Genomic DNA, 105,038 nt, shown 5'->3' on the forward strand with positions numbered 1-105,038 from the left:
TTTCCCTATTTTTTATTTTTTACTAAACAGCATTTCCTTTTTTTTTTATAAACCAGAAAAAACTAAACTCTACAGAGAAAGTCCCCTACCCGCAGTCTTCTGCTGCCGATAGAGTTTGACATCAAGCTGTACAGCGCAGTCGAAAACATACTTACATCTGAGCTCATTTACAGGTACAGCCATAATCAAGGCACAAAGATCTACAAGTAGATTTGTTTTTCTTTCAATTAAGTTGTACAAAATAATATTACATTTTACAGTCTGTACAGGATAATTCAACCTTGCACAGTGTACAAGTTAACAAAAAAAACAAAACCAACCAACCAACCAACCAACCAAAACCCACAAAAACAATTGAACAAGAAACAAAAGCAAAACACCTCATCGGTAACAAATCTGGACACAACTGGACACCAAGATGGAAATAAAGCAAAGTCCTCTAATGTGCCTCTTTATTTAAAGAAAATAAAAATGTCATTTAATCATCCTCCCAGGCCAAACAAGGTTTTTGCACCTCCAGTCAGTTCACTCTCTTTTGGGGATAGACGTGTACTGTAGCAGAAGAAAAGGCTGATGCTGTTTGTACAAGGAGAAGAGCTTGTCTTGTTGGGTGCTGCTCACACATTCATAGTGCCTGTGCCATTGGGTATGGCTCCAAAGGACCAAAGACTTACTAATATTGCACGCTCTCATTTATTCATCTCCATTCTAAACATGCTTTCCTATGTGTGTATGTATACATATTTACCGTATACATACATAGGTATGTACACCTAGGCACACACATAATTAAACATGTATAATTGTACATATATATTTATATAGACCTATAAATTTACATGTACATACATTTATAAAATTTTACACACAACGCACACTCGCCCTCTCAGACACACACACACACGCGCACACACACACAATGCGTCTGTGAGTCTATGTTTGTTTTATGTACACATGCGCACAGGCACGCACATCAGTACAGATCTCAGACACACTTCATATCGAAAAAACGTTGGTTCCTATTAAAACAACACCAGGTTGCAATTTGGACACTTTCAATGGATTTCCAATGTTTGTTTAAAGCTGTGAAATTCAAAAATAAAATAAAATAAAATAAAATTAAAGGAGGAAAAAGAAAAACCAATAAAAGAAAACAAAAAAGGCATGGCGCTGCAACATCTGGTCTTCACTGCAGGTAAGTGGTTAATTTGCATAATGTATACAGGTTTTTAGGATTTTTTCCCTATTTTTTATTTTTTACTAAACAGCATTTCCTTTTTTTTTTATAAACCAGAAAAAACTAAACTCTACAGAGAAAGTCCCCTACCCGCAGTCTTCTGCTGCCGATAGAGTTTGACATCAAGCTGTACAGCGCAGTCGAAAACATACTTACATCTGAGCTCATTTACAGGTACAGCCATAATCAAGGCACAAAGATCTACAAGTAGATTTGTTTTTCTTTCAATTAAGTTGTACAAAATAATATTACATTTTACAGTCTGTACAGGATAATTCAACCTTGCACAGTGTACAAGTTAACAAAAAAAACAAAACCAAAAAAAAAAAAAGAACAATACATTTTTCTCTCCCGGCCCTCCCCACCCCACCCTCCCCTCCCATCAGTATCTCTAAGCTAAAAGGATGGTTTGTGTGGAAAAAGGAAGCAGGTCCGAGTCCATGGAGGCAGCAGGGCTAAGGTGCAGAGAGCTCAGTCCCCTTTCCTTCATTTAAATCCTTCTTCACGTCGTCTTCGTCGTCGCATTTCCGTCGTATAATCTTTCGCTCCACATGTCTCTCGGCTGCTCGGTCCACCCTCTGCAGCTCGGCAAGCTAACATTGTGACAGGGTAATAAATATTGTGATGCTACATTGTGTGTATGCTTCCTCTGGAGAAAATACAACAACAACAAATTAAAAAAAAAAAAAAAAGAAAAAAAAAGAAAAAAAAAAGTTATTAAGGAACCTGATGCAAAGTGCATTTATCTCTTCATCCGCTCCGTTTTCTCTCCGTCCTTCTCTGGTTTCTTCGGCATCCAGTCGTCTTCCATGCGGATAGAAGAGGCAGGTCGGAGTGGGTGATGGGGGCACAAAAAAAAAAAAAAGGGGGGGCAAAGGTCATGGTGGTGATGCCAGCTTTAACTGGCAGGTGACAAACAAACACACATGCGCTAGCTCAAATGGCATTCCTCCTACTCGTCATTACACACACACGCGCACACGCAGCCTCTGTACTGAGGTCCTGTAGGTGTGTTTTATGTATCCACACCCACCAGTACAATGACAAAGCACACGAAGGACACGAAGGGGGGGAAAAAAAAAAAAAAAAAAAAAAAAGAGGTAGCCCAAGGCTTAGTGGAATGACAAAAGTCAAGGCATTCAAAAGAAGGAGTAAAAGAAAAATAGAAAAAAAAAAAAAAGAAAAAAAAAAAAAAGCGGCACGCAACAACTTTGTTCCCCAACCTTCCTTTTACATCGGTGACATGGGGATGAATCGGTCTCAGAGAAAAAAAAAAAAGAAGTACAAAAAGCTAAGAAGTTAAGAAGAGGAAGAGGATTTGACACACTTCAGTAGTACTTCATAGTCCTCGACAGGAGGGGTGGTCAGGGGCTGTTGAGGGTTTCTTTGGGGGAGAAGAAGGGTGAAGGTTCAGGGTGAGGAGGAGGAGTAGGGGGAGGAGGAAGGGTTCGTCAAGGATGCAGAATGGTGGAGAAAAACACAGAAGGCTGACGGAGGCGGTCTCCCATCACAAGAGTTCGTACTGCCGCAGGTGCATTCTCTGGATGATGTCCCGGCAGTCGTTGAACACCCGCCGGATGTTCTCTGTGTCCACGGCACAGGTGAAGTGGGGGTAGCAGTAGTGTCTGCCGTCGCCGCTCGCAGTGCTGATCCGCTGAGGGGAAAGAGAGCAGACAGAGATCGGGGGGATGTCAGTTCATCTATGATGTGACCCGAGGAGACAGGTTCAAGCTCCTCTGGGGGCCGTTTTTGACCCTGAAGTTCCTTCAACTAGGCTGTGTCCGAACCCCCCCACACACCCCCGTTCACTCATTCACTTCCTCTATAATGTGATTTTGGACGCAGCTTTAGTCTCTTTTGCTGTTTTCATGAGATTTGTGGACGCTTAAAAATAAGATAAAATATTGCCACTAGCTCCAGTCCCTGTAACTTTAGCTTTGAGTGGTTTGAACACTTGTCTGTCCTTTTACCCTCCTTCGACATCATGCTAAGTAGGAACACAGCTGGACTGAACAGCAGCCGCCAAGGCCGTGGCTTCACTGTGGTTACAGAAACCGAGGATTTACATCTTCTTTTGACTCTTTATTTCATGCCCTTGCAGGCCCTAAGCTCCGGAAGAAGTTATTGAGTGGACATTCCTTAACTCACTTCAGCTCAGCTCACTTCAAACAGTCCAGACATACGACGGTATACTTACAAGAAACTCGTCTCGGATGAAGAACTTAGCTCTCGTCACTCTCGGGTCTTCACCAGGTTCGGGAGTTGCTGAAAGAACAACGCATTGACAGTTCACACAGACTGATGTAATATGGTAAGAACTGTGTAAGGATATGGGCATTTAGTGGGGCACGTACCTTCATTTGGTATGGTGTAGCGAGCATATTCAGGGAAGTAGTCTTCAATTTTGGATTTTCCAGCTAATACTTTCTCAGCCAGCATGTCCTGCTTGTTCAGGAATAATATGACCGATATAGTGCGTAACCATCTGAAAAAAAAGAGCCACACATAGCGTTACAGAAGAAACATCAGCACTGCATGGCAGAGGGTTCAACAACAGGCGGCATGGCTCAGAATGTAAAAGCAACAGCTCCCTACAACAACAAAAAAATAAAACAACATTCCTCTTTTGCTTCTTGGTGTTTACAGTTGTGCACAGATGAGCAATCTCTGCTCCTCTGGGTCAACGTCACGAAACATGTCGCTAAACTTGTCAGACCAGGTGAGAGGAAGGTATGCCAGCCTTATTGTCCGGACGTCGTGGCTGCTGCGGTTGTTTGTCGTTAACGACACTATATGGGCTGAGACAGCTAGTGTCACACCCTACGCTTCCTGACGCAGCTACATCATCAAGCATACATTTTTTTTTTTTTTTTTTTTTTTTAGAGGAGAAAACAACCATCAACAATGGGGTATGCATTTCCACTACTGTTTTTATGTCCATATTTTCCATATCAAGATGTTTTAATTAATCCACTGTGAGAGAGTAGAAAGTGAGGCAAAGCCCCCGTGGACCTAAAATCATCCCGTCAGCTCAAACTACACTTGTGTCTGTCTCACCTGTTGTTCCAAATACTGCGGAAGAGGTCCAGGGCTTCCCGTAGCCTGTTGGTGTTATTGTCTTCCCTTATTACCATGTTGTAGCTGCTGCTGGCCACCACGAAGATGATAGCAGTGACGTCTAGATGGAGAGGAGAGGTACTACATAAGGGCCTCGGTTTAATCAAACTGCTAGAAGCAACATTTTGGACTGAAAAATCCTTCACTTTTACACCTACTCACAAACTCACAAAGAATAAAACTATTTGTCAAACTTCTTTTGACTTAAAAAATGTAATCGCGCTTCAAAAGGTCTCGTAAGTTGGTGAAGAGTAAATCCTAGATGACTGCAGAACAGAAACAGCTTCGCACGCCTTTGTTTTCCGTCTGGCTGATAAGAATAAGAATAAGAATAAGCTGTTTAATTAAGAATAGAGTAGTTTTAGTTTATTATTTGCATTTGAACTTATGATAGGATGTCACACCACTTTTTCTTTTTTTGGCATTTAGCATTGGGGCAAACAAACAAGAATAAATCTGGCATTGATTTTGTTTACAATCACTGTCTCAGCATCTTCATTGTCTGCACTTGTCAGCACTAAATTCTCTGATGTACCTCGTCAGAATTTTCTTTCCATTTCAGCCAATTTTCTATTATTTCATCCCAATTTATATATTTAGATATTACAAAATATATTGGATGGTTGTTCATTTCTTGTTATTTATTCCAAGAGATTTTAAGATTTCACATAAGTAAAATGAACCTTTAAAAGTATAATATTTATATACTGAACTCGCAGAATAACGTACCGATGAAAAAATTGGAGGGATTTTTTAAAAAGGAAGTACAATATGGCAGGTGTATGGTATCTCTGAATTGCGATCCTTTCGCTGAGCATACATGTGATCAATCTCACTTGAGAGTTGACCTTGGCTGTAAGTCACTGGATAAATGTGTCTTATCTATCAATGGCAGCTGTTTGACATCCGACATTTGTGCAGGAATGATCCAATGGTAAGAGACGAGGTGACGCTGAAGCTGGCAGAAAATTCTTTAGGACAGACGAGATGTGACGCCGGGGAGTCGAAGGTTTACTTTTTCATTTTTGGTGCAGGACGTACAGTGTGGCTATTTGAAGGAAGACAAGAACCAAGAGGCTTGAAGTCTCACCGTTAAAGCACTGGATCCATTTTCTCCTTTCATCTCTCTGGCCCCCAACGTCAAACATGCTGTGGAGGAGACAAAATACGGGGTCAGGCTCAGACACAACAACATGCTCGCTGCTGCCCTCTTCTGGCCACAGTGTCCATCTCTCTACTGGGACAGGACTGAGGACAGGAAAGTCAGGTACATATTGTACCATAGTTGGCTGGCCTGAGAACACTGACACACAACTTTTATTTTAATGATTATTCATAGAGAGACGTTTATTTTTAAAAGATCGGTTTTCTGTCCTGAGCTAAATCTGCTCCCGATCCCAGGTCTAGTTTGCGAAAAGAGATTCTAGATCTTAATGGAACCAGTCAGATTAATGGAGAAATAATATGAAGAACGCCTTTATTTGCACAGACTTGGTACCCTATGTAACCATGGCTGGATGTTTGGAAGTCATCACAGCTGAATAATGTAAAAAACGCACACCCAAAGGGAAGTCATGTCCCAGAGCTTTTTTATCAATCATTCCGGATGATATAATTTGATACAAAGGCCCGTTTCAGATGGTAGAATAAGCCTTGTGTGTCTGCGACTGCGGAAATGGGTCATCTCATCTGACATCATCAGAGCAGTTACAGAACATTTACTCTAACTTTTATCGGCAGCTCTTGTAACTGCACCCGATGGTCAATGGCTTTCAGCTGGCTCAGAGATCACACCGGTCGACCGCAGAGGATTCATTTTTTACTTTAGCCACTTAGATGACTGTCATGGTTTTGAGTTTCAGTCTGCTCGTACATGCTTTCATTCATTCATTCTAGTTGTTTGTGCATACGTGTTCTAACTCTGTCGTCATTTCAGACCCTGCCAGTCCCACTTGTAATCACCTGACCTGCTCCTCCGCCCCACTCACCTGTTCACCTGTTCCCCATTCCCTCATTAGCGCCCGTTTCCACTTGCTCTCTGCCAGATTGTCTCTGTGCCATGTGCCTTAGTTTTCCAGTTATCTGTTCTTTGCCTGCATGTTTTGATCCTGATCATGTGTTTGACCTTGCCTATGTTTTTGACCTTCCCTGTGTTTTTGAGATTTTGCCTCAGCCGGACCCTTTGTACTTTTGTTTGCCTGCTAGGATTTTGTTATCCTTGTTTTTTTTTGTTTTTGGTTTTTTTTGTTTTTCTAAGTAAAGACTCTTTACTTTTACATCTGCCTCCTGAATCATGCTCTTGGGCCCCGTTTCTGAGAACTGTTACAGATGACGTTCTTTTCCACCTCAGCTTCCAGCTGCTGAGCAGGATGGGATTCAGTGTTTTGTTCAAGGACAAATTGCTGTTACAGGAAACGAACTTATGACATTTCAGGCTCTTAACACGAGGCCAAGGTAAATATAGAAATAACACCCAAGAGGGCATTCTTAAAACTGGGATTATTGGTGCAACAGTGATGTAAAATGAAGTTACGGGGAAATGTTTTTAAAAAAAGCAAATTATTTGCAGAAACTGGAAAATGCCTGGAGAGCTGCCTTTTTAGGACTGGGTGACAGAGTTAGGAACAGTTGCTGCATAACAATGAACGTCATGCCGGATGTGGACAGGACAGAAAAACTTTTGTGGGGTGTGTTTTTTTTTTTTGGTTTTTTTAAATCATCTTTTAAGATGTAAGAGAAAGAATGATGCGGAAGCATACTGATGACACTGATTTTTTTTTTAAATGTGGGATGTATGCTTTTGTACTTTCCGCAGGGTCACCAAGGTGAATTTAAGACTTTTGATACCACATAAAATGTAATTTAATACTTTCATGGTCATGATAAGCAAAGTATGAAAAATATCTCATTTTGTTTTCATTTTTGTTTCCCAGCTGTATATAAACAATTTTTAATAATATCATCAATTAATCATTGAACATGATTCAGACCTTGATAAGCAGCAAAAAATGGATGGACCGATTAACAGATTTAAAAAAACAAAAAAAAAAAAATCTATTTAAGGCTGATATATGAATTTTACATCCAGTAAGGTCTGGAACAATTGTATGGGGGATTGTCTAGCCAGTTCTTGCTAAAAACACATACAGAAACATTTTATATATAACGTTACTTCCTATGGCTTCTAAGACCTTTTTTGAGAGAACTGAAATCACTGTTTTGTAAGACCTTAAGATATTTAGATTGACCCATCCTGATTCTGTGTTTGGGTGGGAGTGGGAAATTTGAGAAGGTCTGTGTTTCTAAATAGGCTTTATTTTTTTTCCGAGTTACAGTTCTTCCAGAGTTTTTTTTTTTCTTTTTTTTTTTCTTATTTTGTTTTTTGGAGGGGAGAGTTTATATGATTACAAATTTATTTGGCAGTCTCTTTCTTTTTTTCCCCAAATTAGTAAACTAGTTTGGTATCAGCATGGATGGAGCATTTCTTTGACCAAGCTCAGGAAAAAAACATTAAATAACAAGGGATAAACTATGAATAAACTTAGCGCAAGCATGTTTTCATCATGTGTGTTTTATGTCCCAGTAAAAGCCGAACAAAGACTTACTGAAAGTTCACTTTGTCTACTTGGAACCTCGTCTCGAAAATCCCTGAAGTTAACACTCGGCAGCGTAACAGGTCCTGTAAAACATGGAAACCGGGGAGATATCCAGGTCAAGAAAACCAATTACAAAAAGCAAGGTTATGGAAGTGATTCACAGCCCTTATACTGAACAGATGTACAGGAGGACTGACCTGGTCCGTTGGTGTGTAGTCGCTCTGTCTTACAGAGTCAATTCTGTCCAGGAAACTGCAAATAGAGAAACAGAACAGACTCAGATTTTGCACTAAGGTCTATTCACTTCTATAGACTACGGGAACGACAAAGTTATTACGATTTAACTACGTAAGAAAACCAGGAAATAAAGGAAATTTGTCTCCATAAATACTGATTCCACAGTAGACAAAACCAAACCATGAGTAGTGAGCAACAGCTCGTCTCACAGAAAAACCCAAAGCCACTTTCACACTAACTAGTCCAAAAACAAATGAATCCATTTACGTGACCCTGTCCCTGAGGTGCAATTCTATCACACCTCTCCAAATCTGATCACATCCCAAATGTGACATCATTTATTAAATCTGTCTCCTGTGCAACACCTTTTTGAAATGAATATTTAGTTCATGTCCATGTGAGCTACAGTGAATGCTGCAAGAGGCAGCCACCATGTCTGTGGAGGCTTGATAGGCTGGTGTTAAGGCAGATGGTTACCACAAGAGGGCAGGGCTGCTCAGTCTGAGCTATTTTGGTCTGTCTCTAGCCAGAGTGATTACATAAGGCGGTTATTGTGGAGGTTAGACAGCTTGCTGTTGCCATCTCTTCACTACTGAGAGAGCATGTGTGGCGGTGGCAGCAGCAGCAGCGGCGGCGGCGGCGGCAGCAGCAGCAGCAGCAGCTGGGCCCCTCTGCAGCACAGCAGGCAGGCTCAGGACACTAAGGCTGGGTACACATGGTCACTCAATGGATGGACAGAAAATTATACAGCAACTGTTTTGATTGTTTTGGGGAGGGGGGTTCTTATCATTTAAATATTTTTTTTCAGCAAAAAGTCCAAATTTGATGGTTCCAGCTTCTGAAATTTTGAATTTTTCCTTGTCTTTTATTGTAAATGTAAATAGATTATGTTTGGGTTTTAGACTGTAGGTTTGACAAATCAAGGTATTTCAATATGTCACTTTGGACTTTGAGTAATTGTGATGGGCATTTTCAACAACAAACTGTTAGATTCAGCCCAATCTGTTACCCTGAGTTATTCCTAAATTAAATGAAAGATAGGAAATAAGAAGTAGTCCAGGTCGCAGCCAGTGACCTGACAACAATAATATTAAAGAAAAATGAATAAAACTACAATAGAGAGAAATGTGCAAAGTATGTGTTTCTATGAGAGTAAACAAAGTAAAAGATACAGCAGAAGCGATAAAGGTGCGTCAGGTATTTCTTGAAGAGAAGAGTTTCCAGCCTACGGCTGAAGTTGGTGAGTGACTGGTATATAGGACACAGATGTGGACCAAACAGACTACTGTGTCTCACCATCCCTCATTTTTCACCCAAACCGTCTGTGGCTTCAGGATGCCACAAGACGGACAACACGACTGCAGTACACAAGAAACCTGATACACATAAGATTAGTAGACAGGGTTTGGGTTTCTGTGGAGTTTAAGCCTGGGATAGTTGTCAGTTCATGTTCAATTCAGCGCTTAAAAGTAGCACACCTAACACACCCATCTAGAATTAAATGACTGAGAATGAATGCTCCATTATGAACCATTAGATAAGAGAGACACCGCTCTTGTGCTCTGACAACAATGTTTTCATCACACCGACTTTATTTCTACCTGACAGTCCACACAAAAGGAGAAGTAAGGCAATTTCTGAAAGAGCACTCGACTTTCTCACACAGAGCTCAAGTTCATATGCACTGGATGCATCTACTGCACCACCCCACAGAACATACATTACGTACAGTATGGGGAAAGACGCATTTAAAATACATTTTCGTGACAATATGCAAAGTTAACTGTCTACATTCAGTTGATTATCCAAAACTACACGTCATTTCTGTTGTTATATATTTAGGTCTGCAAACAAATATTATTGCATCTTTCAATTATTTTTATTGACCTGCTGGTTAATTATCTTTAAAATGTCACAAAAATGACCAGTGCATGCCAAATGTTACCACACCCTTAACCGACATCTAAAAATTGCGTATTTATTATTTTAGTACACACTACACTATGTACTTATTAACCAGACGAGATACGTGGGCCAAGTCATCTCCGCTGGCTGATCATAGGTCTAATCGAGTATGTAAAATTCCCACAATTCTTTTCTGGCTACAGAGGAGGAGTCCCAGCCTTCAACTTACACCCCGACCTTCGAACGGTTGTTACTTTTTGGCCAAGCTGCAAAACCCAACGGATGGACCTGAACCTTAACGTCTCTACAGACACCAAACACCTAAACCTGAAGCTTAAAGACACCCTGGCTCTGTAAAACAATGTTTTGATGAACAGGTGATCATATCCTGTACTCTTGTGCTATAAGTTGTTCACAGTTTAATCAAAGTTTGATTCCCCCTGTTCAGGATCAGTCTTAAGGGGCCCGAGGAAGTAAAAGTATACAATATTTCTTTTATAAGAAAGAAGCAAAGATTAGAAAAAAGTCAGATAATAAAGACATACACAAATTGTTTATATCAGAAATGATAGATTAATTTTTTTAGTTTTTTTCTTATTTCTTACTCAGGATATCATCTCATTTAGAGCTGCAACTGATTGATTAGTCAGTCGATGAATAAATAAATAGTAAATAATCTGCAAATATTTTGATGATCAATTATTTGTTTCAGTCATTTTTCAAGCAAAAATAGTAAAACAATGCCAAACATTGGCAGATTTCAGCCTCTCAAATGACAAGATTAGCTGTTTTTCTTTGTCACATATCACTGTAAACCAAATATTTTTGTGATGGGCATTTTTTGACATTTCATAGATGAAACAGTTTATCAAAAAAATAATCCACAGATTAATCAATAATGAATTTAATCATTTGTTGCAGCCCTTATGTCATTAACTTACTTGTGGGCTCCCCAACACCCAGGTTGGGAATCACTGCTCTGTCAGCATCTTATGAGGACGGATAAGTATTTCTGCTGACTATAGAAGGCAGTAATGCATATAGATACTCTTAAACATAGCAATAAGTGGAAAAAACATGAAGAACAAGACAAGAAGCTGACGTAAACAATGCAGGTTTCCAAAATGTTTTATGAAGTAGGAAGTACGTTCAAAATGTTTGTTCCACCTAATTGGATTAGGGTTGAACTAACATTTTCCTCATTTTCATCGATTAGTCTGCTGATTATTTTCTCAATTAACATTTTAATCTATAAAATATAAAATAGTGAAAAATGCCCACCACAAGTTCCCGAAACCGAAGTTGATCATTGCATAAGACAAAAAGGCAGCAAATTCTCACAACTGACAAATCAAACCTAAGAAATATTTGGTATTGAGCTTGAAAAAATAAATTGAATTTTTAATTTATTACCAAAATAGTTGCCGATTTCTTTTCTGTTGATCAACTAAACAATCGACCAGCTTTTGTTTCTTTGCTTTAATCAAAGATACAGTGTGTGTTTTTTTAATGTGAAATGAACGTAGACAAAAACAAAAACAGAACTCAAGCATCATTTTTAAACTGAGACAAAAATACAAATCTGAAATCAACTCAGTAACATGCAGAGATGCACTGACTTGTGTCTGGGCTTAGCAGTCATACAACAAAAGTTTGTTCAAGAAACGCTACCACACAATTCATTGCATCTATTTTTTCAATTAGTCCTTCTCTGGAACTAAGTCAAAGACAACCAGCAAAGCCATCCGAGTGTATTTGAAAAGACAAAATATAGACTATCACACAAATTCATCTCGCCTGAGCAGACACGTATTCACACGCAAAAACACTGGCAAAACCTCTAAAAACCTCCAGCTTTTGCCCCATCACTGCAACAATGTGGGAGTATTTTTAGCAAGCCTTCCTTTCAGAAACCTAGCTAGGTTATAATTACTGAGTGCTTTGTGACTGCCATGTGACAGAGGTACTATTGGTAGAGCACTGGAGAGCCAAATATAGTCCTCGTACCCGGCAAGAAAAAAAAAGAAAAAAGAAAAAAAGAACAAGGATCATGGATACAGGAAAAACGCAGCGAAAGATAATGCTGATTACCGAGTGGCCGTCCACATAATGCCTTATGAAAAGGTTTAGGTGCAGTTTTCAGTGACTACAGCTGTTCTGGTCGAGTGCTACAAGTAAACGAGCTGCATTTCATGTCCAGGGAAATCTGTGGTTTGTGTTGGTTTCTTCAGTTTCCTCCCAGAACTGTATCTAAATCATTACGTGATGTGGTCATTCTGGGCAAATTAGTGGATTTGAGGAATAAAGGCCCCCGGTTTTTTACTTTGTTCTTGGTATATCTACAGTACCTACATGGAAAATTATGATTTATTACTTGTTATGGATTTATCTTTGTTTTTCCCACTTTATAGTCTGTTTGCAACCATCAAACGACATGAATCCAGCTGTAATTTCTAATTTATCTTTTTATCCTTACACACTGACCCCTACATCAAGAGGCCTTTCACTGTTCCATGATAGTTTGTTCTAAATTGGCAGGTTAAATTTAACCTAAAGTCCACTACTATCTTGTCTATTACAGTCCCTCTCTTTCTGTCTTTGGGGCTGGGTTGTCTCTGTATTTAGCCAAAACACATTGTACTCGTCCTGCGGGCCAGTCTGTGTTGCTATGTATAGGCTTTGTTGTGGACAGTATCACTTGACTTGGCCCGGTCTTTCTGTGTTGTTGGCCTCATCTTTCCATAAAACACAGACACATGCATGCATACACGCACACACAAGGCCAGAATCTCATGCACACACCAATATGTTGAGGGACAGTTGATGCTGGGGGGGCCTCAGGCCTCAGCCCCCACGTGGTCCAGGTCACATGTTGCTGACCATTGAGCAGAAAAGAGGGTAGAGGGAAGATGGTGGTGGTGTTGATGGTACTGGGGAGGCTGAGGTATTAAAACGCCTCATACCGGGGCTCAGGGACAACAGTCACCCTGCTCCACGAGGGGCTACCTCCTGAACCAGAGCACTGATACAAGCTTTTGTACCATTAGGTCGCTTTTGGAGAGCCACAACAAACAAATAAACAAACAGGCCTAAATACAAATACAGCTACAAGGAAGATAAAGTAGACAACTGGCAAAGAAGTGAACTAAACGACAACAATTTGGTTTAAACATTAAAAGTAAACTGCCAAAGTAAACTGTATGTATCAACACAGCATGTGTCCCAAAACATAGAGACACTTGTGAACATGTATGAAAAGAAAAAAGACTTTGAAAATGCTGGAGTAAAGGCGTGAAAAAAGTCCCCTCCAACCAACAGTCAACCTTCACACCAACCAGCAGTACCCGGCCTCATGTGCTCATTTGATAATTGGGTTGACTTTTTACAAATAGTGGACCATCTTTAATTAGCAGAGCAGAAGATCCAATCAATAGTTTCCATATTTTGAGCCGCTCAGGCCAGCATAATGGACTTTCACGTTAGTCTCCAACTGACTGGTGACAGTGCTTTAAAACTGCTGGACACAGCGGCAGCACCATCACACTGGTAAAGCCTTATTTAAATGTTGTAGTTCACAGGCCTACAATATTTTTCTGTATCATATTTACTGTAGCTTAGTTGTGTTTCATATTTATTTTGCCGTGACCAAAGGAACCATTTAAAGTAACGAATCATGATATTTATTTGGAATAAATGGGAGAACAAAAGTGGTATGAGCGGCATTATGCACCCTTGCTGGGTGAAAAAAGAAAAGAGCACCACGTAAAGTAACTTAAAGTTAATTTACGGGAAATTGACCACAAACGGGAACACTGTACCAACCACACTGTTTGACAAACAAATGATATCTGGGAAATGCAGAAACATGACTGTCACAGCAATGACTGCTCATCACTGAACGTGACACTAAATAAATAAGATACAAAACAAATAAAATCCATTATCACCATTTTAAATCTTTGGTCTGGAACTGCAGCTAATGAGCATTGTCATTAGGAGGGAATCATTGCCTTGATTAATCTATTCAAAATTTTGTCTACAAATTGTCTGAAAATAATTTTTAAATAGCCCATTATAATTTCCTAGAATCCAAAGTGACTTATTTTGTTTGACCAACAGTCTCAAGCAAAGACACTGAATTTACTATGATATAAAAGAGATAATTAGCAATAATGCTCATATTGGAGAAGCTGGAAACAGAGAATGTTTGGTATTTTTCTTTGTAAAAAAAAAACAAACGAAAAAAAACCCCAAATAAAAAATGTCAATTAATCAATTATCTGACTGTTCATTTCAGGTCTGCTTGGATCATTCCTAAAATATATGCCTGTCAAACTGTAATCTGATATCTCATCTTGAAAACTTTTCCTTCATGCTTCATCTGTCTTCTCTTAAAAGACACCATGTATCCAAACAAAACCAGTTGCACAACACAGCTCATCACATAACACAGACTGCCAGAGCTATTGAGCTGGTACAGCACACACAGCCACGTGCAGCAGGACAAAGTGTAGGTGGAGCTGTGCAGGATCCTGGTCACCTGGTGGAAAGATCTGAGCCCGGGGTTCAGCTCATCCATCCAAACAGGAACACTGCAGTTTGGGAGATGGATCTGAAACTAGACAAATCCATCAACAGCTCAGTGGGTACTTCCTAAATATAGGAGCAAGAACGGAGACACTCCTGAAAGTCAAACCAAATCTTGTGTAAACACAAGCGCCTGCTTTATCTCAAGGCCGCCAATTCGCCTTCCAGGGCCGCATCAAGTCATGGTTTTGAAAGGTGTTGTATAAAAATGTAAAATACATTGTAATGCCCTTTTGTCTCTGTTCAGTGTCTACGTGGACCATTACATTACTTCTGCTTAAAATAGACTCAGCCCCCAAATTCAGTGTTTGAGCCACAGTGGGGACTCTGTCAGGCCTGAACCATGTCCCATGTGTAGCTCAGTTCTCACAGTGAAATTGACTTATGGGTTTCTCTAAATAATATTGAAGCCCAACATCGATATACTATCTGTCAGCTACTGAATTAGTCTGCGCCAAAAATAGAAATCCAAGTAAAAATAGTCTAATCAACAATATCGAGCAGGTTTCTATTCTCTCGCCCGCAAACAACCGCAGCCTCCATGTCAAATTAGTTGTTCCGATAGGAAGTCAACCGATGACCCTGTGAAAATGAGCTTTTCCTCTTTTCCCCTAATCAAAACTCAATAACCAATGACTAATATCAGACAGGGGAGTCTAAAGTATCAGCGCAGATTGCATAAGCCTGAACTGAGCTGTGCAGGCTGAACTGGCTGGTGATTAGAAATAAACTATAACTACATAGGAGGAAAGAAATTCCTAATGAAAACAAGAAGTTAATTTCTTTTATTTTTCTAAATCTTATTTTAAGATTTTAAATGTGTAGATTCTCTGAATGAAATTGAGGGAGAACTGTAGCTGTGCAGGCCCGTGTGCTGTTTGTGTAGTTTACAAACAGGCCTCCAGGTGGCATCCCTTCGCTCCTGCTGCACATAGCCTCTCTTCCACACTGACCCTGCCTGCTTTTAGCAGCTGGGTTCCCATGGCAACCCCAGTCAGTCCAAACCACTTCTCTCTCTCTCTCTCTCTCTCTCTCTCTCTCTCTCTCTCTCTATCCCCCTGTCTCTTCCTAAGCCAGGCTGCACTTGTATCCTTCCACTCCCAGACTCTCCCATACATCAACACAAAGCAGAACCATGCTCTGTGCTAGCTTTCTACACTGTATGTGTATCACTGTGTGTATGTGTGTGTGTGTGTGTGTGTGTGTGTGTGCACGTGCGTGCGTGTGTCTGTGCGCGTGTGTGTGTGTTTGGTGGGAGGGCACAGCAAATTTAGGCTTATGAAGACAGATTATTTTAGAGAGTGTCACCGTTTTCAAGCACACAACAAAATCATTTTCAGTAATCTGTAGTGTGTAGCATGTAAAGAGACACAAAATTACTGAACTCTGTCACAACCTGGCAGATCCAGTGTCAGTTTTGATAAATTTGGCGATCAGGGTTATACGAGTTGAGAGCTGAACTGTGGGGATAATTGATAAAGATGTTACAAGTCACGGAGCAGTCAATAGGAGTCCCGCGAGACGGGCCTGGCTACGGTAATGCACACTGGAAAATGACACTTTATGGCCAAGTGGTAACCATGGTGATGTTGTGACGCAATTGTAACAACAAACAAAAACTAACGGCAGCTTTAAATACACTGGGATGCAGCTAGTCTGTACGAATTCCCAAGTTATTTTACAACGTCATTTCTGTGATACCCGCAGATGAGGGGAAATGGAAGTGAAGTGAAGTGATTTGATGTGTCGGTGATTAGTGGGATACCTGTACAGAGTAATGAACGTACAGTGTCATTGCTTTGCCAACGAACAGGTGAGAACAGGGTCAGAGGACCCAGACGGGTACTGCAGATTATTCCAGTGGTTCGCTGTAAAAATACTAACACTAATCAGTTTACTGTTCAGTAAAATTAGATCCTGAGCTGATATACCACTTTCTTCATTTCACTCCACTAATACACAGCTCTGAAATATGAAAAATCTATTGTCAAATACACCAAAATCTTATAATTTTGTTGTGGGTGATGCTCCTTTGCTTTCGTCTCCACGTTCTGAATATAGTGGATTAGAGCTGAAACAATTGGTTGATTAATTGATTAGATGATTGACAAAATAAATAAATAAATAATAATAATAATCAACAACTATTCTGATAATTTATCGTTTAAATCCTTTTTTAAGCAAAAATTCCAAACACACTCTGGTTCTCAAAAGTGAAAATGTGGTTCCATTCTTTCTTATACGATACTACACTGAAAATCTTTAGATTTTGTTCTTTTATTCTGACAACACTAGCAATTTAAAGCTTTCACCTTTTGTTTCCAACAATCTTCTTATATTTTTCATGACAAAATATTAAACGATTAATAACGAGTAACGAGTAGATTAATCGATAATAAAAATAATCATTGGTTGCAGCCTTACACTGGACTAAAAATGGCAGACCAAACCCAATGTCTAGAGATACAGGTGAAAAGGGTTTATTAGATAGCAAAATGCTAGCGGACTCCAATGACAGTGCAACTGGCATTAACATCCACTAATACAACAACTGTTTTGTGTTTGGTGTGTGTCTGGTGGGCAACACTGTATATATGCTTTAGGTATACAGATTTTATGGTCAACAATTAATATTTTTCAGTAAAGTCAAAAAACACAGCTTTCAGCATTTAATTTTCCAATTACTTTTTATTTGGTCTATACAATATCATAAAAATAATGAATTTTATTTGTTGTCTAACCAACACTCAAAAGCCCAGTATCACTCAGAAGTAACCAAAAAGGCATGCAAATGAAGTGGATACTCCCGACATAGAATAGTTATCTTGTCAGGGCACTTTAAGATAGATACGGACCAGTATCTAGTTGGTGTTCATCAGTATTGAGATGCTCCAGAATCTCAGGTTAAGAATGCCTGCAACAATAAATCATCCAACCAAAACCGCTGAACCATGGCTTGTGCTAGGGCCGGATGTTTACTTAAGTTAGCCTCCGAGCTACCTCCTTCAGCCTAGCCTGATGAAACAGCCAACAGCTCAGTCTGTCTAGGGAAACAAACCGCTGTGACAGAAAAATATAAAAGGTTTCTATAAATAGCCTTGTGCCCCCCTCTGACCACATTCCACAGGAGGCTAAAGTTGAGGCTTGTTTGACTAGTGGCTGAGGTGGAGGGAGACCTTTTGCCTGGGTGTGGCTGTACACTGCTAGCTGCTAGCCTCACTGCTAGCCAGGCCTTCAGGCTACACAACCTCAGCTAGAGTACATAACCAGGCCAAATTCCGAGCAGACGCTGAGGGGTCTGAAATCGAATGTGATACAACACATGCTAATGTTAATGCTCAACACACGTGGTCATGCACTTTTTGGTGGATATTGCATGGCTCCAAGTCTGCTGTTGCTCACTCTGATAGGCAACAGGGAGAGACTGAGGAGCTGGGAGCCCCTGTCATGATTAGACAGCAAAATGTCTCCTCGCGTGTCAAACCCCGCTTTGATCAATTCAGCTCCCCCCTCTCTGTCTGTAGCAGTGGAAGAAATTGTTGAGCTGTGTGTGGAGTAGGGGGAGACAAGAGTGAGCAGGAAAGCATATGGGTGCATTCATACACTCGCGATGATTTGTTTATGTCAGGGCATTAAGAGAAGAGAAGGTATGGCCAGGCAGTGCGTAGTCGTTCTCTCTCACTCTCACTCTCACTCACTCTCACACACACACACACACACACACACACACACACACACACAAACTCTCACACACACACACACACAAACTCTCACACACACACACACACAAACTCTCACACACACACACACACACACACACACACACACACACACACACACACACACACACACACACACACACACGCACACACACAAAACCAACACAGAGGCGTTTTGTGTCTCACCTTCTGCTACTGACCTTCCCTTTGTTTACAGCGCATTGCCGGGATACTCCCTTTGATTCGGCTGCGCACACGTGACCCTCCGCCAGTTTCTGCTCTGCAGTGCTGCTGCTATAAATAGCCTCAGCTTGCCCTGGCTCCACAGCTAGTTTACATAAGCTCTAAGGGGGTGGGGGTGGGGGGTGGGGGGAGAAAAGGGAGCGACAAAGGGGGAGAGAGGAGGGGGGAGCCTCGGTGAAGAGAGGGAGAGAGAGGAGGAGGAGGAGGAGGGGGTCTATGGACGACCATTCCACAATCTCTGAGCAGGGAACCTGCAGCGCCACTGCTGTCCTCCAGCAGTCTGTGCCTTTACACTTCTGGTGAACAGCAGGGTGTGTGTGTGTGTGTGTGTGTGTGTGTGTGTGTGTGTGTGTGTGTGTGTGTGTGTGTGCGAGAGTGTGTGTGAGTGAGAGAGAGAGAGGGGAGAGAAAGGTGTGTCTGTGTGTGTGTGTGTGTGCGCGCGCGCATGTAGTAAGCACACAGTAACAGACTTGCAGATATCCGCCATTCACCAGCCTTGCTCTGTGTCTCTGTCTGTCCTTTAAAATGGACGAACATTTTAACCCAAAAATAAAAATCTATTTATAGCTACAATTCTCCTTTAAGTGGAACATAAATTCCCATTTTTCTCTGCAAGACTGTTCATGTTTAAGATCAGCAAGACAATACTAACAATTAACACAAACCTACAAACAAACTAAACATGACACAATTTTTCTAATTTGATACGCAGTAAAAAAGTTTTTAGTTTCTTGTATATTTTGATATAGATTTACATTTTAAATATACTACTCAAAATGCATATGTTTTCCATGGAGCAGTGCGTTCTCTCTAATGCGATTCAACTCATTGACTAAACTAAACACAGTCTGTCAGAGCCTCTGGTCTCTAGATACAAAATAAAAACACACTGGCAGTGTAGCTAATCTTGTGACATGTAGCATGCTATGATGAGCAGCTTTAGGCTCTCTTAACTGTTTCCAAATATCCAGGCAGGCTGAGAGTTTTCAACACCCCACATCTACAACTTCTACAACATCCAGAGCTCTTTAAAACACTAATGGACAGAAAAAGCCATTAACAGTTACAGTGACACAAAATCTCAGGCCCTACTGTTAAACTTGAAGATGTTAAATGTTTAAATCGGGCCCTGTCTGGAAAGGGGTTTCCACACACACACACACACACACACACACACACACACACACACACACACACACACACACACACACACACACACACACACACACACACACACACACACACACACACACACACTCTTTGGAAAAGCCTTCATAGAGGGAAAGACGTGTTCTCATGTGTTCTGCAACATCCTTTCTACTGTCGTTTTCTGGCCTCAAGAGAGGTCTGAATAGATAGAGAGAGAGAGAGAGAGAGAGCGAGAGAGAGACCGAGCGAGCGAGAGAGACAGTCCCACAGGGGGCTCCAACAACCTTAAGGACAGTGGTTTGTGTAGATGGAGTCTCACTGGGCTTCGAGTAGATCAGATTCTACAGTTCAGCTCAAAACCACTCCTTCCTCTTCCTCAGAAATCATGCACACAAACACACAACTACACACTCACAGATACACACACACACACACACACACACACACACTTCCATAGTGCCCCCTTTGATTACTTCTCAGTCAGCTGACGGCAGGGTCATCTGATTTTAGCAAGTGACACGAAGGTTTTTGTTAATCTGGATTAAGGCCTTTTATGATTCTTTTTTATGAATTAAGTATTTATTTTTTTTAGGATTAGTGTAGTTTAATTATGATTAAAATTTGACTATTGTAAACATTTGAGTTAAATCATTTATTCTCTTGTTAAAAAGCTTAAAGCACAGACACAGAAATTAATTGGAATAGATAAAGAGATTCAATAAACTGAACTGAAACCATTTAGGGTATTTTAAGAGTTTGTTTACTGGAAGTGGCTACAGCACTCAACAACTATAAGATATGAGCATATCAAAAAACAGATATAAACATTAATAGTTAGAAATGCATTCAAAATCACTTAAAATTGGTGCTGTTTCAAAATCTTTTTGGGGGGTTGAATCTAAAATAAGGACTCACTTTTACTGAATTCTTTGCATTTTGATAGTTATGTGTTTTAATTTTATTTTCTGCGGCATTGTTTAACTTTGTGGAGAAAGTTGGTTGTACTGCTGCATTGTCCGTCATTTTTGTCTTTGGACCACAGTTTATAATCCAAAACCACACCAAACAAATTTTAAATTGTTTTTGTTCTTTCTTTTGCCTCCTCTCCATACCTGTCCATCACTTTCCTTCAGGTATGGCGTTAACTGTGACAGTCTAACAGACTCTCAGCTTCATACTTTTTTGATGCATAAATTCAGATTCTGACATCAGATTTCATTTTTAAACTAAGCAAAGCCCTAAAGTGGACAAAACAATAGAGTCTATAAAGGTTTAACACAATTTCAAATGCTGCTCTGGCTGCAGTGAGACAAACATCCCAGTGGAAAATCCATTTCTCATGCATTAAAAATAACTTGATAACCAATCTGAAAAAAGTTATTACATTGAAATATAAATGCACGGATCAGTTCAGACATGTTCAGAAACACCCAGAGCTCAGGAGATGATCACAATCTGCCTCATCCCCTGCTGTTATGTTTGTACATCAAAACAGCTAAAACATGAAGAAATCAAGCAACTTATTGGTGACAGAAAAAAGCAGCGGTGACATGCAGCCAGTGTATAAATATCGCTCTCTCGGGCTCTTCCGTGAACAGAAGAGACTCCTTACTGAGGAGAGCCACTGTTTGCGAAGCGTAGCCCCTCTGTTTCTGCAGGCCCTTCAGGGGCCGGGGCTGGCTGACAATGCCAGCCATTCTTAGCACTTTACTGCCCCAGATGACTGTGTCAGTGGCCCCCAGGCTGGTGACAGAGTCCCGTGACCAGCACTACACCCCAGCCCCAACCCCAGCCCCAGCCCCAGCCTAGACCAAGAACCAGACCCAGACTTAGATATCTGTTCACAACCCAGCCCAATTTCCAGGACTGCTGGAGACTTGTCCCGTCCCAGCTTTACCTCTCCATCCTGGGCCATCTACACAACACTACATCCTCATCTATAATGCTCCTTTGCAAATTCAAACTTTAGTCATGCTATGCGTTTCATTCATCTTAAGTTGGCATAATCTTTTTTAGTTCAAACGGTTAAAGCCTGGAGAGCAGCAGATGAAGAAGGTTTCGGAGAAATTAGTTCAATTTATTTAATAAAAAAAAAAAAAAAAAAAAAAAAAAACACAATGTAACTACCACTGGTCAGAAAATGGAAATAAGTTCCTTCCCCTGACAGGAGGGATGAAGCAGGGTGTTCAAAGTCCTTAAATCCTGTATTTTACAGCTGTAACAATTAATCAATACTGTTAATCAATTGGCAACTTTTGATAATTGATTAATCATTGACATTGTAGTCTTTTTTTTTTTTTAAGTAAAAACTCCAAACATTGGTGCAGAACTCTGGTTCCTGGTTCTGCAGTGTGAAGATTTGCTGCTCTTCTTTATGAATTGAATATCTACTCAGAACAAAATCATTCAAAGACTTAACTTTCAGCTTTGAGAAACTGAGGATTGACATTTTCTACTACTGTCTGACATGTTAAAGACTAAACAATTAATCTATTAAGCTCAGAGGTGCAAAGTGGCAAAATGTTGTTACTAATTCAGTTCCAGTAGGAGTCAGGACATGTTGCTGTTATTAACATCTTTTAATATATCCATTTTCCAATCCAACCTGAACAACAAACAATTTTCCTCACCACTTGATCTTTGTCTCTTCTATTAAATCCTCATTAGGATCAATGGATGGCTAGATCAAAAACAGTCTCATCTTCGTTTATGTTTTGCATTCATGTGTTTAGTTATGTGTGTGTTGTGTTGAGAGACGTGTTCAAGGTTCAGTCTAAATGGGATTTTGGCAATTAATGACTGTAGATTGCTTTAGTTTAGTGAAATACAGTAGGATCATCATGTGATTTGAAAAGACAAGACCATAGGTATAGGTAACATTTGGGTATCGCAAGTAGGGCTGCAACTAGCAATTATTATCAATTAATCTGCCACTTCTTTTCTTGACCCGTCTATAAATTTTTTGGTCTATAAAACGCCAGAAAATAGTGACATGTGTCCAACGTTTTCCTACAGCTCGAGGTGATGTCTTCAATTTTCTCGTTTTGTCTGACCAGTGGTCTATAATCTAAAGATATTCAGTTCACTAACAGAGAAAGCATGACATTAGAGAAAGTTTGTCATTTTTGATTGAAAAATTGCTTTAAAAATACACCGATTGTCAAAATAGTTGAAGATTAATTTTTTGTCAATCAACTTATCAACTAGTCAATTAATTTCGCAAGTTATAATGAACGATCAGCTAAGTTTTTTTCAACATTCATCATTCTTCTCATCATATAGCAGCGAGTCCATGTTAAATTCAATCATAAGCTGGCAAATTAATTGTTTCTCATCAGTTTCAGTTATTTCATAGTGCCAAACACTGAAAGCATATTGCTAAACTACAATTACCACAATGCATTGTGCCATAGGTAAATAGTATGTTGTTTCTTAAACACTCAGTCGTCCTTTGACTCGAACTGATCAAAGTGAGGCTTCAGTTGGCCACTCAATATGTTTTGGAGGCAAAAAGCAATTTAAATAACAAAAAATATAATTTAAAAAAAACAAGTTTACAGCATGTAAAGCAAAGTTCAGCCCTATCCTGCTCCTGTACCTATCCCAGCATCAGCTCTACCTCTGTCCCAGGCCTCATTCTCATGCAGGAATAAACCCCAGCTGTATCGCTCAGCTGTTTCATAGCCTCAGTTACATTCCCAGACTCTATCTCCATCCAGGGCAGCTCTCCTCTGGCCCAGTCCCTGCTGCTGTAGCCTGGCATCCCAGCCAGAGCACACACCAACACAGAGCCAGCTTCATCCCAGCCCAAACAGCATCTAATGCTGGACAACAATCAACCACTATATTTAGAAATACCTTAGTATATGAATTGTGTCATGAATTGTGTCATATTTGCTGGGGGACTTTAAAAAAAAAAAAAAAAATCACCACAGAAAAAAGAAAAAAGTGAGAGGCCTGGGAGTTCAGATTTGCGTGTGAAAAAGTGTTTGATTTTGCCGTTGACACATCCAAGGCATTGCAATGGAATAAGCCCACTGTGGCTGAAAATAGCTCATAATCAATCAACTGGCAGACACATATCTGTGCTCTTAAAACGTATAAATGTGCAATGCAGAGGGCAGATCAATGGGTGACAGGATTCCAAAAGCATCGATATGGACATGCTCTTTGGCATAACAAGCACTCGCCATCGGCCCATACTTATTTCCTGTGCCTTTGTCCAATGGGTCGTCCAGCATTGGGCCGGCTGGAAAAAATTTCTGCCAGTTGAGCAAGGTCTGTGAAGGACAACACAGATGAAATGGCAGACGTATATGATCTGCCTTTACAAAGTATAAAAATGACGTATGGCTATATCCAACCAAAATGTCTTCCCCTTCGATCTGACAGTGATTTCATGGCAATTTATCTATTGTCTTACAATGTTAGCATTTTAGGTTGCTGCCTGTTGATCTGTTCCTCCCACAAACAGCAACATGCAGGCCAACTTCCTCTTTAATTGACTCTCAGCATGACTGAAAGCACTCTTATCATATTTTTGTGATCCCAGACATAGCCTACGAAACAAACACAATTCTGTTGAAGCTCAGTACATAAAATAAGAGAAGGCAGGTGTGGAGAACAAAATAAAAGATGAAGTGAAAACATCCTGGACTGACTAGAGGAAGACAGGACAAGATCCGACCATTATAGTCAAAAATGTGTTTTCTGAACTTAGAGGACTAGCCAAAACAACACAACAGACATTCACCAAACAATATTAATGCCAAAATACCAAAAATTTGTTTAATACTCCAAACTTATGAACTCTGCTCACTTCCTTTCAACCCAGTTGGCTGCTGAGACCGTCTGCCAGTGTTTCACTACTTCCAGGATAGTGATCGGGAACAGTTAGTGTAGATAAGTGGTCATAACAACAATAGGTGTGTGTGTGTCTGTCTCTGTCTGTCTGTGTGTCTGTCTCTGTCTGTCTGTGTGTCTGTCTCTGTCTGTCTGTGTGTCTCTGTCTGTTTGTCTGTCTGTCTGTGGTCCTTTACGCAGGGTTTGCTGCCATGTAGGACAGACTATCTATGATTGCCCTTCATGCAAAGAGTTCATACAGAGGTTAAAACAGAGAGGAAGTAAGTGAGAAGTTGTGTAGTCTGACAAATTCCAGACATCAATCAGACAAATGACACTTACATACTTTTTTTTGTTTCTACAGAACTGTGAGATTACAAAATAATATGCAAATGTAAAAACCTGATCTTTCCTGATATAAAAATCATGGCGGGTATTGAGTTGCTATGTCTTTCCTATCATTGAAAACAGATTGATTTTTTACATTCAAGATTTTGAATTTTTATGCTGTTTTCTAGTTAATTCGCAGCACTAAATCACATATACACTTTACTGCAGACAGGAATGAGCACCTGAGCAACAAAAACACAAACACTATCATACAACTGAACTGCCATTCAAGTTGGAAAAACACAAAACGCCTGAACTGAAATCACAGTTTGTATACTTGTACACTAAACCCCATGAAGCTGTAACTTATTATCATTATTTGTCTACTTTACACACCACTAAAATTATGATTTATTGTCCAAACATACAACTGCTCACCAGCTGTTAACCAGTCAGATAGGCGGTGATTTGAGGATAACATGAAGGGCAGGAGAAAGAAGCAATCAAATGGCCAAAAAAAATGAATAATATCAAAAGAGGAGGAGACTGAAAAGAGAGAGGACTATTGGAACTTAAAAGAAATGATTAAGCATCAGCCATTTGGCAGTATTTTGGATGGAGAAGAAAAAAATGTTGCCTGTTGCAACATAAGAGCAGACAGAGGAGTACAAAAAGCACAGCGACCAAGTTCAAAAGCAATACAGACCCTCTAAAACCAGAAAAGTCACATATAAACCAGCACCGCTCAACTTATATACTGTATACTTTTCACTGTCTTCATGTCACTCTGTTAATGTTTACTCATGTCACAGGACAGCTGTATTTTCAGCGCTTCAGACAGTTGCAAGCCTCAGTGGCTTAAGTTATTACAATTATCAATCAAATTATTGAAATCAGATTATTGTAACAAGGATGTAAAAAAGATTTAAAATGTTCATGATTCTTCGTGATTATGTGGTATCAATATGGTACTGGAACATTTACTGAATTAAACACAAGATGCTTTTTTGCATACTGTGCAGTCGTACTCCACAAAAACAGACAGAGCCGCAAAGACAAATACAGGCCTTGGACTGTAACAGCTCCACCTTACAGATTCATGTGACTCTCCAACCATCACCTGACTATCTCTCTCCTTTCTATGGAAGCTGCTTTCAGGCTGGGCAACCAGGGAGGACTTGACCCGAAGTCAAATTTATGTTCAAGGAACGGAAGATATTCAGGAAAAGAGTACAGAGCCTGTTTGTCTACGTGCTATACCATCTTTAAAACAGCTCAACTCTACACCCATGTAACATGGGCTCACAGATCACTGACAACAAGACAATATTCCCAGTCACTGATAAAGTGTGCCTTTGACCGAACCCTGAGAGATAAAGGGAGCCAACGTTCGGGGTGGGAGGGGACAACTCCCAGTGGGCTGCACTCCTGAGTCTGTACCATGTGCATGTCCTCATATTTACATGTGAATCCAGAGGTGAGTCAGAGAGGAAGCAGAAGGAGAGCACTGTAATCAGTGAATCACTTTGCATATCCAAACTTCCTTTTACAGGCAACAGAGGGCCCCTCCGTTGTGTTCAACCAGCACCCTATGGTGGCCCAAGGTACTGTAGGAGCCTTCCAAACAATCTGGGGCACCGTGCAAAGAGGCATCAGTTTCTGCACCTTGCCACACTGCAGTTATCAGGATTTCATAACTACGGTATCTAAAGTACAATTGTATTAAGAAAAACTTTAAACTGGTGGTAGCCTAAATCAAATCATGACCCACATAGCTTTTGTCCAGCCAGACACACTGAAATTTAGTCTGTTAACTCCATAGGTAGACTGTTTCCACCCTCAACAATGAAATGATAAAATACTTACTTTAACTACAGGATCATTACAGCTTTATCGACAAAAAGTACATCAATACGATTCCAATGAATTCAACAGTTGGATATTTTAATACATGCCAGAGCAGGCTTTGCATATTGCCGCGGTAAAGGTCAAACATGCAGACATGAGAAGATATAAGTATAATTTTCCAAAGAACGAATACAACTTTCGCTTGCCTTGCCACACCCAGAGTAAACATATCTCTGCCATATTCATGTATGACATAACACCAGCACATACTGCAGAGCTTTCACCTCAAACACGACAAAGAGGACAGACGGAGCAGGGATGTGACAATAGTTTATAGGCTGCAAAAGTAAACCAGCTCACTTATCCTCCTCTCAATATCTCATAGCTGCACCAGTAACTGAGTACATACAATAAAGCATGTACTTAGGAACAATCTTTTGTAATCCTCTAAGTATCCAAAGCTCAAAATCATACCACAAATTATATTTTAAAGTTTGAACTCACTATTGTGCGCAGTCGATGAGCTGGTACTCATTGGACCTCTCAAAGCATGCCTTCACTCCTTCATCATCCCACAGCTTCTTTGCATGATCAAAGAACTCCTGAGGAAAAAGAAAAAAAAATCATTAAGAAACAAACATCAGACAATAACATATCCTGGAAAACATAAAGAGTTCAAGTACAGTGACCTGTGGAAAGGTCAGGGGCCTTGGAGTCATATGCACACTGTTAAAGCAGACACTGCAAAATGAACAGAGACAAACACACTGCACATACTCAGACATTTTGACTGAGGGAAAACCCATCTAAACTTTCTTCATGAACATATATTAGTCTCTCATTTGAGCACAATTATTTATCACATTTGCTTAAGTAATGTATGACTCCTGGAAGTGTAATATAGGATATTTTCTAGCGTGTTAGGTTGTATTTAAAAAGGATTTTACTGGAATTCATTTACCCCACTGCCACAGCACATGTTGAAGTATATAAAAAAAATATTAAAAAAAAAAAAGAGTTACCCAAAAACAGTGCCCGTATGTGTACTCATGCAGTCCTACACACAAATGCCTAAACCATGCACCCTTCATTGCCAGTATGAATGTCTGTGTTACCTCAGCAATCACTTTGCTTATAAAGAAAATACAGGTAAGAACAGGTCTTTCAAATGTTGGATAACTTACTGCTAAGTAGTCTTTTACTACTACTAAAGTCCCCAAACTATTAGAAATCCAGAATGTGTCCTTTACATATTTGACTTAATTTCGTTGAAACATCTACAATAGGTGGATGCCTGAACAAGCCAACAAACCGAAAGGGAATATTCAGAGCCCATTTTGTGTAAACATCTATCAAGAAAGTGATCATGCTCGTGCACATTGTTTCTCAACTATACCAAGTACCAGACTTTACAGTTGCATACTGTATAGTACATACACACTTCTGCCCAGAACAACCACTGTCTTCTACTGTTGGTGACAGGGTCCCAAGAATTGTTTTGCTCAAGCTGCACCGCCAGCAGGAGCAGAAAAACTAGTATAATTTTCCAGACAAACAGGCACCGGGCATAAGGACTGCGTGCAGCTTCCTGGAGTTTGTCAGGTTTAGTACGATCAAGCCTATATACCCACATGAACCTGCGATACACTAACACCCATGCTTAAAGAACCCATCTGGCAACCTGTGCAGGACACACTGCACAACACTGCTGGCAAGAAAAACCTGAAATTGTTGTTTTTACATTTCTGTTTGTGTGTGGATTAAACAAACAAGATATAACGCCTTCACTAGTGAGCTTTAAAGTTGTTAGTAGGCATTTCACTGTGGACAGAGCCAGGCTAGCTGTTTGTCCCTGCCACCAGGCTTTATGTTAAGCTAAGCAAAGCTAACCACATTCCATCTCCAGCGCCATACTTGATGCACTGACATGAGACTGATATCATTCTCGGAGAAAAAAAAAAAAAAACATATATCTGAAAATGTTGAAATATTTCTTTCAATATTACAGAAGTCATTAAATTAATAATAACTACTTGTACCGTCATTTTTCACGTAAAATTGCCTTAAATTTGATGGCTCCACATTCTCAAATGTGAGAGTTTGATGCTTTTCTTGGTTTTAAATTATAGTAAAATAAATGTTTTTGTGTTTCAAACCGTTTGTCAGATAAAACGAGATATTTAATGACATCACCTTCTGCTATAGGAAACTAATAGATATTTTTCACTGCTGATGTTTTTCTATATCACATGATTGATCCATTAATTGAGAAAATAACTGGCAGATTAATTGATAGTGAAAATAGTCTTTAGTTGCAGCCTTACTGTACCCCTCTCTGAGCTGTAGCAGACGGAAGGGATTCGAGTTTCTCATTCACTTCCTTGATACAGGTTTATCCAGCAGTTCCTGAATTCAAACTCATGACTTTCTGGTCACAAGCTCTCTTCTCTAAATCCTACATTAAAGCAACAAAGGTGGTACACTTGGATGCTATATCTTAACTGTGATTAAATTCAAATAACACTATTGAATAAAAACAGAAGAAGTCACTAACATCTCATTACATTACATATATACAAATATAGCCAGCACTCCTACTGTGCAAAATCTATCCATAGGCCCAATGGTTTAAATAACTATACATAGTCTCAGTGCTTCAGCTGACTTCCTGCTCGTGGACAATGGGGAGCATTATGAGGGAAACTCATCTTATCAATGACTTTGAGACATTTCCCAGGACTCTCTGTATGCCCTAAACAAAGATGATTGGGCTAATATCCCTCGTCGCCTCCTGCGCACATGTCTTTCAGATGGGCTCCTCCTCTAGCCTGGAACCACCACATGACTCTCTGCACTCATCACTGGCTCTGCACTCTGACTGGGGAGAGGGTGAAAGTAGCCCCGAACCAGAGAGAGAGAGCGAGAAGGAGCCTGATAAATGATCACATGCTCCGGGAGAGCTCCTCTCGGCAGATCCGGTGATTGAGTTCAACATGGAGGAAATCCACTGATCCAGTCCACAGAGAAAGTCTCAGAGAGAGAGAGACAGACACGTTATATTTGTTTACCTTTTTTTTTGGTTACAGATGAATATAGGCTCACTCTTCAGGTATAAGTCAGGAATAACCTAAACACTATGATGCTAATATTTTATCTGTAAGAGCGGTCATACATTATTTTCAATTTAACAACCACGGTTCAGTTTCTGAACATAGACATACAACATAGCATTTTACCTGCTGCACCAAACTCTTGACTAACATAGAAAATGGGTCCATATTTGCTTTCTTGCCTGTATTTGCTTCCATTTCTGTTACAGTCAAACTTTAAACACCCACCTCAACTAATATCAATAAGATTCAACAGTGCTGATTACATTCTTCTGCTATTAGTTCTGGCAAAATTTTTTCACCGGCAGACACTGAGGGGCTTGAAAACCCAAAGAAGGGCCCGACGACGCTGGCAAGCATTGAGACTTGATGCAGGGAGGACGAGGGGTAGAGGGTGGAAGGGGCAGAGGAGGGAGGGAAAAAAAAAAAAAAAAAAAGGAGAGTATGGTCCTCAGGGCTCTTTTCCACAGAGGCGTGTGACACTGGGCCTTTGAATAAATGCAGTGTGTGCTGCAGTGCCCTACAGAGGAACTGATAACACAGAAAGAGACCAGGAGGGAATTTGCTTTAACACAAGCTTTTTTAACTCTTTCCTCTGCTCTTCCCAGTCCACCTCCACTCCAACAAACAGCCATGAGATGCTGATTCTCTGGCAGCTCTGCTAGGGCCGATTCTCAGTCCAGTCTTAGTTGTGATGTTGATCAAGTTGGGTGTGTGTGATGTAATATTTTACTTGAATCACACAGGTCAGGCTGACACACAGAACAAAATGGCCTGAATCTGATTCAGCTTAGCAAAACAAAGTTGTGGAGCAAATGGCTTGCATCTTCAGTGGCAAGGGGACACTGGAATTTCTTTGGGTCAAGTTTTGAAGGGACCTTTGGCCTTAGAGCAAAATGTACAGCAATAGCCACTAACCTCAAATCCATCCATACATAGCCAGCCAGACAAGCAGCTAGCTCCTCTGTAAACCATCATCATCTCATTTATTGGATTTGAATAGAATATCTCTGTGAGATAACAGTCAACCAGCACAGAGAGACCTGACTTTCATGGGTTACCTCAGTTAAAGAGTACAGACAAATTTAGCTAAATAAAGAGCGCAAAAACAAAAGGAGAGAGGGAGCGACTGTTCATCCTGTTCATCTTTCATAACATGGTTCCAAAAACGGAGCAGCCCTCCATGCCACCCTTTGCCCCAGATCACAGATCCTCAACTAATCAATTGCAGGAAAAACAAACTTCTAGGACTCAAGCTCTTCATCACGAGGAAATCACTAAGAAGCTAACACCAAGGGAATGCTACAGAGGTGTTACCCTTCACAGCTGTAGTGGAGAGCAGAAGAAGCACAAATCAGGTCATGTTCTCTGATAGATAGTCATAATCACGGGTGGGCCTGTAAACTGACATCAGACAAAATTAAATAAAGTTACACACTCACTGGTAATCGGTGATGTGCACAAATTTAGCTACGGTTTAAAACTTAAACAATTCATCAGTACAGTAATTCTGCACCCAAACACAAAAGTGGATCAGTTCAACAAAGGGTGGGGCTGGACATAGTATGAAGCTCACCAGAGAAATGTAACAACAGATTGTAATTCATACCTCGAAGCAAAGAGCAAACTTTTGTGGACCTTATCCTTGTCTTTTTGTCGGCGTGTATACAAGGAACATTAACAGGTCTCAAATGCTACTCAGTATTTACAGTGACCTGCTTGTTTTAGCATCAAATGGAGAACATTATATGTAGGCTTTAACATGTCTGATGGAGGGAAAGCTATGTGGTGCAAAACAGGGGCCGGGGCTCATTTGAATTTGCTCCACTTCAGTTGACAACACTGTCGGGTGGCTAGCATAGCTACTGCAGTGGCATTTGTTTCCATTTGCATAGACGTCCATTTGTATCTGTGCTTTTTTTTTTTCCATGGGCTTTCTCTTATCCCCAAGTTACTGTAGGAAAAAGTTTTTGAAAAAGAATGCTTTGATGATAAAGACTAAAGGCCATCAAAACTAAGCATGTTGATTAGCATAGAGAACAAGTGGAAACTATTGTCTTACAAAGGTTGAAAAACTCATGAAAATGCATTCAAATCTAATTTTTAAAATTTGAAACAAAAATGTATCCTAAATTTATTCAGTGTAGCTCACATGTTCAGGCCCATACTGTTCCTTTTGACTTGACTCACCAAAAAACTGATCATTTAACTTGCCAAAAAGATATTTCACACCATCTAGACAGCAGAGTGTCAACAGAAATCTTATCATTTTATATCAACAAACAAAAACCATACAGTAAGAAATCCATTGCTTAAGAGAAGCGACACCAACTTCACTACCAATAACATCTTCAAAAGATCATGACATGACCAGGGCTCTGCTGCTTGTCACCTTCTTATTTGAATAAAACAGACACATCGCACCACAACATTGTTCTCTCTCAGACTCACTTTTCGTGACTGGAAAAACCTTACTACGCTGTCACATCAAATGACCATTGGATAACTGATAACCAGTATATAATACCCGCTATACAGAGTATTGCTATATAATTTGGTAAAAAACTTAATGATCATTATTGCAATAAACATCAACAACACAGATTGGACTGTTCACAGTGACACAGCAGTATAATACACATTTATCATGGCAGAATGTAGCGAACACAATGTTTACTCAGCCAAGACAGAAAGAAAACAACAATAATGGTCAGTGATTTTAACCATTAACACACCTGTAATATATACTATATACCTTTACTCTGTGCACTAGCCAAGAGTGCCTGAAGAACTTTCTTATCTGTGTCCAAAGTTTTCAGATTCTACCTCAAAAAAATGTGAGGAACAGAAAACTATTAGAATTAGCTGAGAATGGTTTTAAAGAGTAGCAGCCAAAAAAAGCAAGCTTAATGGCTAAAACAATTAGCTGTCTAATCAACAAGGCGATAGACAGAAGGTGAACTGCAACAGTTTTGAGAATCAATAAATCATCCAAGCCACTTCTCAAGCAAAAAAAAAAAAAAAAAAAAAAAAAAAAACAGTTGCTGGTTCTAACTTCTCAAATGTGAAGATTTGCTATTTTTTTTAAATATCTAATATGATTATAAATTGAATTATCTTTGGTTTTTGGACTGTTAGTTGGCCAAAACAAGACATTTGAATACATCCCCATGGACTATAGGAAGCAGTCAAAGACATTAAATCACTATTTTCTTACATTTTATTGACTAAAACATTTACCAAGACAACAATCGGCAGTTTAATTGATAATAAAAATAACTACAATAGTTGAAGCCCTTGAGAAAATTTCATACTAGTACATGCTGAGCTATTACCATTACTCTCTCCACCTAAACTTATACAGCAAATCATTCAGGAAAATGTAGGAAGATTATTGTCTACTTCTTCTCACGCATTGTAATACCTTGTCACAAAACAACTACTAAAATAAATATCATTGCAACATCATTTTTCTCGAAGGCTGGCATTCCCCTTAAGATTAGAAATGAATGAACTCTGGTTCACCATGACATCATCTGTCCAAAAAGTTTCCAGGTAAAATGTGCTTCCACTTTTCAAAACGGCGCCAACAGGTGAAAGCCACAGGTTACTGATTGGCCGTGTTCCTGCGCTGTCGTATTGGATATCATGCCTGGTGGCACTAAGTGACAATGTAGTGGTGACACTGACGGCACAAGTGAAGCCTGAGACTGATGACAAGCACAGACACTCCAAACAGAGCCATGTTGTTCCCGTTGGCCTGGCTGGGCCTGGGAACTCAAGCCGGCTCTCCCCATGGCCCCGGCCCTCACACAACACAACAGCGCAGCAGCACACACCACTGCTGGCCGGTTAACACTCTCACTGTGGGCCCTGTCAGGAAATGAACACCCAAATCCTTTTAATGGATATTCCCAAGATGTGCGACTAAATAATAGGTTGCTGAGAGGGATCCTGAGAAACATCATGCTAAGATTTAAAGTAGCAATGCGAGAGAATACTACTGTAAGGATAAAGCATAGCAATATTTTGATGGCATGGATTAGACTTGAGGACTGCAAGAACCAAAAATAACCATTGAGTTCCCAGTCAACAAGGCCTCAGTATTAGCCAAACTTTGAGGTCTTGTTGGAAAAGTCATACACTATATGATAGCAAGAGCTCAAAACTACCCATGAAATTGATCCCACTTCATCTTATTTTAAATGGCCCAAGGTAACATATTCAGATGTCTTGTTTTGTCTGACCAACAGTCCAAAACTAAAAGACATTCAGTTTACAATAATATAAAACAAGAAAGGAAGCAAATCCTCACATCGGGAAAGTTGGAACTAGGGAATCTCTGCCATTTTTGCTTTTAAAATTACTTAGAATTTCTAAATGATCAAAACTGTTGCTCAATATTTTCTTGTCAATCTACTAATTCCATAATCGTTTCAGATCTAAAAACAAAGTGTTGCTATATAGCAAAACAACAGCTGAAACTTTAAAATTGCTTGGTAACGCAGTTCAAACGTGATGAAAATATGAATCATTGTCAACTCCAGTACATCAACACACCGAAAGAAGACTAACCTAATAATATGTTCACATAAAAGTGCACTAATAAAATAAAAATCAAAGCCTCCATGAGTTTATCTATAGCTCTGTATTAATTTGTCATTCCTGTTTGGTGGTGCTACACAACCGGTGTCAAACAAGGAACACTTTCAAAATTATGTAAAACATTATCTACATTTCCAACACATGACCTCGCGCTATTGAATGGCTGATCACACACTCAAAAGAATCACATGTGCTGTAACTTGCATTCAAATCCACATACAGTACATCAGATTTGGCTCTGACGTTGGAATCAAACCATTAAAAAGCACTTGACACCGTTGATTGTCATTTTCATGCTTAACTTCCAAAGGGAAAGACAATACCTTTAGCTTTGGTTTGCCCCACCATGTCTTAAAAAGGAGTAAATTAAAGTAAAAAGGCGATACTAGGCCTATCACTGCAAAATCATATCTGACACCCCTGAGCTGTATCACAAAGATCAACATCAGTGGCCATAAAAACAGCAAATGCTCTCATCATATACGATCAAACACCTACGCAAACACAAACACACATTAAGAAAGACCAAAAAAATAAATAAATAAAACATATACCATTTTAGCCCGTCTTTATCTCTCACACACATATTCACATCTGTAAACACACATCCGCTCTCACAAAAAAAAAAGAATGAACATCTTACCTGTGAATAGTCAAAGTCAGATAGAGGTGCTATGCTTTTGATGTATTCAATTCTGAATTGGTCCTCTGGGTTGGCTAGCGGGACAGGGGGTATTAAAGTGCTCATCGCAGACACTATAGTCTACAAAGCAGAAGTTGTGGGAGAAAACAAAAAACAAGCATTAAGCAGGATGAGTACAAAAAAAAAAAAAAAAAAAAAACTGATCGTAAGCCTGTATAATAATCAGTGAAATGGGATTGCAGTGGGATTCAGTGTAACAACAGAGACATTGAGCACATTTGGGGCAAGCAATACAGATAAAACTCACCACTATGGCATCCTTCACGTTTTTCCGAATATCTTGGATTTTCTGTTTCTTTTCTCTGCATTGGGACAGAACAGATGTGTAAGGCAGCAGTTACGAAAACATGACCCACAGCAGATAACAAAAGATCTATCAGCAAGGTATGGTAGGACAGGGGTTACTGCCAGGTTACACTGTATTTTAATACATTAATACATACAGTACAGGTGTCGAGGCCGGGAATATATGTGCCAGTGGAGGACAGGTAACGGTGAAATGCAAGATGGGGTTCATTAAAATGCAAAAGTAAAGGGATATGATGTGCCTTAGTCAAGATTTTTCAGATTTTTTAATCTTAATAATGCAAGATCATGCCTCCTATCCTCTAAAATCTATCCTCAGCTTCAAAAATACTCAATGTATATATAAAGAAGATTTTTATACAGATACAGGAGTCTGACATGTACTAGGCCTGTTTAAAACAGACCACTGGTATGATCAATGCCATGCAAGGCCTTGCAGCAAAACAAATCATCAATAGGCCTGCGTCGATCACAACCTTTCACCCTCTCACATGAAACAGGAAACAGTGAATTATTTGGCATCTGTGTGTCACTGAGATCCTCACGTATGATAACTGTACATGTACACGAAAAGGAGGAAAAAAAAGGAGAGCGAGAGAGAGAGAGAGAGAAAGAGGGGAAAGATATTAGCTGCTTTGCATGGGATACTGGGCCCAACAGGCGCTGCAGTGCCTGGGGAAAATCCATCCACAGGCTGTATTCTGGCCCCGACAGTGTTATCCATTATGAGGGAAGCCATAAAAAAGCATTAATATAAATTCTGAGCCGTTAATGTGGCTGTTTAAGAAGTGTACTGAACGGCACTCACTCCGCGTTGAAGCCGTTGACGTGTAGAATCCTCATCTGCTTCACAATGGTGCTTTTTCCGGACTCTCCCGCACCTTCGAAAATAGACCAAAAAAATACACAAAAATATCACCAAATGACCACAAATTGGGACATCCTGGTTAGCGTAAAGCGCCCCCCCCCTCCCCTCCCTTCCCCTTCCACAAAATATGTTTTGGAAATGAAGCCAGTTAATTGTAGGCTCTGGTGGAGCTTCGCTTCCATCAATATCCACCCCCATGACATATTATTGCAAGCGCTGTCAAATGGGGCTACGTGTTCGGTAAACGAAAGGGATTACGGTTAGCTTACATTTCACATAGCCTGTCACATATAAATCAGCCTTACCCAGTAATAAGAGCCTGTGTGTGGCTTTATAAGCTTGTCTTTCCTTTTGCAACTGTTTTTCTATCTTTTTATTAGCCTCTCGTTGTGCCTTTTCGTCGATGCGTTGATCTTCAGTCTTGCTGTTGCCCAAACAACCCATCTTCCGTCGCCCTAACCCTTCCTTGTGGAATCGTAAAAAAATATATATATATATAAAAAATAACACCAGGGATGATATTGTGGTTTAAAATAACACAGAAAGGAGTCTACTGTAAAATAAAAAAAAGGGGGAAAAAATCTCTGCGAGGCTTCTCCGTCGGAGGGAGGAATACGTTCCCCGTTACAATTCCGCTTTAGCCGCAGCCAACCGTCATCCAAACCGCCTGTTAGTTTACAAACCGACGAAGAATGACGACTCGGTTAAACGGAGAAATACCCCCCCAAAAAATACATATAAATAAGGAGCGAGAGAGAGAGGGTTTTCAATTTCTGGGAATCCAGTCAACTGTTCCTATCGCGTCTCCAACCCCTCTCTTCTCTCCGTATTTTTTTCTATCTGAATTTCTATCAGTATTTCTGTCTCTTTAACTCAGCACTGCCTCTCTCTGTGGCACCAGGAAGTAGCCGTGGACCGTGGAGGAGGAGGTGGAAAACAAACCTCCGTTAAACTGTAACATTAACGACCCGCACTGATATAGCATTTTATAACTTGTGTGGCAAAGGGCGAGGAGCCATCAAACTAATCGGCAAAAGTGGTGGAAACCCGGTCGCTTCTCTGCTGGTTTACAGAGGGGCTGGGTCTCCTCTTCTTCTGCTTCTGCTTCTTCTTCTTCTTCTTCTGCTTCTTCTTCTTCTTCTCTTTCTTCTTTTTTTCTTCTTTTTTTTCTTCTTCTTCTTCTTCTTCTCCCCTTCTCCTCTTCTCCTCCTTCTTGTTCTTCTCCTTCTTGTTCTTCTCCTTCTTCTTCTTCTTCTTCTTCTTCTCCTCCTTCTTCCCCCTCTTCTTCTTCTTCTTCTTCTTCTCTTCCTTCTTCTTCTTCTTCGTCTTCTTCTTCTTCTTCTTCGTCGTCTTCTTCGTCTTCTTCCTCTTCGTCTTGTTGGCCTCCAGTCAGAGAGGTGGCCCTGACCCAAACTGGCAACCCATTTACAGTGTGTGTGTGTGTGTGTGTGTGTGTGTGTGTGTGTGTGTGTGTGTGTGTGTGTGTGGGCTGGGCTTTACCTATCTCTGTGCTTTTTACACTAAAATAAATCGGGGAACCATCGTGGTAGTCCTGAGCAGTGGTGGAAGAAGTTTTTGGCCCTTTTACTTAGGTAAAAGCAGCACAACCACAGTCTAAAATACTCCATTGAAGTACCAGTTCTGCATTCTAATCTGTGATCTATAGGACAGTTTCATGGCTGTCAAAAGGAGCCTAAAATAGACACACATCAGGTGAGAGTCACAATTTTTCCTGCAGTGGTGGAGTAAAATACTCAGATCTTCTACTTAAGTAAATGTAGCGGTACTACAGTGTAAAAATACTCCGTTACAAGTACTTTATTCAAATTTTGACTTAACTAAAAGGAAGTATTATCAGCAAAATCTACTTTAAGTATCAAAATTAAAAGTACTCATTACACACTAGTGATGGCTGTCAGTTATATTGTATTATTGTATATTATTAGGTTATTATTCTTATTTCTTAATAAATGTGTAAGAAGCCATTTAGTGTTGTAGCTGTTTGAGGTGGAGATCATTGTAACTACTTAATATATTCTTGGGTAGTTAAATAATACAGTGCTTTATACTTTATAAACTGATCACATGTTTTGAATGTAAAATCTATAGCTGTGAAATAAATGAAGTGCAGAACAAGCGCAATATTTCCTTCTGAAATGTCGTGAGGTAGAATACCTCAAAATTACACGTCAATGCAGTACTTGAGTAAATGTACTTAGTTACTTTCCACCACTGGTTTACTATACATAAAGAAATTGTGATTGTAACGTTAATTTAGCATAAATGTCTGTACTGCACTCCGAGGAGGGATATTAATTTTGGAAATCAGTCATTTGTTCAAAAATATTTATCTTTAGCATGACTTATTTGCAAAAGTACGGCAAGACAAGTGTGTTAAGTCTTTCCCAAAACTGATTGTATGTTTTGAGTGTAAAATCTTAATCTGCAAAGGAAATCTAGTTGTGAAGAAATGTAGTGGAGAACGAGTACAATATTTTTGTCTAAAATGTAGTAAAGTTAAAATTATTCCTAAGTGCGGTACTTGAATAATGTACAGAGTTACTTTCCACCACTGCTTTACTCTACATAAAGAAATTGCAATTGTGACATGTTAATTTTGCATAGATGTCTGTACTGCTCAAGAGGAAATTGCCAAGGAGGGATATCATTTTTGGAAAACAGTGGCCCCAATCAGCCGCCTTTTTTGTGAGCATTATACTGACGTTAAACTAGTCCCAGTGTTGGAAAGTAACTAAGTACATATACTGAAGTATTGCACTTTAATACAATTTTAAGGCATTTATACTTTACTTAAGTCATTCTGTGATTGTTCATACTTCTACTTCACTACATTTCAGAGGAAAATATTGTATCTAAATATTGTATATAAGCCATTGCTCGGGTAGACTTTGCATCCTGCAAACCCTCAACAAAAGGTGGCTCGGATTCAGTTCTTTATCTGCTTAAGAACCCTTGAGCAAAACCCCGAGCCCCCAAATTTAACTGGCCAACTGCAAGCACTGGCCAGAGCCTGAAACCATCATTTCCTTTGCTCAATTAACAAAACATATCAAATCATACAAAATATCAGGGCAAAAGTATGGAGTTATTTGATATACGCAGGCTATCATCTTACTGTAGAACTGTAGTGGTACCATAGGAAATAAAAATAAAGTTTGATTAGGTCACCATACAGTCATCACTGAGCCTACACCAATAAGAGGCAACATATTATAGCAATACCTTTGGCATAAAAAAGAAATCCTGTTTAGTGTGATAAGGTTTTACTCCGTATTAAGCACATTGTCAGTCTTATAGTGATGTTTTCATGGGGAATCAGTTAATATGCTTGTTTCGCATATGCCCCACTTGTGCAAATAAAACTGAATATTGAACATAATTTTTTGTTTTTTTTTAACATTTTCACGTGGTGTGAACACACTGCAGACCCACTTTGGTCGGCTCTGTTACGACTTACCAACTTTTTACCTCCCAAAGACAACTAAGTACTGTAAATTCACCTCTTCAAATTACAGATCACTACTGTGCCTCACATAACACTTAGTATATTGTCACAGACAAATAAATCCTCTTTGTATGCTTTTGAAACAGAATGAAGTTGTATCTCCAAAATTTTCTAAAAACATGGAACAGGTACTACATTGTCTGGCGAATGAAGTTACTGTTATGACATGAAGGAGGAAACAGAAAAACTGTCACTGTTGTGACATTTATGTTTAGCTTGCTGTGGCTTCCTCTCAACCAAACCAAAATGGGGTGTGGATTTGTTAAGGTTTGACTTTTCACTATCCAGCCCTGCACTTTACATTTAGACTACCCTCGTGTTATTTGTAGCTAACAGTGGCACTAACATTACTGCCGCCCTGTCAGTGCGTGTGCATGTGTGAGACAGAGACAGAGAGTCTATTTCATTCAAGAGCAACCGGTAAAACGGGGTAGGTCGGCCTTAACACTGAGCTAATGCTAGGCTAACTTGCAATGCTACACTCTTGCATTCAAGTGAGACAAAAACAATCCTTACATATGTACTGTACTGTATGCTTATATTACAAATACTCGTAGATCAATCCAAAGCACGAGACAACCGTGAATGATCATTTGGGCAACATGTAACAAGGATTGTGCTGTTATTGTGTCCATAATGCAAACACAATGCAAATACTGGTTTCATGTAGTGAAATGAGTGCAACAAAGTTGTGCAGCATGCAAATGAAGACTGAAACCCTCACTTCACCTATAGTAGTGTGAAAATAGTACCACCAAAACCCCACCCCTAGCAAAAAAAAAAAAAAAAAAAAAAAAAAAAACTCTGTCCCTGTCTCCCCACCTCAGAAAGCAAGGTCAAAACAAGTGACTGGCCCACATCACTCTCTAGTGGTTAGAGGCAGCATTGCACACATGCTCTGACTCCTGTCAGTTCCCTATGAATGATACAGAACCAGGTTTTGTTGCATAAATTATCGCCCTTTTCAGGAAGTACTATCTGATATGCGTATTTAGCTTGCTATGGCTTCCTCTTAACTGGACTAAAAGGATGTGTGTGTGTGTGTGTGTGTGTGTGTGTGTGTGCGTTTGTGCTTGTAAAGGTTTGACCTTTCAACAGCCAGATTTCATTCTTAAAGTATCCCTCCACTCTAAAATGTGTTTTGCTTATTGTTACTTCACCTGGATGTCTGAGCTTCACCGTGCGGCGTGTGACTCTTTTCACATTCATCTGCTGAAGGGGGAAAGTTTCACTCTGTGCTCACCTTAAATCCGAGTTTCAGACATGTACATATGAGCAGGATTTTGTGACATAAACAACTAGTTTGGAAATGAATCATGGTCCAATGTGGAGCTTACACAATTGTGATGTGGAAACACGAAGCTTCCAGCACACATACACTGAGAATGTACTTTACAGTGAAGTAGGAGACTTCTTGTGTCCCGTAGTTAACCTTTGAAATGAAAACAACATGTGTAGAAGGGAGCTTTAAACTATCATTACAATATTTGTAGATAATAATAGCAGAAATATTCCATAATCAATTCCTCTGTCAGTATGTGTGCATGTGCTGGGTTAGAAGACATTTTCAGATCCTCTTCTTAAGTAAACATGGCAATAAAACAATCTAAAAATACTCTACTACAGGTGAATTCTGTTTTCAGAGTCTGACAAAGATATTTTTAGTATTTTCAAGCCAGGAGCGGACCTGTGCTGCAAAGTGGCAACCACAATGCCCGGGTTTGAGGTTTGATTTCCTCACCTTGGCAATGTAAGGCCCTTAAAAATAGTCGCTAATCAACTCTCAACACTGTAAAGTTGAATTTTGGAAATACAACAGAAGCTCTACCTAATTATTGCACTTTAATAAATGCATTAAATATAGTCAAATACACGGGCTTTCTGGCTAGGTAAAGATTATAACTGCCAGTGAACTATTACAATAAATCTAAGAATATGTGACATAAGAGAGTTCTTTTCTATGTATCAATCTTCCGCACTTATTAACTAGGACCGACTGTAATTGAAGCATGTACTGTAAAAACGGGGCAAAAATCCAAATGATATCCAGCTAAAATTAGCCTCCTTGAAATTCTTTTCCGAGGCGGAAGAAGTTTATAGCAGTCTCTTTAGGGACAGTGGCCGCCAATAAAGCAGAAATTATACAGTAAGCAAAACCTGGAGACACGGAAGGGTCCAATGTCCTTCCAGCGTCATGTAGTTCAATCTGATTTAGCTGACTGAAGTATCAAGACAATTCACGTTGCAGCCCTGCTATCAGTATCATAAAGATGACAATAATTCATACTCCAGTAACTTCAGTTGGTCATTACATTAACTGGGAACTCGGTGCAGTTAGTAGCAAAGTTCAATGAAGTCAAGTCAATGATAAAACCCATTTAGACAGAAGCAAAGTTCAGCCGACTCCTCTTGTATTTAAAGGGGTAGCCCAGCAGGGCTATACCTTCCACAGTGTGCTTCTGTGGATGAGTAAGCTTTTCCAAAATGTGTGTAGAATAGTGGCTCAAAAAACAACAACAACAACAACAACAAAAAACTGATAAGACATGACAATCAGTGACTTCCAAACAGCTATTTCTTGGCCTGGCTAATTTCAGTGATCATTTTGGTGGCGTGTACTACCTTACTAGCAGCCTGTTGTTCAGGCTCACGAAGGGTGATAAGGCTGAGATATGAAACAGCCAGTTAAGGACATCTAGGAAAGCTGTAACAGATATTAACACAGGCCTGTAGAGAAGCTGATCCAGGAGACCTAACAATAAAGTAGCTTCCTTTCCAAGAAATAATAGGAACTCGCCTTCCAGTTCCCATCCCTGTATTCATGTACTAAAATATAAAGTCTATAGGAACTCTATTAAAAGAATTTAGATTTTCTGAATTGTCCTGTGGTCAAACACGTTTAATAATGACTTTGTTATCGTAAGTTACGGCATTTTTACAGGCGGTTTTGAACTAATGGCACCTTGAAAAATATTATCGTGCTCACTAGAGGAGTCATATAATGACACACTGTTCCAGTGACTCAGTGATTCATGACTTAATTAGTGGAAATTTTCTGATATCTTTCATATCTGAACTACTTTAAATACATCATGTACTTGACTCCCCACGTCCATAACACAAGTTGTGTTTGAGGGGAGCTTAATTCCAGTCATATCACAACAGGGCCTTATTTTGATGTACCAAAATCTTTCTTTGCAATAAAATGATGGCTGGAGGGTTACTTTGATCGTTTAAATATGGAGAGAGCATCTTCTTAAAGACTTTGATAAAGGTCTGGACAGCCGCTGGGACATGGTCAGAAACTGTTGGGGGATGTACCATAAGACTATTTTTCTGTAATACCATTAGTTATGTATAAGTTAGGGCTTCAAACAGCAGATATTTCTATTATCAATGAGGTGACTGACTGTCTGGTCTATAAAATTTCAGAAAATGGTAAAAAACGCTCATCACAATTTCCCAGGCCCCGAGGTGATGTCCTTCAAATTCCTAATACTGTCTGACTAACAGTCGAAAACCCAAAGATTCACTTTGTTTCAAATGTGACTAATATTCACATTTGAAAAGCTGGAACCACTAAAGTTTTGGCATTTTTTCCCTAAGTTGATACAGGCTCTTGTACCCCAGAAAGTTAGATTCCGATCGAAAACTCTGACTGCGAAAGAACCGGGCATTTTTGTTCAAAAATGACTTAAACGTTTAACTGATTATCAAAATAGTTTCTGCAGATGTTCTAATGTATTAGTTGTCTACTTATTTCTGCTCTAATATAAATTTCATTTTGTAATTTATGACCCTGTTGGATCCATGTACTTTTTTTGTATTTTTAAACCATGTTTTGCAAAGTAAAATAAAATAAAAAAACTTGATGTGAATAAAAATACCAGATTTTGAATGACTTGCTTACCACCAAAAATCCTTTACATCAACCCACTTTTCTTTGAAGAATTGTATTTATAAAGCTTCATTTCAGCAAGTTTACTGCACCTGATTTGAATTAGATCAGGTGATGTTTGTACAGTACTGTAACAGTCCTGTCTGTAAATAACTACAGTTTTAACTGATTAGGATTTACTTTATTTGACATTTCTGCACCTAACCACTCTGATTTTTAAAACAAAACCTTGAAACGGAATATGAAACCTTTAAATGTAAATTATTGTATCATTCTGTATCATTCTCATTTTACAAGACCTACCCTGAATTCTGCAGATTTTTCCCACAGCGTTGTAGCTGTGTGTAAAGTTATAAGTTGTCAGCTTGTGCCATACCACAAACCTGATCGAACACAAAAGTTTAAGCGGCTATAAATATGACTAAAAGTGACGATTTCCAGCTCCAGCTCTAACTGAACATGCCAGTTCATTTAGAATAAATGCTAAAATAAAAAAGTTCCTTATGCCTATCATCATTCAACTAAATACCTGCAGCAAATACAAACAGATAAAGTGACCCAGATTAGCTAGCATACGTTGCCTTGAAATGTTACACTATTTGAAAGGTGTCCACTTTCAGAGGAACAGAAACCACCTCAGTCCTCTGGCATGCAACAAGAGTCCTACTGGAGACCTCTGGGTATAAAGTCCCGGAGGCCTCTTAAGAAAAACCCAAAGGAGGCCTGCGGCTCGTGCTAAGGCTCCTGGGTGTACCAGGACTGATAGCTCCCAAAATAATTGTTATTCTGTAGCGGTGAAGAAACCATAATAACAAGCTGAAATCGTAACAGTAACGCAGGTCACAGATGCTGTGCAGCTTTTCAGCAGTGGCTCATGGAAGAATGTATGACACTTCACTGTGTGACTTCATTAGGATGAGCCATTTCTTCCTTTGAGTAATTAGTGAGGCCTGTTTACTCAGGAAATTAAACTGGTAGCCATTTATTATATAGAGTAACAAAGTATTGCTCTGTTTAAAGTAAAGTAAATACATGCAAAGCGGCATTAAGTGTGACATAAGACCGTCAAAACTGAAAGTGGCTATTTTAAATGTAAATGTACCGACATTTAAACATCGTTTTCCTCACCAGGGTGGCTGTGATGACTCTTAAGTTTCTATTTCCGATCAAGACTCTCTCTTTTGAAAGTTAAACACTGGACTTTTTGAAAACTTAAAGACTGGTTATTATATGTGTGGTATAATAACACAACACACCCGGCTAAATCTAAGTGAACTAGGACTGCGATTGTAAATTCACCCAAACTTTTTACGCTAAAGAGCAGCTCTGGAGGTAAATTAGCAAAGCTGGACGTTGTGAAATTTTGGAACCTATGTGCACGCTGCTACGTGCAGTGGATCAAACATGTCCCAATCTCGTGTTGAGCAGTGGTACAGAGGTGGCAGAGTGGTCCATTCTCATAAAACCCCTCCATCTAGAAACACACTGAATGTTTCAGGACAAACCTGGGATGCTGCTGACTGATATTCGGAAATCCTCTCGATAAATAACATAATAATATAAACTTTCAACCACAGGGTTCCACTGACTGGTTGCATGTTATTCTTACATTTCTGTAGATCAGGTAATAAAAATTTTTTTTAAAAAAAACCTCATATGGCTCTTTAAGTGATTTATGTGGATGCAAATAAACCTGTCAGGGCAACAACTTATAGACTTTCATCATTAATGAATTTATTAAAGTTGACTAACTGTGATAATTTTTCCTCTTCTATAAAATAACGTCCAATGCCCACCATACTGGAGCTATAAGTGATACTTTCAAAACAGCTGATATGGCAGCTGAAAGAATAATATACCACACGCAGTTGCAACATACTGTTCCCTACATTTGTTTATTGAAAGCTTTACTGTAAATGTGCAACGCTTAATCAAAGGGCCATCCTTTATCCGCTGTCCCACAAATCGCACGGACCACAGGCTACTATAAAATAAGATAAGATAAAACTTTATTGATCCCCAGGGGTGAAATTTTGTATTCACCACACTATAATATTCTTGTCCATACTGTGCAGAGCAAATATCCAAAAGCTATGTGGCTTTGTATACTAAAGCCTATAAACTTGAACTATACACTATATAAACTGTACTGTACTAGTCCACAAGCCACTGTATAATCTACTAAATTATCGTACACTATACACTTACTTATTGGACAAACTTTACTGTAAACGTGTAACAGTTAGTCAAAGGGCTATTTTTCATCTGTTTGTCCCAGATCAGATTTGTCACGCTACACAGGCCACTGTAATACACCACATTTTACCCCACAACACTAAACTCCACTCTACTGTAAATGATAGTAGTCTATACTCTATATTGCATTTCTACTATACATTCTAAGGTACTGCAGTGGGAGCCGTCCCGACAGTGTATGCTATTAGTGGAAAAACTTACTGCAAATGTGCCAGTCATTCAAAAGGCCATTTTTCATCTGTTGTCCCTAAACAGACACCATACTACACCACAGACCGCTACACTACATTACACTACACTACACTACACTACTGTTGGTTTTCAGAGAAAAGATGGCCCAGTACCCAAAAGCTAAGTGGTCTCTTCATATCTTTCTATACCACAGGTAACTAAATTGCACTCTTCATTGCACTATGCAACACTCTACTAAACTAAATTACAGGTCACTACACTACATTCTACTGTACTATGCTCTATTATTTACTGACATACCTTACCGTAAATGTGCCACCATTAGTCAAAATGCTCTTTTTTCTGTTGTCCCTGGATAAATGTCAGAAGCAACTATACTATACTATACTATACTATACTGTGCTATGCTATGGTATTTTTTAGAGTAAATGTGGTCCAGCGGCCAAGACGCCGGGGTTTTCTCTACACCTGTGACTTCTAACGTCTGCTAAACTATACTCTACATCACTCCATACTATACTTACAAGCCATTATACAACACTCTAGTCTACTGCGCTCTATTATTTATTGAAAAACGCTGCAGTAAATGTGCCACAACCTGTTTAAAAGGCAGTTTCTATTGCACCTGGACAGATGTCCAACGGGTCAGGATGCCACACTACATTCAGAGCAAACACAGCCCAGGGAGCCAACAGCTGAGCTGTCTCTATATATCTTTGTGTGCTAAATTACCCCTTCACACATTACACTCTACTATACTGTACTTTACTGTAGGTTGCTGGACTAAACTACCATTCAAAAAAAAAAAAAAAAAGACCCACTCTCACACTACACCACAGCACACCAGGATAATCATCAGCAAAAAAAACATGGCCCAATAGCAAAAAGCTAAGTGGTCTCTCTACATATTTGAATACTAAAGCCAAATAAACTGTACTCCATATGAGTACTATAATATACATTTATTTGCTGAAAAAGAATGACCGTACTGTGCCACAGTCAGCCAGAGGGGCTAATATTCCTCTGTGGCCCCATGCCATAGCCTACTCGCACCGTGATGTACTGTAGGACTGCTACTCTGTACTATCCGTTACCGGACTAGTTCTCGGGGCGAACACGGCCCGACAGCCGGCAGCTAAGTGGCCCCTCGATAGACCCGCGTAACCTGGACCACTCCGATAGCCTACGTTACGCACAACAGGCTAATCGGGATTCCCGGTAAACCCCCCAAAACGCACCGGTGGCCTGACGGGACGGCGGGCCACCGGTGGGTCTAAACGTCCATCCTCGTCATTTGTCATTGACAGCCGCGGGGGGTAGTCTTCGCAGCCGAGCCGACAGATGTGGCATTAGGCCTCGCCGGAGCAGTGACATAATTTCTGGAAAAAGGGCCGGTACGTTTGGGCTTCTAATAATAAAAGTCCAACGACAGCAGAGAGGGACAGAACCTACCGAGCAGCAGCAGCCGATGCGTCTGTTTATACTCCCGTTTCAGCTCCTTCAGCGCCCTGTCAATATTCTTACTGACTTTCTTCGCCTCCTTCTCGGCCTCCTTCTCCTCCACCAGCAATTTGTCCCAGTTTTTCTGCTTTTGGGTGCTAGTCTTTTGCAGCAGCTGTAAGCGTCGGCCGCGGTCCTTCCCTGTCCCCTTGCCGCTGCCGCCTCCTCCACCTCCACCGCCGCCGCCGCCGCCTCCTCCACCACCACCACCACCACCTCCGTTTTGTATGAGCACACCATCGGTACCGGTGTCTCCACGGCGGTGCTCCCCGGCCGGGAGCCTGGCAGGGTCCCCGGGGCGCATCGGGCCGCCGCCGCCGCCGCCGCCGCCTCGTAGCGACGAAGTCTCCCCGCATCCCCCGGTGTCCTCTTGGCGAGCTCCCCCGGCGCGGGTCGGCACGGCGGCGTCCGGAGGCTGGTCAGAGTCCGAGGTAGCATTGGAGATAGACCCGCTCAGGTCCCCGAAGAGCCGGGGACGCAAACTGTAGCACAGCCCCATGTTGAAACCAATATTTGTCTGTGAATTTGATTTTTCATAAATTAAAATATCAAAAAAAATCGCAGTCGCGCCACCAGCCCTAACGAGCCATCGTTACATTGGAGCTCCAGCGGTGCGATTTAAGTCCGAATTTGAGCCGAAAAGGTGAATGAATTATGCTCCGACATTTGCTATATGTCATTTTGCATTTTCCCCAGTCAGCCTTCGCTTCGTAGTTAGTGGATCACCTGATCCTTGAAGTGGACACTGCGGGTCCACCTTACCGTAAGTAACCAAAAGCACAACCTTGGAGGAAAAACGCGGCTATCCGCTGCGCAGACAGCCGACAATCCGACTGCACGGTTGTTAGGTGCAATGCACGGCGCGTCACGCTACTACGGCATGGCCACCTCGGGAGGCGCTGCTCCTGATTTTCGTTCCTCGCGTTTCACGCCCGCGTGTCCGAGGGCGCCCACCGCGCCGCGGACGGCGAACCCGCTCCTCGTTATCGCACGACGTGACATCTCTTTATTTTGGGCCCCGTCCCCGGGGTTTACTTGGCAAAAACAGACGCCGCCCGCCAACCCGCCGAAAGTATAGCGCAAGGGAGATTTCAGCCTCAAGCGCAGTCTCTCCGGTAATTCACGCGTGCATCAGTAACATCATTTAGGCATCATTTTGCGTCCTGACCCTTAATTCTAGTGTCCTAATTCAATCGGGCTCATTTATACACAGGCCCAATACTATTAGCTTATACCGGCTTTTCCGATTCACTTTCTTGTGTGTTTTTATCAAGGTGACGTTTTTCTAAATTCTCATTATCCAAGTGTGATTGATCAATTCTCCGGATGTACGGGATTCTTTTTTTAGGGACAAGGCAGTCCAACGTGATGGACTGAATCTCTGGTCTTCAAATGCGGGTTTTCTGGGACCTTTTAGGGTTCCTTGCGTCGGGCTCAGCCTTCCCCCCACCGGAAATTAACGACTTCAGTAATTAGTCAAACGTGCTACCAGACAATCTCGGAATTAAAAATATTTAGGTCGAGGGTTAAAAGGGCTAGAGTCTCGGTCAGATGCGGAGATAGAAACGAACCACTAGATGGAGCACTTGCAAAACACACGTAGAGATATTTGAAAGTCAGGGGTCTAACAAAAACCTATGCAACAGCATACAAAAAAGAAGATATCTAGTACCTATAATTCCATTTAACATTTGGATAAATAAAATACTGCAAGTCACACTAGTTTTTTATATAAATCTGCACTGTTTTTACAGTAGAACCCAGATGAAAGGCCAGAGTACCTACTCCAAGGACCCCAGACCCACTGGGCCCCCGAAAACACCATAGTCACGGAACATCGCTTGGCTTTTAGTAATTTAGATAACTGTAAATTTGAGCTACCAAGGTACAATATTGTTAAGCATTATTACCTAAATTATTATTTAATCTTGTGGCCCTCTTTTGTAGATTGGCACTGTGTCAGAGTCCAATTATTAACACCTTTATTATACTGTGTTTTCATTTATACTGTTCCCACTTGTGGATATTCCTAAATACATTTTTTGTGTAGGGGCCTAACAGCTAATTTTTGACCAGGGGAGCCATAACAGGTTAATTAGGTCACGCCCTAATGTAGTGATATAAAGGTCTAAATTGATTTATATGTATATCTTTTCCTAAGTTGAAAGTTCCTTCTCAACTTTGGAAACAAATGTGTGACATGATAGAAAAAGCCTTAACAGCTGTTGTTTTGTCAACTGTAAAAAAGAAAAACATTTTTTTTACTCTTGTTTATTTTCTCTATTATTCCATGTTTGTTACAAAAATAGTTTCAGATCTTTAGAGTGAAAACATAACAATGTAATATTATTAATCATATATTATTATTATATCTCATATCTTTAATTAATATCATTACATTACGTCTTCAATTATTATTTAAAAATATTGATAAATGGATTTTTATCATGTATTATAGTTGTATTTGTGTACATATTACAGTAGTATATTATGATTTCATTTCATTTTATTTTGGAAGTCTCCGCGTTGCCTAGGAGACAGGAAGCCGCCCTTGGAAACGGACGGAGCTGGTAGCATCTCGCCACAGCAGGCACCGCCGTGCTATATTCACCAGTAGAAATGTCTCCTGTGGTGGGTATATTTTACTTAAATTTGACTTACATTATGTTAGACATAGTAAATATTTAGTTAAATTGCCCATTTAATCGCTTGGTTGAACATTAGGACTGGACAAGCGGGTATGTTTAGCTTACCTTGCCCTCTAGCTCCTGTATTTACCCTTAGTAGCAGGCTTGCTTGTTGTCGGCTAACTCTCTAGATGAACTGATAAAGTTTATTTAACAAAGTGATGAAATGGTTAGACAGTGTAATAATGGCTAGGTTTAGAAACAAAATTTTGAAATTCGTCGAGTCTGGTTTCAACGTTGGTCAGCATTAAATTACTTTCCTTTAAATTGAAAGGACTGAAATATGTCAAATTTCAAATTCTCTACTCGGGTTCTTACATTATAACCAGATTATTTTTAAGCAGCTAAAACTAAAACCCATAACCCCTAATCTTGAAACTGCTACTATCTAATATAGCACCTTTTACAAAGGGCTATAAAGTGCAAATATGAATATTAATGGTTTAAATATCATCTGTTTTAAAGATCTGATATATGCCATTAAAATAAGAACAATTTTTGGGTTGCCAGGTTGTGAAAAATCTGCCTGCCTCTAGCACTTGCTTTGTTTTTTGTGGCTCTTAAATTACTCTTGATCTTTTTTAGTTGCCCACGTAACAAAAAAATAAAACTTAATAGATTATTGGATTTAAAAAAAGACTGTTGGTGAGATGAAGAAAAAAAAAGAATAAATGGGCTTATGGCGGCATCGCACCGAAAAATAAATAAAACAGTGGCAACAATACAATGATTCTGAAACACAACAGAATAACATAGTGACAAAATAGAAAAAACAATAACCAATAATTATATGAATTGACAGCAAAATATATTATACATATACTACTGATACATGCATAGGTGGATTGCTGCTACTAGGCATAGCATACAAATTCTAGAAAAGACACACGAAGAGAGAAGGCAAAATAATTCACATATAAAATTCAAGTTGCCAGTTAGTAAGGTGCCATCCTTACTAACTGTCTACACTGGCATCTGACTCCTCTGACCCAGTCTTATGTCAGTTATAAATACACTGGCCCTAATTTGTTCAAGTCTGGCCGAGGATGTACTTCCTGGCCCTGCCCACTACGACATGTGGGTTAACCGGATGTAAAAGAAAAGCAGTAGAAATAGCTTAATTAAAGAATGAAATTAGAGTTGCCGTCACAGGAGTTGCGTATCATGGTCAACAGTACATGGTGCTGTGTCTGAAAGAGTCCTCAAAATGACAGATAAGTTTGGGTTTTTTTCCCAATCAAACTCTGTTCATTGGGGTTTTCAGACATACTTTGGATAGACAAAATGTAGATAAATAAATGAATTACGAAATTAATATTTTGAAAAAAATAAGCCAAAACACACACACACACACACACACACACACACACACACACACACACGTGAAAATGTTCATATTTCTAGCTGGAGGTGTTGCATCACATCTTTCAGCAGGGCTGAGTGGGATGGTTGGTTCCTCTGCTTCCACTTTAGTAGATCAGTTTATGTGCTAACAATAAATGATAGTGGTTGGGCAGCTCAGAAACAAGTGTGCTCAAATAAGCTGTTTTAAGTGTTTTCAGGATCACTGCCTAACTTTTATGTGACCAGTGATGGACAAAGTCAGATAAAGCCCTCAGTTTCTGGATCAAATTCATTAATGTAGTCTTGATTTGAAAGATTGCAAAATTATCACACCTTACAAAACAAAAAGGCGCCAGAATGGTCCTGTTTTCTTACTCAGTGGACTTGATAAGGTAAAAACCACGTCTCCAGCTTCTCCTGTACGTCTGTTTCCTGGCACACATTCTTAAGCTCATGTCAACTTTAATCCACTTCCCCTCACAGTGGATCGCCCTTCCTCTGTCCGCCCTGAAGTCTTAGCTTAGGATAGGTGAGACACAGTGCGACAGGCAGGATCGAAACAGCGTCTTTTTTCCGCTCTCCCTCGCCAGGTAAACATCCACCCTTCATCACCAATCTGTAGAGAGAAAAGTGAAGGGTGAATGCTCATGTTTTATGTCTGTTTTTTCAAGAAAAAGCCTTTGAGTAGCCTCACAGCAGCAGAAGGATAGAGCACAGTAGAGGGCCGTTAAGTTGTTGACGTGTGGCGGGATGTTGCTGTGCTTACAATGACCAACTGTTGGACTGTGCGGGACTGTCAAGGCTCCTTGGTGAAGGATAGGCACGGCTCTCTTTGGACAATGAACCGCTACACCACTCTGAAGCAGCTGGGGGATGGCACATATGGCAGCGTGCTCCTGGGCAAGAGCAATGAGACCGGGGAGCTGGTGGCCATAAAGAGGTGAGTTTAGCTGCAGTAAACATGCAAGGGACACACTGTATTGTTTTGTCTCAGTGTTAAGCTGATTAAACCCTGAGTGGCTGCAAGGTGCTTTGAGGCTCTGGACTCATCATGTTGCGTTCTCACATGGCACACATTAATAAAAGAACAGATTGTGATTAAAAATGTTGGCATTTTAAGTCAAATGTTTTACCTTTGTTTGCATCATGTGTAGCTGCCTTTGCAGCTCTTGAAATAACAAAGTTTAGGATAATTGAAGATCAGCAGATGTAGGTTTCTTGTCAAAGCACAGGTACTGTTGCTAGTATTTTTGTTCTGTTAAATATATGGCCTACATAGGTCATTTATCTAATGATGAATCTGTCTTTGGCAAGAAATGAATAATGAACGTTTTACGAGGCTCCACCAGGCACAGTTTGTAAATGTAAGGTTACAGTGCAAGCTGATACTACTGATGACAGTGAAAGGAGTGGAAATACACCACTCAGTGTTGCCCTTAGAGTATGGGAAAGGTTTTCTGAAAGCCATTTGTGGTAAGAACAATAAGGTTACAACAAGTATGAAATATATCAATAAAGTTTATTTGCTTTAGGATGCTATTTTTGTTACGTAAATATTTAACAGTAGTGTGGTAGTTTCAATGTGTAGCCAATATTCAATGTATTTTGTGGCTTTTATATTAAAATTAAAATGAGTATAAACGCATACAAATAAAAGCAGGAAGATACCAGGGATCTTTGTTGCGTGTCATACCTCTCCCCATATTTTTATCATATCCGTAGCCTGTCTGTATCTCTAACGTCAAGTGTCCAATAAAGGCAAAAATGCCAAAACAAAATACCTTTTGTTATAAATACCTACCAGTCACTAAAGAAACAAGTCAGAAGACTTGGTATGACATAAATTCTGGGCATCAATGTTCTTCAAACCTTAAAATTTTTTTTATTTTTATTTTAGTTTCCTACAAGTGTCAAATCATACAGTAAAGACAGTATGTACAGTTTTACTATATTTAAGTCTAAACAATAACATAATCATGAAAATCTTGTCTTTCAACAGGATGAAGAGGAAGTTTTATTCTTGGGATGAGTGCTTGAATCTGAGGGAGGTGAAGGTGAGACTCATTATAGCCATTACACATTATACTGTTTAATCAATCAATAAATCAATAAATTAACTACTTTTTTCATTAGCATTTTAAACCACCAATAATTCAACATGCAAAATCCAGCTTTTGGTTTTGCAATATACCTCTGGCTTTAACAATAACTTATATACAGTAAGAATTGTGGACCCAGCTACTCATAATTAGGAAGCGATATGTATTCGCCCATACTGAATTATTTCCACCATATACAAAGAAGAGATATACACATATATAGATAAAGATTTGGGGTAATAAAAGAAAAACTAGAATTAGTCCTCGTCCTGACTGTGGTCCTAACTTGGCTTTGTTTGCCAGACACTGAAAACCTGACAATAAATGAGGAAGATATCAACTTCAATGTTCTTGTCATTTTGAGTCTTGTTGCACTCCATGAGAAATTACATTACTTGATCCATTGCAGAGTTAGTGGGCATGTTTTAAATGAACTCATCAGCCTGTAGATAAAAAATACTGACAATGTGTAGTGCGACAAATTATTTTGGCAGCTTTAACTACTGTTGGCATGTGAAGTTTTTGTACAGAAGCCTTTGGCAGCTGAGTGAAAGAGCAAGTTCTGCATTATGGTATGGTCGGGCATTCGAGCTAATTTACTGAGATGACGAGGGGACTTTTAATGACTCTATTTAATGATTCTGTTGTATGTGTTTCTTAAATACTTTGTGTTATTAGTCTCTGAAGAAGCTGAACCATGCCAATGTGGTGAAACTGAAGGAAGTCATCAGGGAAAATGACTATCTCTACTTTGTCTTTGAGTACATGAAAGAAAACCTCTATCAGCTCATGAAAGGAAGGTAAGAACACATCAGACACCAAAGTTACTTGTGCATTTATATGTTATTTCAGTTATGTGCACAGAGTTTTTTTTGTGATATAATCCTGCAATGTGTTTTTTTTATTAACATTTGGAATGTGAGAATTTTTTGCGGGTCAGCTTCAGTCATAATGTGTCAGTCTTCGTTTTTGCAGAAACAAGTTGTTCCCTGAGTCAGTCGTCAGAAACATGGCATTTCAGATATTACAGGGACTGTCCTTTATTCACAAACATGGTAGGTGATTTCAGCAAGGCCTGTCAGTACAGATAGAAGAAAAACTGACACTGCTGTCTTTTCCTCTTCTATAAAACGCTGTGTTTTCAAGCTGTCAGCCCTGTCTTGGTGTACACATTTAATTGACTAAACAGAAAACAGCATATGTAAAACCCGAAAAGTATATAAATGCTGGACGGTTGATAAGACATCAGGCATCTCAGGATTTTCTCCAACCAAAAATAACTCACTTCTCTGGGTTGCTCTGGTGAGAAGAGGTGTGAGTGGTTACCGAAACCTAACTGAACAAAGTTTTGCCTCTCAGAAAAAAAAAGGAAAACAAATCAACACTGTTTTTAATGCATGTTGGTGTTATTCCCACCTCAATAAGGCACGATTGTTTGCATAGTCTATTTTCCTTTATCCCCTCTTTCTTTCTTTTGTCTTTTACCACTTTGCTGCTGCCAGGGAAGATACGATGTTTTCTGAAAATGAGATAAGGAACATTCTGTTCCAAGTATTGTCTGGCTTAGCATTTGTGCATAAGCACGGTAAGAGACTCCTCCTGTCTTTATCTTTTCCTTTCCATTTCCTTAAACACTTTGTTTGACTGTGATTTATCAGGTTAAAGCATTTTTTTTGTCAGAGATGTTTTAACTCTGTTTCAAATTTTAAAAAAATGACCATAAAACACATAAAACTGTGATATGCATCAATAGAGTCATGTCTTGGTCACAGTATAAATGGTAGTTGTTGCAATGGTAGTAGAAGCTAGATGCAATAAATATTTTGCTTCATAAAATAATGTAAATCTAGTCAAATATCAGCAACAGCACAGTTTCATTCGACTGATTCATGTGTTTCAGGGTATTTCCATCGTGATATGAAACCAGAGAACTTGCTCTGCATGGGCCCAGAGCTGGTTAAGATTGCGGATTTTGGACTAGCACGAGAAATCCGCTCCCAGCCACCTTACACTGATTACGTGTCCACGAGATGGTGAGCGCCCACACAACACTTACAATAAAACTCATATCTGATGAAACTCTGACACATGCCTTTTAGATTCAGCACTTACAGTATGTTGAAAGTAAGGACATCATTGGAGTTATAAAGTTGACTGACTTTTGACTCACAGTATCTCCTGCTGTAATATCACTTAACATGTATCTTAAAGAGACTATAAGATGTCTACGTTTTTTTTTTTTTCTTAAACAGTCAGTTCAACCAAACCACAACACATAGTTTTAGTTTTAGTTACCCAGATTCTTACCAAGGATTCTACCATCATTTGTGGTTCTCTCAGCATTTAAAAATTAGATTTTTAAAAATTCGACAGCGACATCTCATTCCAGAAACGCTGGTCCCATTAATCTGGATAATTCCACCTAAAAAGATGTCCACTGTTTGCATTGGCATCATTTTTTCATAGAAAGTAGTTCTATATAAAAAATCTGTGGATTATCCAGAGTAAAGGGGACAGTGATTCTGGAAAGATGTGCTGCTGTTGAATAATTAAATGAAATATTTTAAAAGACAGGTATCTTAAAACCTAGGAAAATAAAAACAAAAGTGTCTAAAGGGATAGAGCTAATTGACTGACACATAGTTATGACATATAGCTGGAGAAATATGACATTAGCAGATCAACATAAACAAGAGTGGAGTTAAATCTCTATATGCAAATGTTCCATGAATGCCCCCCCCCCCATGTTGTTGTGCCAGGTACCGAGCTCCAGAGGTTCTCCTCAAGTCCAACTCCTACAGCTCACCCATCGACATCTGGGCCATGGGCTGCATCATGGCGGAGCTCTACACTCTGAGACCCCTGTTCCCCGGCAACAGCGAGGTTGACGAGATCTTCAAGATCTGTCAAGTGCTGGGAACGCTGAAGAAGGTGAGCCATCACAACAGGTGTCATCATATGTGGTGTCTCTGCAGGGACGTTGGATGAAACCAAACTCAACTTATCGCCTCTATGCACTCACTCTTCTGGGACATTCTGTGTTGCTTTTTTTGTGAAACACTGGTAGCAAAGAAAATCTGTTTCGAGGCATTTACATTTTATAAGGGAAAAAACTAACAGTGATTGTGTATTTGATATTGTCATGAATGCATGTAGACACACACAAGACTGCACGCAAACTCACAGATGATCTATTTGTTGTGTCCTCCTGTTCCTCGCTGAGTCAGTCGGACTGGCCCGACGGCTACAACCTGGCCGTCTCGATGAACTTCCGCTTCCCAAAGTGTGTCCCCACCAGCCTCAGATCCCTGATCCCCAACGCCAGCGACGAGGCGATCGCACTGATGAAAGACATGTTGCAGTGGGATCCTGAGAAAAGGCCAAGTGCTGTTCAGGTACATTTAAAACCCGTTAAGTTTTAACATAGATTACTTTGAATAAACAAAAAAATATACAAAAGATTAGAATGAAGACAACTGACTAAAGTTGAGGTTTGCAAAGTCCTTTGGTGCAAGCTTTTACCCAAAGTACCGTTGAGTACATTGAGTATTTTTAGCATGGGAAGCCCAAGTGGGAATCAGTCAGCTGTAATATTAAACTTGACATCTGGATGTACTGAGGCAATACACATCCACCGACTTCATTCAAGGTGTGAGACAGACACACATCATTAAGAAAACTTTTTAACTGTGAAATGTGCAGTGGTGCTATGTCTCATTAGTCCTATAAAAGATATACTTAATATCCCATGTCTTATAGACTAGAACCCTTTGCCTAATTTCTACGTTTTTGTCTCCTCTTTTATTTCGATGCGTCTCATTTTTTTAATTTAATGTATTATATATTTTTACTGTATATTCTTCCTATAATTAATATGTTTTATGCCATGTTGAAAACTACTAATTTGTGGAAAATGTAAATCTTGTGCTTGAAAATGAACTAAAAAGATGTAATTGAATATATTTTTTAATATATTATATATTTTTTAAATATTTTTTTAATATTTTTGTTTCAGGCTCTGCGGTATCCATACTTCCATGTCGGCCAGGCGCTTGGTGTTCCTTTGAAGTGCTCAGAGCAGCACAAGGCTCAGGCAAAGATGTCCGAGTCGGCTGCAGAACCAAAGCCTCCGTCCCTCCATAAGACGAACCTGGAGTCCAGCGAGCCAAGTAAGACCCAGGCAGAGCCACAGACCTCCAGCCAATCTCTACCCCAGCCTCTGCAGGAGATCCCCCTTCCTCATGACAACATGGAGCCAAGCACACAACAAGCAACAGCAGGGCAGCAGGAACCCCTCAGCCTGGTGAAAAACAGGCAACCGATGAGCTGGCAAACTGTAGGTATCACTCAGTTACAGCTTCTGAATTGTTTTCAGGCCTTTTAGAGTTGTTTTTTCCACCCTGTATAATCATATCAAAGTCTATCATAAATAGACCTTAAAATTATATCTTTCCCATTCGTGCTAAGATGATGAAATTAGCTTTAGACTTGTTTGTTTAAGAGAATTGTCACAGATTTTGACTTTTCACCTTGGTATGGATTTGATTTGAAACATCTGTTATTTTAGAAAGAAAAGAGCAGATAAACATTCATTGCTTAATACTGATTCATTTTAACGTACACAAGAATGATAAACATCGCCTCTCCACTACTCTCTACATCAGCGAGGAGCAGCCACTGGAGCAGAGAACAGTGTATCCAGAGTCAGGACTGGACGCAGACGGTGGGGCCAGACGTCTTTCAAGTCATCGGACAGCTGGGACGATGGTGACGACACAGACACTGGAGTTTCCATCTCCAAAAAACCCACTATCAGCTCTCTGAAAGACAGGACACTCGATGGGCACAGCTGTCGGTTAGACATGTTCATTTTCATGTAAAAGTGTCTTCCTCGTAGTTTTGAAAAAATACAATAATACTACAATAATACTTTTTTGTCTAGATTTCCAGAGTCAAAGAGAGACAATACAGTAGCAAAATTACCGAGCAACACCGGGCTAAACAGAACTGACTCCACCACCTTGTCTGCCAAGCAGCACTACCTCCGCCAGTCCAGATATCTGCCAGGTGAGAAAAAAGGGTCTACCGCATCTCCAAACACACTTTAGGATTTTTTTTCCAGTCTAGTGGTAGAATTTAGGACAAAAGCTTGTGGACAACGGACAAAAAAGTTTTAAAAAATTATTAATTTTCAGAATAATTTTAGTTCCTTGGCTTTCCAAAGGACTGTTTAGTTTACATTACTTTATGTTACTTAAGTTGCACAGGGAAGAAAAAAACTATACTCTAAACAGTTGAAACTAAGCATTACCAACACCGAAAATTGTGATTAAATCGAAGAAAGGAGTGAAACGAATTATTCACTTATTTGAGATTAAAAAGTGGCATCTCAGACCAAAACCAATGAAACAAGATAAAAATACCAGACAGTGAAATTTTAACATAATATGTTTTGGTCAAAGGCAGCACAAAATGCACAGAGTAGAATGATCGGAATTTTTGAAAATGACACATAATAATTGGTTGTTGCTGCATGTTGTTCTCGATCTGTTGAATCATTTGGTACGTGCTGCGCAAGTTCAGTGTTACGGTTTTCAAATACAAACAACTTTATAACTCCAATGATGTCCATACTCTCCACATACTGTAAGTACTGAATCTAAACAGCATGTGTCAGAGTTTCGTCAGGTATGGGTTGTTTGTAAGTGTTGTGTGTGGGCTCAGGTACAGTTAGGTAATTCTGAGCTGTCTGTCCGTTTCAGGTATAATTCCAAAAAGCAGATCCTCAGTAGGTGGCCAGGTGGCAAGCAGAAACCTGTGGCATAGCTCCTGCTTAACCAGAGGACAAGGCCTGGAGTTCCCTCTTAATAAAGGTAAGACAGGTTCCAGGATAAATGTTAGAACTTGTCCATAGTGCGTATACCTGTTCAGAGTAACAGCTGTGAGCAGTTTCCTGATGTCACAATGTGAGAGAGTCGGTCTACACACAGTGCATTTAAATCAATGGATGGTATGGATGGATCAATGGATGACTAGGACGCAATGCCATTGAGGAAATAAATGTTTTGGCTCACCTGGCGAGGCCTGCAAAGAAACTAGTATCCAAACCTTTTGTCCTTGCCAAAAAATCTCATACACTTTGTTCTGCCTTGTCCTATCAAGTACTGTGCGTTGATCTAATTTTTTTTCACTCAAACCATGTCTCTGTGTTGTATTTCATCCTGAATGGCAAAAAATACAAAATTACAGGATTCACTTTGTAATCAAAGTTGACAGTCAATGATATATCAAAGAGAAACGGCAATTTTACCACATTTTTGATGCTTTATGGCGGTTATTTTGTGACACAGGTCTGAATTTTCTGATTTTTCTGACATTATACAACGAGCTTATCCCATCTAATACTCCAAGCAGTGTAAAAATTGCTTTTAATTATTTGAAAACACTAGTTTATATAAGGGTGTTTAGATAACGTCATCCTGTAAGTAATTCAAGTATTACAAAGTTAGAAAAGGCTTCCGACAACTCTACTCTGATTGAATGTTATCACTCAGTCCCTACCACTTTGTAATGATGTCTAACTGCTAGAATGGTTATTTACTACTTGATTGCAAATTGCAGGGCAAGATAATAGATTTTTTTTTTAAAACCACAGCAGCTAATAAAAACATAAATCTGATGAAGCCGGTGTCAGTGTAACATGTTTTCCAGTCTTTATTTCTTCTCAGCACTTTTCAAGGCCTTAGACTCAAAAGTGTGTCTGAAATGAGCTCACGCTTTGTAAGCGTAGTGAAAAGAGGAAACGTGTATTATTCACAAGTCACTTGTCCCACAAAAAGCACATATTGCTTTTCTGCTTTGACTGAAAAAACCCATTTTGGTCTTGAGTTCATATGTCCCGCTCAGTGGGGTTCCTAGTTTCCTCCTCCACTCACTCCTCCTCCTCTCTTTCTCTGTGGTGATGTGGTTGTAGACGCTAGTCTTCCTAAACTAGCAGATAAGCAGCCTCCAAAGGAAAAGACCTTGGAGGATCTTGATCTTTCCAAAGGTATCACTCAAATTCAGTTGCTACATTTACCTGACAGCTATAGTTATTAGTTATATTGCAGATTAAGATTTTACACACAAAAAACATATAGTCAGCTTGTAAAATATGACGCATTGTTATAGATCAAACTACTTGACGATATATAAATTTGTTAATAAGTATATAATATTAGCTCCACCTCAGCCAGTGACATTTAATGGTGCTTACAAACACTTTAGGTCATCAGTAAGAATATGATACACATAATGATATAACAAAATGGAGGAGGCCATTCTGTATATTGAGTGCTTTTAATTTTTGATACTTTAGGTATATTTTTCTGATAATACTTTTGTACTGTAAGATTTTGATTGTCACTTGTGATGGAGTATTTTTAAATTTTAGTATTGCTAACTTAAATTACCAATAGGACCTGAATACTTATTCTACCATCAGATGTGATATGTGTGACAGATGTCTCTACATGGTATTTTGAGTTGATTATTAACATTGTTTACGCTCATAAAAAACAGATATTGTCTTAGAATTAATATGGACCACAACGCAAATTCAAACAAGATCCTGTAAAATATAATTGTTGTTTTATGTGGTATTCGGTCTCCTAAAGGCTAAAGCTACTCCAAATATCTATTAATAATCACATCGGCACGAAGGACGTAATCAGTGATGGATTTCGTTGTCCTTTCCAGACTCCTTCATGAGCAACAGCAACAACCCAACCAAGACACATATATCACCTTTTCAGACGATCGAAGCAGGAGCAGCCCGACAGAGGATTACCCTGGCACCGATTGCGGGAACCTGCGCGAGTGAGTCACAACAGAGAGCTTTTAATTTTCTCTGTAGCAGACAGAATAACGGTTGAGTCAGACAGACCTAGTGTGGTTTAGTGTTGCTCGGTATCAGTGAGGTCTGAGTCAGACGGTACTGGGAAATGATTCTTTGGGTTTCGAGTTGCAGCTTGTTCGAGTGAAACTTCGTGGGACGTCCTGGTGGTCAAATGGCTTAGATACATACCATGTAACCATAACATTCCTGGTACAATTCTGGAAAATCACCCCTTCTTTCTTTCTAACTTTCCTGTCACTCTATACACTCATGCTATCAAATAAATGCAAAAATGCAATTTAAAAAAAACAAAACTCTTCCACCATACTATAGCAAAAGCGCCCCCTGGAGTTGGACAGGAATCTGTATTTTCCTTAAAGACAAAAGTGTCTGAGAGGCCTGTTAGTGATGCAGGAGCTTTCAATGAATACTGCTCTCAGAACCCAATCTGATGGTTTTTGGTTTTTTTAGTCTCATTCCTTTTGTAAACCTTTTAGTTGATCTGTCCTCAGCTGCTGATCTACGAATTGACTCCAGAATCAAAGCGTGTAAGAGCAAGATCTCTGCGAATAAACAGGCCGCCTCAAATGAAGGTAAAAAATACCAGCGGTGTAAGAAATGCAGCTTCATGTTGCTCTCTGAGTATTTCCTAAACAAACTCTTCCTTCACTATCTCATTGATTTCAGAGTATGAAGGATGGAGGAACAGATCTCTAAATCCTCTGATCCCCGGATCCAGCACCTGCTCTATAGGGAAGAAAACCTTTGCGCGGAGCACAAATATCCAGCCAGTGCACGGACGAGTAGACTGGGCCGCCAAATACGGAGGTCACCGGTAGCGCAGCAGTGCGCTCTGCTCCGCCAGTGACTCCCACTGCACTTTCACCAGGAAATTTGCTACTCTTTTGTTGCATTTGCCATGCTATTAAATATTTTTCAGTGCTGTACAAGTGTGTCATGACTTATACCATCAGTATTTTTTTTTAAATAATAGACTACAAAGAATGAAATAAAGTAGTTAATTTTGTATTTAAGTGAGTGGGTGAGTGTATTATTTCACAGCAGCAGAAAAAGTGCAGATATCCTTTTTCCTCGTTAAGGTACACAAACAGGTTTAGGCAGGTCTGCGCAATTATCAGCTGTGATGATTGACTTACAAATGGGGCAAAGATAATCCTTCTCCTTGGATACGTTTAGCAAGATGAGCCCCATACATTTCACAAACAGAAAAATCATTTAACTATAACAATCGCTGTGTATTCTCAAAGACAGACATTTTTTCAAACGTCAGAAAAGTTTCCTTTACAATCATGCTTTGAATTAAACTGTTTTTTACAGAAGACTGTAATACATACAAAACCACATAGAGGTGAATGTTAGATTTCCCATGTTCAAGATATTTACAGATACGCAGAAAAGATACATTGAAGTGTTTTCAAGATGTGTGCGGCCTCTTCAGCGCCCCAGTTATGATCTTCGCCAGCATCAGTCCACTGAAAAGAGATGACCGCATTTATATCACAACATGGTCGAAATAAGATTCTCAAGGTATTAAAAACAGAAGTCTTATGATCACCTTGGTGCAGGATGTATTGTACATAACTAACCTATTAACAGTCACAAGGAAATTAAACCGTGTAATAATGGTGTTTTACCTGGCTAAAGTCATCAGGCCAGCTGGCATGAACTTCCAGGAGTTGAGAAATCTCAGTCCCATCACTACAGCCAGGGTTCCCGAGGTGCCTGCATTTGGTCAGTGGAGGGAAACAGTTGTTACCATGTGTTTCTGAACGCGGCAGTTGGACTGTCACGGTTTACCAAACCAAACTCGCTCACCTAGTGAAAGCCAGACATTCCTGGGATCTTGAGATGCCAGATAAGCACCGACTGCAGCCAACAGGCCAAACAGGAGGCCTGCAGCCAGAGAGGTGACGCTGCCTGTGGAGCAAACACACTGGGTTAGGTTCAGTTTTGGAGATTAAGTGTTAAATTAGGTTTGATGGATTCTCTTTTTATAAACTCTCCATGTTATAATGTTCATTTTTTGCTGAAACTGTTTTAGAGAGGTATCAATGAACTTCATGATCATTTTGGAGGCTGCAGTTTGCAGTGCTTCTGATATTTTGTCCACCCCTTTTTTTTTTCTTTTTTTTTTAAATCAGTGAGGTTAAACTCAAAAAATCTTGATTAGAGATTTATTGCAGAGGTGGTGTTTTAGACTGCACTGGTAAAAGTACACGAGCATTATCAGTAAAGTGTACTTAAAGTATCAAAAGTAAAAGTACTCATTCTGCACAAGAAAGTCTCCTGTCACTGATATATTACTAAATATGACATTATTAGACTGTTCATACTGATGCATCAGTGTCTAAGGAGTATTTAACTGATGCTGCCGCTGGAGGTGGAGCTGGTTTTCACTGGTTAATATACAGCTTGATAGTTTAGTCCAGTGGTTCCCAACCTAGGGGTCAGGCTCCCTCCGAAGGGTCCCCAGATAAATCTGAGGGGTCGTGAGATGATTAATGAGGGAGGAAAGAAGAAGAAGAAGAAGAAAAAAAGATCTTATAACACAAATCTGTTTTCAGTATTGGGATTCTTTTCTAATCTTTGCCTTTTTTGTGAAATATTGGATGATATCACCTATTTTGGGCCTCAAACAGTTATTTAAATGAAATCATGTGAGAGGTTTAGAGGGGAAATGTCTCTTTGGTGGAACTGATATCAACTCACAGACATCTGAGACATGACAGGGGCCCAGAATTGGACACCAATTTATTGTGATGGGTTAGAAAAATGCAATTACATTTTTTTTTTTTTTAATTTTTTTTTTTAAAGATCTTAATCTTAAAAGTAACTAGTCACCACAGCAGTAAAAAAGTACAATATTTACCTCTGAAATTTAGTGGAGAAATAGCATTAAAAGGAAATACTCAAGTACAAGTAACCGAGTAAATGTAGTTACTTTGCACAACTGCTTCTGCCGGTAAGATAGTTGAAATTTGACGCAAACCGGTTTCGATCCCGAACGACCTGCGCCGCACCCGCATCGAGTTAAGCCGGCGTTGTGTGTATCTAAGCGTCGGCGTGTCTCGCCCACCTGCTTTCACGTAACCCATGATTCCTCCCGCCGACACCAGGGCAGAGTAACCGAACCCAACCCAGTCCACGGCCATGGCCGGGGACAACCCGCGGTTTGGCGGCTTCACCGCTCAGGCAGGCTCGGAGAAGCTGACGTCCGGAGGGGAAAAAAAAAAAAAAAAAAAATCTGACGAAAGTTTCGCTGTCAAAGATTCAAAAAAAATTAAACAAAGAGGAAAACAAAACAACAACAAAAGGTTTTCTCAACATTAAAATGCGACCCGAGTTTCCAAACTTCCGAACGGTTACACTTCCGGAGTAATAAAAGAGAATTTCAAAATAAAAGTATTCTTGGCAGAATAGACACTCGGCAGTATCTTTCTTTTTTTTTAAAGTTTTTTAAATATTTTAATGATAATTTACATGTTTCCTATTGTGCTAAAGGGAAACAAGGACAATAAATCCTCCCCTCACGACGGTTACAATGTTCAGTTTGTGTTGAAACTGTCTCAGAGAGGTGTTGACTTCGGAGGCTGCAGTTTGCGGTGCTGTTGAGACGTGCGGCGCCATGAGGACATACTGTGTTTCTCGGTTATTTTTTTATCCGACCCGTTTACATCAACGAGGGCAGGCTAAATAGCAGAAACTCCTCTCTGAATAACGCAGTATTCTGCTCTTCGCTTGGGTGGGAGGATGGGTTTCAAGAAGACTTTGCGGGTGCACCGGGTCAGGGAGTTAACTAAGTAACTGCCGGTGAGACTAGGGAAGCTGGGTCAGTGAGGATGACGGCCGGATCACGGGGGGGGGGCGCGGCATTCAGACGAAACCGCCCGTCAGGCCCAGTGGGTCCAGCCGAACGGCTGTCGCTTGTCATGGGGGCCTAAGCAGATTGACGACGGCGCGGCCCGATGCCCGCTGCGGGGGCCTAGTAACAGGTCAAACCATCATTTAAATGGATGCTGGGCTCCCATGGGAACGCTCACCCAACTTTTGGCACATTTAACTGGGTACTGATAACTAACAAATGCGTGGACAATGAAACACTTTTATTGTTGCCCATCTCATTTCCCACCATCCATTCTTTGCAGTGTTGACAGCAAAAATATTCAATCACATAAATACAATCAGGACTCGAAAGCTGTCAAACCGGGGTTTATCACATCCCAGTGGTAATCACACCAAGTAAAGGCTTGTTTGACTTTAAAAACAGTGCGTGGAAAAGATTTTAAAAAGATTTTTTATTGCTGGACATTTCGTTTTCCACCGCCTTTTTTCTTCTGTTTGGGTTTGCTCTCATCTTCTAGAATGACTTCTTCTGTTGCAATTCGGACTCTCTTCGTCTTTGAAAGTTCTCGAGCGAGTTCTGTGGACAGGCGAAAACAGATGGTGGCCGTTAACAAAACACAGACACAGAAATATGTGGAAACTTGCAGCTTTGTAATTATTTAGTGGATGACGGTTAAACACTAATGACTTTTTTCAGAAACATCCTCCTTCGGAGCTTGAAGTTTTCCAGCACAACCAGTTTTCCACTGCACGCTGTAAACATTTGGGGGGCTACTGCTACACAAACTTCACGCTGCATTGACCGTAAATATGGACTGCAGAGTGGAGAAACGTTAAGATCTTTTCTGCAGCCAAAATTTTGCCTCATTTCTCTCTTCTTTACAGTGCACACCTGTCAACACAGAAACTCAACCAAAAGAGACCACAACCAAGACCCTCACTATACCAGCCATTATCTATTACTGCTGCCCTCTCTCATAATATGACGATAAAGTGAAATGAACGTCAGCGTTTGCAGGGTGTCACCTGCAGATGTTGATGTTGTCGCCTCAGATGCTGGTTCCTCAGCAGTCTGCTGCACCGATGAAGGTTTCCACACGGCGAGGCACGTCAGCCTGGCTGTTGTGTTCACTTCCCCAAGGAGGGTGGGAGGCTCCAGTTCCTGGTGGACAGCAGCGGTACATTACTTGTTAATCAGCAGCTAGGCAGGTAACAGCAGTGTAGTTTTGCTACTCTTTATTTATCCTTTTACAGACTTGTCTATATAAAACTTTATTCTTGTAAGAGGAGGTTTTATTATGTCTGACATTTTACCACCTATCTGATTAAATCTGAACATATCAATCTGATATTAGCAATTATTATTATTAAAGAACTTTATTACTCTGTTTTGCAAAGTAGATACATAATATGTCAATAGGTCATGACCCTGAGAGAAATTTTTTAACATACACTGTTGCTGCAAATGTAAATGTTTAAGAAATTTGGTTGAAGTTACAAGTATACGGCTTCTGCTCATATTTTCAAAACAACATTGGAGACGTGCCTCATTAAGATGAAGTTTCCACATTTTGATGAGTCCGTCATTTGAAGCCGTCACCATCACGCAGAAATCCTCCATATTAAAACTGTCAACTGCTTTCACCCTGATATCACAAAAGGAAAGTTAGTACAGTTTTTAATTTTTAGTAATAACGATATCAATCACTTTTCACAACATTTAATGTAATTTATTCAGAGATGTGTTTTCAGAAATGCAGCTTCATATAATTAAAAAAACATACTGAAAAACTCCTGCACCTAAAAAGTTTCAGACATACATGGTGGTAGATCTGTGAAGAAAAAAAAAAAAAAAAAATGCTGTGAATTTACCTTGTTTCATGAGCCTTGAACTCACACACCCATTTCTCTTTTCCCATGTCACATAACCTCACAATTTCATCGTCTCCTGCGACAGCCAGGATGGCGTTCTGAAAAACAAAGAGGATAACAACATCTGCTTAAACTCACAGCTGGTAAATTAATTACTGTCATCTTTTGGTGAGTTTAATAGGCAGAGACCGATCATCACAGCCACGGTAGTCTCTATGTCGCTCAAAATGTTAGTGCAAACGTACATTTAAGAACTTAACAGACGAGATCCTTTTGGGGTTTGTAACTGTTCCTGTCACTGAGGCCGTCTCCAGGTCATAGATGTCAATCTTGTCGTTTGCCACCACCACATATTTATCCCCATCTGGAGACCATCTTACAATGTGTGCATCTGTTAAAAGCATAGATTTAAAAAAAATAAATAAATCAGCTCACGTCATTCAAATATCTCTGAAAACGATCAATTCATTAGCTTCGCAGTAAAACTTACTCTCTTTTATGTTTTTGATGAAGGCTGATCTTCCGTTAATTAGATTCCACGTTCTAAAAGGATAAAAAAAAAAAATGCAACAGTCATTTCTGATTCCCTGGTAAATGAAACTCCTGTGTCAATGACTTGGGAGCAGAGCTGCAGATTTTACCTGAGAGTCTTATCTGTCCCAACTGAAAGTGCAAGTTTCCCAGATGGATGGACGGAGAGCGATGTGACGTGGCCTCTGGCGAAAACAAGAGGATGAAACTGGTTACTTTTACTGTCCCATCCAACATAAATGCAAGACAACAACTATACAAACACATTCATCTCAGTGCTTCTGCGGCACCTGTCTGTGTGTGCTTACTTGTGAGCTTTGATGGACTTCAGGCACTCCCACTTCTTTGTGCTCCACACACACAGGAGTCCGTCCTCTCCTCCGCTCAGTAAATGAGACGTCCCATAAAACTCCAGGCAGGTGATGGTGCCTGTGCAAATACAGGGAAGTCTGAGTCAGATGTTCAAATCAAAGGATAAGGTCTTAAATTTCTTTACAGTTTAAAAAAATGGTAAAAAGTAAAGGATGTTTGTATTTTTGTTTAATTCTTCAGTGATGTTTTATACTTCTTGTTCCATCAGATAAGGAAACTAATAGTCTATGAAGCAGCCTGGTACACCTGTGATAAAAATCATTTTATTATTGTGAGTAAAAATCTTGTTTTCCTTCCTCACCCATGTAATTTTTTTGCCTTTTCTTTACAGAAGACCAAAGACGACACACAAGTAATTATTTCTATTTTTCCCGACTGTGTAACTAACTAGTATCAAAATCCAAGAATTGCTATGTTAAGGTCAAAATATAATTTAACAGTTTTTTTTATACTGAAGACAACAGTACACGGAGGTTCACGCAGCAGTTTAAAAGAAGCATGTTCCCTGATGATCCCTAATGACGATAACGATGATGATGATGATCCATAATGATCACTAGAAGATCATAGGAGAATTATCTTGATCTTCATCCTTCCTGACCTTCCATGTACAGTGACCTCTCTCTCGACTGCGTCCTTACTATTTTCATGTAGAAAGTTAAATAGCGCTGTCAAATGAATGTTACCACAGACTACAGACACTTTTAGGAAAACCCCGGGTGAATCAAACCAGAAACGTGAGCAGACTTAGAGCTGCGAAGCAACACTATGCCACAGCTCCTTGTCCTGCGTTGTATATTTAATCCATATATATGTACACGTACCCGAGATACTCACCGTCATGATGCAGCAAGGCACCGTGCTCAATTCTCTTCTTCATGTCGTACAGCTGTATGGTCTCGTCTTTGCTTCCCGTGACAACAAACCTCTCGCTGGCCGCCACAGCTGATATGGATGCTGTGTGGGCGTGATGTGTGAAGTCTGCCTTGGTTGTCCACTCCTGCATGACAGAGTGAGGGGGTGGAAAAAAATAATAAACGTGAAGTGATGGGGAAATAACAACTGGAATGGTGAAAATAGGAGGGGAAAAAAACTTTACTGTAGGTTTCTGAGAGGGAATTTTGGAGGTAAAAAATCCCAAAATGCATTAATAAAACTGGGTTACACTCTTCCATCGTCCCCCTTAAAAGCATTCAACCTTTTTAATCATAATGTTACACGCAGGTTTTTGCTTTTAACGATTACCCATCAATCCCAGTGACAGCTCAGTTTAGTTTTTATAAGTGCCAGAGAACGGGAATTAAAATGCAGACCAGTCCTGGACAATGACAGTTACACAGGCAAAAGACAAAAAAGCGGACTCCAACGTACTTTTTCATCAGTTTTCACTCGGTAACCGAATGCGATCTGCTCGTAGCTCCCAGCAATCAGCTCCAGTACAGCTGCCATGCTGCCACTTACAGCTAACAGCGGGCTAAGCTAGCCAGTTAGCTTTCTTCAAACCTCAGCTTTCTATGTCTAAACGTTGTCGCTTGGATTCAGCGACAGCTAGCGAAGGTCAGCGCCGAGACCTACACGTGGAACACGGTGGAAATAAAGAACGTAAACGGCGCGGTAAAGCCCCTTAATCAAGATATCTGTGACTGTTTTTGCTACACACTTCCACTGAAAATATAACGCGTGCATCTGTTGCGCTTGCGCAAAAGCCTACTCCGGTTCACTTGGTGGAGGATGGTTTTCAAAATAAAAGCCAGTGTTGTGAAAACAAGTGCGCTGGAGCGCCAGGGACTCATGCAGTTTTGTTTTTGTTTTTTTGTTTTGTTTTATGTCACAATGTTTGCATTGATTTCAATATTTTCACGATGTATATCTTTTCAGATATGTACTACATGGAATTCTCAAATAAAACACCCCGAACTGGCCTATTCCTAACCCAATTTAATGTCTAATTTCTGTAATTTTCAGGAGCTGAGATGTTTTGAAAAGTGTTTAGGTTCATCGATTACAGTGAAGGAGATTATTACGGACCCTGGAGAGTGTGATCAGGTCATAACGTATTTGTTTGTTTTCTTTGTACCCTCTTTTTATTTCATGGATTGTACGTTAAAAGCCTTAATTTCTATCCCAACCCTTGTTATAACAACACGTTTTTTCATGTTTTCGGCAATTTTACAGGTAAAACGCGTCAGACAGACGAGTCAGTGGCTTCGGCGGCTGTTTTTACTTTTTCCTACTAATATGTTACAACTGGTGTTTCATTTTTTCTTAGAATTCGGGATCGAAAAATTAGGGAGCAAATTTTACAGCAGCCAAATCGTGGCGTTGTTTACCTCCAGGAAAAAAGAGCACTTTGTGTACGGAAAACCCACCGCCGGGACCAGTCCCCCTCAGACGGGGAGGGGGCGCGGGCGCGGGCGCGGGCGTTTTCTCGCGCCACGCCATTGGCCGGTTTCTCCCGGAAACGTCATGACTGACGCCTCGGGGAGCTCTCCGCACCAAAACACCCAATTGCCTCGGAGCGTGCGCGCGGGCAGGAACTTTCTCCGAGCAACGGGAAAATGGCAAGGGGGTAAGTTTTGAACGCTCAGTGAAGGAGACACGCGGGGATAAGTCGTCTTTTTAAAAAACAATGTTTTCTCGAGTTCCTTTTGATGCATGTGTCTTACCGGCCGAGCGGTGACACTTTGAGCTCATTTTCGACTCAATTCAAGGCAGAGACGTGTGATGTAAATAATGGCTACACTGTTAACACGACCCTCCTGATGGTTTGTGTTGCTTTTCACGGGGTGAAAAAGCTTTGGTTTTGTAGGTTTCGTTTTTTTTTTTTTTTTTTTTTCTCTTTCCTGTTCCCTTGTAAGATGTCCCCTCGGCTCAGAGCTGCAGCTGTGAAGATGACAGGTTTGTACAGTGGGACGTTTCTGGATGTTGTTCGTCGGAGTGAAGGCTGCTGTTGGGTTTGAGTGCAGCGGGGTCTGGCAGCGATTGGTGGACTGAGTTATAGAACAAGAGCGATCGGGGACACAGTTGACTAGAACCAGCCTCGGCTGCAGAAAAAAAATTCTGTAGCCGTTGAGCCTTGTGATATGCACAACTGTGGCCAAGCTAAATTAAGAACAGAGAAGTTTCTGTCTCAGTTCGTTATCCTTCCATCCTGTCATCTGGTTGTTACTCAAATCTTTTTCCTTTTTTTTTCCTGCCCAATGTGTCTCTCATGTTTCCTGTTTATATGGAAACCAGACTGGCGTGGCAGTTATTGTGTTGTTGTTTTTTTTTTTTGAGATACTTGAAAACAACTGATCGTGGTTTCAGTTCCTGAATCATATGTGTTTCGGGCCAAAGTGCCAGGGGAACTAGAAGAACTTAAATGGGATGTGAAGTTGTTTTTCATATTACAACCTGTGCACACAGCAATGTAGGTGTGACTTAACGAGTGATGGAGGTGACTCTTGAAATTTGCAATATCCAAAACAATTCACCACAGTCTAGAGTTGTTTAGCTCCGGCTTGAATACTAGGACATGTTATACATTGGGTTTAAACGCTCTCTGCATTTGTTTTGCTACTTTTTCTATTTGCAGAATTCGTGACATTTCTGCCACCTCAGCAAGTAAAACCGATTCTGCCTGCACCAAAGACACAACTGAGGTTAAGGGTTGTTTTTTTTGTTTTGTTTTTTTTAATGTGACTTAGGTGACCTGACCCTTAACAGATAATGTATTACTATTGGTCGAACCTCATATATTTCACATATTACTAGCACAATATAACAAACAAGAAACATGTTAGAAAATTCAGTTTGATACAGGTTTACAAGCTGTTATCTGCTGAGCCACAGGATGAGTTTGTTATACAGGGATGGTTTTGCGCTGTTATAGTGCAGCAACTTCCTGTTAGATACAGTTATCTGCATGAAAACCAAAAAAGAAAAAGGAACTTTTCCACTGGCTGTAAAGAAAGAAAGAAAAACAGACTTCCACTTCATTATTAATTCCTCCCTGGGTGTAACATGCAGCAGGACGCCTCACTTCTAACCTCACTTGTAGAGTACCGTAGACGCTGTGGAGGAACAGCTTTTACTGCAGTCGCGAAGATATGAGTGCGTGTATGTTTATACAAAGCTGCTGCTGGAAAAAATGAAGCAGCTCAGTCAAGGATCAAAATAAATAAATAAATAAATAAATAAATAATACAAAGTCAATTGAAAGATATCACATCCTAGTTAATCATTTCTGTGAATGGAGAAAATATGTTGATCTTTAAACTTCATAATCAAAAGAATAGGCTTTTTTTTTTCCCCCCACAGAAGACATGCTCACAGTTGCACAGTTTTGTGTGCGTTTTTGTATTTTCTATTCAGACTTTTAAGAATCGTTGTTTGTCTTGTGATATTATTATGTCTTTCAATAAAGTTTTATTTTAAAAAAATGCTGGCTCACCGTCACACTGTCATGAATTACTGGGACAATTGAAAAGAACATTGCCATCGTTAATTTCATTAGTAACCCCTGCGTTTTTCTTATTTTGACAAGTCAAAATGTCTGCTGTGAAAAATTCTTATTGTCTCCGACTTGTTTCTCTTAATAGCAAAAATTAAAAATAACCCTCTGGGTGATCTTACTTATTAGTTTGAACTGGACTCCAAAATGTTGTTTCAATCCCAGAAACAGACCAATCCCATCGCAGCATATCTATTTTGTCACTACCTCTACCGCTACTTAATTCACTTAGGTTCCTCTTCTTTGCCTTTTCACAGTCAGCAGGCCAGCGAGGAGCTCACTGAGGTGCTGAACCAACTCTGGCTCCTGGATACCAACCGCCAAAAGCCAGGGACTGATTACATTATTTCCCTCCAGGTCAGTACTAGTTGTCTGACAGCATTGCTTCCCTGCGATGCAAAAAAAAAAAAAAAAATTCGGCCAAAGATAAAGGCGTTACTTTGCAAACCCCATCTGGCACCGAAAGCCAGTCTGTCACACTGTGACAGACAGGGGTTACAGACAGTGTGAGAATCACACTGTGGTGTCACCTGAGGTGGACTGAATCTACGAAGGGGAATGCAAACAGAACTTGGGTGTTCTGTGACAAAACAACTAGAATGTCCTTGCCTTTCTGTGTTGTGACGTCGCAGAGGACTCACACAATAGACACACTGTACTGTCGTCAAACCTATTAAAACTATGGCGTCATCGCAGGATTATGTTTCTACCAGTCAGCTGTCGGCACGGATGATTGGAGCCTCGATTACAGGTTTATTGACATCTCAAGTAGAAATTTGAATCTAAAACACCATCATAATACAAATCGGCCGTAATAAGATAACTAACAAGACTAGGACTACGGCCATGCCAGTGGCTCTGTCTGGTTGTGCATAGGAGCTAAATGCTAATATCAGCATGGGAACATGCTCAAAATAACAACGCTAACATGCAATGTTTGGCAGGTAGGGTTTACCGTCTCAACCAGCTAGCACGCTAACATTTGCCAGACCAAAGTCAGGGAATCAAAAATGTATTGCAGTCATGAGCGGGACATGAATGTCTGTGTCTCCTTCCTGTTGTTGTGGAGACATTTTGCTGAAACCACAAATGTGAACATCGTGGTAGCACTTGAGAAACTCACAGGATCACTAAAATCATTAGGATTCTCTGGGAACCTCTGGGAACCATGCCTGTGCAAAATGTCATGGCGAACCATCCAGTAGTTAAGATATTTCAGTCTGGACCAAAGTGCTAGGCAGACCCATCAACAGTGCCATCTCTAGAGCCCGCTAGTGCTGCTAGCGTGGCTAAAAAAAAAAATGAAGCATTAAGTATCATAACTTAAAGGACAAACTTCAGGGTAACAATATAAAAGTGAAACCAGTTTGAGACGACTTTTGCTTTGTGACATGGTGCGTTATCAAGCCGGAAATAGCCATTAGAAGATGGTAAATTGTGCATTGCACATGGTCAGCAACAGTACTCTGGCTGTGGCATTCAAACGATGATTGACTGCAATTAGGGGGCCCAAAGTTTGCCAAGAAAACATTCCCCAGACCATTACACCACCACCACCACCAGTCCGGCCTGTCGACACAAGGCAGGTGGGGTCCATGGATTCAGGCTGTTGATGCCAACTCTGAAACTACCATCTGCTGCCTCGGCAGAAATCAGCGTTTGACGTGAAAGTTAACTGACACTCCGGACCTGTTTCTGCATGATTGTTATGCTGCCACATGATTGGCTGACTGGATAATTGTGTGATTGACTAGGTGCACAGGTGTTCCTAATAAAGTGCTCAGTGTGTGTGTGTGTATATTTCCAGTTTTAAATGAAATGTCTGAACAACTATACGGATGGATTGCCATGAAACATGACACAGATATTCGAGCCAGACATTCTGAGCCAGTTTCCCTGCCTTGTGTTGTTACAAGGCGCTTGCTGATGTCTGCCTGTACATGTGTCTTATTCAGGGGAAGGCAGGTTATGTGGCTCATGGCAGTAATTATGCCAGAGACAGAGCCAGGGCTCCACTCTTCGCATATGTCAACGAAGACAAACTCAAGAGTATCGAAACATATGCACGTAAGTAGCAGTTCATGTTGCCCCCCCCCCCTCCCATTACACTTCTCTTTTGCTAGAACAAGTGTTTCTACACTGTTGACAAGCACAGGTCCTTGATTTGCAGATTTCATCAACTTGCTGGACAACTATGAGATGTCCACAGGCGTGTCAGAGACGGTCACTTCAGAGGAGCTAAAAGAGAACAAGCTGTTTATCGACGCCATTCTGGAGACAGATGTCATGAAGGTGCAGTAAAATTTAGGAGGGGGGGAGTCATCTCTGAAACGCATCTGTCATCGCAAACTGTAATGCAAACAGAATTGCAACACATGGATCCTACACAGCAGCTGTGTACACTCCTCGTTCCCTCCTGAAGTGCTGACGGCTTCAGGCTGTTGTTTACTGCTGAGTTTGAGGATTTGAAGTTAATGTGAAGGGGACTTCCTGGACAAGCAACCATCGGCCATTATAACTAAAGAATTATAGATTTGGCCTATAACAATATTCCTTTAGTTGCGGGCCAGATTGATCACCTGGCCCAAAAGAGTTTTTCTTAACATGATATTTGTTTTTCTGTTTTTTGGAGGCTTTCCGACCATAACAAGATTCTTTTTAACACTGAAGGCCTTTAGCATGAGAATGGAAATTTTTAAGAAATTGAATATTCACATAAAATAACAGCTACAGATTGCACAAGAGTTGACCTTCAAAAATGTAGAATAGTACAATTTTTGCAACTGTACAACATATGCTACCACAATTTTGAAAAAAAACTTTTCAATTAGTGTGGGGATGAAATTATTAGTGTATTATTAGTTTTCTTTAAATTATGTATACACTCTTTGCCTGCTGTATATCCTTATTTTATGATAATCAGGTAATATACTTTACTTTATTAAATTACTCAATAATAAGAACTTAAAGCCAAAAGTATTACTTGTTTACGAAACAGTCTCAAAACAAAGTCCATTTAGTAGCTGTCCTCGAGCTTTCACTCGCTGTTCACTTGATCTTCCGCTTATCACGTCATGTTGAAATGTCAGTTTTCTGATCATTTTAAGGACCTCTCAGCCATGTTGGCTAGAAAGTTACTTCTCAACCTTGGATATAGTTGTTTAAAACTGTTTCCAAGGTCAACTTTAACCTTTAAATATAATAATATTTTAGCCTCACAAACTGTCTTGTCGATATGTTCTATTTGCACTATACTGTCTCTCTTGGAAGCCTGAAAAGTTATGTGTTGTTTTTGTTTCTTTGCAGTGTGCCCACAAGTATCTGGTTGGAAAGGGGCAGTCACCATCAGACCCTGCACAGTTCAAGAGACAGCTGTATGACATCTGGTTCAGCCTCTACCATAGGGATAGGAGGGGAGGGTGAGTTTCAGTGTAACAGCAGGGGGAGCTACTGTAGTATGTAAGCAGTCTTTGCTTGAGATTAGTAGAAAGCGCACTGGTTTAATCATCTATAGAATGACTCAGAGGTCGGGCTTTACCAGCTTCAGAACTGGTTTTCTGCAGATGAACCAGCTGAAATGGTGACAGATGAATTTCGTCCCCAGGAATCAATAAAGAATTTTAAAAATATATACATGAATAAATACAGTGACTCGGCAAATCTACATCTAAACCCCTGTTTTGCTCAGTGTGTTCTGTGTTTTTTGTTGTTGTTTGCTGCTAAGTTATTGTTCCTGCATGATGCTTTTAGGCTGAAAAGAGAAACAAACCCTTAACTCACAGTCCAATTACCAGAATTTTTTTTTACTAGATTCTGGAGCTTTTAACTGACACATCATGGTCATCAGCTGTTGGAGTTATGCTCAGTTGTCGTCTGACAATTGCTTTGTAAAATAGGTTGTTAATAGATCTTAAAAGTTAACGTTTTTTGTTTTTGTTTTTTTGTTCAAATTATGATAACCAAGGTCAATAATTAGCTTTCACACTAAAAAAAAAAATTTGATTGGATGGGTTAATTTTCACTGAGGGAAGTTATCAATTTTGTTACTTTTATTAAAAAGAATCTTTCGATTTTCATTTTCTAAATTTGCATTTTTAATATTTGACTTTTTTTAAAGAAAGTAGTAGGTTGTTCTAACCTTTAGTGGCCTCATGTTTTGTTTAAACAGCAAAGGAAAAAAGTAAATAAGGGGGGAAAGCTCTAATAGGATGAATGAGGACACGCATGGAGACTTGATAAACCTGCCCCTGAACACACTGACCTTATTTTCATTTTAGTGAAGATTCTAGTGGATTTGAACATGTGTTTGTTGGAGAAACCAAATACGGCCGGGAGATCATGGGTCTTCACAACTGGGTCCAGTTCTACCTGCAGGAAAAACATGGCCATGTCGACTACAAAGGTTACAAAGCAAGAGGCAACAAAAATACAGTAAGAAAATACCGTCACCTCATGCATTGTGAAGATATTGAACACACTGAACAGTACTGCCACTGAACAGCAAATACATGTTAGATTCCTTAATTAACTGTTTTCTTTTCTTCTTTTTTTGTCATTGTTTTATAGCCTGATGAAGACGACCATGTCCTGAACCTGCAGTTCAGCTGGAAGGGCTTGGTGAAACCGGTTGGCGGCTCCTTCATCGGCGTTAGTCCAGAGTTCGAGGTCGCTCTCTTCACCATCATCTTCCTCATGTCGACTGAGAAGATGACGTCTGTGGTGGTGAAAGTAGACGAGTACATGCTGGAGCTGGTTGTGTATCGGCACGGGGGATCCATTGGCACATCTTTCCCTAAACTGCTCAGCAGCAACAACAGGGATTTGTAATCCTTCGCCACACAAGCTATCAGCTGTCCTGTAACATTTTCAAACGTTTTTGTTAAATTTTGAATTAATTTCTATGCAGTGTAATCTCAAAGCAAATCTGGATCAGGCTCTCTTTGCACAGTACCTCAGGCTTTAACTATCCATAACGAGCAGCAGTTTTAACCTAAACTTCCTGATCTGGATTGATTTTCATGGAAAGAATATAAGTTGTTATAAAACACATTTCTGTCGTATTCTGCTTACTATTGTGGAGTAAATAAAACTCTGTTTACAAATTAGTTTTTGCGTGTTTATTTTCCCCTTTTGGAAAAATTAAGCCAGGTAGTTTGCAGGATTTAGAGAGATACAACAAGAGCAGCAGAGTTTCTTGTCTGCATTATAGTTATGTTTTATTTGGTTTTTCCCACGATTCTGGTCTTTCAGGTAGACCTCCTCACAGGCACATAAGATTCAGTTCTTGAGTGCTGAAATGGAACTGAAAGGTCCAGTGTTTTACAATAATTCAGTTTTACTCCAAGTATTATTTCTAATCCCACAAAAACAACACTTTGGCAGCACTGCCTTAGTTAACTTGTAGCACTATAAACTGACTAACTGGGTAACAATTGACCGTTCAAAAAAAAAAAGGAAAAGTGCTTGACATAGCTTTATTATTGTTGGGAGCACTTTTTCCAGATTTGTGACTGGGTTTATTTAAAAATGACTTTATTCTGGGAATTCTCAAATTTTTTTTTTTTCTGTAATCAAAAATAAATCTTATTGAAAAATATATCCGGCTGATGAAATAGAAAGTGCAAATTGTTTCTTTGTGCTTACTCAGCATTGACTACTCATATTGTAGTGGATGCCAAGTAGCCAGACGTCTATATCGTATGATAGTTTCTCATTTTCGTATATTGTATTGTGTGTGTGTGTGTATTACTTTTCTCTTATTTTTGCTTAAGTTTTAGTGAGGTGCACCTAATAAACTGAGCGTATAACACAAACTTGTACATACAGAACTTTAATTACATTACAACAATAAAAAGCTTCCTACACACTGATATATAGTAGATATGTCAGTCAAGGTCCTTTTTTTTCTGCAGGAGGAGTACTTTTACTTTTGGTATTTTATTTTGCTGATGATACTTTTGAACTTTTACTTAAGGCGGACTTTTACTTGTAAGATCGTATTTTTACAGTTGTGTTACTTTTACTTAAGTAGAGCATCTGCATATTTCTTCCACCACTGTTTGATTTATTTGTGCGTTTTACCTGACACAGTGGGAGTCAGGGCTGCCTGGCAGACACGACTCAGGGAGAACACGAAATTGTCTCAGCCCCGGACGCTCCCTCGCTCTGCGCATGCGTATTTATACAAACCCATTATAATGTCGAACTGCAGAATTGAAACTGCTCTTGTGAAAACTACCCGGTGAAGTGGTGAATGAGCAGGTAAACACACACGCGCTTTTCAAGTCAGATAAAACTCTCTATAAATACTTGCCAGCACCGAGCGGAGCAGTCGACCTCTTGCTGACAAATAAACTTTTTGAGTTGGAGACAAGAAACATGGCTAGCTAGCGGCTAGCCGCTCAGCTAACGTTACCGTCGGTTGGCAGCTCGCTGTCTGTTTGGCAGCCACCTGACAACCGCTCACATGATTGTAACTACTGGGACCAGCTCCCGTTGACATTAGCGAGGCGATTTTATCTATTCATTTATTTATTTATTTTAAATGTGTCTCATGTTTTAGGGGTCGTTTGGATCACTGGAGTGTCGCTGTGGGCTTGTTAGACAACAAGCCAGAACAACAACAACAACGACAACAACAACAAAAACATGTTTGGTAAAAAGAAGAGAGCACCACAGCCCAAAGGCCAGGGCGCTGCTGCAGCCAAGCAGGTAATAACAACTCTGATAACTAATGTTAGAGACAAGCAGCGAATGAAGAAGTACTCGTATCCTTTAGTGAAAATGCTATTACACCTTTGTAAAAAAAAAAACAAATTACAAGTAAATAAAAGCGCAGAAATAATAACAGCAAAATGTACCCAAAGTGTTTATGTATTACTTGATTATTTAACAGGGACAATACACGATACAGTTATTGCACCAGATATAGCTACAGTCAGAGCTAATTTTCAGCAGTAGTCCCTGGGCAGAGGCCACCGGTGATGAACAGGTAGCAGAAATAAAAGATAACATATGATAAAACATATGTAGGCAAATCTGAAAATTAAAAAAAAAAAAAGAAAAAGAATACTAGGTTACAGCTAGGGAATATGCAATCAGTAATCTCAACATCATTGTAAAAAAAACAACAAAAAAAACAGACATTTCGTCAGTACAATAGATTTCCAACCGGACACTTAGTGCTAGTGCTGGCCACATAATCAGCGTCTCTTAGCTCTGTGACTGCAGATCTGAGTATCCCGCAGCCTTGTCTTCAGACTGGATTTACAGTTTTTAAAAGTACTGCCCTCACTGATCCTCAGTCCACATCCCGGCTGCCTTAACAGAAAAGGAGTTTCCACCCAATTTTGTAGACTGAATTTTAACACAGTCACCTCTCATGGAGGCTCTCAGGTTGTGGTGCAAGATTTTGAATGATCTTATACAATAAACTAACATTAGCCATAAACCGAACATTCTTAAATGTCAAAAGATTATACTTTTTAACTATATTGCAAGAGTTGAAAGAGTTGAACAATTAATCCATGGACAAGATTGGAGCCCTCCACTTTTAAATGAGACTTGGAAAGCAGTCTTTGAACATGCCCATGACTCCTCTCCCTGTAGTAGACATGGGCTCATGCAGTTTAACATTGTTCGTGTCCATTTGACAAAAGCCAAATCATCCAAAACATATCCAGATCAGGATCCAGCGTGTTGCAGACTAAAGTAAACTGTCTCCAGCTACTCTGATTTACATGTTATGGTCATGCCCTGATCTGCATAATTTTTGGGGCTTAGTATGTTTTACAAGACACAGATTGAATCAAATCCTTTAACTGGCATTTTTTAATGTAAAACCATAGAGTGCTGCCTGGTCTATGAATATTTACCTGACTGATAGCGGATCGTCTTATCCTATTTAATTAGAGAGAAAGAAAGAGAGAAAAAAAAAAATCCTCATATTCCAGGTGGTTGAGACGTATCATTTAAAACGAAAGAAAATCTGATACTTTTAGTAAAATATGGACACATTTAATATTCTTTTTAGGGACAAAAATAACACAAAATAACAAAAAAACATTTTTGTCACTGGGACAAAAAATGGACTAAGATTGTCCCTTATGTGCAGGTTTTTAAGGTCCTTTGAATGATTTGTATCAACATATTTGTTTTTATGTTTGTATGTAATTTCTTTTGCAATTTTACCTCTTCTATACATTTCATTTCTTATGATTTATTATTGTACATTCTGAATTTATTTTTGTAGCCTTTTGGAGAGGGAGGGAGGGATGGATTTGGTGGGGAGATGTGTTTCAGAGGGCAGGCATATTGTGTACTCTATTGAGGTTTTTCCATACTTGTTTGTGTATGTTGGAATATTTCTTTTGTATATAACTTGGAAAATTCCATAAAGAGAGTTATTTAAAAAAAAATACTCATTCTGCAGAAAAGTGCCCCCAGTCAGTGATGTTTTATATGACATATTTGAGCAGCATTTTACTGTTGTAGCTGTTCAAGCTGGAGCTAGTTTTAAATACTGTATATTCAGTCAGGTAGTTTAGTCCAGTGGTTCCCAACCTAGGAGTCAGGCCCCTGCAAAGGGTAACAAGATAAAACGGAGGGGTTGTAAGATAATTAATGGGGTAGGAACAAAAACAAAGTTCTGAAGCACAAATTTAAATAAATCTCTCTGACTTTTTTCTTTTTTTTTAAATTTCTCTTTCTTTGTGAAAAGTTTGGATAAATTAACCAATTTGAGCCTAGTTTCATCTAAACATATTTTAAATGAAACCATTTGAGAAGTTTTAAGGGAAAATCACTCTTTGGTGAAAGTGCTAACAAATCGTAACCATCTGAAGGGATTACAAGCCAAAATGATATAAAGTTAAAAAGAAGGATAAATTAGAAATATAAGTAAAGTACAAGTACCTCAAAATTTTACTTAGGTACAATACTTAAGAAAATGTACTTGTTTACTTTCTGGCAAGGGAGTGAAGTTTATCTTTTGCCTCCTGGTTTCAGATGGGTTTGTTTGTAGACCTGGACCCTGAGGAGATGATGATGGGTATGGAGGAGAATCTGGACGACCCGGACTTGGAGGCAGAACTTGCTGCTATCACTGGAAATAAAGCTGATGTCAGAGGGAGAGCCAAGCAGAAGGGGAGGAGTGAGTGCAGTGGTTATGATTTATTGTCCTAAACAATCCCTTTAAACAGTTAGTATTTTTTGCCATGACTGGACGAATATTTGCGACAGGTTGAAGGCTACTGATCTGAGGAGCGTTTCATATGCATGTTAAGTTGTGTTGTCCCCTTTGAGTCATTGCATACTATAGCCTGATCTATGTGGGATTTTGAAGGCCAATACTTATATTGACATTTGAGAGTTTAAAAAGCCCGATAATGATATATCGGCCGATATAAATTTTCTTTACACAGCCCATAACATACGACACTGTGAAAAACTTTTTATGCACTTAAAGTAAAGTGAGGCTGCTTTAAAAAAAATGATGATTTTTATTTATCAGTTGAGTTCATACAAAGTGCAATCAACAGGAAAAAAACCTAAATCAAATCAATATTTGGTATGACCACCCTTTTCCCCTTAAAACAGCACCAGTTTTCCTTGGTATACTTACACACAGTTTTTCAAGGTATTTGTCAGGCAGGTTGCTCCAAGCATCTTGGAGAACTTGCCTCAGTTCCTCTGTGGATTTAGTCTGTCTCGTTGTCATCTGTCCCTTCACGCAATCCCAGACTGACTCCATGATGTTAAGATCAGAGCTCTGTGGGGGAAAGACCATCCTTTGCAGGACTCCTTGTTGCTGTTGTCTCTGAGGATAGTTTTTTATGACTCTGGCTGTGTGTTTAGGCTCGTTGTCCTGCTGCAGAATGAATGTGGGAACGATCAGACGCCTCCCTGATGGTATTGTGTGATGGATAGGAATCTAAAAAACTAAAGTGTCTAAAACTTTTTCCACACAACTATAGGTAATAAATGAGTATTAGCCAATAAATCAGCCTTGTCAATTCATTGGTTGGGGATCTAGTACATACACTATATGATCAAAAGTATGCGTACAACCGGGACTTAGTAGCCTGGATTCAGACCTCTAAATCACTGTCAAAGGTGCCAAGGTGTTGGGTGGGAGTTTAGTCAGAGATCAGTACAGGCCAGTCGAGCTCCTTCACACCAAACTGGGAAAACCATTTCTTCTATGGAGCTCGCTTTGCACACAGGGCAATGTGGTTTAAAGGGGAAAGGTCCTCCCCCAAACTGGTATTCCTTTCTCCCCAAGGACTCACAAAACTGTTATCTGCTCCATGTAAAAAATCTTCTTTATTGAATTAAATTGGCTCTTTGTCAGGTACAGAGGAATCAGCACTGTAAAAACTGCAGATAACAGTGTTGTGAGTCCTCTGTGAGATGCAGTGAATCAGTTTATTTTATCCAGATACTTTTGACTATATAGTAAATTATGATACGACTATGCTGCTGAAAACCCTCTGCAACAATTTGTTTCTGCAGATTTATTGTCCTTGGAAAATGTTTATGCTTGTTTTTAACACTGTTGCCACAAATCACACTATTCTGTAATTTAGTGTTTAGTACCTCATCATGTGATTACGTGCTGCTGATGTCACATATAAGCTCAGTTGGATATATAACTGTGTGTTTGTGTTGCAGGCCCTTTGCCCATGGAAGACATTGCAAGAATGGCTGATGAGTGTATGAGAGATGTGGATGAGGACGAAGATTTCGACAATGTGGAAGACGACGAAGATCTGCTGGTTAGTGTTTGTGTATATTCCTCTCTGCTCTCATAACAGGGTTTGTGCCTGTTTAGATTTCAAGATTCTGGACGAGTAGGCCAATTACCAGACGCATGTTTTAAATGCACTAGCATGAATTCAAGTTGCTCTACAAACCCGCTGCGGACATCCAACAAATGCATTTTATGAATTGCTAAGCCCACAGAAAACAAACTGAATTGCTTGTGGGCCCTGTGGCTGTTGGCCGTATCATTTTTGAGTCTTGTTGCACTCACACACTCATTATGAGCCCATAAAATCAAGGTTGACATACAGTATATTAAATGATGGATACTTAATTATAGTACTTAGCGTTTTCAAATGACAAAATACCCCAAAAATGTAGCTCTATTTGTAGGGATCTTCTAAACCCCTTGATTCAGAGCTACTTTGTGATGCAGTGGCAGAAGTAAGAGAATTTTTCAGTTTTATATCTGACACAATGTAGACAGAAGACTTTTATTTTTTTACCCAGGTTTATATATTGATGTAGGTACTTTTTTTTGCCTGTTTTCATGTAAAGTGCCTTTAGGTCACATGAATGAATCACTAAAATTTTACACTGTTGCATGTGTTTTAAGTTTATTTGCGCAGCATCTTTCAACAAGCCCTTTTTTGAGGTGCCGCACTTTCAGGGCAATTCAGGGTGCTTTTCTTAAGACATAAAAAAGCTTTAGAATAACATTTAAAAGAAACAAGGCAATTAAAAAAACACATAGATATAAGATTTTAAAAAGTAAAAGCATATAGAAGATTTAAAATAAACTAAAACTGAGTAAAGATTAAACAGGAGAATAAAAGTTACAATGCAGTGCAAAATATGAGTGTTGATTCGTCGATAAGTTGGTCTTAATTTCATCTGCACATTTGGGTTTACTGTGATTTGTCAAGGAACTGCATGTTTTATCAATCCAGCCAATGGAAAACATGTCACAATCTGTTCTCTGAAATCCTGCCGTAAATATGAGCAATCAAAGTTGGCTGTTGATCAGTTGCTGTATTTTTCCTCATCAGGCAGAGCTACAGGAAGTGGTGGGTGAGGGGGAAGCTGAGGATGCTGCAACTGTTTCCTCCACATCTTCTGACACTGTTGAATCTTCTCAAGCTGAAACTCCAGAGTCCCCACAGCCGCAGGTACAATACGTGCTGCTCTCTGCTAGCCTTGACAGTGACACCATCAGCCCCCAATTTAGTGTCATTTGGCATCATTCCTCGTCTACCGGTAACAGGAAAGGGTAGACGTTTTATGTCCTCTTTTCCTGCTGCTGGTGTACAGAATTAGCTGCCTATTTATATCTTAAACTCTGCCAATTTGGATATTTTTTAGTATAAATACCTCTAAACAATAGTTGTTTACCTTATTATGTGACCGGTAAAATAGATGCACTTGAGACTGGTAAATATTTTTCACTATTGCTGGTAAGTCTGTGGATTCCTGTAAGCACATTTCCTGATACTTACCCACCTGAGTTTCAGTATACATAAATAGCTTTGAATAAGTTGTGTGACTAATATTTGAAACAAGTGATTAAGGATGAAATATAGATTCAGAAATTGCAGTAAGTACTACTTGTATTATTTATCTCTGACATATACTTTCAATTCTCAACCCACAGTTTTGCGGTCTGAATAATTTTTTGACCTAATAGATGTACCAGATGTTTTCAGATAATGTTGACAGCACCTCCCTCTTGTTTTGGTACTACACTTGTGAAGCAGCAGGAAGTAAAGGTCTCCTCAGCGGCCCCCGGCAGCCTCCTGCACACCCTGGAGGAGAGGGTAGCCATGTATAAGACAGCCTTACAAAATGCCAAGAGCGCAGGGGAGACCTCCAAAGCCAGGAGATTCGATCGCGGTTTGAAGGTGGGTGAGATTACTGCCTGATGAGAAAATATATGCTCAAGGTGCTAAATTACAGGAGAGTTTTCACCATAAATTATAGTCTGTACTGTTATAAAATGGGATTTGTTGTCTGACATTGTGAAATAAGATTTGTTGTATTAATTAGCAATACAGTCTATTTACAAAGTGAGGTTACTTGTAGAATTTAATCTTGAAATGCTTAGGAATGTTACCTGACGATGACAGATCTATTTACTGAGATGGTTCACACCAGTATCATATACATGATACTTTATCATTTGTCATTACCTTAAAGGATAAGGCTGGTGATGTTCAACAAATCTCATGAAAAGACCTAAACCAACAATATGTTAGTGCATCTCTCACTACATGTGATTTCCCCAGTTTGTCTGTGGTACTCAGCCCCAAATCTATTTGTTACTACTTAAATCTAAACTGGCTAACAAATATAAAGTTTGATCTAAAAAAACAAACAAACAAACTAATAATTTCAGTACTTTGCTACAAAGTCTGGGCACTGTAGTTTTGTTCAAACGTTACTCAAACAGGAAGAATTGTGGGGGACTGTTTTTTCAGCTGGGGATTAATACATATTTATTATTTCTGTGAGTATTTCTTGCAGCAGGATGGTGTATGTGGTAATGACTCCAAATAAACTACTGTGAAGTTCTTTTAGACAAGGAGATATCAGGATTTGGATACACTTGTAATACTTGTTAGAAAGATTGGTTCATTGTTGGTTTGACTTATCCTTTAACAGATACAGTTATATAGTATCGTGTCGAGAAAGTCTTCTGTTATCTGTGGTATTGTGTGATTACTTTATCACTGAGAACAACAGTAACAGGTGGAATTAAAGACAGTATATCCTGTATAATTTCAATTCCAAAAAATCTAAAAGCAGTTTTTGTGTCTGCTAGACTAGTAGTTAAGACATATACCCCGCATAGCAATCAGAATGTTCCTGCTTTAATTCCAGATGGGGACTTTTCTTGCTTGTCATACCTGTCTCTCTCCATATACTATATAGTTCTGTCTGGATCAACACTTTAAGTTGTCAAATAAAGGCAAAATGCCAAAAAAAAAGAAAAAGAAAAATACCAGTCGTCTTGAAAAGCAGTTCAGAAACTGAAAACAGCTGAACCAGTCAGAGCTGAAGATTTTATTTAAATTATGTGAGCAGCAATAAACATGCCCAAAAGGTACAGATTTGTAGAAACACAAGAGACAGCCTGTGTTTTGGTATCGATTTGTCTGATGACACTGTTTAGCTCCCTGGTAGACTTCATGCTGTTTGTCATCTCTTAAATCAATTCTCAAATTCTTATTTTCATCATGTAAGATGTTTCATATAGTTTGTGCCTGCCCACCTGTGGCATTTGCTCATTTTGTTGTTTTACTGATGTGTTTTTAATTTGTGTCTGGATTGAACTGCTGCAATGCTTTGTTTATAACACATTAAGTACTTCTTAACTCTGTTTTAAATCTTACTGACTTATACTATTGCTCTCTACAGAATTTGGAGACGATGTTAGCTGCTGTGTATAAGGGGAGGCCTGTGAACGAGGCAGAAATCCCTCCTCCTGTTGCCACTGGGGCCCCGAGGGCTCCCCCTCGCCCTGCCGTTCCTCCACGGCCTGCACCCCCTGTACCCTCGCGTCCTGAACGCTCTCCTTCGGATCAGCAGGAGAAGTCGGAGGCCACTACACCACCGGCTGCTGTACCAGAGATCATCACGCCCACCAGTGAAGAGGAGCAGTCGTCTTCCACCCTGAGCAGCGTCCCATCTCCAGAGAAGCAGACAGAGGAACTTGCTGACCTGCCGCAGACCAGTCAGACAGATGGTCAGTTTGTCTTGGATTACATAGTTATATCAGGGACAATAGTGGTTATTAGAGAAAGTAACCTTTGGATAGACAATTAAAAGCAAGAAACATGTTTCCCATGGAAATGACCAGTCCTGAGCACTACCCCTTTCTCTCAGTGCACCAGTCAAAGCAGAGGACAAACTCAGACAACCTCAGTCATTTGTCCACTCTAATATCTCAGCTACCAGGTGCTCACATTAAAGCTATAAGGTAAAAACTACAAAAGCACTTTGAAGATGGTCAGAAGATGTGCCACAGGGGTATGTAACGGTTATATTTGGTCCCTGACAACATATGATTTAGGGCTCAAATGAACAGTGATTAATCAATCAACAGAAATTTATAATCAATTAACCATTTGCGTCTTTTTTTTTTTTTTTTTTTTTAAGGTAAAAATCAAAAAAATTCTCCATTCCAGGTTCTCAGAATATGCATATTTGCTGGTTTTCTTATTCAGTTTAATATCATAGAAGATTGTCTTTCGGACTGTTGGTTAGAAAAAAACATAACAAACCAACCAATAACTGATCAATCGAGAAAATAATCACGGAATTATTGATGAGTTGAAGCCTTAACGATATTCTCAAAAACGAAAACAAAGTAACAGTGGCCTAGTTTAAAGGTTCACAATATTGCTGACCAAAAGTTGTCCGAACTAGCAACAGTAACTAAGGCAGGCTGGTGCTTAGGATTAGTAAATTCCACCAGGGACTCATTGAATATTAATTTGGTCTATTTTTTGGTCCTAAATTAGAGACCATCCACAAGTAAACTTGATTTTAATATTTTAATCCATAACTTGATTTCACACTTTGTTTTCCAGCGCACTTTGCATGCCATACACTGACACATTGTAACAGGAATTGATTCACAGCCAATGGGAATTCCTTGCCTCCTCATATTTATCGTGTATAAAATATATAATATAGTGACACACTTAGAGGAGTTTATTTGATGTGGAAGGGTTGTCTTCTTTGAAAAGTAGCTGCAGAATATGGGATGAATGTGGCCTTTCACTGTGGTAATTGTTGTTCTGTTTCTGTCCCGTGAATCCCGTGAATCCACAGTGAACGAGGCAACCATGACGATACTTTTGGAGAGGCAGAAAGAATACAAGATGGCAGCTCTGAAAGCAAAGAAGCAGGGAGATGTGGAGCAAGCTAAACTTTACTTCAAGACCAGCAAGGTGAGTTACACAACCGCAGACCTCAGTTATTTGTTTAAAACTAAGACAGTGCTACCTGTGCAGAAATTTGAATCCGTGGTGTTGTTTTTTGTGTACAAGGTATCTGCTGGTCTGGAAAAGTCTAAAAAAGCAATGAGTTCAGTTTCCTCAAATAAAAAAGGCATTGGAAGGTATTAAAAAGCCCTAAATGAGCTGCAAATTTAATTTAAAAAGTCTTCAATATTTCTCCTACTGTAGGCAGTAATGTTAGTTATAAAATATTTATTATTATGTAATAAAACGTGTCCGATGGTGGGCTTTTTTTGAGACATCATAACCTAAACTACACCATCAGAAATAGCAAAGTGCAAACTGTCACTGTTGCTAGCTACCGTAGCTAGGGAGCTGAAGTGTTAATTTTAGCAAAAACTTCAGTTAATCGTTTCTCATCGGTCAATCCATCCATTCATTTTCTAAATCGTATCTGTCTCCATGCTGACTTGTAACTCAGACAAAAATGTGATATGATAAAAAATACTTACCATACTGGTTTTCCATCATTATTACTTACTTTGCCCAGTATTCTTGTGAAAGATCTTTTAAATTAAATTTTATTTGGTATTAAAAGGGTCTTATAAAAGTCTCAACTTTAACTTGGTGAACCCTGCAGCAACCCTTGTAAAAATGTGAATTTGTTTTTTTGTTTTTTGTTTTTTTTAAATGTTTTTTCTGTTGTGTGCCAGCATATCATCCTCAGTGTGGTTTTTAGCGCAGTGTCAGGAAACTAATGCATAAGGGGAAATTTGTGTAATAGATGACCAGTAGACTAATGTGTAACCTGACAACTGCCTTGTAGAATCTGGGACTGGAAGATTTTTTGTTTTTGAAAATTTAAAAAAGAAAAAAAAAACGCATATGATACAGTTTTATTTGTTTTGAGCCAAATAAATGGATTCAGTGCTTTTTACAAACTTATGTAAAGTTTGTAAAAAGCACTGCAGCCTATGTAATGCAATCTATATAACAAAACTGACAACATACAATATCAGTAGGATAAATGCCTATTGTCTCTCCTTCATCATTAAATAAAATATATAGCTGCTGACCTACAACGGTTTATAAAGTAAAACAATTTCCTTGATTCTGTCTGTTACATTTCATGTACATATGTATTACTATGAGGTAAATACAGATAATAAAGACTTGTTTGACTGCATTTAAACAATTTTACTAAGCAGAGCAAGTTTCTGCTGTAGGAATGTGGCAGCAGCTGCGTTTGTGATAAAGAGAGACACTGTGTATTTTTTAGCTTGATGAGAAATCCCATATCCATTTCTAGTTCCTGTTCAGAATTATAAAAAACTAAATAAAAATAAAACTGAACCAAATAAGGGGATTTAAATTTGCAGAAATGTTTGCTTTTTAACGATGAAAGTTGAAATCGTCATTGTTATTTTTGCAGTCTGTTATCTGAGCCTATTTGTGCACATTCTGACTGCAGGATTTCTCTCTCAAGTATGTGAAACATGCCAACAATTTGAATGCTGACAAAGACCATCATTATGTTTGACGCTTTTGCTTTTTTTTGTTTTTTGTTTTTTTTGTTGTTGCAGAGGTTCGATGCAGTGATTGAGGCATTGGAGAAAGGACAAGCAGTCGACCTGAGTGGCCTTCCACCATCTCCAGGACAGGGTGAGGAACCCTGGTATAACATGTTTTTGTTTTAGTAGCATGCTAGCAAGCAAACTTAATTTAAAAACAGAATTTACATAGTGATTTACAGGAAGAATAAAAGGGAAAGGGGAGCTATAAGTGACACGAAGAACAAGTAGAATTATAGCACAAATAAAAAATAAAAATCTAGAAAAAGCCAAAGAGAACAAATGGGTTTTAAGATGCTTTTTAAAAGATGTGTACCAATTTGGTTTCTCTTGGACTATGAAAAAAGTAAAATATAAAAGATGTCTGGCTATGTTGTATGGAGCTATAACACAACGATAAAAAGTGAGTAAAAATTGTGAATTATAAAAAAATAGAAAATAAAAACACTGAAAAAGCAGCTGTAAATTGAAAAACAAGAAAAACCCTAGGTAACAACACAAGTAACATACTTGTAACCAGCAGAAGAATAACTCTTTAAAAAGTTTAGTTTTTACTACAAGAACTGGATTATATTTTAACAAAGTGCAGACATGAGAAGAAATTAGCCCAGAAACCCGACAGAGGTCACAAAATTCTTCCAGGAGGGGAATGCACATGAGGAAATCAATATCTTCAACCTCAAATATTTTCAACAAATTTCATAAAATAAGTGAACTAATTTTAGTGGACTAATAAGGTACAGTATCGTCAACAGAAACCTCCAGTATCTGTTTCTGTATGATACAGTTCATCTCATGTTATTGTGTTGTAGGTCCGGGAGGAAGCTCTGCTCAACCGAAGGAACTTTCCTCTGGTCAAATGGCACATGTCACACAACCGGTTTCAGCAACTCCAGGTAGTAACAATTCCAACATTTAGTAACCATATGTACGAGCTTGTGTTGTTGCGGTGGCATACGTTTCTTTTTGACCAACCATGCAGGTCTATTTCAATTTCCCCTTCATGTCTCTTAGCAGTATTTATGTCAGTCTGCCAAAGTCATCTTGAGATTTAACGTAAGGCGTGAGTTCAAATAGAAGGAGAAACACCGCTTGTGTTGTGCACATCATGGTTATGTATACGCATGTCTACAGAAACTGGTTAGAAAAAAAAAAAAAAAAAACACCAAACAATACATTCACCAAAATTTTACATGGCTGATAATGAATAATGATAATGATAATTTGGAAGGCCACCATAAGTGAAAAGAACTAATAGAAATTCATTCAAACAGGCTACTTGTCACTTAAGTCATTTAGAAGTTTGAAAGTGAAACAGAAAACCACCTGACAAAACAAGTTTTCCTGAAAGAAAGTCACACAACGGTAGAAAATGGTCGGGTATCAAACCTTGATACTTTCTACTTTTTCTATTTTTCAGCCAAATTGCTTCCACAATACTGAGTCAAATTCTTAGTCTTATGTGGTTATTCTTCAGTAAGATACTTCCTGATCGGAATCATAATATTGTATCATATTTTTGTGGCAAACTTTTTGTCCAGCTTATTGCATTAGCACAGCACTGATGCATTTGAGAGGTTCAGCTTTATTTGGTTAAATGGAGAATGAAAAATGTCATTTTGGCATCTGCCATCCATCAGGCACAGGTATTTAAACATTCAAAACATTACCCAAGCTCACAGTTAAGTCAGTTTATCTTAAGTTTTTCTGATTGGTTTGTCATAGCATTATTTTTTTTATTGCCACACCAGCAGCAGCAGCATGGCTCTAGGGTTGGCAGTGTCAGTCAGTCCACCACTTTGGTCCAGCTTGAAATATTTCAAGAAGTACTGGATGGATTGCCATGAAAACTGCAACAGATTCTCAGGGTCTCTAGACGATAAATTCTACTGACTTTTGTGATCCCCTGACTTTTCCTCTAGCGCCACCATCAGGTCAAAATCTCAGTTTGTGTACTAAATAGTTGCAAAACTAACACAACCATTCCCATCAGCCTCAGCTGCACTTTGTGTTTAGTGCTGATTAGCAGATGTTAGCATGCTAACATGATAAACTAAGATGGTGAACACTGGCAACATTATACCTGCTAAACATCAAAATGTTAGCATTGTCACTGTGAGCATATTAGCATGCTAATGTTGGCATATAGCTTAAAGCTCTGCTGTCCCTAAGTACTGTTTAAAAACATTAGTTTTGAGGTAAATTCTCAGAACAAAACAAAAGACATTGAGAAACCATGTAAGACTGTTAACATTGTTGTCTCACTCTCTCAGCCCCTGCAGCCCCATCAGCCCCTGCAGCTCCCAAAGACGTGCTGGAGGCTCTCGAGCAGAGAAGAGACAAGTATGTGGAGGCGTCCGCTCAGGCTAAAGCCAGCGGAGATGATCGCAAGGCCCGAATGCATGACCGCATTGCCAAGGTAGGTTGAGACTAGACTCTCCTGGTGATATTCTTTAGAGAGCTTAAATAAAATGTTGTGGACAGGTTCTGTCTTTCTTTTCTTAGGGTGGCAACTAATGATTGTTTCCATGGTTGATTAATCTGCTGATTAAACAGTTTAAAATTTGTGAAAAACTGGTATTCACAATATCTTTGAGTCCACAGTGATGTCTTCAGTTTACTTGTTTTATCCAAAACCTACATTTTTTTAATTTACTGTCACATATGACAAAGAAAAGAAGCAAATACCCACATTTGAGAAGCCGAAACCAGAGAATATTCGACTTTTTTTCCTTGAAAAATGTCTGAAATTATTAGTTAATTATCAAAATAGTTGCCCATTAATTTTTTTTCAATTGACTAATCGATTATTTGACCAACCGTTTCAGCTCTGTGAAACATAGGTTAAGTTTTGTCAGACAGGGAAAAAAGTACAAAGTTAACAAGTATAACAGTGAGTAAAACTTTGTCATGAGTTAATGGATCAGCCTTAGTGTATTATTTCTTGTACATATAGTGTGTGTGTGTGTGTGTGTGTGTGTGTGTGTGTGTGTGTGTGTATGTATATTATATTGATTATACTGTGTACCTCTGTTGTTTTAAATCATTTGACGTCTCTCCTCCTGCAGCAATACCAGAACGCCATCCGAGCTCACAAAGCAGGAAAAGCAGTCAACTTTGACGAGCTGCCGGTTCCCCCTGGTGAGATTCTTTTTGCGACTCAAGTTTTTGAGGTGACAGTGTAATTTCCAAGTTACTTGTGGCTCTGTGAAATTGGTTTTGCGTTGTGTTTACGGTTCTCTAGTCCTGGGGTGTTACTTATATCACAACACAAACTGACAGAGTCTCTGTACCAGTGCCACAAGACATGTTTTTTGCACTTGACCAAAAAAGTAAATCTAGAGCTCAGTGTTTAAGAACTTTAATGCTAGTCAGTATCAGCATTTTGTTTTTATTTTATAGGCTTTCCTCCGATCCCGGGGCAGAAGGCGGCAGGAGCTGAGCAGGGATTCATTGCTGCTCTGGAGGCAGCCAGTAAGCTAGCCTCTACTGATGCTGCTGAAGTACCAGATGAAGAAGATGAGGAGAAAGAAGAGGAGGTGGCTGTCAGCATTACGTGGTCATTTTTGTTAGGTTTTTGTGGATAAATTGCTGATACAGTGTGTTGTGTCTGTTGTAGTCAAATTCTGCTGTTCCAGAAGAGCTAAAGAGGTCTACGTTGGACGTCTCCACCGCAGGTCAAGGACACAAAAGGACTCCTTCAGCTTCACCTGACAGATCAGCTGCTAGGGAAGGACTCTCACCGACAAGTAGGTTTCAAAAGTAGAACTGCAACCCATAGTTGATTAATTGATTAGCTGTTTAGCTTTTTAACAGAAGATTAATCCCTATCTATTTTGATCAATAATTGCTTCAGTAGTTTTTCAAGCAAAAGTGCCAAATATTCTCTGGTTTCTGCTTCTCAGATGTGAGGATTTGTAGCATCTCTTTATCATATGATACAGTAAATTAAAGTCCCAACATGTGATCTAAAAAAATCAGACACTCAGTTCAGCCTCTTGTGAAACTTATCAAAGGAAGTCCTCTCATTTTCTGTGACGATAAACAGACATTAGATGACATTAAAGTGATTCCTTAACAAGTTTGGTTCTCTAGCTGCACATGTGGACATAGTGTCAATATGCTTCACATATTGACTTAAAGGGAGGACTAATCTATGTCAGCTATCAGGCAGCAGCACAGTGTTGTGGTTGTCAACTGTGTAAATAGAGCAAGACAGCTGATATTATTCATCTCTCGCTCCTCTGTAGAGATAAACCTTGATGCCCATTCAAAACTACATGTAACCGTTTAGAAGCGTTTCACCTTTTCATTTTTCTCTTTCTTTGTCCTCCAGCGGTTCAGCAGCTGGAGTTCCTGGAGGGTCGGAAGAAGCAGTACATGAAGGCGGCGCTGCAGGCGAAGCAGAAGAACGACATGGAGCAGGCCAAGATTTTCCTCCGCACCGCCAAGGGCTTTGACCCCATGATCGAGGCGGCACGCAGCGGGAAAACAGTGGACATAAGCCTGGTGAGCAGAGAGTAGATTTACTCTGCCACTGGCAGTTAATGTCCTGGTTTCAACTGAATCCTGTATGAGTTATCCAAACCATGCTTACTGGTAGAAATAGCCCCTATTCATATCTATCAGTGGAAATGATTGAGTTGGGGGAACACAGTGAAAATCAGTCAGAAATCAGAAATAGTTTTTTCTTCTGATTACTGAGTCATTATTATATGACTTTTGTTATGTTGTTGATAAAGCTCTTACAGTTTTTCAGTTATGTAATTAAAAGGGTTTCATAATATTGTGAAAGGAACCGAAAATTAGCTTAGAATTTTTCTCAGTTGCAATAATGAAAAATGCCTTACAGCTTGATTTATTGAGCTGGTTTTGTTTCAGAACCAAAATATTCTGTTTAAGAAATGTCTCTGGTAAAATTTCAGTGTCTTGCATGTGGGTGTCTTTCAAGTACAGTATATCGCTGTTCAGAATAATCTTACTAATGCTTTAGCCTTGGAATAAGTCAAGTATAACTTATTTTCTATAGTACATGTTGGTGCAACCAAGGAAAGAAAATATTTTGCTGAAAAAACACGACAATAAACTGTATTTAAAAATATAAAATTCAGAGGTTAAGTCAGGAAAAACAAAGTGCATTAGGATTTATCATCTCTTAGCCATTAAAAGAGATTTTGACAAAACATAATGTTGTTTAAATGGGATACTTTGGTAAAATCATGATGAAATGAGATCATTGTGGAGATGAGGTGTATCCATAGTGCTCGTATTCCTCTAAATATGAACAAAGGTTGATGGGAGTTAATGGAGTCCCTCTGTAGCTGACCCTGTCTGTGCCATGGTCTGTGCTGTACCTGTAGGTGCCATCGCCCCCTGGTGACGAAGACGACGACTTCATCCTGGTTCATCACAGCGACGTTCAGATCTCAGAGAAAGCAGAGCAGGTTTACATGCAACTGGCCAAGATCCTCAAAGAGCAGTACGAGGTAAAGCGGCAGGATTAGGACCGAAAGAGTTCTCTGATTACAGATTATAATGATGTGGTTTATCAAAATTTATATTATTGCTAAAAACAAATTCTATCAACATTTTGACTTTTTGACCAAAGCTCATGTTTGAAATTGGTTAAACTAAAAAGCTCATTGTCAGCTCTTGTCATGATGAAATATTTTAGAAAATAAATAAATTAGTAAAATGTGGATTAGAAACCATATTAGAGTTTACAAAATAAAAGAACTTTCCTATACTGATATCAAGTCTCATCCCAAATTCGGAAACGGGTTGAAATTAATAGCTGCGATGTATTTTGTCTGTTTTTGTTTTTTTATTTTGAAATGTTTATTATACAAGTAAACGTCTTTAAATGTGTGTGCATGTTTACTCTCCCAGCACCATGGCAGTTTCCGTTCTAAGAATTTCCATTGCCCAGAAGAAACTTTAATCTCTCTCGAACCAAACATTTTTAGCTCTCTGATTATATTTAGAAGTTTCAAAATTAATTCAGATCCACAAAAAAAAAAACCCTTTGTTTTTCTGTTCCCAGTCTGGTTTCTCTGCACTGTTTGTGGAGACAAACATTTTCCTTGAGATGTCTGAGATTTCTTCTGGCTCTCCTCCTTTTAGAAATGTATGACTCACTCCAAGCAATTCACACACCTGGGGAACGTCTCCGAAACTACAAAGTAAGACTCCTGTGTCAGTCAAAACAGTTTTCATTCTGTCTAGGTTTACATACAAACTCCAAACTCAGTTATAACACTGGGTTAGGCCTGGAACTTGTTAGTACAGTCTAATTCAATCCAATTCACCTGTTCTGCCATGAAGTCGGTTTTTATCATGCCTATAATGTTCAATTTTTTTAACATTATTAAAGGGCTAATTAATTGAATTTTGTTTTACGAGGTCATAGTTAGTGATGGTTTTGTACTAGACTGCATTATACTGAGGTGATTCTAATATTCTGCCCCCCCCATGTTTGTAAATGGGGTGGGAAAAACATGAGAAACACATCTAAACCAACCTTTAACAATGACCTCAGTATCAAACGTATAATTTAATTAACTCATTTCCAATAATGTCACCAAAAACTGAACTTTTTAAACTTCGTAAAGGTAGAATTTATGGCTGAGCTGTTGCATCAGATTGCACCGATGTACCTAAATAAAGGGGCCACTAAGCATAGTTTCACTAGCAATATATTTGTGTAAATTTCTTGATTAACTTAATTATCATTTAGTCTATGAAATGACAAAAATCACAAGTTACCAGATTCCAAAGTGATGTCTTGAGATTGTCAATTTTGTCTGACCAACAGTTCCAAAGAGCCAAAGGCATTCATATGGAACATGAACATGTGGCGCTTGTGTGCATTTGTATCCTCCAGATTTGAGAAGATGGCGGAGAGTTGTAAGAAGAGTCTGGAGGTCCTGAAGCTGGCTCAGTCCAGGGGTCTGTCCCCTCCTAAACATCACTTTGAGGAGAGGTTGTTTCGCACTGTCAGGTGGGCACACTCAGGAAATATGACATCATATATGAGACAGTTTGGTCTATGAAAGTTAAAAAAAGAGTTTTGTTTTTATTTTAGTCATTAGTTGTTAAGGTAGAAAAAATGTAAACAAGCACAGGGGTAGAATGAGAAGCAGGATGAAAATGTTGATATTTTTTGTCATGTATTTAAAATGTCTGATATATTTTATGTTAACAACTCATCTTGTGGGGATGTGCAGAAGTTTGGGCACCCTTCTACTTGTAAAACACTGAGAATTTCTTTAACTTCTTTTGCCTTAATTGACTCTTTAGGACTTGTAAGGCAGGTCAAGGATTGTCAGATGATGACATGTCCAGAGCAGATCGTTTCACTGACTCTTCAAACCTTGTGGTAAAACTCAAAAACCATGGGCTCCTATAAGGAACTGAATGAGGATCTGAGAGCTTCCAGCTTGAAATTTCCACTGTCTCTGTCTTTGTTAATAAGAAATGGCCGTTGATGGGAATTGTGGAAGTTGAGACAAGATCTGGATGGCCAAGAAAACGTGGCTTGAACGACCGGTGGTGGTGCACCGTTCTGCCGTTCACCGATGCACAAACGGGGTCTACATGGAAGAGACATCAGAAGGAAACATTAACTGCGTATTCCTCATCCCAAAAGTCACCGTCTGAAGTCTGCAAAGCAACATCTGGATAATCCAGAGCTGTTTTGGAAACAAGTGCTGTGGACAGAGGAAGTTAAAACTGAGCTCTCTAGCCTTTTAGGTTGTGTGGCAGCCAGCGGCACAGGAAACATTTCACGTATAGAGGGAAAAATGGATTCCACCAAATATCAGCAAATTCTGGATGCAAATGTCCTGTAGTCATCAAGAAAGTGAAAAGAGGCTGGCCTCTACAACAGGACCATGATGCAAAGCAGACCACAAGATCCTCTATGAACTACTAGCTGAACCTTTTGGAACCTTTTTTTTGAAATTTCGTCGATGGATCTTAAACATGCTGTGTGTGCAAGACAGCCTAAAATAACCACAGAACTTGAAGTGATCCGCAGGAAGAGTGGGAGAAAAATTCTTAAATCAAGAACAGAAAGACTCTTAGCTGCTAGAAAGTGTTCTCAAGCTGTGATATTTGCCAAAGGGGGGGTTTCTAAGTATTGACTTAGTGTGGTGCCCAAACTTTTGCACCTGCCACAGTTGGTTTAATTTTTTAAATGTTTTAAGTTCATGAAATAAAAACTAACATTGCATTCCCATTTGAGGAAAGGCTTATTTTTACTATCTGTTTGCTGCAGGAGTTATATTTATTTACTTTCTCAAAAAAAAATCAGCGAAATATGGAATTGGCCTATGAGTGCCCAAACTTTTGCATACCCCAGATCCCATGTTGAAAATATATCCTTACATATTTCGTCTGAAGCGACCATACATCCTCTGCCGTTGTTGTGGATATAACCGTGAACAAGTGTTCTCGTTGTTTCCTTCCTTGCCTCCCTTTCAGGATATTTCCAGAGCTGAGCAGCACTGACATGGTGGTTGTTATCGTAAAAGGGATGAATCTTCCTGCGCCAAGTGGTAAAAAGAACAGTCTATACATATCAGTAGTGCACAGCACAATATTTCCAAAGGGGGCTTGCGAGTCTTGGAAAAGCCTTCCAGGTCTTACGTGGTTTTGAATACACTGGAAAGTGCTGTTTTATGCTTAAAATTCAATTTTGAAGCCTGAAAAGTAATTTTTTGCTTCTACTAGATCTACAGTTCTTTTCATTCTGTAATTTTTTTTTCTGTTTGAATTTGGTCTTGTTTTCAGTTTTAAGTACCAATAAAAATGATAATTAAATAAAGTCATCAAATAATGAAATCGGGTCAACACAGGTCTTGTTGACTCTTACAGTTTATTTTTAACCAAAAACCTCACATTCAGTCAAGAATGTATGGTCTGGTAAAAATAAAATAAATATGTAAACATTGTTGGAAAAGCACATTCAGTTTGACGTTGTGTGATTAAACTTTTTCTTCTTCCCTCAGGAGTGCAAACGAACGACCTGGATGCCTACGTCAAGTTTGACTTCCCCTACCCCAGCACGGTAAGAAAGTTCAACCTGCAACTCGTTTTCTTTTCACAGCTGCCGCAGGCTGCTGACGTGTCACCCACTAATAAAATGTTTGTTTTGTTTGTCACCACCAGGAGCAGCCTCAGAAACACAAAACAGCTGTCATCAAGAACACTAACTCCCCAGGTGAGACCTGGAATAAATGTGGTTTTTTTGAAATAGTGCTTTAGGAATTGAAGGTGGATTTACAGCATTTTCTGCCCAAAGCATCTGGTTTGCTGAATAAATGTTAGCTCTGCAGATAGCTGCGTGTCTTCATCTGTCATCTCTTTCGACCAGAATACAACCAGAGCTTCACGCTGTCAATCAACCGCAACCACCGCGGCTTCAGGAGGGTGGTGATGTCTAAAGGCCTCAAACTGGAGCTGCTGCACAAAGGGTTAGTCACAGACAGTGCGTTCTCTCACACCGCACGGCAACATCCTCCCTTAGGATTAGACAGACAATCCAAATATGAATGGGAGGTTTTTTGGAATTCATGGTTAAATTCTCAAATGTTGGAGCTCCCTCAAACAAGACCTTTCACTGCCCAGTATGTCATTAGCGTGTCACGATGAAACTTTGATTCTCTTCGTTCTGTTGGCCAGTAATATTACAAATATTCAGGTTTTAGCTAAAAAGTCCTAAAAGGTGAAAAACCGCCTGTTTTCCGCGCTTTTAAGTCTGGACTCCTGCTGTCCAAGAATGTCCAACGCTCCATTTCACTGTGTCAGGAACGCTGCCATGTCAGAGTGAAGTGTTATCGTGTTGAGACTGTGACAGTGACGTTGTTGTTGTTGTTGTTGTTGGCGTGCGTCGTCTCACAGAGGTTTCCTGCGGAGCGACAAGCCGATTGGGACGGCCCTCGTGAAGCTGGACAAACTGGAGTCACACAGTGAAATCAGGGAAATTGTAGAGGTGAGCAGCCTTTAGTTCAAAAAGACCAGAACAGACAAGGAGAAAGATCAGAAAACAAACCTGGAATAGAGATTTTTTTTTTTTTTTTTCTTTTAAGTTGAGTGTTTGGCTGAGCATAACGATGCTCCCTTACAACTGTTTGCCTGTTTTGCCTAAATGTTTCTCTTGTCAGGTGATGGATGGTCGTAAGCCCACAGGGGGTCGGGTTGAAGTGAAGGTCCGACTGAGGGAGCCCCTGAGTGGTCAGGACATGCAGACGACCACCGAGCGCTGGCTGGTGATCACCCAGTCACAGGTAGCGCTAAATACACCTTTTGATGTTTTTGCATTATTATCTCAAAAGACAAACCTGAGATCATGTAAAACTTTTTTTTTTTTCCTTTTTTTTACTCCAAGGTACTTGTTTAGATAATCCTGGAAGATTCAAGATAACATACATGATACAGGTAATTATTTATATAACTTAAATGCAGATCTGTCATATTTGCTGTTAATTGTATATTATTTTAAATTAAAGGAGCAATTTTGGGATTTACACTTCTTGCCGAGAGTTAGATGAGAACATTGATAGATAGTCAGGCTAGCTGTTTCTCCCCCTACTTCCAGGCTTTATGCTAAACTAAGCTAACCGGCTGCTGGCTAAATATTTTGCGTACAGACACGAGAGTGGTATCGATCTTCTCATCCAAATCTCAGCAAGAAAACAAATGTGCATATTTCCCAAAAGGTCAAATTACTGCTTTAAATGTGGATGTTAAAGGATATGTTTGAGTATATTTGATGATTTTATACTATAAATTTCCACCTGACGATGGAACGTCTTTGTCTTCCAGATTAAAAGGCACTCCGGCATAAAGTCTCTGAGGAGGAAGGGGTGGAGAGAGGAAGGCGTTTTGGATCTGATGAGGACGGTCTGTCATTCAGATTAGACTCGGACCTACATGGGTCTTTGACTTTTTCAAACTTTTGCACATTTGCAAGACACAAGAGCTCCCTTTCACACAGCAGTCGACCAGGAGGAGGAAAGGAACCGGTTTAGTGTAGGTCAGCCGGCCTCTGGCTCAGTGACATGAACCTCGTGTCTGTCTTCAGTCTGAGGGGCTGCTGTGGGGTTGTGATGCACCAGGCAGACTTTAGGGCAACAAGGTGAAGGCTATTTAATTAATCTGATTTAAATTAGAGAAAAACACTCACGGTTGCCCACAATTTTTCCTCGTGCATCAGTGCGGCTCCTGGAGGACGGCAGTGTGTCCTGTGCTAATGTTGAAGGGGCTCAGTGTCGAGCTAACCTGATCCTGCTGCCCGACTTGACTTTAGTTAATATATTATATCAAAGAATGTGTACATATATCTCATATTATACAGCTCTGGTATCTAGAACTGCACCTATGCACTAATACCAAAGTAATCACAGTTGCTGTAAAATCCTGCATATTTGAAATCGCCTTCAGCTGCCAAACCTGCTTCAGTGGACGACACGAGAGGGTCATATGTGTGACGGTACGTAAATGGTCAGGGTTTTCTATTATTTTTCCACACAATTCATCTGCTGCTCAGTGTGATAACATCAGGCAGAGGCAGTACCCTCACAGATGTTTTACAGGAGTATGCCACATAATGACGATACAATACAATGTACAATTATAGAACTATTTTAAAAGACCACACTCCGTTTTTGGCACCTTTCACTTTGATTAATAAGTCATTAAACTGTGGTTACTAAACTGTACATGTATTTATCCCTAGCTCTAAGTGTGTTACACTTGCATCTCACTTGTCTTGTTTACACTGAATAGCAGCAATTTGAGCAGTGTGTGTGAGAAACAAGTTTAAGAGTTTCAGTCTAGAAAGCTAAATATCTTATAACAGATAATCATATCGCAGATGATTATGTCAAAAAGTATTTTCTAAATTAACACCAAAAGGCTGACTTAGTTAAAGTAATAGTTCAACCTTTTGAGAAATGCACTTAAATCGTTAAATGAGAAGATGGATACCACTCCCGTGCCTGGGGGTTAAATATGAAGCTGCAGTTGGAACACGCTTAGCTTATCTTAGCTTAGCGTGAAGATCAGAACATCTCTCCAAAGTTTAAAAATACACTTCCCCACACCCCTGAAGCTAACTAATGGACACGTTGTATCCCAAGCAGAGATGTTTTGTGTCTGTAGGTGTATTATTTTACACTTTGGAGTTAGTCAGGCTAGCTGTTTCCCCTCTGCCAGTCTTGATGCTAAGCTAAGCTACGCAGCTCCGGGCACAGACATGAGGGTGGTGTTGATCTGACTCTCAGTGAGAGAGAAAATTAGATAATTTCCCAAAACATTAAACTATTTATTTAAATGTGTGGAACTATTTTTCTAAAACTATGCATCACTTCTCTCATGCGGTGGATACTGAATCTTGGGGTTGATCCCTCAGTGTTTTTAAAAGGCCAGTTCACCCAAATTACAAAAAGAAATTTAGTAAATGGTTTATAACACACTATAATGTTGTTAAAAGCAGGTATGTGTTTATTAATGTTTGTCAACAAGTCACTCCTATGTGTGCAACCAAAAGTGGAGGCATTATAATGAAAATTCACTAGCACGCAGTTGTATAAAATAAAGTCTAAGAAGTTATAATTGTTAAATACTGTACATTAATACAAATGTAAAAAAGTCCTAATATTTGCGTATAACTACATTGTACTGTGTTATAAACATTTATTAAATGCGTATTTACTGCTTATAAATGCTAATCAGGTGGACTTAAAACTTAAAATTTGATAAACTTTCCAGTAACGTGTCTTTACACATACAAAATGAGATCATTGGAACAATTTCCAATGAAAGACATAAACCCATGTGGACCTTTTTAGTTTCTAAAAAGCGACACTGTTGTTGAAATGAGAAATCTATAGGGTGAGATTTTTTTTTTTCAGGCTGCACTAATCAATATTTTAAAAAGGGCTCAAATGACCATGCGTAACATGAGAAGTGTCACATGTAGAGACCGACAGTGAATTATGATTCTCTTCGAATCCGAATCCCTAATCGAATCTTTTGAAGTAGTTTGTTTGATGGGAAACTGATCGTCTCACTCAGCGCAGTAACAAAAAGTATGTCTGGCTTCTTCCAATCATGTTAACAGTTTGTCATGTCAATTTTACTCAATGGACCAATTAGCAGACAAGCATGACACTGACACTGACACTAATAGAAACTACGGCAATTAACTACCAAACCTAAACTGTGGCCATTCTTCTGTGTTGAGTGGTTGTAGAACTTTCACCACATATTTTGTCACTGCTCTGTGACATTGATCAACCCTGTCCTCACAGCTTGTTCGTCACTAAAGCTAAAGTTAAAAAAAAAAGAAAAGAAAAAAAGGTGAAAATATTAATTCGACTTAGTCATTCGCTGATTATCTATTAAATAAATGCACTGAACGTTACCTGTAGGTAAACCCGTTGTTGCACTGCAGCAGGTCACAGAATATAGTGTAACACCGGTGGTAGGATGAAGCTGAGCACTCGCCACTCTCAAGGTTTCAAAAGTTCTTACTTATGTTGGACGGTGGATAAACATTTAAAGACGGGACTTGTCGCGAAAGAACGTGAGTGAAATATTCGATTAGGGATTTGTTGGTTGCGGAGCTTAACGAATCTGGGTTATCTAACCGCTTGGAACCAGATCCAAAATGTTACCAGATATTGGAGCCCATTCCTAGTTTTAGCCTCTTTTAGCTTATTGTTTTGGTTTTACAACCCACAAAAACTTGTGCCTTTTTGTTTCAGACTTCCTGGTGAACACAGTGAAGAATTTAGCAGCTAAAGAGTCAGATATTTCCATCAGGAGTTGGTAGAGACCAAAAACAGAGCTAAGAGAGAGTGAATATTGGACTTAAATTTGTCATCTGAACAGAAACATGACTCCAACTTAATAAAGTGATAATGTTTTGTTTATAGCTTTTCTGCTGCCCAAAACTGGCAAAAAAAAAAAAATAGTACAGCTCTAAGTGAGGAAATGTATAATATATAATTTAAGTAATCTGAGTGAACTGACCCTTTAAAGTTTCAACTACAGCATTGTAGCGAATGCTGACAAAAGAAGCCATAAACCAAACATACTGAGCCAACTACATAAATCCCATTTCCAGCAGGTTTACCTCACTGTCTGCAACATTGTTTAGTTGCCAAACGTTAGTGTGGTCACAACATTTCTATTTCTCTTCTTTTGTCTTCTTTGTCGACAGTTTTCGTTCTGCGCAGCACTTTTTAGGAAAACATCATGATTCAGTGTAACTGACATTTTATTTTTAGTTGTAATATTTGGTTCGCTTACGTGTTTACAAAGATCAATGATGTCACGTTGTTTAGATTTCCAAAAATGCTACAGAATAATCTCTAAAACAGGAATGAGAATTTGTTGTTTTTAATTGTGGACTGACTTTCTGTCCTCCTTAACAATGTACCATTAAAAAACACCTTGTTTTAATTTTGCACTGTGAATTATTTTCTGATACCTGTTGCTTTCTTTGAGTAAAAATAATCATATTATGGAAAGAAAATTTTGACCCTAAATAGAGGGAAAAAATAAAAGCACTCATTTCAATTTTGTAGAAGTTTTTATTTTACATATACTACAGCTTGGTTTTTGTTTTTATGTTTTTTTTTTGGGGGGGGGTTTGGATAAAGACAACTTTTGACATTTGTAGTGTAAAGAAAAAACGGTGTACAGGGTTTTTGGCTTTTCAAACATTTTTGACCTATGTTTATTTAAAAAAAAAAATACTTTAAGAAAACCCAGTCAATGACAACCGAGAGTGGATTGTGTCATCCAAGTTTCATCCCAGA

General features: G+C 39.4%; 6 protein-coding genes across 17 annotated transcripts; 3 read left to right on the forward strand and 3 right to left on the reverse strand.

Annotated features, from left to right (window-relative positions):
- Positions 1-2,348: 2,348 nt before the first annotated feature.
- Positions 2,349-48,467, reverse strand: gnal (guanine nucleotide binding protein (G protein), alpha activating activity polypeptide, olfactory type). 2 transcript variants are annotated; one of them, XM_040142694.1, is made up of 12 exons: positions 47,727-48,467; positions 36,343-36,415; positions 35,476-35,530; positions 35,169-35,288; positions 27,315-27,412; positions 8,148-8,202; positions 7,960-8,033; positions 5,445-5,503; positions 4,295-4,415; positions 3,592-3,722; positions 3,435-3,502; positions 2,349-2,891 (listed from the first exon to the last, which is right to left on the reverse strand). In XM_040142694.1, the coding sequence occupies exons 1-12, from the start codon at positions 48,271-48,273 to the stop codon at positions 2,745-2,747; spliced, it is 1,548 nt and encodes a 515-aa protein (XP_039998628.1). In that variant the 5' UTR covers positions 48,274-48,467; the 3' UTR covers positions 2,349-2,744. The 2 variants fall into 2 exon arrangements, with proteins under 2 accessions (XP_039998628.1, XP_039998629.1); XM_040142695.1 differs by lacking the exon at positions 47,727-48,467 and adding an exon at positions 36,708-37,507.
- A 231-nt stretch (positions 48,468-48,698) lies between these two features.
- Positions 48,699-62,763, forward strand: LOC120799236 (serine/threonine-protein kinase MAK-like). 7 transcript variants are annotated; one of them, XR_005708798.1, is made up of 18 exons: positions 48,699-48,889; positions 50,293-50,405; positions 52,289-52,395; positions 52,477-52,745; positions 53,805-53,859; positions 54,583-54,704; positions 55,407-55,489; positions 55,805-55,937; positions 56,664-56,835; positions 57,132-57,299; positions 57,920-58,240; positions 58,569-58,759; positions 58,847-58,971; positions 59,667-59,777; positions 60,878-60,952; positions 61,617-61,761; positions 62,293-62,373; positions 62,468-62,503. XR_005708798.1 is itself a non-coding variant. In XM_040144240.1 (18 exons), the coding sequence occupies exons 4-18, from the start codon at positions 52,573-52,575 to the stop codon at positions 62,617-62,619; spliced, it is 2,079 nt and encodes a 692-aa protein (XP_040000174.1). In that variant the 5' UTR covers positions 48,699-48,889; positions 50,293-50,405; positions 52,289-52,395; positions 52,477-52,572; the 3' UTR covers positions 62,620-62,763. The 7 variants fall into 7 exon arrangements, 6 of the variants coding, with proteins under 6 accessions (XP_040000174.1, XP_040000172.1, XP_040000173.1 ...); XM_040144240.1 differs by lacking the exon at positions 55,407-55,489 and adding an exon at positions 54,880-54,959 and having other exon boundaries at positions 61,642-61,761; positions 62,468-62,763; XM_040144238.1 differs by having other exon boundaries at positions 61,642-61,761; positions 62,468-62,763.
- On the reverse strand, positions 62,736-65,241 carry LOC120799238 (transmembrane protein 14C-like). Of its 3 annotated transcripts, XM_040144246.1 has the most exons (5): positions 64,743-64,869; positions 63,617-63,718; positions 63,436-63,523; positions 63,204-63,273; positions 62,804-62,864 (listed from the first exon to the last, which is right to left on the reverse strand). In XM_040144246.1, the coding sequence occupies exons 1-4, from the start codon at positions 64,825-64,827 to the stop codon at positions 63,216-63,218; spliced, it is 333 nt and encodes a 110-aa protein (XP_040000180.1). In that variant the 5' UTR covers positions 64,828-64,869; the 3' UTR covers positions 62,804-62,864; positions 63,204-63,215. The 3 variants fall into 3 exon arrangements, with proteins under 3 accessions (XP_040000181.1, XP_040000179.1, XP_040000180.1); XM_040144247.1 differs by lacking the exon at positions 64,743-64,869 and adding an exon at positions 64,878-65,241 and having other exon boundaries at positions 62,736-63,273; XM_040144245.1 differs by having other exon boundaries at positions 62,736-63,273.
- An 834-nt stretch (positions 65,242-66,075) lies between these two features.
- pak1ip1 (PAK1 interacting protein 1) lies at positions 66,076-70,138 on the reverse strand. Its single transcript, XM_040143983.1, has 10 exons — positions 69,791-70,138; positions 69,257-69,419; positions 68,356-68,476; positions 68,158-68,232; positions 68,007-68,059; positions 67,762-67,907; positions 67,517-67,614; positions 67,191-67,290; positions 66,671-66,806; positions 66,076-66,221 (listed from the first exon to the last, which is right to left on the reverse strand). Exons 1-10 carry the CDS (start codon positions 69,866-69,868, stop codon positions 66,097-66,099), a joined length of 1,095 nt encoding a protein of 364 aa, XP_039999917.1. The 5' UTR covers positions 69,869-70,138; the 3' UTR covers positions 66,076-66,096.
- Positions 70,139-70,877: 739 nt separating this feature from the next.
- Positions 70,878-78,367, forward strand: si:dkey-222f8.3 (uncharacterized protein LOC561722 homolog). The gene is made up of 7 exons (XM_040144664.1): positions 70,878-70,988; positions 73,172-73,271; positions 74,870-74,981; positions 75,085-75,206; positions 76,221-76,333; positions 77,192-77,345; positions 77,481-78,367. Exons 1-7 carry the CDS (start codon positions 70,978-70,980, stop codon positions 77,739-77,741), a joined length of 873 nt encoding a protein of 290 aa, XP_040000598.1. The 5' UTR covers positions 70,878-70,977; the 3' UTR covers positions 77,742-78,367.
- A 715-nt stretch (positions 78,368-79,082) lies between these two features.
- Positions 79,083-102,935, forward strand: cc2d1b (coiled-coil and C2 domain containing 1B). Of its 3 annotated transcripts, none has more exons than XM_040143859.1 (26): positions 79,083-79,175; positions 79,477-79,625; positions 81,921-82,065; positions 83,586-83,689; positions 84,725-84,844; positions 85,427-85,573; positions 87,090-87,417; positions 88,509-88,627; positions 90,220-90,298; positions 91,020-91,103; positions 92,481-92,626; positions 93,276-93,348; positions 93,610-93,746; positions 93,827-93,956; positions 94,544-94,716; positions 95,568-95,693; positions 96,331-96,389; positions 97,091-97,207; positions 98,692-98,765; positions 99,219-99,277; positions 99,379-99,430; positions 99,584-99,683; positions 100,111-100,201; positions 100,374-100,496; positions 100,598-100,647; positions 101,035-102,935. In XM_040143859.1, the coding sequence occupies exons 2-25, from the start codon at positions 79,563-79,565 to the stop codon at positions 100,607-100,609; spliced, it is 2,661 nt and encodes an 886-aa protein (XP_039999793.1). In that variant the 5' UTR covers positions 79,083-79,175; positions 79,477-79,562; the 3' UTR covers positions 100,610-100,647; positions 101,035-102,935. The 3 variants fall into 3 exon arrangements, with proteins under 3 accessions (XP_039999793.1, XP_039999794.1, XP_039999795.1); XM_040143860.1 differs by having other exon boundaries at positions 85,430-85,573; XM_040143861.1 differs by lacking the exons at positions 98,692-98,765; positions 99,219-99,277; positions 99,379-99,430; ... (3 more) ...; positions 100,598-100,647; positions 101,035-102,935 and adding an exon at positions 97,507-98,375.
- The last annotated feature ends 2,103 nt before the right edge of the window (positions 102,936-105,038 follow it).

This window comes from Xiphias gladius, chromosome 14, assembly GCF_016859285.1.
Source record: "Xiphias gladius isolate SHS-SW01 ecotype Sanya breed wild chromosome 14, ASM1685928v1, whole genome shotgun sequence".
NCBI lineage: Eukaryota > Metazoa > Chordata > Actinopteri > Istiophoriformes > Xiphiidae > Xiphias > Xiphias gladius.

Excerpts from the sequence above, each read along its gene's own strand:
- LOC120799238 (XM_040144245.1), bottom strand. The coding sequence starts at position 64,827 with ATGCGGGTGCGGCGCAGGTCGTTCGGGATCGAAACCGGTTTGCGTCAA. Across the intron at positions 63,719-64,742 it reads GGCAGAAGCAGTTGTGCAAA|GCAGCGTCACCTCTCTGGCT; the intron begins GTAACTACATTT and ends TTTGCTCCACAG. Across the intron at positions 63,524-63,616 it reads GAATGTCTGGCTTTCACTAG|GCACCTCGGGAACCCTGGCT; the intron begins GTGAGCGAGTTT and ends GACCAAATGCAG.
- LOC120799236 (XM_040144239.1), top strand. The coding sequence starts at position 52,573 with ATGACCAACTGTTGGACTGTGCGGGACTGTCAAGGCTCCTTGGTGAAG. Across the intron at positions 57,300-57,919 it reads AAAGGCCAAGTGCTGTTCAG|GCTCTGCGGTATCCATACTT; the intron begins GTACATTTAAAA and ends TTTTTGTTTCAG. Across the intron at positions 58,241-58,568 it reads AACCGATGAGCTGGCAAACT|CGAGGAGCAGCCACTGGAGC; the intron begins GTAGGTATCACT and ends TCTCTACATCAG.
- pak1ip1 (XM_040143983.1), bottom strand. The coding sequence starts at position 69,868 with ATGGCAGCTGTACTGGAGCTGATTGCTGGGAGCTACGAGCAGATCGCA. Across the intron at positions 68,477-69,256 it reads TGCCTTGCTGCATCATGACG|GCACCATCACCTGCCTGGAG; the intron begins GTGAGTATCTCG and ends GTATTTGCACAG. Across the intron at positions 67,615-67,761 it reads CGTCTGTTAAGTTCTTAAAT|AACGCCATCCTGGCTGTCGC; the intron begins GTACGTTTGCAC and ends TTTGTTTTTCAG.
- si:dkey-222f8.3 (XM_040144664.1), top strand. Across the intron at positions 73,272-74,869 it reads ATTACATTATTTCCCTCCAG|GGGAAGGCAGGTTATGTGGC; the intron begins GTCAGTACTAGT and ends TGTCTTATTCAG. Across the intron at positions 76,334-77,191 it reads CATAGGGATAGGAGGGGAGG|TGAAGATTCTAGTGGATTTG; the intron begins GTGAGTTTCAGT and ends TTTTCATTTTAG.
- gnal (XM_040142694.1), bottom strand. The coding sequence starts at position 48,273 with ATGGGGCTGTGCTACAGTTTGCGTCCCCGGCTCTTCGGGGACCTGAGC. Across the intron at positions 36,416-47,726 it reads GCATCGGCTGCTGCTGCTCG|GTGCGGGAGAGTCCGGAAAA; the intron begins GTAGGTTCTGTC and ends CTATTTTCGAAG. Across the intron at positions 5,504-7,959 it reads GTAGACAAAGTGAACTTTCA|CATGTTTGACGTTGGGGGCC; the intron begins GTAAGTCTTTGT and ends TCTCCTCCACAG.
- cc2d1b (XM_040143859.1), top strand. The coding sequence starts at position 79,563 with ATGTTTGGTAAAAAGAAGAGAGCACCACAGCCCAAAGGCCAGGGCGCT. Across the intron at positions 79,626-81,920 it reads GCGCTGCTGCAGCCAAGCAG|ATGGGTTTGTTTGTAGACCT; the intron begins GTAATAACAACT and ends TCCTGGTTTCAG. Across the intron at positions 97,208-98,691 it reads AGGTTGTTTCGCACTGTCAG|GATATTTCCAGAGCTGAGCA; the intron begins GTGGGCACACTC and ends CCTCCCTTTCAG.